The 144,179-nt window shown below is 44.2% G+C and overlaps 2 protein-coding genes across 5 annotated transcripts; one reads left to right on the plus strand and one right to left on the minus strand.

Moving 5' to 3' along the window:
* The first annotated feature begins 668 nt into the window (after window positions 1–668).
* Window positions 669–22,916, plus strand: RGMB (repulsive guidance molecule BMP co-receptor b). Its single transcript, XM_004586186.4, has 5 exons — window positions 669–967; window positions 1,989–2,064; window positions 4,857–5,077; window positions 9,792–10,300; window positions 21,900–22,916. Exons 2-5 carry the CDS (start codon window positions 2,060–2,062, stop codon window positions 22,566–22,568), a joined length of 1,404 nt encoding a protein of 467 aa, XP_004586243.2. The 5' UTR covers window positions 669–967; window positions 1,989–2,059; the 3' UTR covers window positions 22,569–22,916.
* A 16,660-nt stretch (window positions 22,917–39,576) lies between these two features.
* CHD1 (chromodomain helicase DNA binding protein 1) lies at window positions 39,577–101,037 on the minus strand. 4 transcript variants are annotated; one of them, XM_058656201.1, is made up of 37 exons: window positions 100,545–101,036; window positions 98,314–98,503; window positions 81,626–81,827; window positions 80,283–80,390; window positions 78,867–78,931; window positions 75,919–76,068; window positions 75,530–75,798; window positions 74,699–74,924; window positions 74,206–74,306; window positions 73,803–73,981; window positions 72,927–73,054; window positions 71,330–71,546; window positions 70,311–70,400; window positions 69,100–69,290; window positions 68,356–68,544; window positions 66,070–66,232; window positions 65,013–65,165; window positions 64,137–64,208; window positions 63,432–63,581; window positions 62,965–63,113; window positions 62,174–62,270; window positions 61,996–62,091; window positions 60,435–60,611; window positions 56,422–56,582; window positions 55,124–55,165; window positions 54,086–54,216; window positions 53,330–53,468; window positions 53,008–53,158; window positions 51,507–51,626; window positions 50,719–50,844; window positions 49,664–49,909; window positions 49,241–49,381; window positions 46,316–46,494; window positions 44,637–44,733; window positions 43,845–43,896; window positions 41,501–41,711; window positions 39,577–40,673 (listed from the first exon to the last, which is right to left on the minus strand). In XM_058656201.1, the coding sequence occupies exons 2-37, from the start codon at window positions 98,364–98,366 to the stop codon at window positions 40,346–40,348; spliced, it is 5,349 nt and encodes a 1,782-aa protein (XP_058512184.1). In that variant the 5' UTR covers window positions 98,367–98,503; window positions 100,545–101,036; the 3' UTR covers window positions 39,577–40,345. The 4 variants fall into 4 exon arrangements, with proteins under 4 accessions (XP_058512184.1, XP_058512185.1, XP_058512186.1 ...); XM_058656202.1 differs by lacking the exon at window positions 100,545–101,036 and adding an exon at window positions 99,118–99,137; XM_058656203.1 differs by lacking the exon at window positions 55,124–55,165 and having other exon boundaries at window positions 100,545–101,037.
* Between the last annotated feature and the right edge of the window lie 43,142 nt (window positions 101,038–144,179).

The raw sequence follows: 144,179 nt of genomic DNA on the forward strand, positions 1-144,179 counted from the left end.
TGTCGGGGTGCTGAGGCTTTGAAAAGCCTTTGCTCGCTGGTCTCTGGCAGCTCCGTCTCAGGCCCGAGCAGCAATCGCTTTTGTTTCCCGCCCCCCACGACATCCACCGTGCCAATTGTCATCCCTCGAACATTTCACTGGGCTGGTGCAGGAGTCTCTTTCATCTCCCCCTTCCCCTCGTGATTCTCACGTGTTCATCCCAAGCTTTCTCGTGCATTTATTTTTCATTATTATAATTTCAGAGACTGCAAGGCAGGGGACAGACAATCGCTCCCACCCCACCTCGGGTCACCTTCCCTCAAAGACTCACAGTCAGGAATCTGCACCGCGTCTCCCACGTGGGCGGTGGGGACCCAGCCCACCTGAGCCAACACTAGCTCAGGAGTCCGCCTGCCCTCCCTCCTTATTAAAACTCTTCGAGGAAGACCCTTGGGGAGAGAGGGAGGGAGGGTGCTGCCAGCACGTGGGCCAGGGGGGCCAGGGCGGCACGCGGGAGGGAGTCGCACGCACGCGCCGGCCGCTTCCCTCGCCACGGCTGGCTCGCCCACCAGCGCCACGCACGGCGTGGAAGAAGCCCCCGGCGGGGAAACGGAGCTGGCGGGGAGCCGTCGAGGGTAGCAGCGGCGCGGGCGGAGCTGGCGCGGAAGCGGGCGCGGGCAGCTGCGGGGAGGCGGGCGGGGGAGTGAGGCATTTGGCTCCCCGCCCTCTCCCCTGGTGGCGGATCGCTCGCCGCGGCCACACCTCGGGCGCTGCCCCTTCGCCGGCAGCTCGCTCCGAGGCGCGGCTCCCGAGGCGGAGCCTCCCCGGCTGCCACCGCCGCCCCCCGCCCCGGACCCCGGACCCCCACCTTGGAGGGGGACGAGGGGCGGGCGCGGCGCTGTCTTCCCTCCGCGCCCGGGGGCCGCGTGGCTTGCGGCTTATTTTCCCAGCTGGCAGGCGTCGCGCTGCAGACAAGGGAATGCCTGTGGTGAGTTGTTTATTTTGTTGGAGTTTGCGGTGGGCCAGGGGGGCCGTTGAGGTGGTAGGAGGGTGGTGGCGAGCGGCAGGCAGCGGCCGGGCGCTTGTTTGGTTTAGGTCCTCATCCACCTGTGTGGTATAAATCTGCCAGCCTTGGGGCGGCGTGAGGAGGACGGGGGGAGCCTGGAGAGAGTACGTGTAGGGGGGTAGCCCCCTTTCACCCTCGCGGATCTGACGCTATATTTGCCGCTGCACGTCTAGGAGTCGCACTCACGCTGCCAGCGTCCGCGGCAGACGGGGCAGGCAAACACCCGAGGCCCTGGGGACCGCTGACCAGTGACAACCCCCAACACACATACACACCCTGGTGCCCATTCCTGTTCTTTGGGAACAAACGAGCTGGGGGAAGTAGGGGATGGATGGAGGGTATTAGAAGGGCGCCCTTGATATTAATAGGAACTTGTTCTTGGAAGCTTCTGGCTCAGGGGCCCACAGCCTGCCCCACAGTGCTCCAAAGTGGGTTCCTGGATTGGCACGAGTGCCCCCGCTCCAAAGTTGCAGCTGAGAGCGGTAGGCTCGGTGACTATCCCAGGGGGAGCTCCGGAGGGGACCCCTCGGGGCTGCTGGCTGTTGTGGCCGCGACTAGGCTGCCTTTTCTTTGCCTGGAAGGAAGGGGGGTGGCTTAAATACATTAGCGAGCTGGTAAAGCTTTTAAGGCCTTCTTGGGAGTGAGTGGCTGGCTAATGAGAGGTTAATTTTGTTTCGAAGGGGAGGCTTGCGCCGGTTTCCTGAGATAAATGGACAGGAAGCGCCATTACCTCCGCGCGCTGGCAAGCGGCTCCCAAATGCTTTTTGCACCTGCCGCCGTGAGCGGCGCGAGCCGCGGCGCAGCCCGCGGGGATCGCAGCGGGGACCCCGTGGGACGCGCGGGCGCGCGCGGACCATCCGCTGCTCCACCTTGCCGGACCTCTCCCTGTCCCGGGGTCCGGCGCTCCGGTCGAGCTCTAGCGAGGCTGCTCTCTCACCCCCAGGTCCTGTGCGTTCCGGAGCTCAGGCCCCCCCTGATCCCGCCGAGTCCCCTGCAGGAGTGGAGGGGTTAAGCATGATGTAAGTACGAGCTGCAACCCCTTGCTTTGCGCACAGAGCGGCCGGGCGGGCACTCGGGGTGGGGGTAAAGGGAGACCCTTCCTCGCGAGTGGGTGCCACAGATGGCAACCCCACGAGCCAGTCCTGGCTCCTCCTCGGGCCTGGGCTAGTAGGTTAAGTACACAAAGACCTTCACGTTAGCTTTCTGGAAATGGAGATGTCTTAACTAGGGGAGCGGTCACGATGTCCCGCCTGCGCTCGGGAAATGCAGCCGCATCTTACGTTAGAATCCAGGAAGGTCTTTGGCATGGGTTTCACGTCGTCCATCCTCCTTAGCCCGTGGGTTCACTGGGTCACCAGAATGTCCAGTTCCAGCCGCATCTTTCCTGCCTGATTTTCCTTCGTGATTTTTTTTTCCTGATTAAAATGTAAAACTTTTTTCAAGTCGTCGCTTTCGTCCTCGGTGTAGCCTTCCCATCCCCCACCCCAGGGTCTCCTTTTGTAACTGACTGGCCGAGGTGTGCACAGACCTAAAGATCTGGCGGGCGGGGGGGTGGGGGATGGGGAGGTGGAGTTGGGAGGAGAGAGAAGAAAACGGAAAAACGGGAACCACCTTGCGGTTTAATTGTGAAAATTAGCATTTTCTTCTAGCGGCTGAACACTTAAGGCGGCAATAAAAAGTGGATTGTTAGGCTTATAAATCTTGAGCTTGTCAAATTTTACAGCGGAGGAGCAATAAAGCGCCTCGGAGGGCTCGCCCTCGGAGCAAGTTCCCGGGCCGACGCAGGGCTTGGCAGGTGACTCGAGGTCGCCCTCTGTTGATAGCTACAGCACCGCGCGTGCTGGAGAAGGGAGACGGACGCAGGGAAGACCCCGTGCGGACAGAACTGCTGGACCCTCTTGGTCCTCTATTCAGAAGCATGCGAATCGTCAGGACCGAATTCAGACTCGGCCTAATTGAGGGAAAAAAAAAAAAACCTTTTGTTAGTCTTTGTTAGCAAAACGCTTTGGAAAACACCGCATCATGGTTGATGGTCTTTTGAAAAAAGACCTTTACCTGTATTTCATGAACTTTCATTGCCAGAGAGCACATTTTTTAAATCTCTAATCGTATTTAGTCTACAGCATTATCTTAAAAGTTCAGAGACCTCCCCCATCCCTCTCAAAAGTCATTTCTCCAGGCCACTCCGAAGCTGTTATTAAGCATATTATTAAGGCTGTGCACACCAGGCTTGCATTGCACCGCGGCAGTGAAAGGTGTGTTTACCACTTGAGTCATCCTGGTGTGTAACAAGTAATGAAAAGTTAACAGTTAAAAAAAAAAAGGCAGATCGGCATACTTCATTAGGGACCTAGTGATTTGAGCAATTCACAGGGTGTCTAATGAGTAAGCCCGGGAGAGGCCGGACTGGCCCCTTTCTCCCCGGGATCCCGCCCCGCGGGAGGACACACCAGCACGTGGAACAGTAACCTGCCGGCGGGGGATACGAACTTTCTAAGTCCAGAGTCGCAGTGGGGTGGCGAGCAGAGCTGCCAAGTGCAATCTGGACGTGGCTAAGTGGCGCGAGCGACGTGGGGCAGGGCGGCCTAAGGGTGATGAAGAGGGTAAGAGACCCCCGATTCACACCCACGGCTGACGAAGTGGGGTTGTCAGCGGCCTCCCAGCTGCTCTCGCCAGGCACCCCGCTTCCTGGCCCACCTTTGGATTGTGAGTTCCCCTTCCCGCCCCCCACACACTTCATCCCATTATGCGATAGAAACTGCTCCACACACACCCTGCAGAGACTGGAAACGGGCATAAAAACAAAATCGCCGGGCAACGGCGGCAGGGAGAAAGCTCAGGCCTCCGATCTAACGACGCCGTAACCCCACGCGTGGAGGGTCGCCCACTCCCACACGCCCAGCCGGCCTCCTCCTCGGCCCGGACGAGGCCCGCCCGCGCCTCAGCGGCCCAGCGTCCTCCTCAGGCTTTCCCCCGGGGAGCGCGAGTGGCTGAGGCGGGAGCTGCCTCGGGACGGCTCGGAAGAGGCACCGGCCTCGCCCGTCCCCTCAGCCTGGCAAAGTGAGAGCCTGAGGCCGAGGGAGGCGGGACCGGAGCTGGGGGAGATTAATCACACACACCACACACACACAGGAGTTGGAAGCTGAGCCCCATCCCCGTCATTCTAGGCGAGGTTAGAGGCGGGAGGCCTTTTGAAACGCCGGCGAGAGCGAGAGTCGCGGCCGCCCGTTTCGATTGGGCGCGAGCGAGCCTCGCGGGAGGGAGGGGGAAGGGAGCGAGAGGGAGGCGCGGCCGGAGGGACTCGCGGGTGGCGGACGCGGAACTCGAATCGCCCCGAGCGGGCGGGAGGCGGGAGGAAGGCGGGGCGGGCCCTGCGAGTGGCTGGCGGGGCGCAGAGAGATTCTCGCATACAGCCAATGGGAAGATGAGGAGGGGGGGCGTGGTCCGGATGGGGGTTGCTTGGATTTGCTAGCTGCGGGGCGGGGCGGGGCGTCAGTGCGAAGCTGAGATTGATTGACCGCCGCGGCCGCCGAGCAGAGGTCTCTCCGGCCGCCCGCCGGCTGTCCGCCAGGCACCGGGTACCCCGTTCCTCGGCGGTCCAACGCCCGCTGAGCCCACGCGGACCGGGGCCGGGGGCCGTTCGCTCACGGTCTCTTTCTGTCTTCTCCCCGGTCCCTTCTTCCCTCCCTCGCCCGCCTCCGGCCGCCGCGATGCCTCTACGCCCCGTTGCCGCCGCCGCCGACTCGCTCCGCCCGCGGCGCGCCGTTCGCTGCGGCGGTGGCGGCGGCCCGTCTCGGTCGCTGGCCTGAAGGAGGAAGAAGAGGAAGCGAGAAGCTCCCTCCAGTCCATGCCGCAGCCACGGGCCCGCACCCGCCACGGCGCCCCCAAGATCTGCATGGACGGGCATGGGCTTGAGAGCAGCACGTTCCTGCGCCCCCGCCGCCGAGCAGCGCCGCCAACCCCGGCCCTGCCCGCCGCCGCCGGCGCCGCTGCTGCTGCTGCTGCTGCTCAGCCTCGGGCTGCTCCACGCAGGTAAGGACGCGAGCGAGGCGGGGCCCGGGCCACGGGCTTTGTTCCCCGCCTGGGTCGGGAGGGGCGGCGTGGCGTGGCGTGGCGTGGCCGCCCCCGGCGCGCACCTGGTGCAGGAACGTGCTGGCGGAGTGTCGGGAGCGGAGCTGGGGCCTGCGCTGCTGCTGCTGCTGCTCCTCACCGGGGAGCTGCGCGCCCGGGACCCCCGGGTTCCCGAGGTTTCATTGCTCTCCCCGCGTCGGTGTTTACTGAAAAGTCAGGCTGGGGATCAGGTTTCCGCCGCTGCCCGGGAAGGGAGACTAGGAGAGCCTTGTGCTGTTTCTAGGGTGTGGGGGAGGGGGGTCGGGGCGACGCAGGGAAATCGCACCCGAGGAGGGAGAGAAGATTGCACCCGAGCTTGCAAACCGGCAGCTGGATCCCGGAGGAGCTTAAAACTTGGGACGAGGAATCGCTGCTTCTCAGCCGGCGGGGCCAGGCGTGGGGGGACGTGTTCCCCAGCAGGCTCGCCTGCAGGCGCTTGGGGCCTTCCTCCCGACCTGTGTTTGCTACCTAAGTTTTAAACCGTTTCCTGGAAATCGAGGTCACCCACCCCCTTTTTTTTTTAACACACGCATGCCTTTTTTTTTTTTTTAGGAGTTTGGACAAAATGAATTTTTAAATTTAAATAATTTTTATATACACATATAATATGCCAAAACCAAATGAGGAATGACGCTTTGAGAACAGCGAGAGCACTGGAAGCGTCTTTCCCTTCAAGGCATTCCGCCCCCCCCCCCCCCAAGCCTGCCTTAATGTGACAGCAGTCACAACGCTCTGGGCTGGAGAACCGTGAATTTTTAAAAGCCGCCCGACCCTGTGGGAGTAATTTTTATTTATTTATTAAGTCCTGCCAGCCGTGCAGCAAACCAGGGAGGTCTTTCCAGTAATGGAAAAAATGTGGTATTTAAGGGAGACGACTTCATTTACTTTTCGTAACTTTGCATTGTGATGTAATAGCTGCATTTTAGCAATGTCACTTGGTGGGGGGGAGACATATTACCCCGGGGGAATAGGAAGTTTTAGAATGGTTTAGCCTTCAATTGAGTAACCCTTAGGGCCTTATAGTAACATCAGCCTTGCAGGCTTTTTGCAACAAAAAGTTTTCTGGGCATGTCAAAATATAACATTCAGAACAATCTTATGTCCTCTGGAGTCCAAGTAACTGTACAGGTTGTGAAGTGGTTGTTGAGGTGCTTGGTGGATCTGTGCACCACACACACACACACACTCCTAGGCAGCCTGGCTGTTCCTGGTACTTGACTGGCCTTGGGGTCCTGCGAGGAGGTGGGAATATGATCCTTGGAAAGGTCTTAGGCAAGGCCCAAGATGCTGTTGGGAAGGTTTGGCCAGCGTAGGTGCCTTAGTTGGAGAATATGCTGATGTGCCCTTCCTCTGGCAGCGCTGACCCCGACCCCCCACTGGTGCACTGGCAGATTTCTGTGGGCCACCTGTTGGAGTCAAGGGAGCAATTGGTTTGATCCCAGCAGAGAAGGGCTCCTTGAAGAGATCTCTTTGAAGAGTGGTTGCTATTGAAATGCAGGGGGCCCAGCCAGGGCCGGCTGCAGATGGGCCCCCATATGCTTTGTGTCTGGATCCGTGTCACTGGCCGCATCGCCCCATATGGCTCTGCATTTCACTTCATTCAGCTGGAGCAGATCTCGTTTCTTTTCTTATAAACTCAGGACTGTGCTGCAGATCCGCCCGTGCAGCCTCGGCAGCGCTAGGGAAAGCTGTCTCGAATGGTGAGGCCTTGACGTCTGATTCATTAAAAAATGATGAAGAAATGAAAGCTCTAGATGCACAAATCCTCCACCACTTCCAGTAACTGACGGAGCCATCCCACAGAGTGTGGGTGATCTCACACACACACACACACACACACACACACATGCACTTTCGTTTTTTTTTCTGAGAAGCAGACCTCTACAGTTCCTCCGTGGAGATGCAGGCTGGGAGTTGCTTACTCACATACTTGGCTGCATTGTGTTGGCATTCCGACCGGAGGCTGATTTTACCACCTAGAAGGGCCAGTGTGTGTGCTTTGCCATTATAAATTCATGAAGCCTGGATCTTTCTGGGTGTATGCTGCAAATTAGTCACTCCACAGGAGCCTGCCACGGGCTGAAAATGCTGACCCAAACTGCACTCTCTCCACTTGGCCCTCCTCCTCCTCCCAGCATGTGAAACCTCTCGAGAACAAAAGAACCCAGGAGTTGGGTTTTGTGTGAGATTTGTTTTCGAACTCATCAGCACTTCCCTGCTATGCCAAAGGCAGAGAGAGGTGGAGGGGGTCGGAGGGCCTCACTATTGCTTGTCTTCCCCTCTGAACACTCGGATCTGCATTTCCATGCTGCTGTGACTTTTGATATTTTATGACTATTTGAAATAATTATAAGTAAATGTATGCCCAGATAGATTTTATAGATCATAAAAAAAAGAACAAATAGGCACTGCGGGTTTAGCGGAAACTTCTCGCGCAGTCCTGTTTGTCTCAGCTCTTCGTTACTGTGTGATCTTAACCCTGACTTTTATTTCCTGGTTCTCTGTTTGCTGTGACTTAAAAAAAAAAATGATGATTATGATAGTTAATTCAGTCTTTTTTCTTCTTTGTCAAATGCCACGTACTGTTGGAGTCAGGCGTTTGCGGGGAGGTAGGGCCAGTCCTGGAAGACGGGGTTCCACACTGCATTAGCTGTGTGTGTGTGTGTGTGTATGTGTGTGTGTGAGACACAGGCAGGACAAGGCCTTTCAGAGTCCTTTGCCTTGCTTTTTCCCATCTGTAGAATGGCTTCAGGGCTTGATAGGGGGTTTTGGTTGGTTGGTTGGTTGGTTGGTTTGCATTATGTTTCACTTCTAAGTAAAAGTAGCTAGGCTCACTGCTGTGCTCTGAGAGGGGACTCGCTGTTGGAGCTGCTGCTGTCTGCTTTGTCCTGAACAGGACAGACACAGGAAGCCTGGGTTTTCTTTAGAAGAAGGCCCAGTGATTGCTCTAAAGCCATAGCTCCAGATATAAAATATTATTGAAGCCTTTATTCGGCCTAAAGTGGATATGAAGTCTAGAAAAATACAAGGTGTTCTTCCTCCCTGGAATTTACAGGTGATGATGACACAGTTATCATCAGAGGTTGTCATCGCCCACCAAAGCCAGGTGTACATCCTGCAAGCTGTTTATTTAATTCTGCTTTAAAAGCGGTTTGCTTCCAAGTTTACAGCATGATATCAAGGATTTGTAACTGATAAATCTTGATCAGGTGAAATCCTGCATCTTGGTATTAGCCTAAAGTTTACTGTTCCCACGTTTTCAAAACATTATGTATTCACCAGTAATCCTGACCCTCCAGTTCCTCCCTATTTTCCTCATCCAGAATACAAACCGTAAGGTGTGTGTTACCTGGAAAAGAATCACAAAGTTCATAGCACAACAGCCTCGCTTACAGATGAGTAAACCTGCAACTGGTAACACATTCCACACTCCTCGCTGAGAGGCCTGGAAGGAATCTCTCTCACACACACATACACACTCTCACACACGTGATGGTTCGTTTCTTTACAGTTACAGATTCACTCAAGAAAACTACTCCTCTCCTCACTAAGTCCATTCCCGCTTTTTGGGACAGACCATCACATGACTGACCTGGTGCTGCCAAGTTCTGGTGTGTGTGTGCGTGTGTGCATGCGCGCACTCTCAGAGGTTTCATAAGTTGCTCCAGAAACAAGTGGCAAAATAATATATATATATATATGTCAATCACTTGGAAACGGATTGTTTTTAAACATGAGGCAGTAGTACTTGGGTTTTTATTTACTTCATTATGTTTGCATGAATTAAAGAGCAAGTGGGGTTTACAGGTCCTCTAGAGGGCTCTGTGCACTTCCCAGTGCTCCTGCACACGTGTGTGGGATCGCCTCTGTGCGGCAGGGCTGCCGTGTGCTCTGCTCACTTCCTTCCTGATCTAGGCTCCTTGAACCCGAGGTCTCTTCCGGAAGTTGAAATTGTAAGGTAACAGAAACATACTTATGGAGAGGCTGGATTCTTGAATCACTTTAACTTTTTGAACAAAGATTTCCCTCATGAGAAATCAGGAAATTATGTCTGTGTATATATACGGTTTGTCAGTAGCCACATCTCAGGAAAAGTAGAACTCGGTACCTGGATTTTCTGTCACTGTTCTTACCCTGTGGCTGTGTTAGGATCGGGACAGCTGGCAATTTGAACTCATGCTGTCATTTGGGACCTCACTCTTGCAGGGTTTGGTGCATGGAACTGCTTTCAGCATTGCTTTCTGAAGCAGGTTACTCATGCACTCCTCAAAATCAGAACCAAGTTCATGTCTTTGATTTGGTGTCAAAGCAGAACTGTTCTGAAGAATTTACAAACAGGTTAGCCAACTTGATTAAAAATATTTTCTAGTCCTTTGTCATTCGGCTGGACTCGGTTTCTGTTAGCTCACACTCTCCCACATGTTCAGGTTCTAATTAGCCATGTGCCCTTTTCCTCCCAGTGGCTTAGTTTGAGAGGGGCCTGGGAGCGGGCTGCAGCCCTCTTTCTCTGAAGGATTCTTAAAATAGGAGCTCCATGAACTGGAACATGCAGTTCCCAGAGGAGAATGCCGCTTTCTCACGTCGCTCAGGAAGCTCTGCAGAGCTTACATGTCCCCTCTGCTCCCCTTTCCCACAGGTGACTGCCAACAGCCAGCCCCGTGTCGGATCCAGAAATGCACCACGGACTTTGTCTCCCTGACTTCGCACCTGAACTCTGCCTCTGACGGCTTTGACTCTGAGTTTTGTAAGGCCCTGCGTGCCTACGCTGCCTGCACGCAGCGGACTTCGAAAGCCTGCCGCGGCAACCTGGTGTACCACTCGGCCGTGTTGGGCATCAGTGACCTCATGAGCCAGAGGAACTGCTCCAAGGATGGACCCACGTCCTCCACCAACCCTGAAGTGACCCACGACCCCTGCAGCTATCACAGCCACGCGGGACCCCGAGAACACAGGGGAGGAGAGCAGAGTCCCCCCAGCTACCTTTTCTGTGGCTTGTTCGGAGACCCGCACCTTAGAACGTTCAAGGATCACTTCCAGACGTGCAAGGTGGAAGGGGCCTGGCCCCTCATAGACAATAATTATCTTTCTGTCCAAGTGACAAATGTGCCCGTGGTCCCTGGATCCAGTGCCACTGCTACCAACAAGGCAAGTACACTTTCTTTCCCTTCCGACCCTCTCCCTGCTCGTCACTCTCAGGTGGTTGATTATTCCACCTCTGAAATGGGACGTAAAAGGCCTCCTTAAAAAGGAACGAACAGATTTTACATTTTTCTTCCTCTTGAAAAGCAATTAACAGCAAAGAAAGGACTGAGTAAAAATTATGTAGCAAGGAATTTCTCTGGAATGTAAAATGTGAATCTAATATAAAGGAGCAGTGGCTTGAAGTGGAGTTGAACTCTCCGGGGAGGGAAGGCTGGCCTTTCCAGTGTGGGGAGAGATGTGCCCTTGGCAGTGAGGTCTTTCCTCTGACCTGCGTGCGTGCGTGGCTCTTGAAGAAATCCTTGCTTAGATTATGTGTCCACTGAAGTAGGTGTCCTGCGTGAAGAATGCTGTGAGGCCTGAGGCAGGACCCATCAGGAAATGTATTTTATGGGAGATTTGGAAGCTGTCGTAAAATGACCTGGCTAGAAGCCAGCTTCCCAGTGGCAAGCCCACAATGGTTGTTTTCCTTACCAAGCTCTCGGTGACCAAGGACGTTGAGAATTGGATGTAGTACAGAAGTGTGCTATGTGAGCCCAGGAGAAGAGCTGGCCGAGTTGAGCTTACCCTGCCTGTTTCCAGTGTCTATGGTCCATGCAACTACCTTGCAGAGAATCTTTGAGGTCAAGTCCAGGAGAGCAGCCATCAGCTGGGTCCCCAGTTGCCAGTCAGTGCTAATTCAGTCCTTAGTAAGTAAAAGTTAAGACCAACTCGGATAGAATGGGTCCTTCCTCCCGCATCTTCACGACCCACAGGATCACTCACATAGACCCTCTCATCCTGTCTATTTAGTTACTATTTCTGCTCCTAACTTGGTTCAGACCAAAATATAACTGACAGAGATCAAGCTTTTGGAAAACTTAGGACTATCCTTTTTGATTCCAAAATAGCGATCACGAGTGGCATATTTTGTGGAAGTGACTGCTAAATTGTTTTACTTGGCATTTGGTGGACAGAGTTTTACAGCACCTTAGGAGATAGGCAGAGGCACTCCTGGGTGTCACAGATCTAAGATTAGAAGTCAGGACTGGGAAGTACGAGCATTGTCAGCCCTGGTCCAGGCCTCCAGGGGAATTCCACAGTGTTGACACTTGGACTCCCAGTGAGCACCCACGCTTGCCTTTGGCCTTCCCAAATTCCTCATCCCAAAAGGAAGATTATTTTTTTCTTCCTCTGGCTTCTATAAGTATGCAAATGATAAAACAGTTGACATACTAGCTGTCCGTTATAGCATTAACTTATGTCATTAATACAACCATTAATTGCAAAGCTATGAGAAAATGGCCTCCAGTTCACCACTGCTTCAGTCCCAGGACACCTCACACTGGAGAACAGGACATTCCACAAGGCAGTGCTGATGGGGATGAAGAAAGTTTTCATCAGTTGAGCAAACAGTCGAGGACTTGGAAGAGCAAACTGCCAGTGAGACTGTAGAGATCAATCAGGAAACGCTGGTTACTTCCTCATGCCTTCCACCCCATCTCGTGTTGCTTCGGTTGTGCAACTCTTCTAAGTTGTGTGTGTTCTAAGTTGTGTATGTTGTGCTGCTTATGGCAAAGATCTTCCAGGGGTAACCCGTAACTTTATGAAGCTCAGTATTATGTAAGTAGAAGTGCACGCTAACTTAAGGTCATTTCGTTTCTGATATCAACTCCATCATTTTTTCCAGTAAATGAAAAGCACAGCGTTGTTTTCATCCTCAGTTTGGTTAGGAGCAAAGATGTTACTCCAAAAAAGGAGAGGATGGGCTTGGGATTGTTGGGGGTGGAGGGGGCAGGGGGAAGGGTGGCAGTTCTCTGACATAAATCCAAGTGAACAGTGAGAATGCTGGGTGTGTTTAATTGCACTATTGGAAGGTATTTCCCCACATCTGGTGACCATGCTGTTCACAACAAATTACTCTCCGGCTTCCAGGCCTCTCGGAGCTGTTGGATGTTTTTCCTCTTGTCCATAACTGTCTCCAGAGCCCTCAAAGTGTCTGAAAGGTGACTGCTGATGGCTGGTGTCCACACAGGTATGACCTGTGCTGGAGAAACCAAAATGGACACAATAGGTGGCCAGAAATAGTTCTAAAATAGGCTCCCAAGAAGATCTGATTCAAGTTTCTTGTGATCTGCTTGATGCTTTTAAAAAAAGAGAAACTTGTAACATGTGTATGCGTGTGTGTGAATGAGCCCCAGGTTTGCTTGAGTACTTAGTCGCACGCACAGATATGGCCCAGTGACCCAACAGTTCCAAGCCTCTGCTCCCTGAGGCCAGGCATTGCCAGTGACCCATGTGCCCAGCAAGATTTAAAGATAAGCAGCTTGGTGGTGGTTGCATTTAAAGGAAAAGGACATCAAGGGCCTGGCAGCGTGGCCTAGCGGCTAAAGTCCTCGCCTTGAACGCACCGGGATCCCATATGGGTGCCGGTTCTAATCCCGGCAGCTCCACTTCCCATCCAGCTCCCTGCTTGTGGCCTGGGAAAGCAGTTGAGGACGGCCCAAGGCTTTGGGACCCTGTACCCGCGTGGGAGACCAGGAAAAAGTTCCAGGTTCCTGGCTTCAGATCGGCGCAGCACCGGCCCGTTGCGGCTCACTTGGGGAGTGAATCATCGGATGGAAGATCTTCCTCTCTGTCTTTCCTCTGTGTATCTGACTTTGTAATAAAAATAAATAAGTCATAAAGAAAAAAGGACATCAACTGCACGCACCAGGCCCTTTACTGGCTCAGCAGGTGGAGCTGGTGAGCCCTCAGCCCATCACACCCCCTCTCTGTGGGAGAGTCGCAGCAGCCAGCTGCCTTGCAAGTGGGTGTGTTAACGAAGGGGCCACAGGGGTTCTGGCACACTGCAGACCCAGGGCCCAGATCCATCCACGTCAGCTCTGGGCCATCTTCCCCCCCTGTGTCTGGGAGAGGTGGCTGCAGGCACGCAGGCGCTGGGGCAGAGGGCAGTGAGGGGCAGGCTGAGAAGGGCAGAGGTAGCTCTGTCGAAGAGGAGGCAGGCCACGCTCTGGGCTCCCAAGGAGCTTCAGCATTCACTCCCTTACTTGGAAGGCCTGGACCCATACCACGTGGGTTCCTAAGAGCATGTGTTAAAATCACCAATTCTCGAGTGCTTTTTAAGATCATTCCTTTTCAAAGAAAATCAGAAATTCATTATTATATACCCAAACAGCAGTGTCTTCGGTAAGATTTTTTTTTCATGACTGACTGGCGTCTTTGCTGAAGGAAACAGCTGCAGTTGTGCTGTAATCTTATTCCTCCCCACCACTGTAGCGTTCTCACGTTTCAGTCTCAGTAAAGCAAAGTAAAAAGCAGGCAGGAGATTGGGGGTGACAACAAGTAGTGTTCTGGGTGTTCTGCCTCACGTGAGTAGCAGGTGGTTCAGTTTGCGGCAGTTTGTAGGGAATTGGAAGGCCCTTTCTGCTTTGCAGGTGACTGGGGCCTGGTTCAGGAGCCTTCCATGCCCTCTCTGTAAAAGCCAGCAGCTCTTGGCACTGGCATGAGCAGTACTAGCAACTGCCCAGGCACAGAGAGAGGCCTTGTCCGTCAGTTACAAAAGTAAGGGTGCTGGAAGAAATTTGTGGAAAATGAGATTAAAAGCTAGTTGATTGTGGCAGGCGTTTGACACCTGAGTCCATATTGGGGATCCTCGGCTCAGTACTGAGCTTTGAGCTTCAAACTTCCAGCCAGTGTGGACCCTGGGAGGCGGCAGGGATGGCCCGTGTGTGGGGGGAAGCCTCGATCACCTCCCCAGCTTTACCCTGGCCCAGTCCTGCTACCCAGAAACTAGGGACTAGACATTAAGGAGTGGCTAGGCACACTCTTGCTCGTTAAAAAAAATAAAGAAGTTTATTTTGATAACCCTTCTCCCCGCCCCCCCCCAAAATGGCAATCCTGCTTACAGGAAGGTCTTCAAAAGGTTCACAGAAAAAAAAACAAATTAAAAAAAACACACACACACAAAAACAACTTAGATTTCAGATTTTTTTGTTTCAAAATATAAACTTAATTCTATGTTTCATGAAGTTTGGAAGTATCCCCAGGTGTGTGTTTAAAATTTTATGATCATTCCATAACCCATTCCAGACCTGCTTTCCTGTGAGTTCCTGAAAATGTCCATGGATGGGTGACATTAGAGATGTGGGAGACTTAACTGTGATTGTTCCTTGCCTGGCGCGTCCTCACACCGAGGCCTTCCATCGTAGCAAGCACATGGTTCCCATGGCACAGCAGCACGGGGCACAGCCTCGCTTGTCGTCCTTTGCTGCTGACAGAAGCGGAGTCGGGCATGTCTGCGCCAGGCAGGCTCTCTTTCACTATCCTTGCAAGTGTATATCTGGATCAAAGTTTGAAATCTAGCCTCTCTTGACCAAAGACCCTCTACATTTGTCAGAAGCCACGTTTCTGTAACCCATTAAGGGTTTCCACATCCTCACTGAGCTCCTGGGAGCCACAGGTGCTCATCTTCTTGTCCTCGGGGTCTCTGCTAAAGGTGGCCTTCATTCCCCTAGCAGGACTGTGTACTGGGCGTGTGGACAGCTCTGTGCAGACAGGTGGCGTGTTCTTTGGGCAGACGGAAGGGTCTTTCCTTCCTCGGCACACAGATCTGTTTTTGCAGGTACATTGTCACTGCTCACAATTTCTAAGCTGGCCTTTTCTTTTCCTTCTGGCTAAACGTTGCACAGATAGTTCTTTCCGTTTCTTTTGAGAGGCTGGCTCCTTATCTTGATCTTCCTTCCTGCACACACAGAACAAAAAGTTCTCAGACTAGGTGAAGCAACTTGGAAACCAGGAGTGTGCAGTTGGAGCAGTTATTCTCAACAAGGATGTGTGTTGAAAAGAGCACTACCCTTGGAACTTGAAGGATCAAAGGGGCCCCATGGGGGGGGGGTGGAGAAAGGGAGGGTGCGATGAGGTGGCTGCAGCCTCTACGGGTGCTTGCAGTCTGCGGCAGCCAGGGAGAGCGCGTGGGGGTGGTGTGTAGTAGCCCAGGCACTTTGTGCATTTAAGCTTTCTTTGTAGACCAGCAGGGAACGGCATGCGTGAGGTGCTTCTGAGTGATGCTGCTTAGCAAGTTGAGGCAAGGGCCAGGGGCCAAGAGAGTGGGCCAGAGGGATGGGCTGCTGCAAAGGCCTGTCCCGTCATAGCACCCGGGGCACAGCCCTCTCCGCCTTGGCTCGCAAGTCACTCTTTTCACTCCTGGGATTTGGCACGACCTCCTGCTCTCGTTCTCCCGCCTGCGTGTTTGCTCGCTGTCATATAACCCCGCGGGGCCCCAGGACCCTGGCTCCCACTGTACAGAGGTTGCTCATCTCTGCTTTCAGACCACAGGCCTGTTCTTAGAATCTGATTCTCCCACTGACCAGCTCGGTGCTGAAATGTTATGGTCAGGACCCCCAGCTCACCAAGAGAACTCTGACGAAAGCATGTGTCAGCCCTGTTTATTCTCCCCCTGGATTCACCTGTTGTAGAAGCAATACCGAAAGGGGACGTTTTAGAAGCCAGCCGTCATCCAGGTGGCCGGCTTTTCACTAGCCCTTTGCCTGTTTCCCTCATGGCTCTAGTTTGTACTGAATTATAAGGTCTAAGGAGTGATGGGTTTGCTTCATGTGGGAAAAGAAAAGCAGGGGTGGGGGTGGGGAGCAGCAGTGCTTGGCTCCTGCTCAGCCTCTGTGTGAAAGATGGTTCTGGAAAGGGGCAGGCCCTCCTTGCTCTTCCTCCACACTCTGGTGTACCAACCAGGCACACTTGTGTGGAGTTGTGTGCACATGAGAATGCCCTGGGTACAGAGTCCAGTGCCATCTCTCTGCTGTCCCTCAGTGCGCCCCCCCCCCCAGCCACACGTGGTTTGGGTAGAGGAAACCACCTTCAGAAGGCACCGTTTGTACGTGACATCAACTCCAGGCCTGGCAGCCGTGGGCCGCTGCCCCTTTAAAACAAATCCACTCTTCCTCCTCCGTAGTTTAAACCAGAGGCACAAGGCCAAGTCTGATCCACAGCTGAGAGTTAGAACTTGTTTTTCTGTCACACTTCCAAATCTCTCTCTCTCTTTCTCTCCCCTGTTAAATTTTCTTTTGAGTCAACATTTCCAGGGGAAGGGGTGAGAAGAGAAACAAGCCCTGGGTGGTTGGCACGTTTTGTGAATTGGTCCCAGTGAATGCCAACCAAAGCGGTCCGTGCCCCGGCGTAGGTGGGCCATGGGGAGCCCCGGCACCCCGGCCGGGTTGTGTCTGTTTGCAGCAGAAGTGCTGCTGCTGCAAGTGTTGTGCTCACACGGGTGGGCCAGCGTAAGGGCTGTTCACAGTGCCCTGCTCCTCAGCGGGTGATTAACTAACCAAGAACAGTGAGCCTGCACACGAGACAACAGACTTTGGCCAAGGCAGAAAGCTAGTGCTGTCGGTTCCAGAAAGAATTTCAGGACAAACTGGTTCTGTGGCAGAAGGCTCCAGTTCTCTGGTTACTGTAAGAGTTGGAAGCTGCAAACCAGCCGCCCCCCCCCCAAAAAAAACCAATCATTCGGCCTATTCCATGGTTAGAGTGGAAGGCAGTGATTGTTCACTTAGGAGCAGAACATGTGTACTGTGGATTAGAATTGATAGGACAGCATTTCATTGTGGCTTTAAACTTCACTTTCGTGTGTGCGTGTGTGTGTGGTCGCACAGATGTGCACACATGTGCTTCTGTGGCGCTGACGGCCGCCCGTCTCCTGCCCGAGCAGTGTGCAGACAGAAGGAGATTGTTCTAGCGTTCAGTTAGCCAGCCCCTTGAGCACACGGCTTCTCACCACCCCGCTCCCCAGTCCTCAGGGGCCTTTTTTCTTCCTTTTCCTTTTAAGCCTCAGGGACTTGAAATTGAACCGAGTCGTGACAGGGTGTGAGTGCATAGCAAGGACCTGCCAGACCTTTTACTGTTTCGCTCACCTCCCCAAAGTGGGTGGGGAGGGGTGATCAAAGGGGCAGTGATTTCCTAAACCCCGTCAGTCTGGGGAACAGCTGTGCTGCACTGAGACGCAGAGCGTTTGCCCAGGGTCGCACCACAGCCCGGGGCAGAGGCCCTGCCTATTGCCCCCACTGGAAGTGGAGGTCTGGGGCCTGGAGCAGACTTTGGTCTGACGTACTGAGGCTGCCCACCCAGGCACACAAGCCTAGCTTTCCTTTTAGAAGCGTAGTCACTCTGTGAACGTGCGAAGGCAGGAGCCAGCCAAGGGGGCAGTCCTCACTGGCACTAGTGGAGCGGCCTGTGACTTGCAGGCTTCAACGCGTGCTCTCAGCACAGCCATGGCAAAGCTGCGCTCTGCAGCAGGAAGCTGGCCGCTTGTCCCCCTCCCAGCACCCACTTAGCCCTGACAGCCTGCCCTTGTGTTCAGATGCGGAGATGACTCTCCCTGCCCAGCACTGCTCCTCGTCATCAGCTGCTGGCCGGCTCCCCTCGGCCCCCCCTGCAGCTCGTGCCAGCACTGAGCTACAGGCTCCCCTGGACCACTGGGGCTGGCTGGCAGCCGGCCGCCAGGGGGCTCCTGCCCCTCCGTTTGGGTTTCTTCTTTCCCCAGCCGCTGCCAAGTGCCCACTTGGAGCCAAGGCAGTCTTGTTCCTGCACATATTTCTTTCCCTGGGCAGTCTGCTGCCTGGCCATTACTTGGCCCTGTGAGTGCTCCTGGAGCACAGCAAGATAGGTAGGCAGCAATTTGGAACCGTTTGGAGGCTGAGAATTTCCAGTGAGTGTAGAGTCAGGATTTTGACCCGGTATTCACCCTGTGAACACCCGTGCCTGTCTTGCTGTTGTTTTCTTGTCCTAGCTCAAAAAGCTGCTTACCAGACCGCTAGAACTGCACGTGTCGAACATGCGGTTTCCTGTAGGTGAGGTCGTGTGACGCACAGGCCGAGCTCCACTGAACCTGACATCTCAACATTCCATGAACTGACTGTCGGACTGGTTTTTCTTAACAGCTTTACTCCCCTAATTTTTTTTTTTTTTTTTTTTTTTGGTAAGGAAAGCTGTCAATGATATGAAAGAGTATCCCAGTCCAGTTTTTTGGCTGAAATGTGGTAGAGATAAAAAAAAACCACTTGGATTTTGCCTGAAATCATTCAGACAGAAAGTTAATTTTAATGAATGTTCTTGTTTTCCCGTACTCCTCGAAAGGGAGAGGGCACATAGTTCCCTTAGATTCTCTGTCACCAGAAGACCCTATCCCCTGTCCTCCTGTCCCCCTGCCCTCCTGCCTCCCTGCCTGTGTGGGGCAGCTCTGCACCTGCAGGGAAGGATGGGTGGGACCAGGGTCGGCCCACCCAAGGTGCCCGAGCGTGGAGGGTCAGCTGTCAGGTCAAATCTGAGAAGTTTCGGAATAGCAAAGGTGTGTGTGTGTGTGTGTTGTTGTTGTTTTCCTTTGAAACGTGGGTCTCTGAGATGAGGGCTGCTCCAGGGCTGCCCTTCCTGCTCTGTCTCCTGCTCTCGGAGCCGGAAGTGGCTCCTGGAGGCTGTCATGGAATAGTCCTCTCTCAGCTTAGTGTGTGAAGGAAGATCATTTGAATTTAAGGTGACCCAAGCAGAATTGTAACCAAGTCTGCATCAAAAGTGTGACAGTTTCCATTGTGTTTCCTGAAGCCTAACCTAAACCAAGAGGTGTGTATGCTTGCACCTGGAAGTGCGGGAAGGCCCTGCCCTGGCCACGCCTGCGCCTGGCCACGCCTGCACCGCTCCTGATGAACCTCTGCTCCCCAGCGACCTGTGCACAGTCAGCGTGCAGCACCGTTGTGTGGCTGCCATGCCTGGGAAAAGCACCTCCGTATGTCTCGGCCTTCTTAGAACCGACCTCTCTCTAATTGAATCGATTTCCTTCTCAGGTGCCTCTGGATTTTGGTGTTTGGCAGCAAGCCTGCCTGGTCCTTGTTGACCTCGCTTGTCGGGAGGTTGATTTGTAGCTGCTATCTTTCTCCTCCTAATAGACCTTGTGTGGCCAGTAAAGATATCACGGAGTGAAACATTAAAAATGGATGAAGAGAACTGGAGTAGTTGCCTTAGGTGGGGTTGAGAGGCACTGGGGGAGGTTTAAAAGAAGGCATTGAGGTTCTAAATGCACAGAAATGCCATCCATCAATAATAAATGGTGTGGCATGGAACAGATGTGCCAAATTGACTTATTAGAGCAGATGGATCAGTTCAGAGGGAGAAAGGTAAGGGACAGAACTGGGGTCTTTTTCAGTTCCATGCTAGAGCGCTGAATACTGTGAGTATTCTGAAGTAACGGTTGAATCAGTTTTGAGGAATAAGACAGTCTGAACGTGGTTTCTTTCCCTTCCTGGTTGGTTCTTTGCTAAGGGCCCCACTCATGGTCTTGAAGGATGAGATAGCTTGCAGGCCTGAAGTCACGTGAGACGTTACCCAGCATGTCCTCCCTGGACGTTGGCTCGGACTCCCCGGTCCCTCTGTCCCCAGACTGTGAAGGAAACCCCAGGAGCCGCATGCATGCCTGGGGTGCAGTCATCACCCCCAGCCTGCTGCTCTGTGGGAGAGCTGGCGCACCCCCAGGGACGCAGCGAGAGAAGTAACCCTCTAGATCGTTTCATAGAGAACCTTGCCCAGACAGCAGTCTTGTCTGAATCATGACAGTGTGTGGACACCAGAGCAGAAGCTGGGCTCGTCCAGGTGGGCGTCACAGCCACAGCAGAGGGCAACAGTGTGCAGAGCATCTGGGAGGCTTCCCACCCACGTGGGCATCTGTGTGCCTCAGCCACAGAACTGACCTGAGCAGGCACAGCCAAGCTCTGGTCTGTTGGCCACTTGGCTTGCCTTTTTAGAAGCCCGTTGGCATTGACTGACTTTGCTTTGTTGTACCAATAAAAGGAATTCTCCCCCACCACGTGCCTCCTAGCCCACCCCACCTCCCAAACAGAAAAGTCCTCAGTTGTTGCAGGTAAGGCCAAACGGATTTAAATGTGAGGTTCGCTGGTGTAGAAACACTAAAAAGTTGCTCAGCTGTTGCAGAGGAGTTGCTGGCATCTCTGAGTGTGTCCTGCTGGCAAATGACAACAGCAATTCTGTATTAAAAAAGCAAAAGCTGTAGCCGTGTGTGCTGTTAACGTTGAACTTTTTCAGGTGCAGAATTCATTTGAATTAATCTTCACCTCCAGAGGATCCAGCATGCCTTTAAAAAGCACTTGTCAAATTGGCTTTAAAGCCACCACATAAATCTGCTTTATAGTCCCATTAGCTATCTAGCTGCAAACCCCCAGCCACCCTGGCAGGGCCCATGGCTGGACGCACAACAAATTTCCTGCAGTCATCTTGGGTACACCTCCTCGGGGTTGTTAGGAAAGTGTTGAAATGTGAGAAGGCTGGTAGTGAGATCAAATCCCGACTTGGGGTCATTAGGCACGGAGCAGCCTCAGCCTTTTCCCGGGACATCGTCTGGCTTTCAGCTGCAAACAAAGCGGATATGAATTTAACCAGTTGGCTTCGGTGCAGCTGGTTCGGATCTGGCTTTATAACTGGCTGAAGTACAATGAAACGGCTGGAAGATTCCAGTCAAGTAACACCACTGGGAACATGTGGCATTAAATAGTGTGAGCAAACGCTGGCTGAGTCGGAGAAAGAGTCAGACATAAACTTGAGGGGTGGTGGGGAAGGCTTGGCAGAGGAAGAGGGGGTATTTTCTGGGCCCTTTCACAAGAGTCTGTTTTGATTGGCTCTCTCTGGGAGTGGGGGGCTCGTCCCTCCAGAGTAACCACTCTCCCTAACTCCCCTAACTTGTTGTTGTTTTTCTGAAGAAGGAAGTCCCCTCAGCCACTGACAATAATTGTCCCAGTGAAAGAGTCGCGCAGGCAGGGAGATGGATTGTTTTAACTATGAGTCGTGAAGATCCTTCCCTCCGTGAAGCGTATGCTGAGTTTGCGTACTTCAGCCTTGGCTGGGGACCGCTTTGTGAGGAGTTGAAAGACCATGTGGCGCTGTTTGGGGAAAACATTGGCTGTAACTAGGCTCAGGGTATTCGGTCTCTGCCAGGGCTTGGGAGCTGCGTTTGCCAAGTGATTTCCCTGGCCCCAGGATTAGGCAGTGTAATATGAAACATTCAGTCTAGGGACTTGGGGAGCGCTGATCTGGTGCGTGGTTGGGAGCACCTACCCCCTCTTCTGCTCTGCCTCCTCTGGGTCTCGGGGCTGGATCCCAGTGTTAGATGCCAGCCCTGACCCTCATAGACGGCCAGGTTCCCCAGGCGTGTTGTTAGTTAACCTCCTTACAGTTTGAGTGGGAACCTTCTCCTTTCGTCCTCAGATCTGTACCTTCATCCGTGTTTGTCAAGGAGACCTCATGAGATGTGTCCATTTCACCACAGTGACCGTGTTCTCTCACTTAAGGGAAGGCAGCTTTCTCCTGACCCACGTGCCCTGGAGTTAGGGGACATTTTAGCCCTAAATCTGGGAGTTCCTGTGATCTCCCGGCTAGAGCCCCCGTCATCCCTGAGGCAAGAGCCAGAGGGGTTGAGCCCCAGTGAAAGGGAACCCATTCCCATTGCTGCCTGTCATGCTAAACCTTGCCCGTGTTCCCCTACTTCCCCCACCAGATCACTGTCATCTTCAAAGCCCACCATGAGTGCACCGAGCAGAAAGTGTACCAAGCTGTGACCGACGACCTGCCGGCCGCCTTCGTGGACGGCACCACGAGCGGCGGGGACGGTGATGCCAAGAGCCTGCGCATCGTGGAGCGCGAAAGTGGCCGCTACGTGGAGATGCATGCCCGCTACATCGGGACCACCGTGTTCGTGCGGCAGCTGGGTCACTACCTGACCCTGGCCATCCGCATGCCCGAGGACCTGGCCATGTCCTTCGAGGAGAGCCAGGACCTGCAGCTGTGTGTGAATGGCTGCCCCCTGAGCGAACGCATCGATGATGGGCAGGGCCAGGTGTCTGCCATCCTGGGCCACAGCCTGCCTCGCACCTCCCTGGTGCAGGCCTGGCCCGGCTACACACTGGAGACGGCCAGCACTCAGTGTCAGGAGAAGATCCCAGTGAAGGACATCTACTTCCAGTCCTGTGTCTTCGACCTGCTCACCACCGGGGATGCCAACTTCACGGCTGCAGCCCACAGTGCCTTGGAGGACGTGGAGGCACTGCACCCGCGCAAGGAGCGCTGGCACATCTTCCCGAGCCCTGGCAGCGGGGCCCGCCTCGGGGGCGGCAGCTGGCCTATCAGTCTGGGACTCACAAGCTTGATCCTTATCATGTTTTTGTAGGGATTGTCTCTTATGTTTGTTTGGATTTTTTCTTTTTTTTTTTTTTTTGTCTATAACAAAATTTTAAAATATATATTGTCATAATATATTGAGTAAAAAGAGTATATATGTATATACCATGTATATGACAGGATGTTCGTCCCGATTGACTCCTCCCCTCCTCCCCTTCCCTCGCACCCCCACCAGATTGTACATACTGCGTTTGGCTGTTTTCACCTATGTTGGATGTAGTGTCTCTGATTGTATCAATTTTGTTTTTGCTGTTTTGTGAAATGTTTTATAATGTCCCTGCCTGGGGACCTGTTAGAAAGCACTTTATTTTTTATATATTAAATATTTATGCGTGTACCTGGTTAACATGTAGAATACATATACACAGATACCATGCTCAGCAGGCCCCTGGATGGCGACCACAGTGATTTGCAGCTCTGCCCTGCCTCTAGTCCCTCCTGTCCTTTCCCATTGCTAGTCTTGCTGCAAGGGGTGTGCAGTTTCACTAGCCACCTCCTGGTGGCGCTGCCTCCTCCCTCGGCATGGTGTCCGAATTCCCATCTCCTGCCCTCACTCTACCTGAAAAGACAGTTGCCACTCCTGCCCCCTTGCCCAGCTGCAGGTGCTTTTGACTGTTAAACACTGACTTAGGAAGCCCTCCCCCTGTTTATGGGCTGTCAGCATTTCCAGAAGATAGAGGGCAAGTGACAACAGCTCCTTTTACTCTCAGTTCTCCCAGTGTTATTTGAACACGGGTGTTGTGTGAGGTTAAACCATAGGAAGCTGCTGTTTTGGTTAGGTCAAAAGGTCTAATGGTGGCGGTTTCATAGATAAATAGCAGGTCCCTCCTATACCCCAGTAGCTCTGGGACTTTTTCTTATCCTCCGTTTAAACTGTAGTCCTTCCCTCTCTTAACTGTATTTACATTAAACAAAACATGAAACCATAAAGTAATAACCCTGGCTTGCTTTTCTTCTCTTACGTGAGCAAGCGCTTATTATCAAACTCTTGTTCGTCAGCTGTGTGAGCCCAGAGACACACACTGCCATGCCTCCGCCCCCGGGAACCCTCCTCAGCCCCACCTGAGGAGCTCACGCCCTGCAGTCTGCTGCATGCAGCAGAGGCCCCAGATCCTAACACAGGAGCTGTGGCCCTGCCCTCCGCAGCGTGGCCTGCAGTCTCACGCATCTTCCTTGCACAGTACAATGGAGCAGGATGTAAATGACCCAAGGGTGGCCTTGGCCTGGGTGCTCTGTAGATCAGATGTGTTTGTAACCAAGCGTTGTACTGCCCCAAGTAGTCTGCTGCTTGAAATGCCATCCATGGCCTCTTGTGAGTGACGGTTGCTCACCACAGCTTGGTGTGGTCCCCATGTAGTCCAAGGAGCTCTCTCCTTGTCTCTTCGGGTGTTACCAGAGGAGCAACAGCAGGAACTGAAACTGAGAAGGCTGACGTGAGGATAGGTACAATTTAATGCAAAACCACAGCTAGGCGTTCATGCCTGTTCCAAGAAGTGATGCAGTGTGTGCCTTCAAAGTTCAACTTTACCTGTGCACAAAGGAGGAAAACAAAGAACTGTAGCCGCATGCGCCAAGATCATGCTTTTATTCTTGTGCCATGTCCAGGGGTCAGGGGCCCAGACTTGGTAGCAAAGGAAGTTGTCATTCTAGTCTAGATGCTAGTGAACAAATGGGCCATCTGTAGGGGGCATTGTGAGTAGAGAGATGCAAGATTCTACCCTCTCAGCTATGACCAAAGAGCCTTGGGCAGTTTGGGGAAGTAGTGAAGACTTCTTACTCTGTTGAGAGACTCAGCTCCACGAATTAGAACCTAAGCCTGTCACCTTTCTCGCCCAAACAGGGCCGGGGTCCTGGATGCCATCACATCTGACCTGTGACTCCCCTGGTTCATCTGCAGAGCTGCGGACCAACTTCAGAAGCTCTCGTTAGCGAATAACTTTGTTTAGTCATTGAGTAGGACAAGGGAGGGAAAATGTTGATACTTCTAAACCACTGTTTTTGTGCGGATAGTATAAAAATGAAGCAATAATAGAGATGTCTACAGTATCTGGATTTAGAGTGTATTTGGTTACCTTTGTCCTTTTCAGGAAAAATAGAGCGGCCTGTGCTAAGTGGTTGGGGAAATGAAATTGAATTCTGCCATGCAGTGTAGCCAGGAATGGCTTCCGGGCCACCAGCATCACTGACGTTAACGTCAGTGTATTTCACTGTTCTCCCTTGAAAAGCCCCTCTGAGATGTTTAAGGGCCCCCGCAGCAGATATTCAGAAATAACCTGTATTCCTCTAGATAAAGGCAAGGATTGTTGTCTCCCATTCCAGGGTTTCTAGAGAAAATGTTGATTACAGGTGTTGGTTCTTGAAATGCTGGTTGGCCATCATAGTTTCAGGCCGGAGTTATTCACAGGTCTCAAGGAGGGGGGGATGCTGGTTTTCACATAGGCTGTACATGACTGGCTGCCTTGAAAAGACAAAAAAAAAAATTCTTTTTGGTCCTCTTGTGCTAGGAAACCCCCAGAGTGTGTCCAATCTTTGCAAAGAAATCTTTAGATGTGCTTCATAGGTATATGGATAAGTATCTGTGTAAACCAGTGAGTGTGCAGTGTGTACAGACTTTAAATTATTATGCTAGAAAAATAAAGTTACCTACCATGCTGTGGAATGTTGGCTTTGTGATTACGATGACAGCTCCTGGAAGGACACAGAAACAGCTGCAGCACCAAAGGCAAGTGGGCATGTGTGAAACCCCTCCCCATTGCTGACTGGTTGTATCTATCACCTGTTCAGACAGTCTGGAATTTTCCCTTTTCAAATCTTAAGCATTCGGGACCTGCTTCGTGATATGAAGTGGCCACCACCTATCAATCCAGCAGCCCGTATTTACTGGATTCAAGTCCTGGGGCCGCACCGCGCACCTGGGAGACCTGTAAGAAGCTCCTGTCCTGTTGTGGCCATCTAGAGAGTGAACCAGCAGATGGGAGATGTCTTTCTGTTAGTTCTGACTTTTGAATAAATAAATTTTAAGTGTTAAGGAATCACAGGAAGCCGGTATCCACGAGACTGGGTCACTGCTGCCTCAGCAAAGGTGTGCGTCCAGTAAGCGTTTGGTTCCCTTGCAGACATTCACCTGCAGCCTCTTCGCGCTGGGGAACATCATCTTGGGGGTGGGATTTTCTGACTTTGGAAACTTGCGTAAATCCTTGCTTGCCGAGTGTCTCATAAAGAGAGGTTTTATAAATTCATGGGTTGGTCTTTTGTTTCAGAAACATGCCCAAGGGTAGAAAAGAAAGACGCAGAACTCCCAAGTGAACACTAGGGAAGCGGTCTCGCTCCTCCCTGATGGGATACTAAATGCAACATGTTCTGGCTGGGGAAACACATGTGTGACTCTTGGAGTTCAGAACTGTACCGAACAGGGTGGGGGTGCCTGATGTACACGTATTGAGTGACACATTCTATGTCACAATGAGGTCTGTGCCTAACAGGAGTCGTCCGTGCCCAGCTTCCTTTTCAGAGAATAAAACGGATACTTACAGGGAAGAGCTTCCTGCTGTGAAACAAAAAATGATATAAAGAAAGCCTAAGAAACCTAGTACCAGAGTTTTTTCTTTCTATGTTTAAAAAAAAAAAATACAGCCACGACAGCGGTCCGGAATGAGCTGGAGTAAGTCTTCCATCACTGCCTTTCCTGAGCAAAGATGGCTGCACTTGTTCCCACAAGCAGATGTCAGCGTGGGCCTGAACCCAGAACCAGGTGCCCTGCAGAGGTCATGAGAGCACAAAGCTTGCGGTTCTGCCCTTTGCTTACAACTTCCATCCCGTTCCTGTGTGTCTTCGTCTTCCAAGTGGGCAGGTTGCATTCATGCTCTTCTCACTGCTTCAGTGGTGTTTTCCTTTGGATCCAGTGCTACTCTGCACTGCTGGCCTTCTATCCAAACTGGGATGCGTAACTCCCCACCGGGAGGGGTGTGCTCGTTGGCGATGTCTCTATGTGCCTCTTGTAAACCGCGCACAGTGATGAAGATGGGGCCCTGGTACAATGTGGGGCCGGAAGTTAACACCCTCAGGCTCATCAGCATGATCATCATGCCAAGTTAGCAAATTCCTGTTGACTAAAATACATGGAAGTTGGTCCATCCAAGTCCACCAGGAAAAAAAGCGATGGGAAGATGTTTTCTGATGGAGCCTTCTTTATGGGTGATGGTCGGATGCTCTGGTTTCCATCTCAATAATGAAAACCCCAACTCCAGGGGGGAAAAAAGCAAATATTTTACTATTTGGTTGAATATGATTCCAAATCACAGGCAAATTAGCCGTATGGAAGTGGGGTGTGGACCTTCCATGAGTGACGTTTTTAGAAACAGAATGATTTTGATCAATACTGTAACACTGTCGAGGGAGACAGCAGTTCTCTGACAGCACAAAGGACTTCCAAAGCCTTCTCCGAGGATTCACCGAAGGGGGAGAATGAGGAAGATAAAGCTCTCTCCTGGAGAAACCTCAAGAGCAGTTGAAGAGCGGGGCCGTTGATGCACCGCCCGGAGTGCAGTGGGACTGCGGCGGGAGCCAGCGACTGGCTCCCTCTAAGTGGGCCTGCGTCGCTCCGTGCATGTCCACCCTCCTTGGAAGGGAAAGAGTTTTGAAACAGCTTGAGACAGCACAACATGGAAGCACCTCAGCATGCTGTGTCATGGGAAATTTGGGTGACATTTGGAGCCTTGGAGAAAGTGACAGTATAGGTCAGGCTTTGGGCACCATCAGATGAGGCTGCGGCTTGGGGTGTCCACATCCCGTATCTTAGTGCCTGGGATTGAGGCACAGCGTCCGTTCGGATGCTACTTTCGCTTTGCGTGCCGTAGGAGGCAGCAGGTGAGGGCTTAGGTGCTTGAACCCACGTCACCCATGTGAGAGCCGGAGTTCCAGACCCCTGGCTTTAGCCTGGCCCAGCTCCAGGTGTTGCAGACATTTAGGGGACTGAATCGGCAAACAGGAAAATCTCTTATCTCTCTGTGTCTCAAAAATCAAAATGACAAGGATGAAATGAATTGCAAATATATTTGGCCATGGGACCTTGATTGAGGATTTGTGTGGAAGGTTACGTTATATGTTCTATTTTGGAGGAATCAGCCTATTTCTAGAAGTCAAAAGTATGGCTGGTGGAATCGCACAGTTCTGAGTCTAAATCCACCTCTTTTATTCACTCTGAGTCCTACTAGAGCATCATACTTCGCGCATGGCATTGCGACGATTGAATTTGTGCCTGCATCTCATATTCGCAGCACTGTACCTGCTGCAGAGCTCGTGCCCGACACATCTTGCTCAAAAAAAGTATCTTTGCATAATCACATGTCCACCTTTGGGAACGGGCAACCCCCTGAGCTAATCCTGGAAACAAGTATGTACTTATGGGCCTGGCGTGGTAGCCTAGTGGCTAAATCCTCGCCTTGCAACCACTGGAATCCCAAATAGGTGCCAGTTCATGTCTCGGCTGCTCTACTTCCCTTCCAGCTCCCTGCTTGTGGCCTGGGAAAGCAGTGGAGGACAGCCCAAAACCTTGGGACCCTCACCCACATGGGAGACCTGGAGGAGGATCTGGGCTCATGGCTTTGGATTGGCTCAGCTCCAGTCATTGAGATCGCTTGGAGAGTGAACCAGTGGATGGAAGATCTGTCTCTCCTTCTCTCTGTAAATCTGACTTCCAAGAAAAATAAAATAAAATTTTTTTTTTAAAAAAAATGTGTATTCCCAGCGGCGTGGCCTAGCGGCTAAAGTCCTCGCCTTGAACGCCCTGGGATCCCATATGGGCGCCGGTTCTAATCCCGGCAGCTCCACTTCCCATCCAGCTCCCTGCTTGTGGCCTGGGAAAGCAGTCGAGGACGGCCCAATGCATTGGGACCCTGCACCCGCGTGGGAGACCCGGAAGAGGTTCCTGGTTCCCGGCATCGGATCGGCGCAGCACCGGTCCGTTGCGGCTCACTTGGGGAGTGAATCATCGGACGGAAGATCTTCCTCTCTGTCTCTCCTCCTCTCTGTATATCTGACTTTGTAATAAAAATAAATAAATCTTTAAAAAAAATGTGTATTTATACCCCTGTGAGCACTCAAGAACTTAGTGCTCAAAGGGTTTAACACATCTGTGAGAAGACATTTTATACACACACACACATATGCATGTTTGTATGTATGTATGTATGTGTCTCGAATGCCTCTTGCTCACTTCCTCAGTGAGCAGCCACCTGCCTTGGACAGATGTTCAGAAGCAAAGGGTATCCAAGGAACAAGAATCTCATGGAAAAGCTGCTACGAATCCCATGGGAAATCACTGCTAAACATTGCTAACCATGTACAAGAAGTCTTCAGGAAGTTCGTGGAGGGCCAGCGTGGTGGTATAGTAGGCTGATCCTCTGCCTGTAGTGTGGGCGAGGTCCACGCCCCGCGTGACGCCACGCCCCAGCCAGCGATGTGGAGCCTTTCTGTGAGGTCCACATCGAATCATTGCACCTACTTGAAAGAAAATGCTAGCAGAGTTTGGATAAACAGTCCTAGGAAACCGGCTCTCTTTTATAAATAAGCAAACACTAAAAATGACCCGTTTAATCGCTTGTGAACAGAATATCTAAAACGTTCGAGAACATTGTCATAAAAAGGTAAATATTCTCTCCATGACCTTACATAGGAAGCATTTGTTTAGTAGTTATAAAATGAACGTCGTCATCTTTGTCTGAATTGGTGGGGGCAAAACTAAAGAATGTTTAGTCTGTTTTGTGTGTGAGCACCTATTTAAACATATACCAGTCCAGACTGTGTAAGTCCCAGCATCAGGAATCACTTCACAAAGCTGTGCCAGACCTTGTCCTCTCATTAGAACCACATTCTTTGGCAATCGTGGGATGGGATTATGGATTCAATTTATAAAACAACTCCCTGCATTTGAATAGAGATTGCAGCATGCAGGACAATTAGACTAAGTACAACACAAAAGGGAAGACTTGCTCATTTACCCAGCATTTATGGAGTGCTTACTAAGTACAAAACACTGTATCGAAAACCGGAGATTGAGTCCCGAGTATTCCCTTAGCCAGGCAAAATTACAGTCCAGGAAAAGGAATATTATATTCAGCCTACAGGACTAAATGAAATGCTTTAAAATGGACTAATGTCGGTTTCATGTATCAAGTGGAATTCATTTCTGTCCTGATGTGTGCGTCTAGGGGCCTTGGCTGGGTGGTCAGTCCTGGGGTTCCACCATGTAGAACTAGCAAGTCTTCTGAGGTTGCAGGGGTCCAAAGTTCACTGGGCCAGACCATGATAGCCCACTAAGATGGCCAGCAGGCCATGGGAATTGTCCCCTGGGAACTCAACAAGAGGACCTCTATGAAGTTTTCTGTGTGACATTCACTCCTGCTCCTGACCCCATGGTTGCTCCTAGACAGTAAGAGAGAGAGAACATAGTAAGAGTGGCCATAAGGGTCCGGTGCAGTAGCCTGGTGGCTAAAGTCCTCACCTTGCGTTTGCTGGGATCCCATGTGGGTACCTGTTCATATTTCTCATGTTATTAAGAATCCTTTTTTCTCCCTTGGGGGGGAGGGGAACTGACTACCAGAATAAGTAGCACAAAATACAGAATTATCATTGAGTAGGGTGCCTTTTAAACTGCATTTTATTTTGAAACGGTCTCAAACATTTTTTTTCTGTGCCCGTCAAAAAAGACTTGTGCTCAAGCAGCGACTTAGACCATCCCAGATGATACACAAAAGCCCTGGTATGAAGTGAGACTAGCGAAAGGTTGCAGTGCCCTTTGTCATGTGCCTAACCTTCCGGCATGGGTTGTGGCGCGTCCTGCACCTGCCCCCGAGGCCGGTCAGCAGTCCCGGAGCTGCACCCCAGGGCAAGCCTGACTGTCATTCATCAGCATGGACAAGCCTGATGACTCCAGGCTCCCTGGAACATGTGACTACAGAGAAAGGAGCGAGGCTCATTCGCCTGAGGGCACTGGGAATTGATTGTGAGCATGTGTTATGGGAGTGTGGGTCAGTGAAATCTGGACTCAGGTGGCCAAGCGAAGAAGGTTACTTCTTCAGGTTACTTCTGACCTCATTTTAAGCATTTTATTTGTAGTAGGCATTAGGTAGGTTTTGGCGCGACCTTAAAGTAAATTGAACAAGCCAGTGGACAGTGCAAAGATCGCTCCGTTTCTTCATTTCCTGCTAATGAGTCTGCGATGACGGAGGAACATGACCCACGTGCTAGGACCCCCGCATCCCGTGTGGGAGACCCAGCTGACACCGCTGGGTCAGCCTGGTCTGGCCGCAACCGTTTGGCGAGCGAACCAGCAGCTGGAAGATGCTTTTCTGTCTGCTCTCTCTGTAACTTTGCCTTTTGAATATAAAGAATCGGTCTTTTAAAAAATACTCGCGGTTAAAAGGCAAGCAATAAAGTCACTAAATGAAAACTGGAGGCGATTTGTTTGAGAGAAGAGAGAAGGAAAGTTATTTTCACTCTACCTGCAGAATATGAAAGTGACCCGGAGGGGTGTTGCCTAACTCTCCTAAGGGCAGGGAAGCAGCTTTCAGGCAGGGATGTGGGTCCCTGAAGCCCCCGGGGCTGGGGCCTCGGGGCTGGGAACCCAGCTCTCCTCCGGCTTATCTGCTTTTGAGTGCCCTGCGGCTCTTGCCTGATGAGTGGGAATGTGGTTCTTCTGCAACCTCTTCCTCCTGAGACATTTGGCAAGAGAACTTTCCCTTTGTCACCTTTTCAGCATAATGTCTGTCGTGTGTAGATGAATACTGCGTTTGCTCGGGGATCTGACAAACTTGACTATCCAAAACACATCCAAGAAAAAATAGGAAAATGAAAATGTGTCTGAACTAACGAAGAAGTCTTACAGAATATTACAGGAAAATCTCTCTGAAAATTACTCAAATACATTCACTTCTATTTCCCCTCTGTGTGTTTACTGTGTATTTTTGCATCTTAATGTATTTGTGTTTATTACTATTCATGCATTTGCTAAGTATTTATTATGCATTAGTGTATTTTCTTTTTAAAAAGATTTATTCATTTTTATTTGAAAGGCAGACTGACAGAGAAGGAGAGACAAAAAGAAAGATCCTTCATCGACTGGTTCACTCCCCAAATGACCACAACAGCCAGAGCTGAGCCAGGCTGAAACCAGAAGCCAGGAGCCTCCTCCTGGTCTCCCACATGAGTACAGGACCCCAAGGACCCAGGCTGCTTTCCCAGGGAGCTGGATCAGAAGTGGAGCCACCAGGACATGAACTGGTGCCCACATGGGATGCCTGTGCCTGAAGGGGGAGGATCAGCATGTTGAGCCATGAGATTGCTGTTCCTAATGTATTTAATTCTATTTTACTTTTGAAAGAGACACAAAGAGCGGCAGAGAGAGAGCTCCACCCTCTGGTTCACTTCTCAAGTGCCCACAATAGTCAAAGCCAGGAACTCAGGCCTGGCACGCTGAGTGCCAGGGCTCCGCTTCTTGAGCCATCCCTGCAGCTTCCCCAGCGCCCCCTGTTGGCTGGAACCCAAGCAGCTAGAGCAACTACCGAGCCCAGGATTCCAAGACGCATCTCCGCACGGCATTGTAGCCACTAGGCTAAAACATCTCTCCCTACTTCTGTTTCAGGCAACATCCTTGCCTACTCAGCCAACCAATGTTCTACTCAACTGAAGAAAACACCAAAAGTCACCAGCAAGAAAGGTTGGTAAGAGCAAGAATATCAGCAATAACCAGAAATAAATGGGACAGTGGCTTTGCATGTGGAAGAGAGAAATCATACACAAATCATACATTAGGGTGAGAAAACACATTATCAAACTGAGATGTGTAAGCCAGTAGGCAGCTCAGCATTCCCTGAGGCCAACACGGAGAGTCAGCAAGACAAGGTTAAATGGTAATTGGGATCCACTAAATTAGAAGGCAGGAAGATGTAGTGACCAGTTTATAAATCTTTTTGATGAAAAGGGCTGAGGGGAAAAAAAAAACTTTGCTTTCGTTGACTACGTGCCTAACTCCATTCGCATCCCCCTGCCTTTTGTGTTTCATTTTAGATAACCCAGGCCTGGAAGATAAGCTACCCGCCATTTCTGAGGAGTTCTCAAAGTGACTTCTGGACTAAGCCGGGTCATAAAGATAGCTCAACACTGAAACACAGCGCTTGGGCCTGGGAGGGGCTCTGCAGCCCAAATCACTCTCAATGAACTGTTTATGAGGTGAGTGGAGGAGATGATGGGACAAGCCCAATAAATCCTGTCATCACTTTCACTGGGAGAAATCTACCGGGAGAAATAGATGGGAGAGGGCTCCGAAACATTCCTGGACAAATGGAATGAGAAGATAGTTAGTTGGGTGCAAAATGTTCTGGAAATTCACGTACAGTCTATGTGACATGCGTTTCCTTTTTTGAAAAGCATTCCTGGGGGACATAGGGGCACATTTTTTTTGGTAGTATAACAGAGCTAGCTCTTGTCTTTAAGTTATATAAATATGAATTGCATAACTCACTATCTTTCCCAGCTTGCTTTGATATTGGAAAGCTCAAAGCTAACACGATGACCCATTTTTCGTTATTATAAACAATGACATGGCACGTATGTATGGTTTCCATGAATTTTTAAATTTTATTAATTCTTCTGCCATTTTGAACTTGTTTATTTTATTATTTTGATTTTTGGAAACTTGCAGGAAGCTTAACGAGCGACAGTGTTCTGAGCACTTTACAAATACTATCTCATTCAGTTTTCAGAATTAACTGTTGTCTGTTATGGATCATTAAAAGCTCAACAGTTAGCTGGCATGCCGGCTTAGTGCACTTCGTGTTGCGGTAATAAAATGTTTGCAAGTGGGTAATTTATAAAGAAAAGAGGCTGATTTCCGTCATGGCGCCTCAGTCTGGAGCTCCAAGAGGGCATGTGGGAGGGGATTGAGAGGAGGAGCCAGGGTCGCTGTAGAAAAACCTGCTCCTGTCATAAGCCGCTGTCTCCCTCCCGAGGGCCTCACCAATCCTTCTGGGGGGGGGGGGGAAGGGGACTCTTTGACCGAATTAGTTCTTAAAGTCTCACCTTCTGCTTGGCTCTAAACATTGCCTTCCAGACAGAAGGTTGTATTCAAGCAGGAAGAAAAAGTTTCTTCCTTATTCAACATAAAACCTGCTTGGGAAACAACAATCATGACAACCGGAAACCTCACTTATAAAATGTCGTTATGTCCCAACGGGGCCAAATAAACCAGGTGTGTGTGAGTGTGTGCCTGTGTGTGAAAGAGAGAAATTCAAGTGATTTTCCAGTATTTCTCCAGGCCTCATATGGCCCTCTTCCATTGACTACTTACTTCACTTCCCAAATGGTCACTATGGCCAGAGCAGGACTGGTCCAAAGCCAAGAGCCAGGAGCATCTTCAGGTCTCCCATGTGGGTGTAGGTCCACGTTTGTGGGCCATCCTCCAGGGAACTGGATCGGAAGTTTATGTGAATTCATTTTTGGAGTCATTTTAGAAGTCTTGAGATGGCCTTCCTGTGGCTCAGTTTAACAGATAGTGTCATACTGCCCTCTAGTGGTTGAAATGGTCAAGCACAAGGGAGCTACCTATTGGGACATGTGGCATTTGGTTGCACAGGAATTTCCTTTCCTTTTACTCCATTAAACAAATAGCAAGCTTTATGAACCCTGGGCACAGCAAAAGGGATTTTGAAAATTAGGATTTGACAACTCCATGGGACATAAAAAAACAGCCGGTCTGCTTTTAATTATTGTTACGTGCTGTGGGCCAAGCAGAAGTTTGTTTTGCAGAGCAACCTAGACAGCGCGATTTCTGAGACAGAATGCAGTCGGCCGGCTGGCTTGCTGCGTTGTCTGCATAACTGTGGAGATGCACGTTTACCTCGGTGTCTGAATACCGCCCTCAACCCCTGTCCCTGGAGGCGCCAGGCCGGATGCTGACAGTCAACAGAGGGTGGGTGGTCGCCGCCCACCGGGACTCCACTGTGGCCTGGAATGCTGGCAGTTTTCATCACAGGAGACCTCGTGCTGTCGTGTGTATTGTCATGGATCCAGTCGCCACAAAAAGGCCCCCCTTCCTTTCCCATTTCATCAGACTTTCTGCTTTTCCCAGGTGACCAAGCTGGTGTACACAGAGGAAACGGGCACAGCTTAGCAGTGGTCACACCCACGGCCACCTCTGCCTCCCTACAGGCTCTAGACCCAGAGACCTGCAGGATCCCCTCTGTCCTCTGCACCACCAGTTTTCTTTTCCTACACACATTTGTGGAAACAACCCACCCTCCTGTGGCCCACAGCCTAGGTCCCTCTCACACCACAGTCACATGTTCTAGTTCCTAGCCTTATAAGCCCTGGTCATGCCATCTGGAATGGTCTCTATCCATCCAGCTAATTCTACTCTTGCCAAGATAAGAAATTAATTTCCTGCTTCTAATCAGCGAATTCTGTTCTAGTCCCAGCAACCATTAAAAAAAAAAAATCTTTGCAGGCCTGGTGCAATAGCCTAGTGGCTAAATCCTCACTTTACATCTGCCAGGAACCGGTATGGATGGATGCTGGTTCGTATCCCGGCTGCCCCACTTCCCATCCAGCTCCCTGCTTGTGACCTGGGAAAGCAGTGGAGGACGGCCCAAAGCCTTGGGACCCTCACCCACGTGGGAGACCCTGAGGAGGATCTGGGCTAATGGCTTCAGATTGGCACAGCTCTGGCCACTGTGGTCACTTGGGGAGTGAATCATTGAACGGGAGATATTTCTGTATCTCCTCCTCCTTGTATATATCTGACTTTGCAATAAAAATAAATAAATCTTAAAAAAATTATTTGAAAGAACAGCAAGTGAGAAGAGAGCACAGACGGTAGACAGCTCTCTCGCCTTGCCCTTCCTGGCCTGCCTTTTCCTTGAACATGGCCTGTGTGCGTGTAATTGCGTCGCCTTTAAAATAAACCTTCTCGTGTTGTGAGCTGTATTTCTGTCTGCACTTGCTAAGAGGCAAGCACCTAGCAAAGCAGTATCCAGGCCCAGGTTTGCCCACATCAGTGTCACCGCAGCTCTGTCCATCATCTTGAAAAACAAGAAGGCAGGACGTTCATGGTATTATTTTTTTTAACACATCACTTTATAAAGAAAGCAAACACGGGGAGAATTCACAACGCTCTCCGGCAACAGGGGATTTCTTCTTTGAAGCATAAAAATACCTGTAGAACAAATCTGTTTATACTTATCTCAATGAAAAAAAATTAAAACCAAACAAGGCTCAGAAATAGGTTTGAGGAAGACTCAAAAGGCTATAACCAGGGAGCTATGAAGGGCAAACACTGAGCAGCACCGCCAGTTGTCCAAAGTCACTAGTTTGCAAAGTCTAAATACTGTGTTCCAATGTAACACGCAGCTGCAAATATTGAAAAGAATTGTGTAGGTTTAATGCTTCCATCACAGACGAAGCCTCTTATTGTGTCCCCCCAATCTGTATTTGAACAACTGGAGTAGGATTAAGAATACTTGCTGGAGTAGGGTTAAAATCATTTTTAAAAAATGACAACAGAAAATGTCTACATATATTAACAGAAATGACTCCTTCTATATAGCTAGTTAGGGTTTTAAAATGGTATCCAATTTGGAAAATATTTTGACAGATTTTTTTTTTTGCTTATAACCTACATCTGCTCTTAGCCTGGAAATATATTCACTCTAGAAAAAATTTAAAATATATATACTTGGAGAACCGTATCTAAATGCTCACAGCATCTTTAGCACCATAGCAGCCAAGACTGGAAATTCCAATTTCCACTCAGTCGCTAAATGGAGAAGTTGCAGAATCCTGGGTACAAACGGACACTACACACCAGCGAGCGGAGGACTGAGCTGTAACTGCAGGAACGTGGACGGACTGCCAGAACGCTATGCTAAGTGACACTCGGGCTCGAATTTGCACCACTGGGACGGCTCTGTGGTTGCTAGGGGGCAGAGAATCGGGGAAGATGGAACCGTTTTCACGTGAAACACGGTGGCCATTAAATAGCTGTATGATTTGTCAAAAACAACCCACCACACAACTAAGGGAGAAATTTGTGCAAACATTTTTTTCTCAGGATAAGATAGCAAATTCCAGTGGGAGAATGAGTTCTTTTGCTGTTTTACTTAAACATTATTGGAAATGCAACACACATATTTCATCTGCCTCTTCACTAGAAAGCAAGTCCTAGTGTTTGTTTACTGTTTACAATGTCTCATTACTTATTTTCATTATTTCATGATTTCAGGCTCATTCTTGGAAATGTTACATCATCATAAGTCAATCTTTTGGGGGTTCTTACAGCAGCAATGAAAGCATCTGAATGAAGCAAAAACAGAGCTAGAAGCAAGGTGCCTGAGGTACAGGTTGTTCAGTGCAGCAGGGCTGCTGGGTTTTGTGTATTTTTACGATTAGGTGTTTCCTCATTGTCTAATGAAGTGAGAACCAGGGCATGATGGGAGCTGAAGATATCAGCAGAGAAAAGGAGAGGGGAGGAAATGCAGACAGCTAGACAGACAACAGAAGTTACAGGATAGCAATACCACAGGGAGCCCACAAAGTACAAAGAACTGGGCAAAAGGCAACACACGGGCCAAGAAAAGAAAACCAAACACCTAACTCTGCACAGTAAAACTGGAGACCACCAGAGACAAAGCAAACTTCCCAGTTCTAAAAGCAGACAGGAAATCAAGTTACAACCGACCAGTGATGGTACAGCTGTGCACCCCAATCTCAATTAGAAACCTCAGTCTTCAATGGCAAGATTGAAATACAATCTACATTTTGCACCGGGGAGTTTGTGTATCAATGCAATCCATACTTGTAGTTCAGCCTGACAGTTTATACTTCCTCGGTCTAAGGGCCATTGGAACACAAAATTAAAATTATCTCATTAATTTGGGAGTTTGAACTACCGATTCAATTTCAAATAAAGGTAGGATTTTTTTTTCTAAGCTAAGGGACAAGATGGTTATGTATAAAATCCAGTACATGAAATCCCACCAAAGAATTTATAAACAGGCACTTTAAAAATATCGCCCATCTCAAGTCTTGTCTGTAACACACCTCACTTCTCCCTCCCTTCTTTCAACTATTTGTACAGCTATGACTGTAACATATAGACCAGAAACAGTGAAGCAGTACACACAATCAAGGCATTGGTCCTCATGTAAGTTCCTGATACAGCTCACAAGACTACTGAACTCAACTTTCACTATAAATCACAGAGGCATTCCAAGAAAGTACATGGGCTGTCACACAAAATCTTAAAGTGCTCTCATTTGATTAAGCCACTCACTCTAAACGATTACACTCCATCCCACTGAAAACTAGTCCCTAATATGCCCTACACAAATAGTATCTTCTTTAGAAGCAAACAGGCCATTGCTTTAGGTAAACATCATTTATTTTATATTATGAAAGGAAGGTCAGTCGATACAGTACTGTATAATTACTCATCCCTGAAAAATTAAACATAAATGGTTAAAAATAGCAGAGTATGAAAAGACAAAAGCAGCACACTTCATAGAGAATGTTCCTGTTACTTGCACGCACTAATTTTTTTCTCGTTAATTTCCCATAAATTTTTGGCTTTTTTATGTAACTTTAGAAATTATCAACATAGCTTGTATTTCAGTTAACGTTGTTTTCCACTGAAATTGGTTAATGAGCTGGCTAAATAAACTTAGTATTGTTTAAAAAAAGTAAGGAAGGCCTATCCCCTTTTCTCTCAAAAAATGTGATTTTGTTCCCTGAAACACAATATAAATGCCTGGCTATTACAAGGAGCTGAAATAGAACACGGCAACCCGGATCCATTGGCTGTGTCGACATTAAGACTTCATCAACATTGTAATGTTTAGCTAAGTCCTGGAATAATGAATGTGGGTGGGAAGGAAAAAAAAAAAAGGAAACAGCTTAAAATATTGTGCCATCTCTAGTCTTTCAAAATTTTTATACCTAATTGCAAATTAGGAATGTAAAAACTTGAGTTCTTCCCTCACCGATTATTTCATATACAAGGAAACAGACCAGGACGCGTCCAGACAACTGTCTCTAAAATCATTTTTAAGAAAAAAAGGCCAAGTTAGTGTACACAGTATAAAATGTACCCATAATTAGTTAAAAGGGACATACAAACACTTCTGCAGATTTCCCACGCTGCTACAAACGTGGCCGGATGTAGGAGTGTGACTCTTCAGTGTCAAAAGTCAAGACTGAGCCTGGTAATGTCACAGCGTGCCTCCAAGGGCCTGAATCAGAGATGAACATGTGTGGGTGAGCAGGCCGCCCTGTGAACCGGCCCCTGCAGGGGTGGAAAGAACTCAGCCAGGCCTGAGTGCGCCTTCCATGGTTTTCTGAACAGTCAGCCATGGTGCTGCGTAGTATCAGTATGTGACTGAGTACCAAAATACTTTTTCTGTGAAGTAAATGCTACTTTAGCAAATGTTAGTGGAATAACAACATAGTAGAAAATTACAGGAGCCTGTGTATCCATTTTTCTTAAATTTAATTTGTCATATATAGGGTTTCTATGTACAATCAGTGTGCACTGTAACAGTTTCATAATAAAAAGTCAATCAAAGTTTTCTAAAATGTTAACCTGGCTGCATAGCACATTTGACATTATTGCCCACATGAGGAAGGAGAACGAGTGGATTTACAGTAACTTTTGGCCATTTGGGATTCTCGAAGTGTTCATGCACCTACCCATTAAACCAAGTGCTTTGGAAAAGGGCTTCCCAGAGCACGGGGTTTAGACTCCGCGTGTGAGCTCATCATCTCACCATGGTTTTTTTGTTTTGTTTTGTTTTTTAACTACAAACACAATATTGTCTAAAAAAGAGGGGGAAGGGAAGAAAATGACATTTATCTAATAAAATATTCAATATAAAAAGAGAACCAATGGAATTATTACGTGGCCCCTTTCCCCATTTTTACATTCTAAACAATGATTCCATCAAGACAAATCATTAAAAAGTGTTATTACACTGATTTTTTAATAAGAAGGCCTGAGTTGGTAGGGAAAGGAACAGTCAAAAAAAGCCTGAGAAGGGAAAAAATAAGGAAAGCTCATTTAATCCATTTACAATAATTTACAGTCATTTTTTTTTGTAAAAAGGCATAATAATAGATCACAAACAGGAGATTCCTGGCTATATTACAGATATAAGTACAGAATTTAAATATTCAAGCTTGTGATGAAAAGCGGCAAGGTGGTCGCAGTGTACAATGTAAACAAGTAGCTTTGGAAAGTGAATAAAGTCCTTGAGTGTTTTTTCTTTATTAAGAAAAGAACTCTCTTTCATTCCTTCCTGAAACATGATCACAGGTCAGAGTAAAGTTCATATACAAACATAATTTAAATGGAGGTCAGTCTAAAATCACTGACTTAAAAACAGTTTTATCCAGCCTCTGTGGGAGGGCAGTGTTGAGGTCCCTGTAATAGTAAACATTTTCCATTTCTTAAAAAAAAAAAAAAAAAAAAAAAAAGGAAAAAGAAAAAAAAAGAAAGAAAAAAAAAGTACTACAATATTTGTAGTACAGTGCAGCATAATCCTTAAATATAAAAATATTTTCTTTTCTGTTGGGATAATAGACCTTGCATCCTGGAAAGAAGTAACAATACTGCTACTGATAGAAGATCTGTTTATATCTTTCAAGTCACGTAAGGCAATTACTGTGTTGGTTATGAGATATGGCTACAAGAAGCGTCCCAGACGACAGCCCTAACGGCTTCTGTTATGTCTTCCGACTACTCCAGGTGTGCTCAGGCGTGCTTCTGTGTTCCACTGCGTGTTCGAATGGGGACCTGGAGCCGTAAGGAGACCTCTGGTCCAGGGGTGACCTCGGGCCACTGCTGGAGACTCTGTGGTCCATCTGCCAGTCCGAGTGATACCTGTAATCCCTGGAAGATTTATGGTGTGTGTATTCAGAACCTGGCCGATGGTCTGGACGGGAACGGTGATCAGCATGCGGTCTGTCTTTTAAACTTCCTTCCAGGCTTGCTCTGTGATCTCTACTCCTGTGGCCATCCAGCTTCCTGTGTTTCTCTCTATCACTGTAATACCTACAAGAGATAGCAAAACTTTCAGATTTGAATGTAAATTGTTTCTAGATAAAAAATCATTTTATAAAGGGTAAGAATATTTTTAATTGCATACAAGAAAAGTGTTTTATTACCAAAGTATATAAATCAACTTAGAAATTTCTCTTTGAAAAAACAATTTGATTCACCAACTCACATGGCTGAGAGAGCACACTGACAGTATCTAAAGGTCTGGAAGTTGACATTAAGATAACTATTAGTTATGCAGAATATCCCTGATATCAACCATGAAACTATGTGAGAAAAGTCTGAAAAATGCTAGAATATAGTCTAGCGAAAAAATGTGTATGGAAGTAACTGTTAACAGGATGCTAACATGCAGTCAGAGCTTCCTTCCGGGCAGGCGCAGTAGTGGATCTTGCTAATCCTCCACCTGGGATACTGGCTTATATCCTGGCTGCTCCACTTCCCATTCGGCTCCCTGCTAATGGCCTGGGAAAGCAGTAGAGGATGGCTCAGGTACTTGGGCCACCAGACTCACACAGGAGACCCAGAAGAAGCTCCTGGCTCCTGGCTCCTGGCTCCTGGCTCCTGCTCAGCCCAGCCCAGCCCCAGCCCCAGCCGTCGTGGTCATTTACGGTGTGAACCAGTAGATGGAGGATCTGTCTCTCCTCTCTGTAAATCTTGTACTATTATGCCTTTCCCAATCTTCTAAACATAATGAGCTTTGCTTGTTGACTATTACAAACAAGGTGAATTATAGAAATGTATTTCAATACTCTAAAAGCACACTTTCCTACGCTCCACAAACTGCCAGGAGCACATTTTAGGCTGGCTGTCATTTATACCTGCTGTCTTGCTTGTAGTGATCCCACTCCCGATGGTCTTTCCCATTGCTGAAACAGGAATAGGGTCTCTTCCTAGACTCGCTTTTCTTGTAGGCGTCTCCCTGATGCCGCTCCTTGTGGTGGTCATGGTGCTGAGACAAGTGTCGCTCAGAGGAGTAGCCGTCCCTGCTGCTCTCATCATGATTGGTACTCTCTTTTAATCTTTCCACATCTAGGAAAAAGAAAAAAAAAAAAAAAAAAAGACCAACTTTCATAATGACTTAAAAGAAGTGTCTGAATGTCAAAACAAACTCAATTCCCAAAGCCAGGCAGGGGAAGTTTTAAACAATTTCTCCAAAAGCAGTACCAAATTTAAAAAGGGTCACTCAAGTTTGAGATGTTTAAAAGGCACAAATGAAAAACAAAGACCACTGTCTCTTGGACAATTATCTGCTTTCGTGACCTTCAGATAGAAATAATGTATCATTATTCCAATCAAGACGGCAGAATAAGGTAAGGACACATTTAAACATTAGCCACTGTGAAGCAGAGAGGGCACACTCCAGGAAACGGGAGGACAGAACGACAGCGGTGGGGCACCTGGAAACTGACAGACGCGGGAAAGCAGCAGACACAATGGTGTGGTGCTGCAGTGACTGATACCCCAGCGGCATTCAGCGAGCAGAGACCTGAACCGCACTGGTACCCGAACTCTACCAGCAACCAGGTGGGAAGGGATGTTCACCGGGAACTCAGAAGGTGGACCTGGACAAACAACTTCCCATCCTGCTGGTCTGTTTGATTGGACCAGGAGCAGAGACAGAGTGGCGGATCCCAAAAGGGCAGTGCAGGAACAGGGTTGGATTTCACAGTGTGTATTCAATGAAGTAAGGGAAAATTTAACTAATCTGGAGAAAGAACTGGGAAACAACATCCAGGAGGGGCACAGAACTCCCAGCAGGGTTGACCAAAAGCTATCTTCACCACGACACATGACAATCAAGCTCTCTTCAACTGGCATATAAAGGAATGCCAGTTAAATTCACAGGAGACCTTATAGGCCAGAAGAGAATGGAGCGACATATTCCAAATTCTAAAAGCAAAAAAATTGTCAGCCCAGGATAACGTACCCAGCAAAGCTTTCCTTTGTTTTTGAAAATAGCTCATCATCAAACATCACAGATAAGCAGACTGGATTAAGAAACAAAACCCATCTATTTGTTGCCTTACAGAAGACACATTTCACCAACAAAGATCAGCAGAAGCAGTATCTCATGGATTTTGATAGTTTTTAGTTTCATGTCTTCAAAACATACTTTCTCATTAAATTCTTCACTGACTCATAGAGCACGGAGTAGCATCATTTTACTCAAGAAGGTTTTTAATTTTTCATTTCTTCAGTGACACATTAATCATTCAGTAGCGATCTAACTTCATGGCATTTTTAATTTCTTCTTTTCTTCCTGTTGTTGATTTTGTTTTGTGGCTTTTCATTTAAGGGGATGTATAGTAACTGTGTAAATGGAGACTATCATATCCAGATGTGAGGATACAATGCAGTATGCAATGAAACTGTTAACTATATCCTGTCAATAGGATGCTGGACTCTGTCATTGTCTATGCCCGCAATGATGGACACAGGACTGTTTATGATGAAACATACTATAGTAATAATATAGGAGAACTCAGTGGGGGAGAGGGACTTGGGGAGGGGGATAAGGGAAATCCTAGGGCCTATGGAACTATATCATAACATGATAATAATTCGAATTAAAAAAAAAAATTGAAGGAGAAAAATATATCACTATTCCAAATGAAATACAAAGAAAATTCTACAATTTCTAGAAAATATTAGACTATAATTTCTAGGAACTAGTACAATACTAATTGATAGTTGATAAGGTAAAACAGATTACCGTTAGAAGAAACCACCTATTTTCTCAATATAAACACTTTCAGGGGCTGCTGTTGTGCTGTAGCCAGATGAGCCACAACCTGCAAGGGCAACCCACGAGTACAAGCTGAACCCCACAAGCTCCAGTGCCCAGCCAGCTCCCTGCTAGCGCTCCTGGGGAAGCAATCACAGACGGCCCAACAACTGGGGTCGCTGCCACCCAGGAGAAAATCTCTATGGGAGTTCCAGGCTCCTGGCTGTGGCCGTCCCAGCCCTGGCCTTTGGGATCACCTGGTGGGCGAACCATCAGATGGAAGATGCATCTCTGTAGCACTGCTTTTCAAATAAATAAATTTTTACACACAAAAAAATTCCTTTAAAAATAAGGTTATTTAAAGTAAACCCCCCCCCCCCCAAAACAAAACAGTTGTTAAGTCTATTTTTCCAAAATAATTAGTAAAGCTTGCTTACCTGGATTTCTTATTGCATGAACATTCAGGCTGCTGTTCTGGTCACTGTTTTGCTACAATAAATACACACATATAAGAATCTTTTATGACTTTAAATACTCTTACAAGACAGTGGGAAATACTAGGGAAATCTTAATCATGGACAAAGCTCTCATGTGAGCTGCTAGAATGTACACATGGAACATATACAGATCTATGACTTCAGTTATATGTAGGCACTGTGCAATGACCGTAAGTAAACGACTAACACAGTAGCCTTATCCATGTCCTTGTTGTCTGACCCAGGATGCCATCCAGAGCTCCAGGTTTTCCACTCAGCACCACTCTTCTGTGATATGTCCTCCCAGCTTCTCATCTTCCGGTACCCTGACACTTCTGAAGAGCACTGGACAAGGATTCTGCCGACTACATCTCAGTTGGCTTGGGTATTTTCTCATGTTTAGGCTGAGGTCACACACTTTGGCAACAATTCCACAGAAGTGACAAGCTTTTCCCAGTGCACTAGATAGGTTCGTGTTGGTAAGCCTTATTACAACATGTTTAATATGTAGTATCTGGGATGTTCCATCTATACAAACTTACTCCCTTTGTATTTAAAACCACCTTAGAGAAGATCTCTCAGCAAGTGCCAATGCCCCGATTTCATGACTAAGTGTAGCTGCTACCACTGTGATGTTCTAATAGTGATTTTATACACTATTCCTTCCTACATTTATTAGCCAAATTCCAAAGGAAAGAATGTATCATGGTCTTCATGGCTCGTTGAAAAAAAAAATACAATGCACTAATTTACCTGAGATTCTTGCCGTTTCTTAATTGCATGCTTATATAATTTATGTAATTTTCTTGCATCAAATTCAGTAAACTTAGATACAAAAATCCATAGGTTTCTAGAAGAAAAACAGGCAAATTAACCTAATGGGACATATTCGTTTTTTTATGGGACTCCTTCCCCTTAAACAAAAACACACATAACAGCATTCTATGGAGCGAACTCCGGAGAGATTAACTCCTGGATTTCCTTACGAAACCTTCATATATGGTAAGAGCCCAATGATACCAGCATTTTTACATTTCTAAACTTTGTTTTATAATTTTCAGGATAAAAAGCAGAAATCAATCCTAATGTGAAACATGTCAAATAAATGAAAACTAACAATTCTGGCAGAGACTCACAGATTTGTATTACCTAAATTATCTGTAAGAGGCACAGGCATGTTAATAAAGCAGAAATATCATAAACTGACAGATTATTGTTCTAAATAATCTACCCGGGAGTAACATGGTCCAAGTGTGCCAAACTGCTGTTTGTGAGGCCAAGTGCTGGCTCACTCTTTGCTGCTACGCTTTTGGTCTGGTTTCTGGCCAACATGCCAGGAAGGAAGGGTCCAACTGCTTGGGCACTACTACCCACCTGAGACCAGATGACCTTCCAGAACCTTGGCTTTTTTTTTTTTTTTTTTTTTAAGATTTATTTTATTTTCATTACAAAGTCAGATATACTGAGAGGAAGAGAGATAGAGAAGAAGTGGAGCTGCCAGGATTAGAACCAGCGGCCATATGGGATCAAGGCGAGGACCTTAGCCACTAGGCCACGCTGCCAAGCCCAACCTTGGCTTTTTATTCCTCACTCTTCATGACTTCTTTTTTTTAATGGGGTCAGGGGAGGAAATGTTATCTTATAATGCAGGTGTGATGCCAGACAAATTAACTGTCTATACACGGCTTCATGTTCTCTAAGCAGGAGTACTTACTGTTCACTTGCCCACTAAAGCCAAGTGATCAAGGACCAACTTCCTAATTCCTTTCTCTACATGGGGTCCTTCTAAAGTTAGTAACACGAGTCCGGGTTGTTTTGTTGTGTAGTTCCACTGCACATAGCAAAGAAGTCAGGGGACTGTTACATGAATGCTAGTGCCTGGGAAACACCCATTTTATTTTTTCCTAACTTGTCTCACAGTCTTACTTAATACTGATCTGATAATTTCCAAGTTCATTTTTCATAGGGCACCAGCTCACATGCGTAATTTTAACATCAGTTATATTACTGTTGTTCTAAAGTGAAAGAAAATAGAAACCTGCAATTTACATCAGCTAAAGATGCTAAATTTTATGATTTTATACCAAGATAAATCACTAAATTTAACAACAAATTTTCCATGACGCTCCATTTTCTGTAGAAATTACTGAAAGCAAGTTGATGAACTTTTAAAGATTTTAAAAATACACTAGAATTTGAATTTTAATGAAACATCTTCTACTATTTCTTAAAGGCACAGATAGCATCTGTCCTTAAGACTCACTGTTAGGTAAGTCTAACATAAAGCCAGGTCAACTTTAAAAAGTAAACAATCATCCTCAGATCATGTGTTTAAATGACATTTTGCTAACAAAACTTCAGAAGTAAAAAACCCTGCAGCATAAAAGGCAGATCATTAAATAATCTAACATTTCCTGAGGTATGTCACTTACTTTCTCCACTGCTTAATTTGCTCAGGGTTTGTATACTCTCTCAGACACTCAGTGATGTGGTCTCCAATCTTTATCAAGCACTGTCTCGTGTGTTCCAGCTGCTCTCTTTCAGAAAGGCCTTTCTCGGGGCGGTCGAGCTGTTTTAATGCTGCTTTCACGGGCCTCATTCTTTCTTTACACTTGATGAGAAAAAATAAAACAAGCCCATGCATGAGAATAACAGATTTCAACAAGAACGACTTCCCTCTGTGATCCCCAACTGAGTAGATCAGGCGCGGAGTGAACACAGTCAGTGCTAATCGTCACCTCACAGCTCTCAGACTTGCTTAGCAGAGTTTCCCCCTCTCTGGCTTCTTCAGGAAATCAACACTTTCACTGTCACTTAAAATGAGTCTTTGTGTTACCTAAAAGCTTAGGCTTTCACTTCTACCAGTAACTTTTTCTTATTGTAACACACCTCCTCTGGATAGCTGTAAATACAGACTATGAAAAGAAAGTAAAATGTTTCAAAGTATAATACTCCACATCCAATACTATATAAAAGGCAAGATTTAAGTAAACTTCACAAATAAAAAACAAATTTAAATTCAATATTTTATTAATGATGAACAATGGTTTAGTTCCAGGAATTAAAGATAGGTTCATATTTAGACAACTCTTTGGCTGATCAAAAACCATTAATTTAAAAAAGAAATCCCGCTCTGCTGTTCTGAAGGCCACACATAATATATACCGGACACTCGACTCTCGCCTGTGGGGATGACTTACTGCTGTCTAGGCTAATGGGAAAGTTTTCTACCAGTACTGTAATCATGAATTCTTAGTAAAACTAGACTTTCAGCCAGACTTGATGCCATAAAAATAAAATAAAATAAAATAAAATGAAAACGGTCTGGGACATTGCGCACACAGCACAATGAAGTGTGTGGTCCAAGGCCTGGCTCTGCTGGTAGGAATTCTTAAAAGGGCATGACAAATATTTAAGCAATATTAGGGTATGCCAAGCAATCAGTAGGAAATGAATAAAGGGGCCATGAAATCATTATTCTCTAGTGAGGGTACTGAAGAGCAGGGGGAGCATCACAGTGGCTTAAACACAAGTGGGAAACTTCCCATCTTTGAATTGTAACATTTGGTTATTAATACCTGTGACAAAATAAACTTTTATCATTTGACTAACATCTTAATTACACAAATTGGTATAAAAGATGCAGATTCATTCGTTATATTCTGGTTCTACAAGTGAAATATATTTACATGTGCAAATATAAATACACCTTTCAGTCATTTCCTGTAACGATATAAATCCCTGTCCAAGTTTTGAAAATTCAACGTTTATCCCTAATTCTCCAGCTTTCTTTTCTTCCACAATTATCAATGAATTTTATTCTGCAGCTGGGCTTTCTTACTCTGGTCAACCTGCTGTGAAAGCTGTCTTCAGTAACACCCTTCTACCACAATTACCGCTGCCCTTTGAGCTGTCCTGAGGGGAGCACCGCTCTCAGCATTTCACATTATCAACTCATTTAGTGTTCACAGCCTGAAAAGCAGCCTTCTCCAAAGCCAGTACCACCGAGTACATACAAACACGCCGCTTCCCCGCACTGCCACTTCACTGTGAAGCTCTCTTCAAAACTTGTATCACAAAACGCTTCACGCTTGAGAGTGAAGTAACAATTTAATATTTTTAAACTCTGGAAAAGGGCAAGCAGAGGATCTTCCTCACTTTGTGAGAGTACGTAGAACTAATATAGAGAGGACAGAGAGGAAGATCTCCCGCCGATGATTCACTCCCCAAGTGACTGCAACGGCCAGTGCTGCGCCAATTCGAAGCCAGGAGCCAGGAGCTTCCTCCAGATCTCCCATGCGGGTGCAGGGTCCCAAGGCTTTGAACTGTCCTTGACTGCTTTCCCAGGACAAAAGCAGGGAGCTAGATGGGAAGTGAGGCTGCTGGGATTAGAACTGGAGCCCATGTGGGTTCTGGCGCATTCATGGCGAGAACTTTAGCCACTAGTAGGCCACTGCGCCGGGCCCAGATTTATATATTTCTTAAAAGGCAGATTTACAATGAGAAGGAGCAAAAGAGGGAGAGAGCGATCCTCCATGAGCTCTTACTCTCCCAACAGCAGCAATGCAAAGAGCTGAGCTGATCCAAGCAGGAGTTTCTTCTGCATCTCCCATGTCGGAGCAGGGGCCAAGGATTCAAGCACCCTCCACTGCTTTCCCAGGTCGTGAGCAGGGAGCTCAGTGTCCATGACAGCACTGCAGGCAGAGGATTAGCCACCACAGCGGCCTGAACACTGTGACTTTTATTCCATGGTTCTTTCCCCCTACTTTTTGGAAGAACTCCATTTTTCACTTTAACTGAAGTTTCTTTAAATACTATCTATAAAAAATTAGAAAAAGTTTTTCCCCTTAATTAAGCAGTCAAACAGGAATCAAAGTTTAAAACCCTAAAACTGGAAGGAAAACATTCATTGAGTACTACCTTAACTGTTTTCACAAATTTTTCCTAATTGATTCCAAATTCAAATATTTTAAATTCAAATCTAAGGCGAGCACGCACTGTTGTGTAGTAGCTAAACCACTGCCTGAGATGCTGGAATCCTTTATGGATGCCAGCTAAGGACTCAGGGCCCAGCACCCACAAGGCAACCTGGAAGTGGCTCTAGGCTCTTGGCTTCAACCTGGTACAATCCTGGTCATTGAAGCCATTTGGGAAATGAAGCAACGGATGGAAGTTCGCTCTCTCTCTGTTGACTCTGCCTTTCAAATAAATGTATAAATACACACATTAAAAAAAATGGAAATACACAGTTTTCATTATAATCAAATTTAAATAATTATTAAACACTCTGTAAGATAAAACTGCAATTTCAATAAAATGACCTAATGAATTAATCCTAAGAACGTTGACTTGCTTACAATGCTGAACGTTTTCTGATCCAGCTCTTCCGACTCCTCCGATATAGGCACTGGCTCACTGCTCGCAGTGATATGGACTGGAGCATCTGACATGGCAGGTCTCTTACACCTTTCCTTACTTTCAGACTTGGATTCACTTAACTGCAGACAAAGGAAACAAAACACCCAACAAGACAAAAAAAATTAACACTTCCAGCAAACAATCACTGTCCCTATTCTGTGTTTATTCTCACTTGTTTCCCACTTTTATTAAAATACCCTGCAGCTTTAACCCGATGGGAAGGCACAACCACAGTGCTCGGGCCTAGGCTCTCCTTCACTGCACACCGTGGCCTTGAACGAGCCGGAGGCAGCCGTGTAACTGTGAAGTGTCAACAGGATGCTGGCTTGTACTTTCTACATTTTACATAGTGATTTGCGTACCTTTTCTTCCTTTATGTCTTTTTCTTTCTGCATAGCTTCTTTTACTTTGTTTTCTCTTTTTTCTTTACAATCTTTTTCCTTTATATCTTTCTTATCCTCTTTTTCTTTTATCTCCCTTTTAAGTTCTCTTTTATTCTCCTTTTCTTCAGGTTCCTTCTTTATACAAACATCTGGCTCAGGTTTTTCTTCACCGTCTCTTTCTGTTTTAGTTTTTTTATTTGGATGTTTCACAGAAGTGATCTCATCCTAGAAAGTGCAAGTATAAGTATGGCCAATGTATTACTAACCTGATTTTGACAAAGGCTAATTTTTCTTTGCACGACTACAGACGGTGTATATGTGGATTCTGAGTAGCTAGTTCAGAATCCCAATGATGCATGCACTGCTTACTTTCTTATAAGCTAAGGTGAGCCAGTCTCATGCAAAGTCATAATAAAGAGACAGAAGCTCACTTATTTAGCAAATGTTTGAAAAGGGGCCCGGCGGTGTGGCCTAGCGGCTAAAGTCCTTGCCTTGAACGCACCGGGATCCCATATGGGTGCCGGTTCTAAACCCGGCAGCTCCACTTCCCATCCAGCTCCCTGCTTGTGGCCTGGGAAAGCAGTCGAGGACGGCCCAATGCATTGGGACCCTGCACCCACGTAGGAGACCCGGAAGAGGTTCCAGGTTCCCGGCATCGGATCGGCGCGTACCGGCCCGTTGCGGCTCACTTGGGGAGTGAATCATTGGACGGAAGATCTTCCTCTCTGTCTCTCCTCCTCTGTGTATATCTCTGGCTGTAATAAAATGAATAAATCTTTAAAAAAAAAAAAAATGTTTGAAAAGGAAGGACCTTAGCTCTGTGCCTCAGGTGATATTAACATCTCCTGGAAGGGGAGAATTCTACTCTGCGTTATGAACCATTCACACACGCACACTCACTCACTCATTCCCATTCACAGCTTTCAGTACCTAAGAGCTAACTTGCAGGCTTTTTTTCAAATGTAAAATTAAAGGCTACAAAATATGGCCATGTTCTTCGTAACAACGGTTGCTGCTCCGAGGTACACTCTCACCTTATCATCATCTTCATCAGACTTCTCTGAGGCCAGTGGAGAAGAGTCACTTCTTATTTCCTCTTTTACTTTCATAGATTTTGATTTATTCTTCTTAGTGCTTATTTTTTTCTTCTTTGAACCTCCCTAAAAGTAATTATTTTCATTTTAAGTAACTGCCCAACTATTTTTGAAAAAATTAATAACAAATCTAAAAGCTAGAAACCCTATTTTCTCTCCAAACATCTGTTGTTAGGAAGCTACATTAATCTTAGAAGTCAATCAAAGTGACGTAACAATGAGTCAAATAGTTACCAATGTGAACAGTATTAACCAAGCAACCACGGTTAGCTATTTTTTTAAAAAGAGGACTGGAGAGAATTCAAAAGCACTTTTTGTTTTGTTTTTTTTACCCTCCTAGGTTATCACCACTTTTAACTAAAAACATCAGTGGTGCCTGAAAATAGCACTAGAAATTTTCTAAAGGCTACGCTGGTGCCTCTCCTTTGGTTTTAGGGTCCCTTCAGCACAAGCTCAGTGACCCTGTCACTGTCCCTTCAGGCCTTCAATGCCTCCACACACAATCATCTCTTGCACAGGCAGACCCTCCCAAGTCCCACACAGATGCCTCAAACCATGGACAGCACCAAATTCTAAATACATGTTTTTTTCCTATATATATATATCCATCGTACACTTTAATTCACATATTAGGTAGCACAGGAGATCAATGATAAAATTATGCACTTGTAAGCTCATGGTAACCAGAGCATACGTCATCACACTGAAGCATCTGAGTCTTAACTTACGGAACCAGAGAGCCTCTGAGCTTTCTTTGCAAGGTCTCTGCTGAGTAACTTGATGAGGTAGTCTGCACGCGTCTGCAACTGCTTTGCTTGTGGTTTTTTATCAGGATCATCAGGAAGAATCTAAAAGAAGGTAAATAATTCTTTTCAAGTTGTGTTTAGTTTTTTTAAAAAAAAAACAAATTTAATGACAAAACCCTTTTTAAAAAAATGCATATGTATATAAAATTCACCAAGTGTTACAACACTCAAATGTTTCTAAAAACAAGGAATTCAATTAAAACACACTTTAAAAATATTTGCCATAGGTAAAAAAATTTCACCAAAACTTCTAAAACATTTACCAAAAATCACTCATATACTACCTTCCAAAATAAAAAATAAAAATGAAAACAACAGTTAAATGTTCTTTTGGGTCCAGTGTGAAGGCTCGGTGGCCGTATCCACACATCGGGACCCCATATGGGCAATTGCTTTATCTCCCAGCTGCTCCACTTCCCATCCAGCTCCCTGCCTGTGGCCTAGGAAAGCAATGGAGGAAGGTCCAAAGCCTTCAAGACCCTGCACTCACATGAGAGACCCGGAGGAAGCTCCTGGCTCCTGGCTCCTGACTGGCTCAGCTCCAGCCGTTGCGGTCGCTTAGGGAATGAACCAGAGATGGGAAGACCTTTCACCTCTGTATCTCCTTCTTCTTATAAATCTGACCTACACCTTTCCAGTAAAAGAAATCTTTTTAAAAAAATTTTCTTTCTACTATGTAAACCAGGGACCACAAACGCCACCTAGGTCTTCCACATGTGTGTAGGGACTCAGGAACTTGGTCCATTTTTGACTACTTTTCTAGGACTCAAACTCACCCCTATGGGATGACAGCACTGCAGGTAGCAACTTAACTAGCGATGCCACAACAATGGCACAATCTCTTCCCTCAGTAGTAACTATAAACAGAGACAAGCTTTGTGGCTTGTCCTAGGTAAGGCCCCTCCCTGTGACTTCGGCACCCCATACAGGTGCTGCTTAGAGTACTGGCTGCTCCATTTCCAACTCCTGTCATATGCCTGGGAGAGCAGTGGAGGACAGCCCCTGCACCAATGTGGGAGACTGAGGAAAAAAACTAAACAAAACAAACAAACAAAAACAGATCTTGGCTTAGGATGGGCCAAGCTCTGGCCATTAAGGCCATCTGGGTAGTAGTGAACAAGCTCTCTGCAAACTCTGCCTTTCAAATAAATAAACAAATCTTAAAACATACACACATACAGGTACACGTAATATGAAGGAAAACACATCTATGGTTTAAAGATAAAAATACACCATCATGGGCAAAGCATGATCTGAGAGATCATGTAATTTCTTCATGAAAACAACTTTCTGAAGAAGCAAAGTTCACAAAGCAAGCTAGGTTTGCCTCCTGATGCACAGTTTATTTCTTATCTAAAAACAAAAATTCAAATAAATGATATTCAACATTAATGGTTAACAGAATCAAGAAATATATAAATACCTTGTGAGTTAGACTGAGATCAGGATCCATTTTAATCATTTCCCAGCTTCCATATCCATACTCATAGATGCCAATCAACAAATTAGAATCATCTTCTTTTCCCCAGTCTATATCAAAATTAGCTGGTTTCGTATGAAATGGGACAGTATACCTAGCATTAAAATTAATAACCACGGTCAGGTTTATAATCATGCTATTTAAAATTAATTTTGAAACACACACTGGAGAACTTAAATACTAAGTGTTATTCAAAACTAGCCAAAAATATCATAAAGTTACAGACACAATTAAATTTTTTTTTAAATGAAAAATGTAACTCAACTGTTTTCTTTCTTCCGGATCTGAAGGAATGGATCTGTGCAGAGGTACTAATTCTTCTTCATGGGAAATGACTAGCTTGGCATTCACCTGTACTCCTGATATTCGGAATGTTGGCCCCTTTACTTTTCCGAGTCGACCACCTTAATTTTTAAAACAAGAATATAACAATGCATATAAGGTAATTCTACAAAACAAAGTAGCATGCTGTTATATTAATCATTACATATTATTAAGCAGAGGATTGTTGGCAAATTTTGTTTTGCAATACAGACATTAGTGATTATAAACTAACAGATATAGTGAAGAAAAAAGTGTCCCATATAATTCTTTCATCAGTTACATGGATCTATTAAAACTGCCAGTCTTCTTCTAGAATAAATGTTTCAGTGTATCTGGTTACTCAGTATTACCTCATTCAGGTAGAGGAACTGCAGGAATGGGATAACTCTTTCAAACCAGTACCACAAATACATACATTGCCACTTTCTTCGTGCAGTCTTCTATATTAAAGATTCAGTTACTATCAATTCCCGATATACATCCCAGCCAGCATGTAGCAAAAGCTGTAACAGATTCTACTGCCTTCAATAGCACAATTCCCCTTTTCAATTATTAAGCACCCCTAATAGAATTGCTTTGTTTTGGAAAGCGTCACTGAGACTGATACACAAATAACTTAAGTTCTAACAGCTAATTTGATAAAATTTTCAAACTTCCATTTACTTCTCGTTTAATCACTCTCATTTTGTTACGTTACCTGTTCGTTCTGTTCCTGAAGAACTGTCCTTCAGGGCTTTAATGCAACCGTTGTGCACCAATTCTCCTAGCCGTCTGAGGTCCGTTTCTGACTTATCAACTAATTCAGCATCTCGGGCAATTGCATCTAACCTGTAACAAAAGAACGCAATTTTCACAAGTATGTTAAAGTGGAATAATTTAAAATAAACTAAGATTTCCCTATCGCTTCTCAGTCTCTTATCTAAGTGTACAATAAATTAAGTTTATCCTGTCTCAGGATTTGATCATCACGTTACTGGATGCCCTACAGAATCTAGGTCCCGTAAGTGCTGATCTGGCAGAGAAGCAATTCAGTTGCAGATCTGAAGGTGAGATGAGCAGATTCTTTATTAGAACAATGAAATATTCAAAATGATGGTTATATACTAACCCTGTAAAAGCTTTTCTAACTGATCAAATCTTAAGGATAAGCTTTAAGAAAATTACACATAAAAAGGATAGGAGTGAATTTCTGTAATTTTTTCTTACTTGTGCCAAAGAGATAATATGAATAATGGCTGACACTTTAGGTGTCTTAATCATCAAAAATAATCACAAATATTTCACATTTTAAGCAGGTCATTTAAAAATAAAATAGCAAATGCAAGAGAACAAAATTAAACTCAGTTTTTGAAAGTCTCTACCAGGGGTACATATTTTAACATCATTTGTAAGCCAATGAAAATTATTAATATAAAAATTAGCCCACTACAGATGTACTGAAATTGTGGTTTCCTGGCCAGTGCAGGTAAAATCATGTGATGGGCCAAACGCTTCCACACTTGCCTGCAACAGTACAAGAATAATGAGCATGTAGCTCACCAACAGCTGCTTGCACAGAGAACTTACAAACAATTTTAAACATCAATCTAAATTTTGTTTTTTGGGTTAATTTTATAAATGTTCAGTAAAAGCAGTATTAACAAAAAAGTAGTTGAACTGAATGTCACTGTAAATAAATTAAGCTGACAACATGTAACACATTCTATAATTCTATGAGAATGGCAAACGTATTTACCTTTCCAAAGGGCCACCAAATTTCTTATAGCTCTTGATAAACCTAACAGAAAATAATTATTTGGTTTAAATGTTTGCTTCACTATCCAAAACAAAACAAAACAAAATAAAAAAAAATTTTATTTTGCATACAGAAATAAAATACTTGTTAGTGTAAAAAATTCAAGACACTGTGACTGACCGAAAATGAATAAACTATCCTACAAATAAAAATATGATTAACAATAAGATACACCTCGTAAACCACACTTTAACACCAAGAATGATGCTTCGATACCAATATAAATAAAACAATAGAAGCTAAATTTTATTTTAGAAATTATTTTATTATTTTATGACAAAAAGAAGGTTCAAAACTGCCACAGGAAGTGTCTCCAGGATTATTAGCAATCATACTGCACCTCCTCACATTGCAAGTGCAGACAATTTACTGCATGGCTGTAGTTCAGGTATGTGGTGTTACCAACAGGAGACAGAATTTTTACTTAGGAGGAAATAAAGCTACTTAAGTGACTGATGGATGAGGAAAAATATTCAGGAAAAGCAGAAGTTGAAATGCTTCTTCAGCTAAAGACAGAAAGTCCAGCAAATCAGGTAGTCATGAAAATTCCCTGAGCAAAAACTAACAATATATTTAGTTTTCTGATGGCAAAAATGAGAACTTTCTCAATCAGGTCTATCATTTAAAAGAAAACAGTTACAATGGCTTAAAACAAACAACAAACTCTCAAAATACAAAAACAGATAACCTTCATACAAATTTCACGTGCAAATCTATTACATAGCAAAGCTGTTACCCCATTTCCCTGACAGCAATGTGAATGGAAGGTACAATTTCTAGCTCATCTTCCTTCTGCGCCTGCTTGGACGTACCAGAAATGCCTTGAACATGGTTACCCTCAGAAAGCAAATTACCACAGTGTTAAGATAGAAAAATAGAGAACCAAATTAATCTCGGTAAAAAAATTAGTAAAGTGGGATCATAAATTCAGCATAAATCTCATGTTTTAAAATAGACTTTCATTATTCAAAAGGGCCGCTGTTTTGAACCACATCAATAAGTTAAAAATATTAGTATTCTAAATAGACAAATGAATAACACGGCAAGATTTAGTAACAACCCTGTTTTCATCAGAATTGTAATAGTTACGTATTAAGTTGAACCATACAATTCCTCCTCAAACATCACATACTTGCCTCCTTAAAGACTTTTAATTTCTGAAAACTAAAGAATTTTTACATTTTAGTCACGCTTCAGGAAAAAACACACTGAGGAAAAGTGCTTTCATATCCTCTTACCGCCTAATCTCTGTGTCACTAAATCCTTTAATATTCTCCCGAGGAATAGTCCGAGGTCTCCCGCGCTTCTTCGGCCTCTTGCTTTCCGAGACGGAATCACTGTCAGATCCAGAGTATCTCCTACTTCTACTGCGTCTCCCTTCACTTCCATTGAAGCTAATCTGGAATTGGAAAGCGAAAACTTAACTGAAGGCTTCTATCCTAACAGTAAAAACAACTATAAAGATCACCTGAACTGGAAAAAAATTATTCTGTATGCCAAAATCACTTCACACACAAAAAAATAGGGTTAACAATAGGCTCTTGAAACTTCAGAACTCAAAACATTTAAAACACAGTATAAAAAGAACCACAGTCAACATAAAAAAAACCTTGAAAAGCTAATAATAAAGAGCAATTTTATGCTACAAATCAAAGCAACAATGAAATGCAGGTAAAAGCTATTTTAGTAATTTTTAACAAGGATTTATTTTTATTGGAAAGGCAGATTTACAAAGGACAGACAAAGATCTTCCATCTCTGGTTAACTCCCCAAATGAATGCAATGGTCTGAGCTGAGCTGATCTGAAGCCAGGAGGCAGGAGCTTCTTCTGGGTTGGCCACATGGGTGCAGAGTCCCAAGGCTTTGGACCAATCTCCTACTGCTTTCCCGGGCCATAAACAGGAAGCTGGATGGGAAGTGGAGCAGCTGGGACATGAACCAGCGTCCATATGGGATGCTGGAGGTTCCAGGCAAAGGATTAACACACTGAGCTATTGTATCAGCCCCCATTTTAATCATCTGTATGTTATGTATTCATCTGAGAGGCAGAAACACACAGAGACAGGGACTTCCTGTCTCGTCCACTCTCCAAATGCTTGCACTGGCCAGCAGGAACTGACACCAGAGGTTGGAACTCAATCCAGGTCTCCCCCGTGGGTGGCAGGAAACTAAGTACTCGAGCCATCACTGCGACCTTCCAGCAAGAAGCTGCTGCCATCAGGAGCAGGCACCTAAAGGAACGTGTGCACCAACTCTGCAGTCCAGTGTCCAGCCCGTACCCGGTTGTGCATTTTATCAATTGAACAGCACTAACCAGGCAGCAAGAGCTGACACTTGTAATAGTAAATGCACATTCATGGACCTGTGGTGACATTCAAACTGGGATACAGGATTGATAAGATTATATCAAGAGCTTAAACAATTATTCTACTAACTCAGCCATATCAGCTCTATGCGCTTTTCCTGAGGAAATGTAAGGGGGGAAAAAAAATCAAACAATACAAATGTTTTTCAAAGAGAGGCTAGCCAGTCTATACAATGGAATGCTGATAAGTTACTAAAAAACATTTTGTAGAATTAGTACTTTGTTAATACTTTGTGTCAATGGTGCCGGTAAAAAATAAAAGGAGTAATTAATACTTTAATTAACTGGCAAAGGTTAAGAAAACAAATTCCACATCAATATGACTCCAACTGAATGTGGCACTAAAAGCACTGCAATGTCATGGAGTGTGAACCACTGCTGGCTCTATCACCTCAGCTAGCCTCATTACTTGTCCCCTATGTCCATTCTCCTAAAATTCCACTTGTTGCTCTTCTAACTGGGCTGATACATGAGAGGAAGCTTCCAGCTAAACCCACACATACATCCATACTTCATAAGGAAATTGTCCACAGCTCCAGCACATATGCTGAAAGTTAACGGAAGTCAAAAATGGTATTTCATTTTCTTTCTAACCTCTTCCCACACTTTCAATGGAGATAACATAACGCGATTCCTTGGCACTACAAAAAAATCATTTGAGTTTGCAGAAATTAACAAGAACAAAACTACTATAAACATATACTTTTAAGCCAAAAGCATTATTTGTGTCCACTTCTGTTCATTATTCACAAATTTGGTTGTTCCCATTCTACAGGAAAGCTATCTACAAAGCACCAAGAAAATTGCTGTGCTGCTGCTTCCAATGGAGAACTTGAGAGCTGGGACTGGGAGTGGGACAGGCTCAGCTACACTGATGCACCTGTTAGTGTGCATGAGAACCAGAACAGATGTGGGCCAGCTGAGCTAGGCTGAAGCACCAGTTGGCAAGTGCTGGGACTAGGGGCAAGTCTCGCACCCTGGCAAGTGCAAGACCTGGGACTGGGAACAGTATGAGAGGGGAACTGTGGGCAATCCCTTGCTAAGCTCTAACTATTATTGGTAAGCACAGGAACCAGGATTAGAAGCAGGCCAGGTCTGGGGGTGGGTCAGTCCGAACTAAGCTGCAGCACGCAAGGGTGTGGGCTAGGATAGTCTAGGCACATGCAAAACAAACAAACAAAACAAAAAAACAACCAAACCAAACCAAAACAAAGCCAGGCATGGGGGTAGGCCTGGTGAAAGTTACTGGGGGTCATCCCAACTAGGTTCTGGCATCTTCTGGTATGTGTGAGGCTCAGGTCTGGTTGGCTGGCTGGGCTGGGCGTCAGTACCCATCTGTTCATGTAAGACATGGGGCTGAGGTAGAACTGAGGTAGAACCAAGCTGCATCCACCAGCACGTGTGGACAGATGAGGTGCAGGTGACTGAAACATGTGTCCAACCACCTTCCTCCATACTTTACCCGCTCCACCCTAATCAGAGGGCCACATGGGAACATATCCCTCTCAACTATACAAACAATATAAAAATAAAATTAAAAAAGAAAAGAAAAATACCTAATATAATTTTAAGAAAAGAAGAAACCTAAAGTTCTATTCTGGGGAAAGAAAGTGGTAACAAACTAAGGACTAATATCCCTCACTTGTATCAGGCTCAAACTTAAAGGAAGCCTCAAAACAATAAATATAATATTCTTAGAATGTAATATGCTAAAAATATATGAAAGTCATCTATTTATTAGGCCCTCTCCCCTTTGTCACAGGATCCAGTTTATCTAGGTGTGGTATTGTGGTAGTTCTACCATTTCTGACAAATCCAATACTATGTTCTTTTGAGCCATAACCATAAATAACCACATAGATTTTTCAAAAATTTGAATTGTACAAAATTCTCTCCATGATACAACTAAACTAGAAATCATCAACATAGATTCTTGAAAATTTGTCCTAATATTTTAAAAACTACAATACATGTCAAAAATCCTTTGGGGGTAGGCATTATGGCATAGTGGGTTAAGCTGCTACAGTAAGCATTCCATGGGGACTCTGGTTTAAGTCCCGACTGTTCCACTTCTGATCTAGCTCCCTGCTAACGAGCCTAAAAACAGCAGTGGAGGATGACCCCAAGTGCTTGGATCCCTGAGCCCATGTGGGAGACCGAGGAAGCACCTGGCTCCCGTGGTTCCAGTCTGACCGTTGTGGACGCCTGTGGCACGAACCAACAGATGAAACCTTCTGCACTCTCCCTCTCAGTAACTCTGCCTTTCAAATAAAATAAATTATAAGGAAGGAAGGAGGAAAAGAGAAGAGAAAGAAAAAGAAGAAGAAAGAGATAAAAGACCTGTGGGTCAAAGACGAAGGCATGTGATACTCTGAAATGAATGGAAATCAAAACACAATATAAGAAAACAAAATCATGGGGGACGATGTGGTGGCGTTAACAAGCTAATCCTTTGCTTACAGCACCAGCATTCCATACAGGCACTTGTTTATGTCCCAGCTGCTCCATTTCTGATCCAGCTCCCAGCTTATGGCCTGGGAAAGTAGCAGATGATGGCATAAGACCCTGGAGCCCAGTCCCACGCGAAAGACGTGCAGAGGCTCCTGGCTGCTGGCCTTGGACTGCTCAGCGCTGGCTGTCGCAGCCATCTGGACAGTGAGCTAGCACAAGACGATCTTCCCCTGTTTTCTCCTTCTCTCGGTATAACTCTGCCTTCTCAATGCATCTTTACACTTGATCTTAGCCAAAAGACCAAGAAGTAACAAAATAAATCTTTAGGACAAAACAAAATGAAACAAAACTATGGATCAATGTCTCATATAAACAAAAGAGCTGCATGGAGTGAACACCTCTGCATTAGAGATATGTTTCAATTACAAAAATCACCTGTTTTGCACAATTTCTCATTCTTGGGAGCATATAAATTTCTTCAAGTTCCTTTTGTCTTTCTTCTTCTTCCAATCGTCGTCTTTGATCTTCTGGAATGATTTCCTCCCAATTCTTTGAATTTCTTTCAGGTTCCAATTCAATGTCATCTTCATCCATATTTGAAAAATTGGCAACCTGATAAATCCCAGATTTTTAACAGGTTAAGTGTTACAGAAAAATCTGTCATTAAATCATTATTTGCTTCAAGGGCAAAGTAGCATGCCAGAATGACAATACAACCTAAATGTGCTCAGAAGAATGAACACAAAAGAGCAATTCGCAAAGTTCTTCGAAAAACAGAATTTAAAGATCATGCACATTTTCCACTAACTTTATGATGCTCCTGTGACTAGGGAGTAAATCAAGGCAAATGGCTTTTAAAAGTCTTAACACAGCAGTAGAAACAGATAACAGAACTGAAGAGATAATGTAACCCTCCGCAGCAATTCCCAGAGCAGTTCATCAATTACTAAGTGCCACAGAAGATTCTTAGAGCCATAAAAATAATATCTGAAGAACTATTAACAGAGCAAGAGATCTCTGGGAAACTTCAGACTAGTGATCTAGGCTGCCTAAGTCCTAAACTCTCCACATCTAAGCAAAAAGATGGACTTTTTTCTAAAAATTAAAAAAGCTGACCACCTGTGGAATCTAATAAATAGAAAATATTCTGTAAAGGACATTATCAGGAGTACAGCTTCACTAAACCCTACGGATGCTTATCCTTCACAAGACGCAGAACAAAACAAAACGAAACCAAATTATGGACCCAAGTCTCAAACAGAAGAGCTGCATGGAGTGAACACTTCCACATTACAGAGATAATTTTTTTCAATTACAAAAATCACCTGTCTTGCTCGATTTTTCTTGGGAGCATGTAAAGAATTGTTCATTCTCCTCTGAAAAGAAGTGTTTATTCTCTTCTGTTACTTCAACAGACTTAAAACCAGTTGTGTGGAAATACCAACTCACTGGTATAAAAGCAAGTTATATTCATGTTTAGTTTAGTTATCAGTGAGTTCAGGAAACAGTTCAGATATGGAGAAACCTGTTTCTTTAAATAAACTTTCTACATTTACTCAACTGATTATGTTGCTTTACATCTCTGTAATTCTTCAGCCTTCACCAAATCAGGAATATTTCTAAGAATTAATAAATAGTAACTTATTGGTACTTTGCCTACCTGTGATAATTTTAAAAATTAGTGTCAAAAAAATGTTCCAGTGAGCTTCAATCCTGGAGAGACCGTATCTACTCATTTTACAGAACCCGACTGTGAGGACATGCTGTCACCTGAGCTAAGTACCAATGAAATAATGAAACAGCTGTCCTGTCTCAAGGAAACACCGCCTTCCTAACTGCCCCGGTTCTTCTCAAACCAGGCTGCTGCTCATCTGAACGACAGAGAACAGTTCATGCACAGCACAGCAAATTTGAAGACAAAAAATTCTCTTGGTGATTTAATGAAAACGTTAAATGATGACATAGTCAATGCATAATCATAAAAAAAGAAATCTACCTTGAACTGGGAAAGTAATTCATCCCCCACGGTCAAAGGGCCTGGTTCATTTTCATGAGTTTCAGCCCTCTTTAAGATTTCATCTATATCCATTTCCTGCAATTAAAAGGAAATCTTTGAAATACACTTGAAGTTTTCCTTTCTATTAAATAGATAACATATTGGAAGGAAAGGTAACCTGTGGCTCTTGTTCTTCTCCTTCAGGTTCCTTAAAAAGTTCTTCAGCACCAAACTTTAAAATAGCTGATAATTCTTCTTTATTGAAAGGAGTAGAACTATACCCAGAGAAAACAAAGATACCTAACAGTTAAAGATGCTAATATTTGCACAGCACTTTTACTAATTACTGTCACATTTACAGTAGTTACATGAAAGTTGCTGTTTTAAAACTAACTTGAAGCACAAAAGTTAAAACAATCTCCCCCACTTAGAAATTAGTTGGGAGAGGGCCCGGCGGTGTGGCCTAGCGGCTAAAGTCCTCGCCTTGAAAGCCCCGGGATCCCATATGGGAGCCGGTTCTAATCCCGGCAGCTCCACTTCCCATCCAGCTCCCTGCTTGTGGCCTGGGAATGCAGTTGAGGATGGCCCAATGTATTGGGACACTGCACCCGTGTGGGAGACCCAGAAGAGGTTCCAGGTTCCCGGCATCGGATCGGCGCACACCGGCCCGTTGTGGCTCACTTGGGGAGTGAATCATCGGACGGAAGATCTTCCTCTCTGTCTCTCCTCCTCTGTGTATATCTGGCTGTAATAAAATGAATAAATCTTTTAAAAAAAAGAAATTAGTTGGGATAAAGAAAGGTACTGAATATACACTCTTCTGATTAGAATTCAGTTCCATGCCTTCAAAAACGTAAAAACTGTACAGACTGAGCACAGCACTTCAATGATCTACTTACACGATGTAACATTTCTGACAATGAGTTTAACATTACTCTAAAATGACACTGTTACAGAAAAGCAAACCACCTGGATGGGGCGGAGCCTGTGTGCAGCACTGTCTTCCCGGTTGTGTCCATTCTCTGAATCACAAGATGATCCAAAACCATCTTCTTTTTGGCCCTTTCCAGAATATCCTCTTCAACCGATCCCTTTGTAACTAGACGATAAATATTCACCTGTAAAAATGTACACGAGGAAACAATGGCATTAGAAAGGATTTATTATTACTATTGCTATTCTGAAGTGTCCAAACACCAGTACACAGACAAGCGCATCTTACAAATTTTGAATAATGTCAAAACCAAAGTGAAACTTTCCAAACTATATAATAATGTATTTACAGAAAAAGAAATGATTTTGACAGCAAAGCCACCCGCCACCCTTCTTATGTTCTGGTTAGAATTTGGGGCCTATTTTTATTTAATTTTCAAATTTCTAAATGAGATGAAGACAAAAAGATTCTAAAACGACAGAACTACATAAGTTAAAAGTACCTGTTTCTTCTGCCCAATTCGGTGTGCTCTAGCCTGTGCCTGAAGATCATTTTGTGGATTCCAATCAGAATCAAATATAACAACAGTGTCGGCAGAGGCCAGATTAATCCCTAGACCTCCAGCTCTTGTGGAAAGCAAAAAGCAGAAATCCTGTAAAGAATTAGAATACATAAAAATTTTTAATCTTACAGTTGTTGACTAAATCTCAAACTGAAAATAGTTTTTTACACAATTTATTTTCTGACTTATCACGTACTTCACAACCAAAAATGAAAGACACTTTTAAAAACTAACTGATAAATAAAGCCCTCGTGTAAGACCAATTACTAAGACTCCAAGAACGTGTGTGGGCATAACACACAGCAATTTCAACTCAGTATTCTGTGAAAAACAGGGAACGGAACAGGAAAGCAATGGCTATTTGTACATTTTATTTGTAAAAATAAAAAAAAAAAATCAGACACGTGTGCGTGTGCACACACAATGTCCAATTAAAAGTGAACTACTTGTCTTGATGCAATTAATGATTTCGTGCTGTAGTATGACAGGAAAGAGCAAAGCTTCACACATCTAGCAAAACACTACATTAAAAAGTTAAATTTTCTAATCAAATCTGCTTCTTTGAAGCAACTACAAAAGCGAAGATTAAACCAAACATGACTAAACAATAACACAAAATTATCTGCAATTTTAAGGCACTCATACCTCTGAGCCCTCAGCATTAAAGTGATCCAGAGCTTGTTTCCGCAGCTCTCCTTTTATTGATCCATCTAATCTCTAGAATAAAATACATCAAATAACAGCATATCAAAATGTGGCACTTACGGAGCTGTTCTTTGTAATTACCTGCTCAAAGCCTGTCTCCCACACCACACTGTAGGCCCATCACCACTTTAAGTCTCATCATAAACTGTACAACCATTTTACTGCCTGCCTTAATATCCATCATCTACTAGCAGTAAATATTAAATGCCCACTAAGTTCCTGGAACAGCTCACAGAGCTGCTGTAAAGATGAAGCGAAAAATTAAATGGAGAGCATTGAGAACAGTACCTGACGCTGCCATCAAAATAGTCATCAATGTCGGTTTTAACGTCAATGAATGAACTTTAATATAGGTTTTGACAAGACAGAAAGAAAAAAAGCCTATTTTGGTCACCGGAATCTTGCTTAAAGTAACACAGCTATTTCGCAAACTGCACCGGAGTGAAGCACAGCACAGCACAGCACAGCACAGCAGTGCTGGCAGCATTCACAAGGACGGCTCGTCGGGCCTGGCGTCCTCAGATGCAGGCCTGATACATAAGGGCTCCCTTTAGAAACCACCATTACACAGATCCTGCCTTAGTTAAGTCCAAAATCTACAGCAAACACAAAAAGGACTTACAAGTAAACAATACATGAAAAAGAAGTGTTTTGTTGATAAAGTAACATCAAGTGGAAAAATGATGAGAAATTTTAAAAAGTTCATTTCAAGGAAAACTAGGATTATATAAAATATATATTTGATCAGGAAAATAATTTCAAAGGTTATTCTATATAAAACAAGCATGGCAATGCAAAAGAAAATAAAATGCTTACTTGAAAGGGAAACTGACGATATTTTAGATATTCTGCAAGTATATCTAACATCCGCACCATCTGAGAAAAAATAAGGACTCGATTGCCTCGTTCTCTGAGACGAATTAAAAGCTTGTCAAGAAGAATCAATTTTCCGCTACTACGAATTAAGTGCTAAGGAAGCAAATAAATTAAAATTGTTATATGTGAAAAGAAAGAAGCAAATGTTAACAAGTGTTCTACTTAAAACTTTCAGCTACTTTATCCTAAAATGAAATTCAAAATTTTCCTAATGTTGGAAATACTTTAAGTTCCAGTGTGAACATTAAGACTTTGGAGCATTCTGAATTTCAGATGAGGGATATGCCAAGTGCTAACTCTACACAGAGAGAAACTGCAAAGGCTCAAGGCTCTGGTCCCAGCAACTCAGACAATGGACACCCCGTCAGCTCCCTGAAAGCTTCCTGCCACGGCAGCACACGAGGCCAGCAATACGGCCTCAGTGATTATGCCCAGCCTCCCACCTGAAGGACCAGTTCCTGGTTCCCAGCTTCAGCCCAGTTCAGCACTTAGCTAGCCCAGCAGCTGCAGGCATCTAACTGGAAAATCAAATCAGTGCACCTCCAGAGGTCTCTCTGCCTCTCAAAATACTTTTTAAAGAAACAGTAATTTATTTGAAACAGAGAGAGAATCTTCCCCAAATGCTGCACTAGCAGAGACCTGAGCGGGCTGAAGCTGGGTACCCAGCACTCCATCAGCACTCCAAGCAGAAGGGCCATCTCCAGCTGGCTTCCCAGGGTCATTAGAGAGAACTGGTTTGGAAGAGGAAGAGCTGGATTCAAACCAGCTCCGATATGAGATGCTGGCTTGGCAGGAATTGGCTTAGTCTGCTGACCCTTAACACTGACCCCAATAGATATAAATTAACGTGATTTTAAAATAAATACTAAAAAATGGCCAAGATCATTATTTAAATGTATCATTTTAAAAAACTGCCAATAGCACTATTGTTTCCAGTTGTAACTGAATTATTTTTATCATTGCTTTATCAAAAAGTAACAATGTTAAAGATTCTTACTTGTAAGGCCTCCTGTTTATTATAAAATTCATTATTATCTGGTGGCTTGATGAGGTAGCAATGGTTACAACATTTCTTTAGCTCCATCATAATGTTCAAAAAGCCTGAGGTACTGCCCTTGGAACCTTTGCTGAGGGCTTTGTAATTCCTGGTTAAAATCCATCTTAAAAAAAATTATGAAAATGAAGTTTAGTAGAATAAACACATATCAAAACACATCCTAAGACATTCAGCATCAAACCAAAACTGCCCATTTGAAATTCACAACCAGATTTACAATAGACTGAACCTTGTTCACAATACTCACAAAAACATGTTATTGAAGCAGCTATAATAGTAAAAGCTTAATGAAACATGGTCAGTTATATATCAATCCTTCTTCCTCAAATCTGCTAGAAAGACGATCAACTATATTGTTCATCTTAAGTTTTCTTAGAAATCTCACTGCTTTTGTCAGCCAATGAAACCTGATTTCTACACAGCCCTAAAGGGAATCTCATCAGGATATTGGATTTTAGCCACAATGCTTTCTCAAAATTACATTTACACAATACATATTCAACTCAAAGAAAAAAAGTGGGTATTTTCTTATTCTAAAGTTTGTGTAGCATTGCTTCTCACTAGACCCATGAGGGACCTTAAGCAGCTCACAGAAAACGCTCACTATCCTTCACTTCTACCTTGCAAACTTTCTCTTCTAGTACATTTTCTTCCATTCGCTCCAGGTCAAGCTTCAAAGATAACTGAGAGTTCCAACCATCTAGTGTATGTATTACTCTTTTATCTTCTTTTTCCTATTATCTATTAAAAAACTCCATGAATGGACTAAGGACCACATGCAATGCCTTGACAGGAAATAAAGAATAAAACCATTTCTCCCTATGTAAAATAATTTCCTCTGAAATTCTCTGAAGCTGATATTTTAATACGGTAGGCAAAAAATTTATAGCAAATTTATCCCCCTAGTTATCAAAAAGTAGTTCAGAGTCTAAATTCAAGCTCCATCAGATTAGAAGTGAACTGCCCAGAATTCAGTTTTCTCCTTTTCTGATTTTTTCACATTTCCCACAGATAAAAGCATTACGATGTTTTTAAAGAATCTACTAGAAGGCTTTCCTGGAGTTCAGAAAGGAACCTGGAGAGCACCGGAAGCGAGCTAATCCAGGGGAACTGAAAGGACAGGAAGCTACTCCAGAGGGACTGACCCATGCAAAATCCAGACTCTGGAAAATTCCACAGAATCTCTATTTTGCAAATCAAATAAGCTTTGGGAAAAAGAGATACCTAGAGGTGAGATTTAAAAAGAGACAAATAACCATACCTAGAACTCATTACTGATCAAAGAAAACTTTTCTTTAAAAAAAGTTTTTGAAACATCTGAAAACAGACTTTAACACTGATACTGAAGAATATTAGTATCAAGAAATTCTTCCTTACATTTTAAAATGTTGATTTTCAAAATCAGTTCTATGAGATACATTTGTATTTCTGATTTTCCTTAAAAGGACAAGGAGTGGGAAAATCAAGGAGGCCTATAGATAACAAGACAAGCTAGAGCCGAAAATAAGGCCAAAATAAGGCCGAGTCATGGCTAAACAGGAGCTCACTGTATTACCGAGCCTTTTTGGATCAAAAATTTCACATAATGAAAACTTTAAAATTATGCAACAAGTATATTTTGAACTGTATAGCACTTATAGATTTCCCACAAAATATAATTCTTCTGAGATTTCAAAATATTCCTCATTTCACGAAATTGTTTAAATAACTACTAAGACATACAGCTCTTTCTGAATCTTTGAAAGTGATGTCATATGAAAATTCTGAAAATTCACATTAAGGGCACAGTAGTCTAGTGGCTTAAGTCCTCGCCTTGCACACACTGGGATCCCATATGTGCGCTGGTTCTAATCCTAGTGGCCCCGCTTTTCATCCAGCTCCCTGCTTGTGGCCTGGTAAAGCAGTAGAGGACGGCCCAAAGCCTTGGACCCTGCACGGCATGGGAGACCCAGTGGAGGCTCTGGGCTCCTGGTTTCAGATCGGCTCAGCTCCAGCCATTGCAGCCACTTGGGGAGTGAATCAATGGACAGATCTTTCTGTCTCTCTTCCTCTCTGTATATCTGCCTTTCCAATAAAAATGAAATAAATCTTAAATTTTTTTTTAAAAAATTCACATATGGCTTGTAAATACTCTTTAAAAACCCTTCTTAAACAGGATGATGACACTACACAGTAAGGATTATTCAGAATTAAATGTTTAGGACATGTATTCTGTGTACTGCTTACTTGTAATATTGTTTTTGTAAAGCACTCATTTCCATTCTTAAAATCTGCTCAACTTTGGCAGGGAGAGATTTTTCCACGTCCTTTTTCACTCGGCGCAGCAGAAAGGGCTCCAGCTCCTTGTGGAGGCTAGCGTAGCCGTACTCTCTCCCTTTGCCATGCTCTTCTTCAAAGTCTTCCCAAGAAGAAAACCTTTGGAAGAAAACAAAATCAGTGAGCACATTCTAAGCATCTCTCTGGCAAGAAGTCCATAATATAACATAAACATCTTACTCATATACATGGTCAAATATATGTTACTGTTTTACAAGTTATGATTCTTGAATTAAGCAGATATGAAGTATCTTCTTGTACAGATATAATTACCATCAAAATATATCACAAAAATACAGTTTCCCAGTTCTAGATGCACTCAAGGATAACATGTTTGTGGCCCTGACATGTTCGGCCTTGTCAACAACTTTCCAGATTTAGAAAACATAATTATTAGCACCTTATCACTACTGCATACAAAAAAATTAGGCATTGTTTCAGTTTTGCAAGCAAGTTATATTTTGAAGACATGTAAAATTAACAGATGTAAGTTATGAATGACATATATAAATTTTTTTCCATTCTGAATAATCTGTAATTCAGTGCTTTCATGGTAATATTCCTTAGTAGCCTTATTAACTTGCACTTATTATTTTCCCAGTAAAAGTTATAATTCAAATTTGTGATTAAAATTACATCCCAAACTGGTCTTACTTTTCTGGCATAATGAAATGTAGCAAAGACCAGAGCTCTTTGAGGGAATTTTGAAGAGGTGTTCCAGTGATGAGGAGACGGTGATTGGATTTAAAATCTATTAAGGTTTTATACAGAAGAGAATCATCATTCTTTAGCCGATGGGCTTCATCAACGCCGATAAATGCCCAATTGAGACCTCCAAGGAATGCCTGAAAAAAAACAAAACACTTATTTTAACAGGAAAAAATAAAATCCTTGTCTGTCTCTCCCATTTAATCTGAATTCAGGCTTTTCAGAGGCAAATTAAAGTTAAAAACAGACTTTTAATCATTTTCAAATAAAAATAAATTATTACAATGCTCAAATCAAGCAACTGAACATGCAAAAAACTGGAAAAATAATGACGCTTCAAAATTTATATTGTCTTATACATCGATTAAAGACTAAAAAAGCTAGTAACCCATTACAAAGTTTACTAATTATCTTTTTAAAATTTTCTGACAACATTACAGCTTATTTTCTGAATGTTTACTTGTTAAAGTACCTCCAGAGCAAACGCCCACCCTAACTCTTACATTGTGGCCCTCAGACGGCAACTGTTTCTTTTTCAGTCAATACCATCCTAATTTTTAACTCCTTAATAACTACATCAAAGTAGTTGAATCTGAAACAAGCTCAATTTCATTTCATTCAAATATTAACTATCGTTCTGGACTTCAGAATCTGAAAACACCTAGGAGCATCTTCCCAAAGCTGTTCTGAAGATGTTGCCTTCCACGCAACAGACACACCCGTCTCCGGAACAGACACGTAGGCCACCCTGGCCAAGCGGCAAGTCGCTGCTTACAGCACCAGGACTACCTATGACAGGTTCCAATCCTGGCTGCTTCACCTTCAATCCAGCTTCCTTCTGACAGGAAAAGCAGGAAGAGGATGTCCAAGTGCTTCAGCCCCTGTACCCACACGGGAGACCCAAGGAAGCTCCTGGCTGTGAACTGGCCTAGCTCAGACCACTGCGACCAGTTGGGAGTAATTTAATGACGCAAGATCGCGGTCTCTCCTTCTCTATGAAAAGCGGACTTTCAAGTAAAAGTAAAAATTATTCTCAGCTTAATGGACACAAGAACTAAACCCACAAGCTGATCCAAAGGTTCTTTCATCCTGCCCATAACAGATGGTAAAGGAAAAGCCAGTAACACAATCAAAGAAAAATAACAGATAATACAGACCTTATCCTTCAGCAAAATTTCGTAAGTTGTTAATAATATGTTAAACTTCAAGCGTTTGGTCTGAGGGTGCATCCATTCATGAGTTCTTATCTACCAAAACAAAAATCAGGACAAAAAATTATGGCATATTTAACCTGTGTATAAAAATGAAGTAAACAGATTTCTATAAAAAAATACTCCATTTAACAAAATACATCAGTTTGTTCATTTAATTTTAATTTTTATCAATAAGACAATAAGTCTGAATTTTCAATCCTGAGCACTGGGAAGAGCGTGCAGAGTACCCATGACACAGAACTAGCAATGAATTAAAACTGAAATTGTGGGGCCTGCTGCGATAGCGTAGTGGTTAAAGTCCTTGTCTTAAGCCGGGATCCCATATGGGTGCCAGTTCTGGTCCCAGCAGCCCCACTTCCCATCCAGCTCCCTGCCTGTGGCCTGGGAAAGCAGTGGAGGATGGCCCAACAAAAATAAATACAAAAATTAAAAGAAAGGAAAAAAAAACCTGAATTGTACAGCCATGAAGCCAGGATCTTTGGCTTTTTACCTATTAGACTTCTAAAGTATTAAGTCTTTACTACAATGTAAACTGAAAATGTGTTACCTCAAAAACTAAAATCAAAAGAAGGACGAAGGATGGGAAGACGAGACTGGGAGGGAAGATGGGAGTATTATGATGTTAGAATTGTATCTATAAACTTCACTGAATACGTTAAAAACTAATTAAAAATTAGAATATGTAATAAATAAAATTGTGAAACTGGATAGACAACGAATAACTCTTTTGAATGCTTCCGTATCTATTTGAAATCTCCTATAAAGGAAGGAGGTGAGGAGTATCATTAAACCTAAGTCCTAGGTTTTTATTACAGTGCTCAACATGAGCACGTATGAGCACGTGTGTGGAAGTTCCACATGTCCCCACCAAACAGAGCACCGCCGACGACGCAACCAGGCGGAATCACTGCCCTCCAGGACAAGCATTTCCAGGCGTGGCGATTTGCGAGCAAACAACTTACCATGTTCCTGCTATTAATGTCTCCTAAGTACACCACAGAATTCATCTGAGAAGCCCACGTCTGAATCTCCCTCTGCCAGGAGGTGAGAGTGGAGAGCGGCACGACCAACAGGAAAGGACCGTACAACTGATGTTCGTGAAATAAGTAATTGAGAAACGAGATCGTCTGGATCGTTTTTCCAAGGCCCATCTCATCAGCAAGGATGCAGCTATTGCCTCTATAGTTGAAAGGAAAAAAACCACATATGCCACAAAGACTCCGATATACACAGAGACCTTTTATTATCACATTAATAGATTTATATGAGCAGTAAAACAGAATTAACCTGAAAGGTACTACAAATAATATATCATTTATATTGGATACAAATAAACATAAAACATCTGAGTAGGGCCCAGCGGCGTGGCCTAGTGGCTAGGGTCCTCATCTTGGAACGCGCTGGGATCCCATATGGGCACCAGTTCTAATCCCGGCAGCTCCACTTCCCATCCAGCTCCCTGCTTGTGGCCTGGGAAAGCAGTCAAGACGACCCAAAGTCTTGGGACACTGCACCCTGTGTAAGAGACCCGGAAGAGGCTCCAGGCTCCTGGCTTCAGATCAGCACAGCTCCAACCATTGTGACCGCTTGGGGAGTAACTCAACGGATGGAAGATCTTCCTGTCTCTTCTCCCCTCTGTGTATCTGACTTTGCAATAAAATAAATAAATCTTCAGAAAAAAAAAAAAAAAAAAGGAGGAACTGGGAGGAAGAGGAACATGTCGGAGTAGGGTGGAGCATGATTTTATCTACACGATTTTTAGAGTTAAAAAAAAAGAACAGTAACAAAAAGAAAATAAAAAATGCCAAAAATCAATCCAGGAAGTTAAATTCCAGCTCCACCAAATTTTTTTCTGTTATGTAACAATATGTATAAACACTGAGAAAAAAGCAGTCTTAAGACAATAAAACTATTTTCTTAAAAATTTATATTAATGGAGTTATTTTCTTAATCTTGTTCTCATAAAATTTTGATTTACTTCAAATTAGCATGAATTAAGATACAAGATTGGGGTTGCCACCTCCAACACCAACATCGCAGCTGGGTGCCTGCTGGAGTTCTTACTGTCCCTTTCACCCTAGCTCCCTAAGAAAGGAGGACAGCCCAAGAGTCTGCCACCCATGTGTGACACCTGGATGAAGTGCCTGGCTTCTGACTTGGGCCTGACCCAGACCCTTGCCATTGCAGCCATGTGGGATGGCAAACAGCTGTTTCTTAGGATGGGCACCATGACTCAACAAGTTAATCCTCTACCTTTGAGCACCAGCATCCCACTTCTGATCCACCTCCTGTTTATGTCCCGGGAAAGCAATGGAGGATGGATAGCCCAAAGCCGTGGACCCTGCACGTGCTTAGGAGATCCACTCCTGGCTGCTGGTCAGCTCAGCTTCAGCCTTTTGGCCACTTGGAGAACAAACCAGTAGATCAAAGATTTTTTTTTTTCTGTTTTTCCTTCTCTGTAAAAACTGTCTTTTATATAGTTTTATTTTTTAAAAAAAAAAGTCTCTTAACTCTGCTTTCAAATAAATTTTTTAAAAATATGAATAAAAATACACTTACTTGCACCATGAGTGAGCAAGCCAATTCAAACCATTTAGTTGATAATCCCTTAATTCTAAACCTTCGTGTCCTCCAATATAGGATGGTTGCTTCTTCAAGGCTACAAACCTTGGTCTTTGTTTTAATACCTTCAGTAGAAACAGATGTTAATATATAGAATTACTAAATACAAGTTGCTCTGAGACCAGTTTTGTAGTACAATGCATTAAGCTGCCGCTGAAAACGAAAACACTGACATTCCCTTCAGGCAACAGTTCAAGTACTGGCTAATCCACTTCTGATCCAGCTCCCTGCTAGTACGCCTGGGAAAACCATCAAAGATGGCACACCAGGGAAATGCACTCAGGCTTCAGCCTGAGCCAGCCCTGGGCACTGTGACCACTTGTGAAGTGAACCAGTGGATACATCTTTTGTCCTCTACGTCGTTTTCTTTATCTATAACGTTACCATTCAAATAAACAAAACAAAAAAAAGCCATACCAAAAAACATTAGTAGCTTCCCATTCAATTTCTAGTTTAAAAATTACTCTCATGAATTAAAATTTCACAAATAATAAGTATCAAAATAGTATTAATAAAGTATTAGCCAAGGTAGTCCTGCATATTTTCTTCTGCTTGTTTTCAAAGAAAGTACTGCCTGCATTGAAACCAAACATCTCAATTTCCAAACACTTTTTTCCAGTTCGGTCTCTGCATACAAGGTAAGGGAGGAATCCAAGAACCTCACTCCCCAACACTACCCATTAACCAAGACCAGACAGTACTCCAGTCAGTCAGTGTTAATTGAGGCTCCAGCTCTGTCCTATCTTAGGCACATACTATATATGATACACACACACACACACACACGTTAAAAACGTTAAAAGCATTAAACACCTTGCAGTCTTTGAAAGGAGTGGTTTTTGACTGGTTCCTGCTGAAGTATTCATCAATGCATGCTTGGAACTTTTTGGAAATGAGAGCTCCGTCTTCCCAGCTGCACTCCGAATATGGCAGACCCTGCCACTTGCAATAATAATCGGGATACCCGGCTGCTGACTTTTGATTGGAATGAGCTGCAAGATAAATCGGGTGCTCCTTTTATTTTCTGTACATTTATGTTCATCAGACTTACTTCTTAATGTAAAAGACCATACAAATAAAGACTAGTCATCCAGCTTAACAGCAACTTGCTTTTTCACTTCATGCAAGCTGCTGCATTTGATGTTTAAGTAATAATGGTTTTCCAAATTATTCCAAGCGCAGAAAGCAGCATTCAATCAGAACATCTCTCACTAACCGATGATGCGCTCCACTATCTGGTACTGCTTATGCAGATCATCTGTCAGCTCCTGCTGGCAATTGTAATATTCTACATCTTCTGGAGAAGCATTCTTCAACCTGAAAAACATTAATCCAAGAATATATTTCAAAATCTCCCATGAATGTCATCACCCAACCACTATCTAACATTTATCAAGTAATCTAAGTAGCATACTAAAAAATATTAGAAGTAGTAAGGCATCACTAATTTTAAACTTTAAAAATTTTAATTTTCACTGTACAAGACACCTTCCACGCTATTATTATCAAGGAGCATGCATATGCCCTCTCCCTTAAAAACTCCGTATCAAGATAAGTAAATTTAAATCTGTATATTCAACATGAGAGAAAACGTTCAAAAATCAAATATTTTAAGAAATTCTAACTACCTGATCACCAACCATTACTTGCTATAGCAACAGGAACATATACTAGAAATTTTCTAATTATGGAGAAAGGTGGATATTTACCATCGTTTCGTTTCCTGATCTTTCTTCTTATAATTATCTAATTTTTTCATTCCTCTAACATTCTGCTGCTTAAGGGTTTCCTCTGTTTCCCAAGTATTATGGATATGGGACCATCCCTTCCATTTAATTAGATACTGGATCTCTCCCGCCTCCTTGTTTTTCTCGAACCCCGCATTTGGGTCGCCATCTGCTTCGACTGCATAGATGGTTGTCGTAGCACCAGTAGCTGAAAACCAAAGCACAAGGCAGCTCAAGTCACTTGGTTTTACTACTATTTCCTTCTAGCTCAAAATTTCAAGAAAATCATTTTTTCAAAAATATACACAGGTTGAATATCAGTTATCCCAAAATACTGTGGAATGGTAGTGTCTCAGATTTCAAAGCAACGTAAATTTTCCAATCAGATTTGGGGTCAACCAGTGAACTACTAAAACGAGCTCAAAAGAGGGTGGCACATTCATGAGCACTAAATATAAACCTGTATACTTCAGATGAAAGAAAATGCCCCAAAACCAAACATTTTATGAAATTCGATTTGCCTACTTAATGACCATTATTTGTTATAGCAACAGAAACATATATTAGAAACAGACACACATATTAGAAATCATCTGATTATCAACCGTATGTCTTGGAGTCAGGTGGGTGTTTTTGGGAAGAAACTTGGGCTAAGCAAAATCTTATAGCAACTAAGTGATGTAGACAAAACTCTGCATTTTCAAAATTGAAAAAAACCGAGAGAAAAACTGAGAAATCTTTACAAAATATTTTTGAGTTAAAACTATTTAAAAACCGTTTATGTATTCATTTATATATATATATATTTAATACCTCCTTTTCTCCCAATTCTACAATCCATAAACCTTTCAATTGTTTCAAACTCCTCCTCTTCGGGCTGAGGAACATCCTCTCCGCACACCTCCAGCAGGTCGTCAGAGTCCGTTTTCATCTCTTCGTCTTCCTTATAGCTGACATTGACAGTTGCTTGGCGACGAGAACTTCTTTTATCATTGTCATAATCTTCATCATCCTCATCCTCAGATGAATCAAGCTGTCTCTTTTTGTGTCCAAGAATCTTCTTCGCATTTTTTGACTTGGACCTTTCACGAAGGGCAGGGGGGATAAGAGCATTGTAAGGAAGACCACCAGAAAGCAAGACTGGTTCTCACACACAAAGAATGGGCGTGCGCCTTCCCAGACCACAATCGTGCCACACTCACCGACTTAGAGGTTTTCTGCTTTTGACTTTGTTTTTTGGCTCATAGTCCGATTCGGTTTCGTCAGAACTGCTTTTATCTCTCTCCTCTTCAGACTCCGAGTCTGAGCCCGACGGAGATGGAGACCCCGACCCAGACATCTGCCAGTCTTCACTGCACAGGAAACCAATAAGGCATTCTCACTTACACTTAGAGCAGGCAACAAACCCCACCATCAACAATGGACATGCGCTAATCAAATTTCCCACTAATATTTAAAGTGATTTCCCCCCCTTAGTCAAATCGCCAGAACAGGAAAATAGTCTTTATATACTTTTCTGATAATTTGTTTAGTGGTACGTTAAAGAAGGGCAAACAGATGACAAACTGTCATTATGGGCAAAAAGGAATGCCAATTTAGTCAAGGAGCTTTAAGTGAACATTGTTATTTGTCTTCTCCAGGAGTTGGCGCTGTGGTACAGGTGAAGTTGGCACCTGTAATGCCAGCATATCACAGTGAGTCCCAGTTTCAGTCCCGGCTGCCCTGCTGACAATTCAGCTCCCTGCTAACACGTGTGGAAAAGCAACACAGGATGGCTCAGATGCTTCCAACTATGAGAAAGAGGTAGATGGAATCTGGGGTTTTTGGCTTCCACCTGGGCCACTCCCTGATGGCTGCAGCCATTTTGGGGGTAAACCAGGAGACACAGGATCTGTTTTTCAAATAAATAAATTTAAAAAAAATCACTGATTCTAACAGCTCTAAACAAGTCTCTTTAAAATGATAAATACACATGTTCACCAAGAGAAAAGTTTAGGGGCCAGCACAATAGCTCAACTGGCTAATCCTTTGCCTTGCAGCGCTGGCATCTGATATGAATAACAGTTCTTGTTCTGGCTGCTCCACTTATAATTTAGTCCCCCACTTATGGCCTGGGAAATCAGTGGAGGGTGGCTCTGCACCCAGCTGAGAGACGAGAAGGGGCTTCTAGCTCTTGGCTTCCATTCAGCCAGTTCCAGTCATTGCAGCCATCTGGGGAATGGACCAACGGATGCAAAACCTTTTTCTCTTTCTCCTCTCTATAAATCTGCCTTTCTCATAAAAATGAATAAATCTTTAAAAAAGAAAGAAAGACAGAAAGAAAGAAACAAACAAGTAGAAACCAAAAGTTAAAGGGCCAGCATTGTGCAATGGGCAAAACTGCCATCTGTTACTGGTATCGCAAATGAGCACCGGTTCAAATCCTGGCCACTCCACTTTCAATCCAGCTCCATCCACCTCCCTGTCACTAAACTGGAAAAAAAACATACAAAAACCAAAACACAAAATAAAACAAAACATAACACTTGGCACATGGCCTAAGGACTCACGGCCCTGCCACTCATGTGGCAGAGTAAGATGAAGCCTCAGGCTGCCCAGGGCACTGCAGGCATCTGGGGAGTAAACGGGCAAATGGAGGATCTTTCCTCCTGTCTCTCCCTGTCTGTGATTGAGTTCAAATAAACAGTTTTTTAAAAAAAAAAAAAAAAAAAAAAAGCAACAGTGACAAGACACTTAAGCCCCATCATTCAACAATTACCTTGCTTTCCTACTATTGTAGTCTATCTCACTCCAATCAAAATGCAGAGAAGAAAATACTATATGTCTAGGTTAATTTTCTGCCAATTTGTAAAGCTCAAATAAAATTTTTACAATTCTGCATCTGGCTTTACTATCACTTCTGCCCCACTGCTCTGCACCTCAGTTCAGTGAAGCTGAAGGTTACGTGAGCAAGCACATGACAAAATTTCATTACTGTAAAAATGCAAAAGAACAAAACTCTCCTGACATCTTCCCAAGGCTTCACACTGCAAGGAGCAACAAACTAAACACACAAGGAGTCTGACTGTTCAAAGAAATGACTCGATACCAAAAGCAGCTTATCCAGCATCCCAAATTCCTTCTTGGTTTTTAATCTTATTCACTATATTCATGCTAAATTTTAAAACTAACAACTCAGTGAAGAGTTAAAACGTTAACGAAACAAATTCAAGATCTGTTCATTTAAAACAAGCAGATGTGCAGAAAATCAGTGAGAATGTAGCACAGCAATAGAGATTCATGCACGCTACAACACGACTCACGGAAGGTAAAACTGAATGTGTCAAACTACGTCTATAATACAGAACTGGGGGAATCCACAGGCAGGAGAGAAAACACTCAACTACACAAATGACTAGACTCTCAGAATCTAATAAAAGACCCGACATCTTGTCATTAGTGGAGCCCTATGGGAAAAACCTCACAAATCCAAAGTGAGACCCACCAAAGTCAAAGTGCAGAATAGAGAGGGGCCGGGGTCCTGGGGCAGGAGGTGAAGCCACTGCCCACGACAACAGCATCCCACCTGAGCTCCTGCTCTGGGTGGCTGAGCCCGCGCAGCCCGTGCATCTCTGGCCACCTGTGTGGGAGACCCAGCCACACAGTTCCGGGCTCCGGGCTTAGGCCCGGCTTCCCCACAGCGGTGCCAGTCATTGGGGAGTGAACCAGCAGATGGAAGATCTCCTCCTCCCTCTGTCTACTTACTACATTTCTGAGCCAGGATCTTGAGACAATTACAGTGAATTCTCATGATTCTAAATCAAGTATATTTCATGTGCACATGAATTTTAAGGATGACCACTGGCATACATTGACAGAATCACCTGAAATCAGTCATCCTGTAGTGCCATGTATGTTTCACAAACAACACTTTATCATATCTTAACAACTTAAAAATCCATAGAGAAGAGAAGCAACATGAAAATAAGAGATGGCACCAAAACTTCCACGGCCACTAAAAGACAAATGCTAAGATTTCATGGTTTACATGAAAATACACCACAGCAAGAATATGCAAGACCACTATGGCAAGACATTTCATAAAGAAATTTAAAAGCCCAGTAAGAGTCCTTATTTATACGAAGGCAGTCAAGTGCACAACGTGACATACTCTTTATGTTTTTTCCTTTTTATCTCACTTGATGAATCATCGGAATCTTCACTGCTAGAGGAATCCTAGAGAGAAACAAAGCATCATTCACTAACGAGAAGAACGTAACGATATTCTTGCTGAATCATTAATTAATAATGCTTATGTTGTAAATCAGAATGAAATCATGCAAATTTGCAGCATCAGCATTTTAGTCTTATAATCTCCCATTCCCGGAAACCATCCCCATTGCTCAGTACAGACACAACATGAAAATCTAGTTGCTGGTGTGCCAAAATTTCAATTAATATTTTTCTCATCCACTAGTGTTTGTTTGTTTATATCTTTTTCTTTTAATTCAGAAGCTGGGAGGGGGGGAGAAGCTGGGAAGAGGAGAAAAAGAGAGCTCCACCTACCAGTTTACTTTCAAGGGCCCAGGCTGAGCTGAGCCTGTAGCCAGAAGCTAGTAACTCTGCTAAGGTCTAGCACTTGGGCCACTGCTTGACGCCTGCCAGGATCTGCACCAGCAAGAACCTCAAATTAGGAGCGAGAGCTGGAACTCCAACCAGGGCACTCTGACACGGGATGAGGATGTCCTAACCAGTAGGCCAAAGGTCCAGCACCACCCACCATTATTCTTGAATTTTTTTTCTCAGTGTTTTTGTGCAAACATGCAGGAACTACACTGATGTTAGCTGCAGACTGCTCTTTTAAACACATGTCAGGGGCTAGCCCCTGGGCACAACAGGCCAAGCCTCTGTCTGTAGAACCGGCATTCCAAATAAATAAACAAAAATTTAAAAAGAACTGGCATCCCATGTGGGCACTGGTTCATGTCCTGGCTGTTCCACTTCCCATACAGCTCCCTGCTAATGGCCTAGGAAAGCAGCAGAGGATGGCTCAAGCCTGTGGGCCTCCTCACCAACGTGGGAGACCTGAAAGAAGGTCCTGGCTCCCTACTTCAGATCAGCTCAGCTCTGGCTATTGCGGCCATTTGGGGCAAGAACCAGTGGATGTGGATGGAAGACCTCTCCCTGGCTCTCCTCTCTGTAACTCTGCCATTCAAATGCAAATCTTACAAACAAACAAAAAGCTGCACCATAAAAAAAAAAGTCACGATTAATGTTAATATTCTGTACAAAAACATCTGATGATATAAAATTATTTCATCCATTAGTCTGTGTTCATATCATTTAATTATTTCCCTCAGATTTCACATTTATTTCCAGCTTTGCTAGGATGAGCAAAACAACAAAAAACTTCTACTGCTTATTCTGGATTAATGCTTGCAAGCAGAATTTCTGGATACCAGCATGCCTAAGTTTCAAGAGTCTTATGTATTTCCCAGCCTTTCAAAGCATTTATTGCTAATTTATAATTGTAATTTAAGGATTAGGGAACGTGTACACTTTAGACACAGTTACACTGGAAGCTTACTTCTTCCGATCCACTGTTGGATGAGGCTTGCTGTTGTTGTTGCTGTTGCTGCTTCTTAAGCATTGCAGATCTCTGGACGGCCAGAATACTAGGGCTGGATTTCCAAAACTGTAATAGAAATATCAATGAAACAGGAGATGATGAGAAAACCCAAGAAAACACCAGTGGTTAATTTCTTCAAAAAAAAAAAAAAAAAAAAAAAAAAAAATCACTAACATTTTCACTATCTCCAATCCATAAATTAATAGTATGTTCCTTATTCATATAATTATCATCACCAATACTTAATTATATTACCCAAAATGCTAAACTTACGGCACCGAGTTTAACAGAGAATATTAGCATCCTCTATATGTTAAAAAATTTTTTTCAAAAACAAAATGCCTTCCAAGTACTTCTCACAGTGTGGTTACCTGCTCTGCCAGCATGAGACAAATAGCTTCAACAGCATCTACAGAAACCTCACTGAACAGATGACCTTGGTACAGCTTTTTTTGGAAAGGTGTTGATTCACAGAACTAACTACCCTGGGGAGTAACACACTGCACACAACCATGTAGTATGCACAAGTTCTGTTACATCTTGTGGGAGTTTACTCTAACAGCCCTTACTCCATTTCCCATTCACCTTCCAAGACAGACTTTTATTAAACCCAACTGCTATTAGCAATAAATTTCCTATGAAAATCTTGAGACTGTATACTACAAGGCTAACAAGTCATAAAATCTTATTTTTATCTTTAAGCAATTGAGTATTTATGAAATTCGATTTTTGCCACAGTAAAAATAAAACATTTATGTGTGCATTTTACAACTGCTGTTTTCCAGTGCACTCGCCGAGCGGCTAGAGTCCTTGCCCTGAACACACCAGGATCCCATATGGGCGCCGGTTCTCATCCCGGCAGCCCCACTTTCCATCCAACTCCCTGCTTGTGGCCTGGGAAAGCAGCCAAGTACGACCCAAAGCTTTGGGACCCTGCACCTGCCTGGGAGACCCGGAAGAGGATGCAGATTCCTGGCTCAGGATCGGCGCAGCTCTGACCACTGTGGCCACTTGGGGAGTGAATCAACATATGGAAGACCTTCCTCTCTCTCTCTCCTCCTGTCTGTATATCTGACTTTCCAATAAAAAATAAATGAATTTATTAAAAAATTTGCTGCTCTACAGTTACAAATTGCTCTGCTCCCAGGTCAATCAGTATACAGCCATATAATCACAAGTTAAAGCTTCACTAGAACTAAATGTCAATGTGTAAAATATTCTTAAACCCAAACAGTTTCAACCAAACCTATTTATTTTCCCAAAGAAACATGTAAGTTCACTTGTCACGCCGCTCCCGTTACCTCGGCTCCATCCACTTTGGGCGGCTTCGCCTGAACTTTGTTCTCCCGGGAAGTGTCGGACTCGGACTCGGACTGACTGCCCGACTCAGACCCGGAGTCAGACTCGCTGCTGCCCGACTGGCTGCTGCTCCCATCACTGCTGCTTCCCGAGCTGGAGCCAGATCCAGAGCCCGAAGCTGACCCACAGTCGTCATCCGACTGGCTACAATCAGAAAATAAACAAAGTTCATCAAAAGTTGGCGCAAAGTCTGAAAAACGAAAATAATTATTTGTTATTTCATATTGTAATTATCAGCCAAATTAAAAAAGAATTGGTAAGTTGACTGTAGCATCTGACATAGCCAATAAGTTTAGTAAATCTTGGCAATAGCTTCAACACTCAGATCACAATTTTGCTCCAAGATGATGAATAAACCTACCTACCACCGGGTGTAGGGAAACACAAGCCTCCCATCCTTTCCTGTAATTCTCAACAGTGCCACTAGATGGAGGTATTACACTAAGAAAATAGGCTTCAGAGTTCAAAGTAATTCTTTGTCCAGATTTAATTCATAGAAAGAAATAAGTTTATGGGAAGACTTTTGAGTCTACAAGTTAGATAAAACTTAGAATGCTTAAAGTATGAATAAGCACATTTAAGGCCATTAAAATCTATTGAAATAATTTGTCTTCAGAGAAACAGGATTAGTTTTAATTTAAAATTAAAACATACCACCACCACCCTACCCATACAATTGTATTTTATTTGGGTCTCCTGAGAGAAATTTTAGCACAAATACCAGAACACGTTTTTGGACACAAATTCATTTCTTCTACCCTTACTAAGTAACAGGATCTCTTGTTCAGTGAACTCCAGTGAGAACTATCCACTAGTCTCTTAACCTTAACACAATCATCTGATAAACACCAAGTTTGTCACAATAATGAGAACATTAAGAAGCACTGCTACATTTATTTTTCAAGAAAGAATTAACTGCTTACAAGGGTCTTCAGAATACTGCTCCCTTTTCCCAGGGTATCTAACCGTACCTTTTCCTTCACTTAACGCTTGCAAAGCAGGTGCAGAGTGACTGGACTCTCCACTCCTTAATCCGCCTATGTTCAGAATGAACAGAGACTGGAGAGAGATGAGTCTTCACACTCCAGGCTCTCTTCCTAGAAGCCCGCCAGGACTCAGCCAGGACTCAGATACCTCAATCAGTTTTGAAATCATGCAAATGCTCTGCATAACTTTTAAAAAGAATACTCAAAGCTTTACGCTGAAGCCAGGAGCGGGAGGTCAAGGTCTCTCAGCCACCTGCTGCCCCGCCGACACACCCGAGCAGGCAGCTGGATTGCAAGGGAATGAGGACTGGAATCAGCAACCAACACGGGATGGGGCCACTCCAAGTATCGTCCTAACTTCCGTGCCAAATGGTTGTTGCTGCGTTAAGTATTTCTATTACAAAAAAGAAAGAAAGAAATACACCATTTCCCCTGGGGCTGGTGCAGTGGGAGCGCATGCTAACTCTCCACTCCCCGCTGACGGCCTGAGAAAGCAGCAGAGGACGGCCAGGCCTTGCGCCCTGCACTCTATGCCCCTGCACTCTGTGCTGACCTGACAAGCTCCTGCTCCAGACGAGCTCAGGGTTCACCACAAGGCAGTTCTTTAAGACACCGTGAGCTTTCTTAGGTGCTTTGCAGGGAAAGTAATCCATGTACAGTTCAGCTTTAAAGGGAAGATATTTTTTCACAAACTACAGACACTTCTTACACTGCAGCCCCGATGCCAGGTTCTGGCCCTCATGCCCGCCTCTCCTTGTCTGCACAGCCCTGCCACCGTGCTGGCTCAGAGCTCACAGCTGCCTTCTGCTGCTCAGGCTTCGGCTTCCCCTTTGTTTCTGGAACATAGGAGATTTTCTTGCCAAGTTCAGCAACACAACTTTTTTCTCCTTTTGTGCAACATCACATATAACTTTCCCGTTTGAGAAGGACATCTTTTCTGGAGTTCCTGTCAGTTTAGTCCAGTGTGTGACAGAGGGCTAGTAACACTTCCTGTCAATCAACGTGGCTGCCTCACCAATCGGTCCTTTGAAACAGACACCAAGACCCACTCCGGCTACCCAGGAATGACAAGTTATCAAGCGGACAGATTCGTCTACAGTACAGAGACAAAAAAGCCACAACACATCCTTTGCTCTTTGAATCACAGGTACTGGGAATTAGTCTGCAAGGGAACATAAAGTTTGAATGAAGTAATGAATGACCTTCTAAAGGAATGGCACCAGCGTGTAGCTGCATTCCTTACCACCCACCAGACCAACAGAACACACTGGCCCTGATAAATCCTGAAGCAGGTTTTAGACGCCAGAGCATCAACACCTGAAAACTTAACACCTGACAGAAAAACTGCTGCTCGTGCATATTCTGAGCCCAGACTGTCTGCAAAAACGCTAGGATCTATCACTTAACCTCACTTACTAATGGGTTACTCCCTTTGTCCCCAGATTTCATATTTTATTTCCCCAGCTTTTATAAGCTGCTAAATTGAGGTAGTTCTACTGGGCAGTGAGAGAAGATGCTGCGGAACACACGGACAGAGGGCCAGCGGCACGGCTCAGCCAGCAGCGCCCTGGGGGAGCTGCTCCACTTCAGGTCCAGCTCCCTGCTCCTGGGCCCGAGAAGGCCACCCAGGGGAAGGCAAACACTGACGCTACCCGCGTGGGAGGCCAGGAAGGAATTCTGGCTCTTGTTTCGGCCTAGTACAGCCATGTGGGGAGCAAGAAGCAGCTGAAAGGTCTTTCTGTGCAACTCATTCCCTCCCTGTTACGCTGCCTTTCAAATCGGCTTAAGTACTGACAGACGAAAAACCGAAAGCCTGACAAACAGAGCAACAGGCTTCCCACCACCGGTTTCAGTCAGCTGTGGCTGCGTGAGCAGTTTCTGGCCAAACACGACAGCAGTAACACTACGATTTACACACAACAGCATTGTCATGACGCTGCCTCCACTTCTCTCTCCTGAGTGCAGAAAACAGCAACCACTGGATCATCAGGAGGCACACATTAAAACCAGCAAGCCTGGGGCCAGTGCTGCGGCATAGCCGCTTAAGCTGTCACCTGCAATGCTGGCATCTCACAGAGTATTAGCTCAAGTTCAATTGCATCACATCTGATTCAGCTCCATGCAATGCTCCCGAGGCGGCAGAAAACTGTCCAAGTGCCTGACCTACAATGCCAGAGCCCGAGATGGAATTCTTGGCTCCTGGCTTCCGCAGGACTCGGTCCTGACTGTTGTGGCCTCTGAGGAAGTGAACCAGCAGAGAGAAAATAATTCTGTATCTCAAATACATAAATAAATCTCATATTTCAGGCAAAGAGGAGCAACTCTGTCCAGCAAGCCAGGGTCCCTGAACAACCTTCAAGAGCAGAGCTCACTTCGCCAAGAGCGAGCAAGCGGTCACTACTGGAGACGTCTGGCCTAGACACACTACAGCAATGCTCAAAGAACAGGCTTTGGAGGGCGTGACTTGAACTCCCTCATCATCTCAGCTGCCAGGTCAAGGTCTTCCACTACAAAGCATCAGGAAAAAAAAGATAAATGATTATCAGCAAGACAAAGATGTTTCCACTCCTCATGAGGAACCAGACGCCGGGCAAGCAATCGGGCCAAGGGTCCCCGGAGGGATTGATGTTAGGGTGCTGAACCCGCGCCTGCCCGCCAGCTTGGCTCCTCCTAGGACAATGCTTCTTCCTCAAAACTGAGTGAACCTCCACTCTTTAAAAATCACCTGTCCTTCACCATCACCCCACATTTTCCTCCTTACAGGTCATCATCGTTCCATCTCATTCTCCCGCCATATTTTTTTCATATGTTACCACTAATTTCTTCTTGATATCACTATTTCGATGCATGTACCATCATTCCTAATCAAACTGCAGAACTCAGTTGGGACTTTGCTCTTTTTATAAGCTATTACCCGCTTCTTCATGACTGCAGAAACAATGTGAAATGCAGTAGGTAAAAGTTTTTTAAGTGCTAGCATTAATAACAAAGGATGAATTAGTGGACCAATGCAAGCCATGTCTCGGGAACATTTTGGGCCATGGCAAAAATTACATTTTGTATCATGATGCAGCATTTACATACACCTAAATAAAACAAATGTGATGAAGTAATGCTAGTAACTATCAGAGTTATCAGAAAAATTTTTAGTGAAGTCTTCTCCAACTTCCACGTCTCGCCTGGAGACCCAATCACACACAGCTTCTGACTTGGCAGGGCCAGGAAGGCCTCAGCTTTGTTTCTTTTGGTTCTGTTTTTAAATTTCATTTTAAAGGCAGAAAGAAACATACGCACAAAAACAAAGTTCCCACCTCTTGGTTCACTCTGGCAAGAGTCTGGGCTGAGCCAGGGTGAGGCCAGGAGCCTGGAACCCAACCCAGGCAGCCCATGTGAACGGCAGGGGCCAAAATCACTCTTCACTTACACCTTAGCAGGAAAGGGGAGCTGGAAGTGGAACCCTGACTCCAACACAGGCACCCTGAGAAAGCAGCTTAACTTCTGGGACAAACATCTCCCCCGTTTCAGGAAATCTGTGAAATCAGGAAATCTCTGAAAACCAGCTGTGTCACTGTTTCAGACCTGGCCTGGCAAAAAAACAAAAACAAAAACAAAAAAAAAGCAGTACCTTTGAAAATTCTAAATACTAACTCACCACAAAATTGCATTGTTATTTAAAACATGATTACGTCCCCTCAAAGTTTCTAACTGAAGAAACCAAACTGCTACAATGGATGTTCGGAAAGTACCATTTAATACAACTAACTTCAAAGATGATTGTTTGGGTCTGTCATGTTGATTCAAAGTACACTCAAAACGTTTTCCAAGGACTAGTACAATGGCTCAATTGGCTAACCCACAATCTTCGAGTGCCAGGATCCCATACGGGTGGGCGCTGGTTGTGCCCCAGCTGCTCCACTTCCCTGCCAACTCCCTGCCTATCGCCGGGGAAGCAGTGCAGGTCAGTGAAAGGCCCTTGGGACCCTGCAGTCACATGAGGGACCTGGAACCTGCTCCCGGCTCCTGCTTCACACTGGCTCAGCTCCAGCCACTACGAACCTACGGATGAAGATTCTCTCTCCTCTTTGTAACTCTGCCTTTCTAACAAAAAATAATCTTTAAAATTTTTTTTTAAATTTTTAAAAGATTAATTTATTTTTATTGGAAAGGCAGATTTACAGAGGAGAGACGAAGATCTTCCAACCAACGATTCACTCTCCAAGTGGCCACAACAACCAAAGCCAAGTTGATCTGACCAGGAGCCTCTTCCGGGTCTCCCATGCAGGGGCAGGGTCCCAAGACTTTGGGCATCCTCGACTGCGTTCCCAGGCCACAAGCAGGGAGCAGGATGAGAAGTGGAGCTGCTGGGACACAAACCAGGGCCCATATGGGATCCTGGCACATGCAAGGTGAGTACTTCAGCCACTAGGTTACTGCACCAGGCCTGGCAAACAAATGTTTAAACACAAAACAAGAAACCCTTTTCTTTAATGTCTCTTAAAAAAATTGGCCAACATTAAAATAAAAAACACTGAGGACAGATGATGATCCACCCAGGGGTTCAACTTACTACATCACTGCTGTTGTGGAATCTGAAATCACTCACAGCAATATTTTAATTAATGCGAATATATACATTAAAATTATTTGATCTTAAAGAGATCACCATAATTTCTTGATCTTCTAAAAGACAGTTTTCAAGTATTTGTTTTTATATTATCTGATGAAGACTGCCACAAAAATAAAGCTCCAAGCACTAAATAAACACAGTATTTCCAATGGTCGGCTAGAACCACGGGAGTGTGGTGTTATGGGGACACATTGTCCTCGCTGAGGCACACAGCGTCACCGCAGACTACAATAGGTCACTGTGGATTTGGCAAATCTTTTGGTGTAAAACATACTAAAACTGGAATAAAAATTACTTATACTGTTGGTACCCCAAACACAGCTAACTGTAACTATTATGATCCTCATTTCAGATAAAACTTCCTTTTATCCATATATAAAATTTAGTCACACGAAACAGCAATAACTGTTCTGTAAAAGTTGCATTAAATAATAACATTTACCTGAAACAAAGACAGAAATCCTTGCTTTAAGTCTTGAAATAATTAAAATAACGTCACCTCTTTTCCAAAGACCCCTTGATCACAGTACTAACATTTTTTTTTTTTTGCTTTCTTATGCTTGTTTTGTTTTGTTTTGTTTTTGTTTGCATTATGTGACAGTTTCATAGGCTCTGGGATTCCCCCCACCCCTCCCCATGCCCCTCCCCCACGGTGGACCCCCCACCCCTTTGCAGCATTACAGTTCAAAATGAATCAAGATTCTTCCCCTGCAAACAGATGCCAAGCATATAGTCCAGCTGCTCATTGTCCAGATGGATTGACCAGCTTCTTGGGGAGGTTATTTAGCTGTGATCAACTCCTAGTGGTTGTAATATTTCTCTAGTTATGAATCACTGCCAGTCTAGCCTTTCCCAGCTCGACGAGGTCATTGCAGAGTTCACTGGTTGACACTGCCCATCATAGAGTCTTCATTCGCCCAGTTTTTGCTGCCAACATATATCCGAGATGGTTGGGGAGATAGGATTCCTTGCAGTGTCCAGGCACAGAGGCTTGAATCTCTAGGACAACACACCCACCGCCCTCGTTGGATGGTGAATGGGATCAGAAAGTGGCGCGAAGTAGGGCTCAGGGGCTCAAACCTCCGGCAGCTGGGAAGTTGCCGGGAGACCGCAGGATGGGGAGTCTTGCTCAGACCCTGACTGCAGCCACCAGGTGCCAAGGGTAAACTGTGCCCGGGCCTGCCAGGATAGAACACAGGTCAAGCCGAGTTGGGCCACAGCACTAACATTTTCTGCAGTGTAGTCAGAGGGCTCGTGCGAGGGGCCACTGCGGCAGGTGTGGTCGGTTAAGCTGGACCCGAGTCCTGGCTGCTCCTGCTCTGGCCCAGCTCCATGACAGTGCACCTGGGAAAGCAGCAGAAACGAGCCAAGGCTACGGACCCTGCTGCCCACAGGGGGACCTCGAACAAGTTCCTGGCTTGACCCTGACCTACCCGTTGCCCTGCAGACAGCTCAGGAAGTGAACCCATGAATGAAGCTCTCTCACACAAGTGTGTGCTCTTAACTCTCAAATAAATAAATCTTAAAAAAAAAAATTAGAGTTTAAGAAAATCAACTCAAATTACAAAAGCCTATCTTCTTTAGCACACAGTAGATGCCCAATCATCTAAATGAAGTGAGTACAGACAATTGTATTTCCGGAAGCCAAACAGGCAGAGGGGAAATCGCTCCTGGGGCTGTTCGTCCCGGCACAGAGGACCCTTCTCTGAGCCCGTCTCAGCCAGTCAGGGCTGTCTGAACAGAGCCTTTGTGTTCCCAGCCTCAGTCACTTACATCTATCCAAAGCAGCTTTCACTGCAGTGCATCATTCACCTAAAGTTAACTTTTGACTAAACAGTTTGTATTTAAAATATTTTTAACTTTCACGTGAAAGGCAAAGTTGGGGAAGGGCAAAGTGAGAGAGCTCTCCTACCCACTCGCTCGCTCACTTCCCGAATGACTGTACCGACTGCAGCGGGCCAGCCAAAGCCAGGAGTCTCACCGAGCTGTCCCACGACACATGGGCGACACACGGGCGAGTGCCCAGCCATCCTCCGCTGCTTTCCCAGCTGGATCGGAGAGGGATAACCAGGACACAAAGCAGCACCCCAGGGGACCCCAGATTTGCACTTGACAACTTACCTCACACCACCACAGTGCTGTCTCAGAGATATTTTCAGTTACATCTAAAAAAATTCTTAGTTACGCATATATGACAAACTGATTCTAGTATAACTGATTTCTAAGGTCTGTTGAAGGAAAGTAGTTGTGCTCAGGTCACACACAAACCACACTCAAGGGCATCTATCAATACCGTATTTATTCTGCTATCCTTCCTTCTCTCAAACTCCTTTACCGGGAAGTAACTCACGTGCAATTTTTAGCATACTACTCAACAAACTGCAGAAAAAAGAACTACAGAGCAAAAAGTCCAACAACTTCTATTAAGGGACTTAGACTTATTATTTGGGTCTCAGGCCTGGTGCGGTAGCCTAGTGGCTGAAGTCTGCCTTGCATGAGCCAGGATCCCATATGGGCACCAGTTCACATCCCAGCTGCTCCACTTCCCATTCAGCTTCCTGTTTGTGGCCTGGGAACGCAGTCAAGGATGCCCAAAGCCTTGGGACCCAGTACCCACATGGGAGACCCGGAAGAGGCTCCTGGCTCCTGCCTTCAGACTGACTCAGCTTTGGCCGTTGGGGCCACTCTGGGAGTGAATCATTTGATGGAAAATCTTCGTCTCTCCTTCTCTCTGTAAATCTACCTTTCCAATAAAAATAAATAAATCTCTAAAAAAATAAGTAAATAAAATAATTTGGGCATTACGACCTCTCGAGAAACCTTCCTCTGCATCATTCTCTACACTTGCTCTCTCCACACGGAGGACATGGCAGCCACTGAGCCCTGCTGGGACATACACACCATGCCAGAGGAAGGAGCAAAGAACAAACTGGACAGTCACCCCTGCCAAGACGACAGCAAGCATCTGGGCGAATGCAGGCTCTGAGGTCGACTATGTCCGCCTGGGGACACTGGAAGGGTTTCTTCATTCTTGGATGGGCAAAATCCACATTTCAGAACTGTCGAACCTGGGCAGAACCCTCAGCGTATGTGCCACGTCAGGGGCCGCCTTGGTATTGGTGCCCATTCTCCATCGCTGGCTACTGCAGCGGCTGGGAGCCTGGGTATGGCTTCTCGTCTTATCCTCCCCTCCTCCCACTCCAAACAACAACAACAACATTTGTTCTTTTTCTAAGTTACATAGTTCTTCATCAGTAAGACTATAAAAGTTAAAGAGCTCATAGCACCACTCTTATAATGTACCAAACACCATTCTTTCTCCTCACTTGTGTATTAATCCAACAGAAGATGTTTGTAAACTGGCTATTTTTCTTTATTCCCTTCAGATAGTATCCTAATCCTCCTTCAAGCTTTGATAAAACACAAGGCGATGCTGAATGCAGGTAAACAGCTACGCACACACATTAATATCAATAATTCTCATTGGACTCTTTCATACAATGGAAATTCAGATTACATCTAGGATATACAGGGTGCATAATTTAGGAAAGAGTTGTGCTATCCAGTTCTGGGATGAATGATAAATGTACATACTTGTTAGAACTCACAGAACTCCATATAACAAAACTATGTCATATAGGCAAAGTTTAACAATAAATCAGTGCAATGGACACTACAAAATGCAATGCAAATTGATATGTGAATCTAGTTTTATTATAAATTTGTGACAGATCACAGTGAGAGAATACAGAAAGTGGAGAAGAATGAGCTAATGATCAATTATGAAAAGCACTATTTTGAATAGAAAATAGTAAGACTAAATATAAAAGTACACTGTCAGGCCCAGCGCCCAGCAGCTAAAGTCCTCGCCTTGAATAAGCCAGGATCCCATTTGGGCACCAGTTCTAATCCCCGCAGACCCAATTTCCTTCCAGCTCCCTGCTTGTGGCCTGGGAAAGCAGGAGAGGACGGTCCAAAGCCTTGGACCTTGCACCCACATGGGAGACTAAGGAGAGGCTCCCGGCTCCTGGCTTCAGACTGGCTCAGCTCTGGCCGTTTGTGGCCCGTTAACGAGTGAATCAATGGGTGGAAGATCTTCCTCTCTGTCTCTCCTCCTTTCTGTATACCTGCCTTTCCAATAAAAATTTTAAAAATAAACCTTAGTAAGTACAGTGTACAAATATATTCTAGTTGGTAAATGAGTTTCCCTTGAAAGCACAGCATGAAACATTCTGAAACAGCTCTATTTGTATACTGAGGAAGAATACATTAAGTGTATGGATGAAGTGCCAAGCCTTTCATTGCTAAAAGAACAAGAAACAAAGGCTTCAGGAAACCCAGGAGTGCAATACTAGAATTAGACACATCAGTGTGAACATGTCGACTCTAACATGCCTAAAGGCACCAACACACATGGTTCAGTATGCACGCGCAGGTCACGTACTTCCGTGTGCTATAGGCATGTACGTGGTCACGTACTTCCATGTGCTATAGGCATGTACGTGGTCACGTACTTCCGTGTGCTATATGCAACATTAGGGCCAGAAGCAGTAATGGCCTGAGCAGCAAAGAGCACTCGGCTCCACGACCATCTCCAGCATGAGGAACCAAGGCTGGGGCCTCGGGGAGCGGCTGTTGTGAACACGTCACAGATCAAGCACTTCAACCCCCGACGCCCACACACAAAACCCAGATGGAGTTCAGGGCTCCTGGCTGTTGCAGGCATTTGGAAAATCAACTAGTGGTTACTCTCCTGCTCTACTTTTCAAGTAGGAAATACGTAAACATGCACTGGGGTTGGCGCCATAGCTCAGCAATCTAATCTTCCACCCTGTGGCGGCAGCAACCCACAAGGGTGCCAGTTCATGTCCTGGCTGCTCCCCGTCCTTCCAGCCTGGGAACACAGTTGAGGTGGTCCAAGTTCTTGGGACCGGAACCCATGTGAGGCTTTAGTTCAGCTCGGCTGACCGTTGCGTTCATCTGGAGAGTGAACCAGAGGATGCAAGATGTTACATCTCTATCTCTCCTGCTCTAAAAATCTGCCCTTCAAATAAACACAAATCTCAACATATATATTTTAAAGGTATGTTGGAGTGTCTGGAGCGTCTTGGAGCTTGGCTGATTCTGGTTTAAAATGATGGCAACATGTAAAGAAAACACACCAACACTAAAGGGTTCCCCATAGTCCAAACTACACCAAACTGAACCATAAGTTAATTGTATTTATGGAGAGACTGTAGCAGAAAAGTGCAGCTTAATTCCCACTCAGGCCGACCGGAAATGGGACAAACAATGATTTGCTTCCACAGAATAAAACATGGAAACGAGAAACAGTAATTACGGTGGAGAGAGCTGCAAATACAGCCTTCAGCAGGTGATGAAGGTCGGCGCACCAGCAACGCTCCGGACACCACGCTCCCAGTGAACTCAAGTGCAGAGCTCATGGCTCTCACCCCGAATACAGGGGATTCTTTTAAGAAACAAATTCAAGATTTGAAGATATTATTTCTCAAATGGTTTAAGGGTATGAAAACTAAATCCAGAAACTCACAACCCGTAGACTAGAGACATTTGACAACTAATATTGCACTCTAGATTACATTCTGGAACAGAAAAAGTATATCATTAGGAAAAGCAATTAAATTCTAGAAGTTTAGATTTTAACTAATAATTTAGGAAAAAAACAATTTTGCACGGCTACAACTGGGCTTTCTCTTTTGGAAAGAGAATCATAATGCTGTCTTGAGTGAGTTTTGTAAAAATGAAAGGTGCTAACTTATGTAATGGACAGTGCCTTCCATGTAGCAGGTTTGGGAGACACAGCTAAAGAGCTCAATGATCTTCCTGCTGTGGGTTTCGATGTGGCCAAACATTCTAATCAATTCACAAGGTCACGGCTGTCAGACCCAGGGTCATAACAACAGCTATAATCTTCGCATTTTTGTATGTTTTTAAAATGTTTTCCCATAAAAGTGTTTTTCTCACCTCTTTCCACAAATCAATCCTTATTTATAAAGAATTGTACCACATATAATACACCAGTCACCGAGAGTTTAGGCAACCACCTGAGCAGAATGAAGTAACTTCCCATTTGCCTGGATTCTTATGTCTACATACAGAAAAGCAGCCTTTGAAAGCTGTCATATGCAATTACCTTCTCCTTACCACCTGATTATTTTATAGTAACTTAGATTAACCACAAACCTACAAAATACTGTAAAAATTTAACTGAGAAATTACTTTCAGGGTTAGAGCAACATTAAATGTCTCTGATATAGTATAGTAAGTTCTGAAAGCAAAGGGAATTAGTACAACTTTAAGACTTAGCAGAAGGCACTGCGTATCTAGGCTGAGAAAAAAACAAATCAGATCTAGGCCCAGCACACAGGCGTACAGGCTGGCCCTTAGCCCAACACCGGCATGGTGTCCTGGCTCCTCTGCTTCCGACTGAGCCCCGTCAGGGGCCTGCGAAGGCAGAGTAGGACGGCCCAAAGTCTTGGGAACACATGCGGGCAGGGACCAGAAGGAAGCTCCTGTCTTCAGATCAGCCTAGCTCCAGCCGCTGCAGTCACCCGGGTAGTGCACTAGAGGGTGGAAGATCAATCTCACAATCTCTCCCTCTCTCAAAGAAATGTTTTTAAATAGACAGCAAGAGAGAGAGAAGTCAAGAAGTGGGAACATGGGGAGGAGGTAGGGAGATCCCAGACCCTGTGGAATTGTACATTAAAATTAAAAAAAAAAAAAAAAGAATGAAATAGGAAAAAATGAAAACACACCGAATTGGAATTGGAATTACCAATAAATAAAACGTAGTGGTCATAACATGTATTTTTTTTTTTTAAATTTCTAGGCATCTCAGATTCATGATATCCAGTTTTCCTAAAAGAACTTGTTAGCATAAACTTTCTGATCTTAAAAATGAACTGACTTGAAAAAAATTAGACATAACAGCAAATAAAGCTAAGGAAATACCACTTCAGCTAGTATGCTCAAAAGATAATTCAAACTCACATTGTAAAAGAAAATCACCAGTTTTGAGGAAAGGACATTTTCTCGTAGAACACACATGAACACAGTTATCTCCCCAAATGCTGCACTATTGACTTCTAAATGGAGCCCACTGAAGCATATCAGGACTTCCCCCTGCTCTATTAGGGTATTATATAGGCACTAAGGCGATTTAAATAAATGTCCTTGTAGATTCAAACTGACATTATCAAAAATCTTAATCTACACGCAAGCAAGCCTGTAACACTCCTCCAAACCTCAGCATAACATGATGATACATTTCTTATCCTTAACCACAAATTCATGCCTAGGGTAAATCATCATTCAAGGTAATCGTAAAATTAAAAAACAAAAAAATGTCTAACCAGGATTCACAACACTTAGTGGCAAATAACAAGTAACGTATCCACACAACTGGGAATGGATGTTTTCAAATCTCCCAGCATTATCTTTAGAAAGCTTAACTTCAGTTACATAAAACCTTGTGTTGGGCTGAAGCTGCCCTACAGGTGCATCCTGGCCCACATTTCTTAGTAAGTTTCAAATTTGTCAGTTGCAGAATTTCCAGAGACCTATTTTCCTGTGTATTCTTCCTTTTAGTCTGAGAGACAGCACTTCACAAAAAAGAAAAAAATCTGATTTTGTTTTAGCGGAAAGCTAACTGCACCAACAGAAAATGTCACACTGTATCCTATTTAACTCTTCCCTCAATCCCATAATCTTCCACAAAAGGAAAAGGAAATTTGGCAGCAAATTATATTTCAAAGTCTAGTCAGTACATCCCAAAGCCTTGGAACCCTGCACCCATGTGGGAAAACCAGAAGTTCCTGGCTCCTGGCTTCACATTGGCTCAGCTCTGGCCATGGGGGGAGTGAACCAGCAGATGGAAGATCTTTCTGTCTCTCCTCATCTCTGTAATTTGTCTTTCCAATAAAAATAAACAAATCTTTAAAGGCCATCATTGTAGCATACGGGTGAACCCTCTGCCTATGATACAGGTACCCCATGCGGGTGCTGGTTCCAGTCCTGGCCACTCCTCCAACTTAGCTCCCTGCAAATGACCTGGGAAAAGCAGTGGAACATGGTTCATGTGTTTGGGCCCCTGGTGCCTAGGTGAGGGACCCGAAAAAGCTCTTGGTTTTAGTCTGGCCCATGTTAGCCATTGCGGCCATCTGGGGAGTGACCCAACGAACGGAAGACTGTGTGTGTGACTCTAACTTTCAAATATATAGACAAATCTCGGGAAAAAAAAAATTAGTATCAATGTATACTTTTCAATCTCATTGTTAATATTCATAGTTACAGTGCTTTTGCTTTTTGCAAAATTCTCTTTATCTGTAAGCCTCCCTCACCTCCTCAGCCTTTAGACAGGGCCGTCTCCCGGCCCGGTGTATTTTAGGTTGGAGAACAGAGCAGAGGGAAAAGATACCAGCAGAAACAGGAGCAGACCTCGCTCCTTCCCAGGCTAAGAAACAGCTCCTCCTCAGCATCACAAGATACACACAGGCTCACAATAAGGAGCACAACGTGTTGTAACGAATCAAATAACTGAATTTGACTTTGTGCACCTATACCATAAAACTGACTTACTACTTCCCTGAGAAATGCAGCAAAATCACACATCGAAGGTTAGAACACTTTACTGCTCCGAACACACCAATCAAGCACGCTACAGTTGCGCACTGAGCCCAATCTGGTTCCAGTGACCCGACATGTCTATTAACTACTTCACTGCTATTGACTCACAGTAAATAAATAATCCTGTGGATGCTTTGACTCTTTCCCCCTTTACAGTATAAAAAAGTGGAAATTCAAATCTTCCAAATCAATTCCAACCCTGGTGATTCTAGTCAAACTGACACTTTACTATGTAATTAAATGGAACATGAACTCTACCCCCGCCCCCCAAAACACCTCCCTTCAATCCTTCTCATTTTACAGTCAAGAAATTAATGAGAATTAGATAATAAAGAGATGGTGTCAACTCAGGTTTTGTTGATAACTTTTTGCAACTCCCGAGTTATACACTTGTTCAGCTCGCGCATGCTGCGTTCCACCGCTGGTTCTCACTTGGTTCTTCCTGAAGTCCTTGTTATCAGCGTGCCTGGGAAAGCTGACGCGCCACAGTGAACCCGTCTCCGTCACAAAACTCCAAGACTCCAAGACACTTTTTTCTTAACCCAGCCTATCAAAACTTTAGTGGTTTTTGTCCATCCCATTTCTTAAGTTACTTTCGCTTCATAAAACATGATACAAATTATAAGCAAATACTGACTCCTTATTATAGAACTATTTTAAGTCCTTTCTATGTATGATTGCATTGCTTTACTTCTCAATTTTAACAAAGCAACCAAAACCTACTTACAAGGACTAAAATCAGAGTTTCACCCGGCTAATAAAGTAAAACTGGGGCAAGCAGGCAGCTTGCTGTCCAATGTTTGCATTTCTAGAAGTGCCTGCACTTACATGCATGCATTTTATTAATATGCAAATAACTCAAAATGTGGGTGTCTACTGAGGAATTTAAAAAACACTGCACTTCAAGCAGTTTCCCACTCATAAAATGACTTACTAGGACCAAGTGCAGTAGCCTGGTGGCTAGGGTCCTTGCCTTGCACATGCCCCAGGATCCCACATGGGCACCGGTTCTAATCCCAGCAGCCTCACTTCCCATCCAGCTCCCTGCTTGTGGCCTGGGAAAGCAGTCGAGGACGGCCCAAAGCCTTGGGACCTGCACCCGTGTGGGAGACCCGGCAGAGGCTTTGGATCAGTGAACCTCCTGCTATTGCGGCCCTTTGGGGAGTGAATCAACTGACGGAAAATGTTCCTTTCCATTTCTCCTCCTCTCTGTATATCTCACTTTCCAATAAAATAAAATAAAACAGATCTTCAAAAAAAAAAAAAAAAAACAACTTACTAAAGCAAATGCCTGAGGCAGGGCCTTAGCCTTGTGGCTCAGTTGCCCACATCCCATATTCGAGTTCATGGTTTCCACTTGCAGCTCCTGCCTCCAGTTTCCTGCTGAATGCAGACCCTGGCAGGCAGCACTGACGCCTCACTTTCACTGGGTTCCTGTCGCCCACAAGTGAGCCCAAGCTGCATTCCCAGCTCCTGGATTTGGTCCTGCCTAAAGCGCTGGTTTTGTGGGCATTTGGTGAATAAAGAAGTGGATGAAAGATCCCTCTTTCCATTTCTCAAATAAAATAAAAATCTTATAAAGACACATCCCAAATCAATTTTTCTTTTTTAAGATTTATTTATTTTTATTGGAAAGGCAGATATACAGAGAGGAGGAGAGACAGAGAGGAAGATCTGCCGTCCAACGGATCACTCCCCAAGCGGCCACAATGGCAGGAGCTGAGCCAATACGAAGCCAGGAGCCTGAAGCTTCTTCTGGGTCTCCAACATGGGTGCAAAGTCCCAAGACTTTGGGCCGTCCTCTGCTGATTTCCCAGGCCACAGGCAGGGAGCTGGATGGGAAGTGGGACCCCCGGGATTAGAACCAGCGCCCATATGGGATCCTGGGGCTCGATCAAGGCAAGAACTTTAGCTGCTACGCTATTGCGCAGGGCCCTCCCTAATCAATTTCTACAAATCCTATCTTCTTTGGAAAGATATGGACCAAGAACTTCACACTCAAAAAATCAGAACAGAAAAGCACTGTAGCCCAGTAATACCTGGCTGCTGGCCATCACCTAGACACCCCGGTGCAGAAGACAAGTGTCAGCAATTCTCACCGTCTTTCTTTCTTAGTGATTTTCCCAACAGTCAAACCAATGCAGGTGTCCATTTCTTGTCTCAGCACCAATCATTAATTCAAGCAATATAAGCCCCCAAGTAGCTGGAAGTAAACTTCATGTTTTTACATTCTGTTTCCAAATCAAAGTCATTATTTAAAACAGATACTTCAGTAAAACTTCACAGACTTAACTATACCTCAGAGGATGAATTAAAAATTTCAAACATCAAGCAAGCTTTCCAAGTCAACATCTGACAGCAAAGCACGTACCTTGCCTCGCCACTGCTGTTTCTAGCACTTTCTTCATCGCTGTGTCCATTCATTGTAAATCACAAGAAGTTCTAAAATATAAACCTTCCCAGTTTAAAAGACGAATATAAATACTGACTCCTCTGAATATAAAAAGTTCACAGATGAATCTTCAGTAACCACAGGCTTTCTGGGACCCTCTCTGCGTCACCTAGAGAAAAGACATCACCAAAGTAAGAAAATTTCTTGTCCTTGAACACAGGCACTCTGTTAGGCACCTGCCCTCAGTCCACCTCGGCAAGTTAAGACTAGAGAAGGTAAATAAGGGGTGGGGCCTTCACTTCACCACATTCCAAATGACTAGAATTCAGAATGCAACTGCTAGGACATTTCTGACTGGAAAAAAAGGAAAATCTTTTTAAAGTGATAAAACTTTTAGAGAACAAAAGCAATTGGGTAATATTTATACAGATTACCACTGCAAAGTGGTACAATGGATCATACCACACATACATGCATGGGAATCCCATTAGGTAACTTCTCTTGTCAAACCCTAACTCCTGTTCCCTAGAATCTCATATACTCAAATGACAAAGTTATGAAAATGCTCACAAGAACGACAGATTATATAATCTTAGCAAAAATGCATGTCAAAATAAATGTGTTCTTTCACAGGTGAACTGATAGTGCAGAGATAACATTTTAAAAATAGTTATCAAGTGGAGACTTGTGGAGATCCCATGAAAAAATAAATCGGTAACAAAGAAAATACACAGCGGAGCGTGATGTGTGTAGGAAAGGGTTCGAGGCAAAAAAAGAACAAACCGAGACACAGGAATTCCACCTTTGCACACTTCAGCTCGGCCCTGGAGTCACCCACGAGCCACCCACGAATAAACAAAGGAGGTCTCCGGCAGGGGAGGGAGAGGAAGACGCAGGGGAAGGAGACGTCAGATCCTTCCCCAGCCAGAAAGTACCTAGCCGGCCGGCGGAGAGCAGAGCTGTCTGTCCCCCTGTCTCCGGAGGAGAACTCGCTCCCACGACCACCTCCGCCCCACCAGAGACAGGGAGAGACGCAAGAGGGGGGAGGTAGTGAGCAAGTTGTTGCCAGGTCTGTCTGAGCAAACTCCGCAGGTACAAGGTGAATTTACTCCTTCAAACACCGTCCCGCAGAATGGGCAGGCACAGGTCTTCTAAAATGTAACCATTCCGCTCCATACTTCTCCCTAATGTTACCATTAACTCCAACCCCGGCTGAGGAGCTGTTACTGTTGTCTTCCAACAGTTACAAAGTCGCTGCTCTGTAACAAACTGGCTATTCCGCCAAAGCCTTCATTAACAAAGTTGCCTCCTCTTTCCGTTCTATCCCTTTCACCTCCCTGTCGTCCCTCAAAATGGCTTTCTCCGTGCACTGTTAACTTCCTTTCTCCCTTCTCGTCCCTTGGCCCGGGGCGCCCACGTTCCGAGACCCTTCTCACGGCCCTAAGTTTCCAAGACTCCGGCCGAACTCCACTCTCTCTTGTCTTTAGGGCGGCTCAACAAAGACTCCTCCCCCAAGTCCCTAAACCTCTGCGATGCTCTGGCTTCTTCTTTCTTTTTTTTTTTCAAACCAGTTGCTGGGTTCCCGGTAAGTTTTTGCAGCGAGACTTTTAGAAAGGGGTCTAGAAACCACCCTCTCCGTTTCCTCGGTCCTTAGTCGCTGCGCTCGCACCAGCACCAGCACCCTCCTCCTCCTCCTCCCCCACACACCCACCCCCGCCCGGCCCGGCCCGACCCGGGAGATCCTCCATCCCGGTCCCGGAATCCTTTTTCCCTTCCCGCCTCTAACTTCCCGCAGACCCGCCCCGCGCCCTCCCAGGCTCGCCCGAGCCGCCGCCCCCTCCCCCTCCCCGCCGGTCCCCACGTGCTGGGAAGCCCGGGTCGGCGGCGGCCGCAGGACCGGCGCTCCGGCCAGGCGCTCTCGCCCGCTCTCCCGGGCTCCCACGCCCCGGCCAGCCCGAGGCCCGAGGCCCGAGGCAGGCCCCAAGGCCGGTGCCCCAGTGGCCGCCGGCCGGCCGGCCTCCTGCGCTCACACGCCCCCTGCGCGGGCCAGGCCCCGGCCACCGGAGCCGCCCCGGCCTCGGCCCCCTGCCGCCCGGGCACCGCGCCGCCCTCCTCCGCCCCGCCGGGGGGGCTTCTCCGTCCAACCCCCCACCCCCACCCCGCCGCCACATCCTGACCCGCCGCCGGCCGCTCCCCAACTCCTTTCTTACCCGGCGGACGTGAAGGAGGCGCGGCGGGGCCGGAGGGGAGCCGGGTCGGCGGCCTCCCCCGCGCGCCCGCGGGGCCGGTGGGGGGTAGCGACCCTCGGCGTGCCCGCCGCGCAGTCCTGAGGCTCCGGGCGTCCTGGGGGCGGCGGGGGCGGCGAGCGGGAGTCCGTCAGGCCGGAGGAGAAGGGGGCCTGCGGGGTGAGAGGCGCGGAGAAGAGGCGAGGGAAGGGAAGCCCCCGGGGCCCGCGGCACCAAACGCGCGATCCCCGCCGAGTGGCTCCAACAATCAATTCATTCTTGAAGCACCCAAAGGCGAAGGCAGAAAAGTAACGAGCCGCCGCCGCGCGCGCGCTCCCGCTCCCGCCGCTTATCGGCCCCCGGCAGCCGCCATGACGCCGAGCGAACGAGCGAGCGCAACCGTCTCGGTCGGAGCCGCCGCCGCCGCCACCGCCGAGGTCGCCGTCGCCTCCGCCTCCCGCACGACGTCAGCGCCTCCGCTCACTCCCTCTCCCCGCCGGGCGCGAGGCGGGCGGGGGCGCGCACGCCGGGGCCTCTCTAGGCGCGGGGGCGGGGCCGAGGGGCGGAGTCGTGGGCGAGAATAGGCGAGCGATTGGTGGAGTGGGCGGGATGGGGCGGGGCGGAGCGCGCCCTCCCTCCCCCCCGTCGGGCACGCGCACGCCGGCTACGTCCAGGCCGCCGCTGCCGCCGCCGCCGGACTCTGGCCGCGCGGCTGCTGCCGGGCCTTTGCTCTATCGCTCAGGTGGCCGCCCTGAAGCGGCCCGGCGTTGAATTCCGGGAAGTGGTTGCTGCAGGCTGGCTTATGGTGCGGGTATGGGTGTCTCGACCGTCGTCCCACTCGGGAGGTGGCGCAAGGACGTCGCGGCGGAGAGACTTTGAGGAGAAGGGACGGGGATGGGTCCGGGGCGTGAGGCGGGGGTGTGGGGGAGAGGTCGTGTTTTGGGTTCGAGACCGCAGATTGGCTTGTAGGACCTGACGGGGTTCGGGGGTGTGGGCAGCGGCGGAAGGGCCGCGCGCGGGGTGGGGTCTCCGGGCCGCGGGCTTTGCACTGCCTGCGGGGCCTGCTCGCCGCACCGGGCCGTGCCTTGCACCAGGCTGCCCGGGAACCTTAGCTCCTGTGCGTTTACTGTGGTCGCCCCCCATCGCGGCGGCGACCTGCGCCCACCCCCACCGCCGTCCCCACCCCCACCGCCGTCCCCACCCCCACCGGCCCCTGAGCCCGGCACGGGCGGGGCACCCCGCGGAGCTGACCGGGAGGGACTGGCTGACATCCCGTGACGTCGCCCTGTTCGTGTGTGGGTGGCCCGTGCAGGGTTCAGGAAAGGACTTTTACAACCCAGCCTTCTAGGTCCCTCCCTTGGGAGGGCGGGTCGCAGGGCGCGGCGCCGACCGGCAACAAAAAGAGCCACTGGGAGGGACGTTTAGTAACTATCCCGGGTTCACTGAGCCGGCGGTTTCGTAACTGTTGTCTGCGGGTCCAGCCCGTCACTGTGTGTGTTGGTAACATACTATCCTCCATCCTGTGGTGGTGTGCAGCTTCACTTTTTTTTTTTAAATGCATATTGTTAAGATCAGAATTCCTTTGCACCTCATTTTTTTTTTTTGGCCTCATCTTGAATCGCTCGACGGTACTTGGTGATCCCAGTCCCGTTCACCTTTCAGATCCATCCATTCCCCTGAAGAATTCTTCCCCTCCCCGCCCGTGTGGGAAGTCTTCGTGGAAACGATCCGGTTCAAACCCTTCACAGAGAGGTCTCCATGCATAATTACAGATGTGTGCGCCTTCTATTCAGCAGTATAATGAGCGCAGAAAGGCAGGCAGGTACACGTGGCTTCCTGCAAACACAAATGCATCTCCGATTAATTGAGTAGTGAAACACAATGAAACATTGCAATCCTTTATGAAAATGGTCCTTGCTCAGCCTCCCTCCTTTACCCAGAAATATTGGAGCTTTTTGATGGTGTGTTGAGAGGAACAGGAAGATCCTAGAAATCTTGCTTTTGGTGGTTCCTAAAGTGTTGTTAATTCAGTGCTAATTTTTACCAGCAAGCTCTATGTTAAGCCTAATTGTTAGCACCTTCCAATGCTGCTAATTCTTTTTTCTGTGACCAAAGTGGTGAACAAAATAACAAAAGCTTCAGACAAACTAGCCATGGCAGATGAAAACATTTCTTGTAATCGAAAGTATGACTCAGAGAATAAGAATCTTGGTTATCGCTGCACTACATTTTGTCATTGTCTTACAGAAAGAATGCAGGGCCTGTGTGCTTTACACGTTCTGTGGAAACACGTCCGAGCTGTTTTAAGCTACTCAAGTCACTGGATGTGGTATTCCACTTGTCAGAGCTGTAGAGACAGTTATTGCAGAAAAGTGATCTTGCCAAATTTGTAATAAAATATGAAACTTGGATGGCCTGTGAGTAAAATCATAGTATATTTTATGGCTCCACTCAACTCTAGAATGACTGCTAAGAATGTGGGGGAAACATAAAGAAATTATAACAATTTTGCTGGTTAAAGTTAGTGGGTAACACAAAACCACTTTGGGATTTGTTATCTGCTTAGTTTAATTGGTGCTAAAAATGATAGCCAAATAATCTCAACCTATGAATAATACAATCCCCACAAAGTTAAATGACATTTTTCTTGCAAGTCACTTTCCCATTTAGAAAGTGCATATTCCTTAGAAAGAATATTATTACTTTTAGAGAATTTAGGTCCTTACATTCTGTTCTGTAGGTCCTTAATTCCAATGTGTGGTATTAGGAGAACGTACCAATGGGTAGCATTAAGTGGGAATAGATTGAGAACAACATTTTTAGAATTGTGAAAGACATAACATGAAGGTCATGATAACTTTACTCTTCTGTGGCACTTTTGGATGCATAAAAGGAATTTAAATTCCACAGTTGCTACCTAAAACATTTGTGTATCAGAAGCTAACTATAAACAATGAAAATGCAGAGACATAATTGATGGTGGTTTGACATCACAAAAACCAAACCATGCTTCAGATTTTGGATTTTTTTTTTTAAAGATTTATTTATTTTATTACAAAGTCAGATATACAGAGAGGAGAAGAGACAGAGAGGAAGATCTTCCGTCCGATGATTCACTCCCCAAGTGAGCTGCAACAGGCCGGTGCGCGCCGATCCGAAGCCGGGAACCTGGAACCTCTTACGGGTCTCCCACGCGGGTGCAGGGTCCCAATGCATTGGGACTGTCTTCAACTGCTTTCCCAGGCCACAAGCAGGGAGCTGGAATGGGAAGTGGAGCTGCCGGGATTAGAACCTGCGCCTGTATGGGATCCCGGTGCGTTCAGGACGAGGACTTTAGCCGCTAGGCCATGCCGCCGGGTCCAGATTTTGGATTTGAACTTGCCCTTGTCTAGCATCAAGTCATATGATATTTTCTTGTGAGGCCTGGATACAACCACCAGCCCCCACTCCCCTGAGCCAATGATCTCATGGTTAACTAACCAGCAGAATGGACTGATGGCTAAGCCTTGATGTCCAGTAACAAACTAGAAATATTAAATTCATTTTTAACTTAAGAAGTGTTCAACTTATATAACTTAGATATTTATTTAGATTATTGGTGTTGTTTTAAATTGACAGGAAGCCTAGAATATCTAGGTTATAGGTAGTGTTTGGAAAAATCTTCCAGATTATTCTACTGTCTACAAACAGTTCATACACTATGTTTATGGCTGCTATATTTGGGGATTTTAAAAATTTTGTGTATTTATTTATTGGAAAAGCAGACTTGGCAGAGAGAGGGAAGGAGAGACATACAGTGGTTTAGTCCCCCAAGGACAGCAGCAGTCAAGTTTGGGCCAGGCTGGAATCAAAAGCTTGGGGGCTGAAAGCCCGCTGAGCCATGCAGCTGTGGTCTTCGCAGGCCCGTTCCCAGGAAGCTGATGTGCAGCAGAGCAGCAGGGACTCATACCTGCACTCCAGCGTGGAGTGGCAAGTGGTGATTTAACCCACTGCAGTGCGATGCCAGATCCTGTGTTTTGTGCATTTTGACTGGTTAGTGCTTGAATCACAAACTGAGTTTCAAACAGAATGTACTTAGTATAGTAGGAATGGGAGCTCTAGGCCTGGTGTTACATACAAGGATTCCACTTCCATTACTTGAAGAATTCAGGGTGCACACACAATAGGGGGGCGGGAAATGATGCCTTAACAGTTAATAGCATCAGTGTACCAAGGTGAGAATGGACATTTCACCTAGCAGTTAAAATGCTCAGATTCTACATCATAGTGTCTGAACTTGAGTTCTGGCTCCAGCTCCCGGGACGCTGCGGTGACGGCTCGTGGCACTGTGGTCCGTGGACGGCACTGTGGTCCCTGGACGGCATGCTGACCTCCAGTTCCAACCCTGGCTGTTTGGAGAGTCAGCCAGTGGAGAAGAGCTTTCTCTTGAACTCCATCTTCCTTTAAGTATTGAAACAAAAACTTCACTGCAACTAGCACACTGGTGTTGTATCATCCCTCCCCTTTATTCATTGCTTGTCTAAAGCACCATACATTTTACTCTAGAAACTTTGGGCCCAATCTTTGTTATTAATCCCCCACTTTAGTTTATGTCTCTTTTTTTTTTCCTACACCTTTCCCTTGAGCTCACCTTTAGGTTCCCTTCAAACTTAAAATTTAATGAACCCGATCCTTATGAGCCACATACATATTCCCCAGCTTGCCAAAACCTGGCCTTCTTCACTCTCAAAAATGTGCCGGCTTGGATGGTAAATTACATAGTCCCCCCATCAATAAGGGGCTGAGTTGGAAGCATGGGGCCGCAAGAGGAAACAGCAGCTGAATGAAATAGGCTACATGGAAACTAGGTGAGAAAGATTCCTTGAAACAGGAAACCACTGAAGGGTTTGAAATAGGATGGTAGTACGGTTGGATTGGCAAATTGAAAAGTTCACTCTGGTTATGAATTCCAGAAAAGCAGTAGAGATGGATCTACATAGATTCATGATTCCTGGATGAGTGAAGTCCTCGCCTTGCACATACTAGAATATCATATGCACGTTGATTCTAATCCTGGATGCTGCACTTCCCATCCAACTCCCTGCTTGTGGCCTGGGAAAGCAGTTGAGGACGGTCCAAAGCCTTGGGACCCTGCACCCACGTGGGAGACCCAGAAGAGGTTCCTAGCTCCTAGCTCCTGGCCTCAGATGGGCTCAGCCCTGGCCGATGGACCACTTGGGAAGTGAATCAGTGGATGGAAGATTTTCCTCTGTCCCTACTTCTCTATGTATATCTGCCTTTCCAATTAAAAAAGGTAAATCTTAAAAAAAAAAAAGTAGAAATGATAAGATTAGACCTGAGTAGTGTACTGGAGGTGGAAAGAAATAGATTTGGAAGAAAGAGTATGTGGAAACTGGTGGAGTAGGACTCGGAGTCGGGAGGAAGATGGAAGTTGGACATCTGCTGCTGAATGGTATTGGTTCTAACTTGAATAGTCACTTATTTTGAGATCGGTTTGTGGGGAGATGAACTGGTGAATTGTTTCTGACTCCTTTCAGGAGTCGGGAGACTTTGTCTAGAAGTTTGGAGTTGGGACTAACATTGCGGCGTAGCAGGAAAAGCTACTACCTACAGCACTAGCATGCCGTAGAGCCGCTCCTCTTAGGATCCAGGTCCCTGCTGATGGCCTGGAAGATGGCCAGAATGCTTGGGCCCCTGGTACCCACATAGCAGGCTTGAATGAAGCTCATGGCTCCTGGCTTCAGCCTGGCACAGTCCTGCCCATTGCAGCTATTTGGGGAGTGAGCCAGGGGATGGGAGATTGAGTTCTCCCTCCCTTTCTAGCTCTTGGAAATAGTTTTGTTTTTTTTTTAAAGGAAAATCAACACAATATAAAAACTAGTGAGTGTGTAGAGACAGATGAAAATGTTGAATGTACCTGAAATAAATTGGGAAGATAGCATTTGCTGCAGAAAACTTGCATTGACTTTTTGGTTAGGTAGAGAAAGATGAGCTACACAAAGGGAGCTGCAGATGCCAGAAGGGTATTGTGTAACTGAAGATAAAATAGTAAGTGCTTCAAGAAAGGAGTGCTGATGGTGTCTAATACTGCTGAGAAGTCCTGTAAAATCAGGCTAGAAAAAAAATGTCCCCTGGACCAAATGACAGGATGGGCATCGGTTACCCTTAGCAAGAACTGCTTTCTTAGACTACCAGCTAGATACTGGATTGGATTGGAATGTGATAAATGATGAAGAAAGACAACAGTGAATCTAAAATTTCTCTGTCGGAAGTTTGATTTTTATTCGAGACGAAATACTTTTGTTTGTTTCTGTGGGCCTTCTGAGTTTTCGTTTGTTTCAATAAATCAAAGTCTGAACGTTTCAAGTAAATGGGAAATATCCTTCTGGGATATAGGAGAAGAAATGGGTATGAGATTTAACGGGAAGGATTAGCACAGGCTAATCATTCTCAAAAGTAAGCACAAGAATGTTTCAAGTCTGACTTGGAGAAAAACATTTTTTTTCCCCGATGGGAAGCTGAACAATAGATATACCATTTATAGTTATGGGCTCTGTGTGTTTTAAGAGTTTCTGAGGGCCCCTGTTCTCAAAATATGTTCCTTATCCTTTGCAACTGCTGGAAAACTCACTGGTAATCTCTTTTTGTAGCATGGTCCCCAGAAGAGTTATTTATTTATTTAGAAGGTAGTTCTCAACTGTACCCAAATGCGGAATAACCCCAATCACTTTACAATGAAATGCTGTAGCCCCACTCAGGAGATGTTTTTCCATTGTTCTGAGGTAGGGCCTTGGCATGTGAATTCTTTTTTTTTATTTATTTATTTTTCTTATTTTTTTATTTATTTTTTTTCTTTGTTTTTTCTCTCTTTTTTTTGTTATTTTTTTTCTTTGTTTTTTATTTGGCATGTGAATTCTTAAAAAGCTGCTTGTCAAGGTGATTCGGTTGTGCTAATAGTGTTGAAGAAACACGGACATATCTTGTTACCTGGACTGAATCATGCAACATTTTATTTTGGTGAAGTGTGGAGAGACCAGAGCATCTGCTTACAGACCAGTAGTTCTCCATGGCAACTGATGGAGAAGGGGACAATTGGCAAAATCTGGCAATATTTGCAATTTCACGATGGGTGGATGCAGAGTTGATATGGGATGTTGCTAAAATTCCCACAAGTGCACTGGACAGCTCCCTCCCCCTTAGCACAAAAACTGGTTCAAATAACCAAGTGCTCTTGTAGAGAAACTGCTATAAAGGATGGCAAGGTAGGTAGTGTTTTCATGGAAATCTTAACAGGGGTGCTGGTAGTGATTTGATAAAGGTGCTAAGGAGAGAGTCTACTGTACCTCATAACTTAGCCTAAACTCACACTTGTTTATAACCAGCAACAACACAGAAATGCTGAAAGGAAATACATGTTTCTGAACTAAGAAACGTAATGAGCCTAATAGGCTGATGACGGTGTTATTTTCCTTGTTTAAAAAGTAATGTGGTGCAGTTGAAACATTTATTGCTGGGAGGGGTACAACCACTTTGGAAAATTGGTAAGCAGTGTACATTGTAACTGAACTTACGCCTCCCGTATAATCCCAGCACTTTCACTCCTGAGTATGTATGCAAGAAAAAGGAATACCTATGCTTACCAAAAGTCTTGTATAAACAGTGTTCATAGCAGTTTGGTTCATAATAAACCCAAAGTAGAAGAAAATGAGGTATATTTATATAATAGAATATTATACAGCAATAGGAAAAGGAAACTATATGCATACAACATGGTTGAATCCAACCAACATAGAGTTCAGTGAAATAATTGAAAGAAAAACATATTGTATCATTCAATATGTGAAATTCAAGAACAACCAAAACTAACTGATGATGACAGAAATCACGGTCAGGGCAATAGTTTCCTTTCTGAAGTTGGCATTAATTTGGGAAGGGCTCCGTGAACCTTCTGAAGTGTTAAAAATATTTCATATCTTGATCTCAATGGTGGTTACTTTGGTATGTTATGTATGAAAGCTCACTGTGCTCCTCATTTAAGTTTAGCATTAAAACTATAAAACAGGAAAGTTAGTTATTACCTACCTCAAGTATTTTGTCCCAAGTGCTTAGCTGCTAAATATAGGGTGAGTCACCTCACTGTCAACACATATGAACAATTCTGATGCATTTATGTCATGTTGGATATGGAGTCAGAGCTGGCTCTGAAGCTCAGCTCCATCTATCATTCGCTCTGTGGCACTGGACAACTCACTCACTTGGGCCTTGTGGCTCTGAAAGAACACAAGCCCAGTGACTGGAGAGAAGTGCACACAACTTCTCTCAGGCTAGTAATCATGATTCATGACCACTGAGAAATGCCCACTGCATTCAGGGATGGGCCACTTCAACTATGTATCTGTTATGTGACCTGACACTTCTGGCTTTACCTAGAATGATCACTGAAGCCTTATCAGATTGTCCTGAGAATTGACATGTAGGATCAAAAGAAGCTTGTGAGACTGCTGAGCACTTGAACTGAGAAAATATTGGGTGAAGCCGGGCTGCCTGATTCGGCAGCAGCCATATAAGCAGGTGGAGAATCCAAGAGTTGTTCTGCAGAACAGAGATAATCTTGGGTCACTGACACCACCATGGCGTGTTCCACATGCTGTAACCCTCACATAGAGGGCACTCAGGCCTGCATTGTAGCTCAGGATACGAACTTGCTCACACCAAGCCAACCTGGAAGCTAAATAAAGCCCGAGAGTTTGACTCCGGAGTCTGTGCTTCACAAGGCAGTGCTGACAAATCAGACACAGATGCAATAGCTGTCTGGGTTCCTGATAGCTCTCCGGTTCTTGATCTCAGTCCCCGGAGAAGTTTGAGTCCGCTCCCTGTCTTTGAATTATTTATCCTAATTTATGCTTGTAATAAAATTTGTCATTGCTTAAGCTAGCTTGAATGAATTTCAGCCAATTCCAACTGAGAACTTGCCCTAGTGTTACCGGAGTTGCAGATAGCAAAGCCCAGAAACTGTACTGCCGTAATGAAGGTGAAGGAGACTTTCAAAGTAACAGGGGAACTTTGTATTACACGATGTGAGCCTTTAACTTAGGTTTTCTATGGAACTGAGATGATACAGTCACTGTGTTGGACACTAGAGAACTTGGCAGGGCAAACACTATAAAGTGTATTGGTTACTATAGTTAAAGTTTTGAAAACACGCTTGGAAATTGTAAATAAGGCTCCCAGAAGAAGGTAGGTTTGCAGCAAATTTAGCAACTTGCTACAAACTTGGCAAACTCCACCATTTCTGGAAACCATCACTGCATACAGCCTATGGTCTAGGAAGATAAGAACAGATCAAAAAATTACTCAAGAGATAATTGCAGCATAATTTTTTTTTTTTTGCCACATTGTTTCTGACACTAAAGATTTTACCCTGAACACCAGAAAGTAAAATCTTAGCAGTAGGAGAGGATTTTCAAGACTGAGAAAGTGATGTTAAGGAAGCCAGTCTCTCCAAACACTCTCCATTGCTTTAGCCACTTCTGTGTCTCACACAAATGCGATGATACTTCACGCTGTTTATCAGTCACCGCTAGGATTGGAATGCACTCTGTGTGTAGGGATGTCAGGAAAGACAAGCTCTCCTGCCCACTTATTCACTTGTTTGCTTTGAGGCTGAAACAGAGAACAATGTGGGTGGACAGAGTTCCAGCTGTTGCTAAGAAACAGAATTCAGAAGGATTGACAACTGGAGAAGAAATCTGACCCACTAAGGTCTTCAGCATTAGCTAAATACAAAAGGAATCCCCCTAAGAGAAAATTGGCAGGCAATCTTCCACAGAACACTTGCGTGCCGTAAACCACAAAAGTCTGCGTGGTCCCAAACCACAGAATATCTCGACCCCACCCATTCTACAATTCAAAGAAAGCCACATCAGCCGCAAGTGAATACCCTTAATCCTCAAGAAACCCCTGTAAAGGGGAATCTAAATTAAGTGTAGCCAAATCTTCTAATAACTGCGTTGGAAGTGGGTCAACTAACCCGTATCAGAACATTTCAAGGTAGTGTTGTGTACTCTCCCAGTCCCTTAGTGGATCCACTGTGTGCTCTAATTGAATTAGTCACATTGATGATTCTTAAGTACATAGATTGCAGTATTAACCACATATTTCTTAGATGTTCTCTATATGCTTGTCCATAGAGTGGATACAAGAAAAATAGTGTTAAGGTGAACGAAGGATTTTCTCACTTGAGGTTGACATTCTAATTTGAAGGAGGGGAAGGAAACAGATAAATAAGGAAATGAAATCGCAAATTAGGATGAACTCTGTAAAGGAACTTCAAGGGTTAATATCAGGGAGTGGAGGGAGAACTATTTGATGAGGATGATGGAATGCAGCCTACCTTAAGGAGAAAATGGGAAGAGACACTAAGGTGCAAGAGGGTTTGTCCCAGCTAGAACTGAAAAAGCAGATGCACCTGGAGAAGAGCAAATCAAAAGACAATGGATTGCCTAAGCATCTGTGCACTGTTTCACTCATGCACTTGCAAATATTATGGTATCAATGCTAAGAAACATTTTGGCACCTGACATTTTCAGCTGTTGGAGATTTACAGTTGTAATAAGCCATGCATGCTTTATTTTTTTATAAGATTTTAAATAAATTTGATTTTATGGCTTCCTGGTTTTTGCTAACAGCTCTGCTTCCTTCTCCCTTTTATAGTGTCACTTGAATTAGAGAATTTATAAATAGCACTTGTGTGCAACTCAGTTCAGATATATCATAAGCAAAACTTCTAGAGGAGATGGTAGAAGAGCTTACATCGTTCATCAAAAATAATTAGCCAAGAAAAATACACATTGAAAGGAAAAGAAAATAAATGCAATTACCTTAGCCAAGTTTTATTTTCTACAAGTCCATAACTAAATCGATATCAGTTTCATATGACAATATGTACATTAAAAGAACATGAAAAGTCTTCAAAGAAGTTTATGAAAAATGAGTATAAAATAACTACATAGATTTTAAAAAAATAATTTTTTTGCACCAGGGCCTGGCATGATGGTGCAGTGGGTTAGTGGTTGCTTACGACGCTGGCATCCCAGATGAGTAATGCTTCTACTCCCAGCTGCTCTGTTTCCCATCCAGCTTCCTGCTAATGCACCTGCAAAAGCAGTAGCAAATGGTCCAAATACTTGGGTTATTGCTACCCACATGGCTAACCCAGATGGAGATCCAGGTTACTGGCTTCATTCCAGCCAACCCTGGCTGTTGTGGCCATTTGGGAAGTGAACCAAAGAATGGATCTCTCTCTCTCTCTCTCTCTCTCTCTCTCTCTCTCTCTCTCTCTCTCTCCCCCTCCCTCCCTTTCTCTCCCTCCCTTTCTCCCTCCCTCTCCCTGCTTATCTCCCAATATCCTATTTCTTTTTCCTCCTAGCATTCTGTTTTTCAAATAAATAATAATTTGTTCAAAAAGGTAAAATAACTAGAGGATACCAATGCAGATAAAACCATTGTGTTTTACAGTAATGCTTTGGAAGACATCTCAATCTCTCTGTGGCAATCTTTCAAATAGGTTAAATATATCTTTTTAAAACTTGCACTGAGCCAGTGCAATGGCTCGATTGGCTAATCCTCAGCTTCAAGCATTAGCATCCCATATTGGTACTGGTTCATGTCTCTGCTGCCCCACTTCTGATCCAGCTGTCTGTGGCCTAGAACGGCCCAATGCCTTAGGAACCTGCACTAATATGAAAGACCTGAGAGAAGCTCCTGGCTCTTGGCTTTGGATCAGATGGGCTCAGCTCTGGCCATTGGGACCACTTGGAGAGTGAACTAGCAGAAGGAAGATTTTTTCTGTCTCTCCTCTTTCTATAAATCTGCTTTTCCAATAAAAATAAATAAATCTTTTTTTAATTGCATCAAAGTAAGCTTACTTTATTCTCCATGAGCTATTTGAAGACCCCTTGGTGAGATATTTAGGCATTCAAAAATGCTCACACTTCCTTTTTAAAATAGTATAGGACAAAAATTACAGTCCAGTCAAATTGAGGAAGAAGATGGCAATTCATCAACCCCCTGCCTGGTTTTCATACTCCTCTGCTGTGCCCACCTCCCCACCCCAGTGTCAACAAAGAAAACAAGAAAGGGTCTTTACACACAAAAATCCCCCTGCTTAGTGCTGAACATTCCTGGGCAAAACCCAGCCTCCTTCCCACTGAGTCTTGCCAGTGGGAAGGATCTCACTTCGGTGTAGCTCTCCAAAGGCCCATCCCCTGTCATCCGCCCCCACTCATTCTGTTCTAGCCAGTTGGTCTCCTTTCTGTCCTCAAGCCTGCCAAGGTCTTTCGCACTTGCAGGCTCTGCTGTGGCTGTTGAGTGCCTGGAAGGCTTCCCCCCCCCCTTCCTGGTGGGGGCTATTTGTCATCCCTCAAGTCTCAGGCCAGATGTCACTTCCAGAGGTCTTCCTCACACCGTTATCCAAGGAAGCCTTTCTTGGGAACTTTTTACTTTTTACCTTTTTACTTCCTGTAGAGTAATGATAATGATCTATAACTACCTTATTTTATTTTACTTGTGTGGTGTCTTTTCACTAAGAGGTAAACTCAGATAAGATGAAAGATATTTGAAAAGTTAGGAACATGTTTAAACACATTTATTTTTAAATTATTTTATTCAAAAAATTATTCACATTTATTAGTGAATCATGAAAATATACAGAAAGAAAATAAAGCAATAGTATCCTATTATAATCTTTTTCATTATTATAAAATAACAAATTATTGACTTCAGTAAATAACTTGATAGTAATTGTTGGAGTGATTGGATTAGAATTGCTGTGCAAAGTCTAGGTTGGCATAAATTAATCCAAAACGCATTCCATCTTTGCCCCATAGCGCAGTGACTGCATAGTCCAGATCTAGAGACCAGCCTGAGAAACCTGCTTTGGTTAGTATAATCACTGTTGTAAATTTATGGCTGGGTAGTCCAAGCCAGTGAACTCACGGTGTTCTCTAAGCCAGGCAAGAGAGTTAAGGAATGGGCTTACGTCCCAATTTGGAGTAAAGAGCTCTGAGAGATTTGTTTAGGAATTCTGTGAAAGAGGCTTCCTTATTTGAATATAAAAATCAGAAAGTGAGCCTTTTGGGTTCCTATGAATGTTGGGTGTGTTACTGTGAAACCAGGAACTGTCAACACAGCCTTTGGCTCTACAAGATGAAGTCAAAGATGAAGATGTCATACAGAAGGGAAGGAAACGGTGCAGGCGGGAGGAACGCAGAAAAATGAAGCTGGAGCTGGGGGATCAGGCTGACTCTGTGGCTTACCATAAAGTTTGTGCTTCCACTTTGTGGGAATCAGTTCAATGCTTATTTCCTAAACCAAGTGCAGTTGAAATTCTAGTAAATTCCGATGTCCCTTAACAAGAACTTGAGATATGTATAAATATGCTGGCATCCCAAATAATCACCAGTTCCAATCCTGGCCTCTCCCAGCTCCTTGCTCATGTGCCTGAGAAAGCAGTGCTAGATGGCCCATGTACTTGGGTCCCTGCCACCCACTTGGGAGATCTGGGCAGAGTTCTAGGTGTCTGGCTTTGGTCTGGCCCAGCCCCAGCCATTTCAGAGATTGGCGGACTGAACTAGCAGTTGTCTCTCTTATCTCTTTTTTGTAACTGCCTTTCAAGTAGATAAATCTTAAAAATCTTAAAAAAAAAATTGAACTTTAATATCCTAACTACAATTTTAGTTGACAGCTTTTTAAAAATTTCACGAAGTTTTAGAATTTTAAAATTAGTCCATTTTAAAGCTGTCCAAAGGAATGTCTTAATATAGCAAATTTACAAATGAAAATTGTATTTTTGGTGTTCTGGATGATCTGAATGTCTAGTTCAGTCTTAGGGAACAAGGAGAAGACAAAAACAAAGGCAGGATCTTAAATGAAAAAAGTGACTTTTTCTGGAATGACTAACTTATTTACGTAGTATGTTACAAAAGTATTAACAACAGAAAAACACTGAATGCTTTTCCTTAAGTTAGAGCCTTAAAACAGACATTCTATTCATGATATGAACAATTTAGCTTGTTTTTTAGTGTCAAAATCAGTTTTTCTTTTTCTTAGATTGTTACTGATACTGCTCTTTCCCTAAGTGGCATTATTTCCCCATGTTCCGCTTATAAAGGACTTCAGTGTTTCTGTGAGCAGCAGATGCAATACTCCCCAATTGATTTTTTACAGTGCTCTCCTATTCGCTATGCTAAAGATTGCAATAGAGGTTTGATGCTTAACTCCAAATCCATTTCACATCTGACCTCATCCATATTTCATCTGAGATATTTTAGTGAAGTGTCTCAGTGTCTTCTATGGCCACTTAATTTTTGTAGAGAACAAATAGGGACACATTGAGTTTTTTTTTTATACAAAAATGCCTATGTGAGTGGACAGTAGAGGCAGAAATTCTGCAGTGTCCCTACACTACACTTGCCACGTAGCCTGGAATTCACTGCCAGAAAGGAAGGGCAAAGTTGTAATTTACACTGAATTTCTTTTTTTTTAATTATTTATTATTTTTAATTCATTAATTACATTGTATTATGTGACACAGTTTCATAGGTACTTGGGTTCTCCCCACCCCTCCCCAAATACACTGAATTTCTACATATATATGAGGTAGCCTCAAAAAGTTTGTGGAAAATGTAAATCAAAATGTTTTTCTGATATGCACAGATTTTTTTAAAAAAATCTACACTGAAATAAACATCTTTTATGTATGTTTGTATGTAGAAGGCAGAATTACAGAGAAAGGAGAGATTCAACTTTGTCATTAACTGGGTCACTCCCATAGTGGTCACAATAGCTGCAGCTGGGCAGCTGGGCCCATCCAAACACAGAAGCCAGGAGTGTCTTGTGAGTCTTCCACTTAGGTGCAGGAGCCCAAGCACTTGGTCCATCCACTGTTCTCCCAGATGCATTAGCAGAGAGCTGGATCAGAAGTGGAGCAGCCAGGATTCAAACCAGTGTCCATATGGGATGCTGGTGCTGCAGTTGGTTTAATCCACTGCCCCGCAGTGTTGCCCACAACAAATATCCTTGAATTTCATTCCCACCAACAACCTCATATATTTGGTAACTAAGACTGGGGACAGGAACAGTAATATAGGACCACTGAGTGAAAAAGTATATATTTCAACATATCGGGGACTGAGATCAGTGAAGTGAGGAATCAGCTAGACTCATGAGGAGTGGAATGACCACCCATTGCCCCATTTGGATCAATATGCAGCTCCCCCCAAAAAAGAAGGAAAATTCTCGTTCTGGACCAAATGGAAATGTCATGGGCAAATGAAAAGGCATGGTGTAGAGAGAGTTCATTGTGAGTCCCCAACACACGATGCTGAGAGGAGGAGAGGACCCTTGTGTCGTCTCTGGGGGCGTGTGTGCCCACAGCTGTGAATAACTGGCCCTCACCATGCCATTTGTCAGGCCCCCTGACTGTTCTGTTGGCATTCCAAGCCCCTGAGTGTTTGCAGGTGGTAGGCCATGCTAATATAAATGCATTTCCATTCCTATCAAATGAACTATGACTTGTAAGAAATTACTATCTTTGTTCTTGACCTGGGTATGCTATTTGCACATTACTGCAACATCAGGGAGAAACAACAGTGAGCTGAAAAACTGAGCAGGCAAAGTTACTGCTATGAAACTTTGTTGAAAACCTTTGAACAACAAAGACAAGTGTCTTAGTTCAAGCTGTTGTAAGAAAGTGCCATAAATGAATTAATGTTATAAACCACAGAAATTTATTTCTCACAGTTCTAGAAGCTGGAAGTTCAAGGTCAGGATGCAGGCACTGCCAGGTTCTCCTGAGAGCCTTTCCTGGCTTACAGTCGGCCCGATTCATACTGTGTCTCATGGGGTAGGGAGCAGAAAGAATTGCTCTCTTGGATTCTTAGAAGCATGTTAATCCCATGAGGACTCTGCTCTCGTCACCAAATCTAATCCCAATCACCTCTCAAGACTTCTGAAAACCATTCCGTTGAGGGATAGGATCTCAGCATGTGAATCTGGGGGAAGACTCAAATGTTGTCTCTAACAAGTTGCTGAAGACATGCAGGAACATGAGCCGGGGATGAGACAACTAGAAGGTTGGCAGGGGGTGTAATCAACAGGGAAGTTCTAAGCCCGGTTACTTTACTGTAACCATATATCTGACCACATAAAATACTCAACAGATCCTGACTGAGTCTGGAAGCCACAGACAGCACCACCACTCAGTTGGACATACTGTAGTCCGTGGTCAATGTTTTGGAATCATCTAGATTTTTGTAGATGACAGGGGGATGAAATCAGGCAACCTCCCATTCTGTAGGAATGACATTGAATCTCTCCATCTCCACCACAGATATTTTACTTTTAGGCTTCTTCTCAGACTGCAGTGGGCCAGGGCTCAGTCATCAAGCTTTCCTAGCCTTCTCCACTGCAATAGTTCTTACTTTTAGGAGCTAACACCCAATACAGGGATTACTTGACCAATTCCAAGTGTAATCTTCAGGCACAGGGAGAAGTGAACACTATGTGTTTCTTACAGACACAGTATGCTCCTGGGCCACGATTTAACCGCACTGAAGTTTTTACCTGATTCTTAATATATTCCTTCTCTAAGGAACAAATCAAAGTGACTGTTTATAGTTCTGCAGGTATCCATGACAACACCTACCCTGTGTCTAATTTTCCGGAAGTGTCTGGAAATGCCCTTTTTCCCACTCTGGAATTACTTGAAAAATGGTCCTTTTAGGGAAGAACTGGAAGAAGTGTCACAATATTTATTTTTATTGGAAAGGCAGATACACAGCGAGGAGAAACAGAGAAAGATCTTCTGTCTGCTGGTTCACTCCCCAAGTGGCCATAATAGTCAGAGCTAAATTAAGCCAATCTGAAGCCAGGAACCAGGAGCTTCTTCCTGGTCTCCTGTGCAGGTGCAGAATTCTAAGGCTTTGGGCCATCCTCTACTGCTTTCCCAGGTCACATGCAGGAAGCAACTGGGACAGGAATTGGTGCCCATATGGGATCCCAACTCACACAAGGTGAGGACTGAGCCACTAGGCTATTACACAGGGCTCGATACACAGTTTTTTTTTTTAAACATATATATACATACATATATTTTTTTCTTGAAAGCCCTTTCAAGAGAAGAGCAAGGACAAAGGAAGAGATCTTCCATTTGCTGATTCATTCCCCAGATGATGAAATAGCAAGAGCTGGGTCAGTTGGGTGCAGAAGTCCAAGCACTTGAGCCATCTTCCATTGCTTTCCCAGGTGCTTTAGTAGGGAGCTGGGTCAGAAGTGGAGCAGCTGGGACTGACTACATGGCTCGTAAGGGATGCCGGTGCTACCGGTGGAGGATTAATCAGCTCCCTCAGCCACATCTGCGAGTTTGATTATATGTATAAGGCAGTGCCTTTGCCTCCTGACCATCTATTTTGCCCTTGGGTCGCTGAGTTCTATTAACCATCAGCACACAGTCCTAGGAGCTGCTGCTGCAGTTTTACCAGTCTTGGTAACGGTGACTCCCCTAGCTTCTGGCAGTTAGCCATGCGGCTTAGCATTTAGTGCTGCTGTGTCCCACCGCTGCCTTTTGCCATAGATATGCCATGCTCTGGGACAATGTGTCCTACTGATAACCCAAGGCCACAGGGGTAAAGTGTCAGGGAGTTCTCTAGTGGGCCTGGGACCTTCCTGATCAGCATGGTCCTGATGCCCTCTGTGAATACCGTGTCTGCCGGGCCCTTCCTTGGACCATAACCTTCTGACCTCAGACAATATGATCACCATGGCCTTGCTACTTCCTTGCACCATTGAATCCCCGCTGTCTGCCATTGTCATTCAGGCATTTCAGCTTCATTGGTAACCACCCTAACAGTTTGCACCAGTCCCTGGGACTCTTCCACTGTGTTCAATTTCATGTCCCCAGAGTGTCTGCAGAGGAGTAAGCTTCCCTTCCTAGGGTCTCTTAATGAAGCACCTCAAAGATTGGTTCCTACAGTCCCCTCCCCACACATACATATGCTCTTCTGTGGCTTCTGGGACAGATAGATCAGGCCCCACCCTTCCCCGCCTCCCTTTGGAGATTAAGCTGTGACTTGAACCTGCTTGTTACAGTAACCATTTGCCTTGCTGGGAAAAGCAGGGAGGGACTTTGTGCTTGTGGGGAGCACTGGCTTTCACTGGGAAAGCTAGGCAACCTCTGCAGGCTCCAAAAGTTCAGAGGCATCGGGAATCAAAACCCTTTGGAAACATCCACCCAGCTGTTCCCACCTCTTGTGCAAGGACCCCCGCGTTCCCAAAGAGAGCAAAACTTGGCCTCAATTGGTTTTGAATCCTCTTGACAATGTAGTGTTGAGTTTGGTGTTCAAACTTTTTTCGTTGTTGTTTTCCCAGACAGGCTGTTAAGAGCTTCTTTGTGAACTTCTAAAGTAAGTTTTCACTTGTTTGGTAATAGCACTCAAGTGTTCATTGATTTTCAGTAGGCCACAGTGCAATTACTATCCAGTCGATTCCGTTGTTCTTGTCTCTGCAGCCGTGTGACACTTGGGGATGGGGACGTGTTCTGAGAAATAACTCATTAGGCAATATTGTTGTGCGAAAAGCCAAGAGTGTACTCACACAAACATGAGGTGAAGTCGAGGACTGGAGAGAATGATGCAATCAAAGGAGGCAGTAAGCACAAGATGTGTGAGGGGTGCTGCCAGTGAAACACAGCATTCTGCTTTGTAGTGCACTTCTGGAGGAGTCCACTCTACCGCGATAAGTAGCACAGTCCATGTATAAACCAGTAACAGTCCTTTCTTATTACCAAGTGTTGTGTGTGTTGCATAGTGAAGTCTTCAGAACGTTCATGGAAAACACGTTCCAGGAAAGAAAAAGTATTCTGTGTGAATTTCAACATGTATTTTTTTTTTCACCGAAATAAACTTACTCTGGTTTTGTCTTGAAGTTTTTGAAGTACCTTCATATTTGCTGCAATAGTGTTCCACAATTGGCAGTGCTGCATGTTCACATAAGAATCTTCCTGAACATGTAATACATTACCCTGCAATATTATACCACTTACAGTGTCACTCTACAACAGCTCCATTGTAATCTGATAGGACCACCGTCATGTATGGTTTTCCTGTGTCATAGCCAAATGGCCTTCTCCTGCACCTGAGTGTACAGAACACATGTGCACTTTTGCACTCTGATTTTTTTCCTCTAAACTGAGCAGTGCTCTACAATAGAATATTCTCCCAGATACCACTGTGAAGGTGTTTGCAACTGAGCTGCTACCTTTTGCCAGGGATTCATGCCCTGAATGCCATATGTGATCAGTCTGTCACTGACTGTGGAACAATGATCTGGTCTCCAGACCCCATCTGCTTTTAGCCCATCCAAATTTGTGGTGCGATATGAAAAAAAATGCTGTCTTTAGGGCCAGCATTTTGACACGGTAAGTTGAGCCACTGGCCTGCAATTCCAGCATTCAAACCCAGGCTGCTTCACTCCCAATGCAACTCTCTAGTAATGGGCCTGGGAAAAAGCAGCAGAAGATGGCCCAAAGTAGTTGGGTCCCTCCACCCCCATGGGAGACTCAGAGGAAATGCTAGCCTCTTTGCTGACGGTTGGTCCTGCCCTGGCTGTTGTGGCCACTTGGAGAATGAAGTAGCGAATGGATGATAACTGTCTGTCTGTCTCTCTTTTTACCTTTCAACTAGATAAATAAATCTTCAAAAAATGTTGTGGGACCTGGCACAGTAGCCTAGTGGTTAATGTCCTCGCCTTGTACCCGCCTGGATCCCATATGGATGCCAGTTCTAATCCCGGCAGCCCCGCTTCCCATCCAGATCTCTGCTTGTGGTCTGGGAAAGCAGTCGAGGACAGCCCAAAGCCTTGGGACCCTGCACCCATGTGGGAGGCCCGTAAGAAGCTTCTGGCTCCTGGCTTCAGATCGGCTCAGCTCCAGCTGTTGTGACCTCTTTGGGAGTGAATCATCTGCCTTTCCAATAAAAAAAATAAACCAAAAAAGAAAAAAAATGTGGTCTTTATTCTCAATTCCTACCACAGAGCTAAAAACCTTGGAATTTCTGTTAGGTGTTTGTTATTAAAAATTAAATGTTGTTATTCACCATAAGCTTTTTTGATAAGACCAGAGCTCATCCCCTGTGAGGACAGGCCCAACTCTAAGCACAATAATTGAGTCAAGCCTCCGCTCCCCTCCCAGCACCAGCAACTTTGGGATTTAAACGTGTGCATGAGTTCGGGAGCCAAATCCTGTTCAAATCTTTGAGAGTGGCTTGGATGGTGTCCTTCACCCGAAGCTAGCCTCTGGTTAAAGAGCAAATGATTAAAGGATTAGAGGGTGGAAACTTTCCGCCCCACCCACCAACCCTCAGCAAAGAGGTGGCGATTCGAAGAGCTTTGGGTTAACTGATCAGATCAGTAGAAGTGCTGTGTGGGTGGTACCACTCAAAGATCCTGCAAGCTCCTCCCTGCCTCGTACCTCACCCTGCGCACCTCTTCATCTGTCTGTTATCTGTATCCTCTGCAGCATCCTTTCCTATAAACGAACGCCAATATTGTGTTCCATGAACCGTCCTAGCAAAACATACTCGAGAAGGGTCATGTGAAAGGATTTATTTATCAGGATTCTCCAAGAGAGACAGAAGTGTATGAGAGGAGCTGGATAAGAGGAAAAAAGGCTTCATATGGTTATGGCAATGTCCTGCATCAGGCCACCTGCGGGTCAGTCACACTGAGATGTAACTAGACCGGAGTCTTAGCTCCAGGAAAACTAAGGCTGCCAGGCCAAATGTTGCATCCAGATAGCCAGAGGAGGATACCAGTTCACCTTCTGTATTTGTTTTGTTCAGACCCCAGCTGATATGTTGATACCTAACCCACCTTGAGCTCTGATCCTCCCCGCCTTCTCATGCTAGCCTCCTCCGGAAGTACCCTCTTAGATACACCCAAAATAACACTTCTGCAGCTTCCTCAGTGTCCTTGCTCCAGTCAACATCCGGGATGAACTAGCACATGCCACTTGTAGCAAACCTGTTGAAAATGTAAAGGACAACCTCCTGCTTGAGACTGGGGTCCAAAGTGAGGGTAGTCTGATGGGACTGGTCCTCATCCCATGGGACCTGATGCTGTCCAGGCAGGTTTTAACAGAATTAACTCACAGGATGTATGGTTGACACCCACTGGAGAATTGCTCAGCGTGGGGAAAACACACACAGACACACACACTGGGTTCAGAAGTGTTCTGCATTCAGCTTTCCATTTTACAAGGCTGCTGTAACAAAATACCATAACTGGGAACTTATATACAGTCTCTTTCTCACAGTTGTAGAGGCTGGGAAGTCCATGGCACTGGAAAAGTGAGTATCTGGTGCAGGATCACTTCCTTAGATAGTGAAAGGAATAAGCCAGCTCTCTGGAACTCTTTTATAAAGGGACTAATCCCAATCAAAGGGATTCCCAAAGACCCCTCCTCCCGACACATGGCTTCTAGAAGTACACAGGCATTCAAAATGCAATAACATCTTACTATCTGACTTGTGATACCACTCCTTCTGTCAAGCATGCACCCTTGGTTGTTCCAGAGGCAGAAAACAATATTAAGAATACAAGATGATTGTTGGGAAAGTGGTCAAAAAGAAAAGAAGCAGAATTAAGAAGGAGGGGGGACGGAGAAGCTTCACATCATGGTACAGATCTGACATCTGAGCCAACCCAAGGAGGAGCTGGAGAGAAAACACCGCCTGGCAGGGAAATCCTACATTAAATAGCTGTGGCTAGACCCCAACACTTCTGCGTTGTCGATAGCTGACTGGGGCCTGCCAGAGAACAGGTTGATGCTGTGGTTGATCTATGCTGTGGTTGATGCTATGGTTGATCTCGACATTACAGCCCATGGAGGTGGCCAGCATCAGGGCTTTCATTGCTGCTGAACTGCAAGTTGTGGTTAGAAGGAAGAGCCGGGAAGGGTCCTTCTAAGGCATCCCAGACTGTGTAGCTTGAGAAGGAAGCTCCTGGGAGTCCTGTAGCCAACAAATCTGATGCGAAGAGGAGTAAGGCTGAAATAAGGTAGGTTGAGTAAAGATATTGAACCAGCAGTTAGAACACTTTAGCTCTCCAACTCCCTGACATGCTGAAAACAGGGCTGTGGGAGACACACAGCCATCTTGTTCATTCATGAATTGTTCGTGGTTTTTTTTCTGTTGGACTACAATGCAGAGTTAAGTCAACCTGAAAATATTTACCATGTGGTGATTTCCAGCAAGGTTTGCTGACACCCATGTGTGCTCCTGGAGTTATTCCCATCTGGGTGTTTTCCCAGCTTGAACATCTGTTATGTGACCATGGTAGAAATGCGACAGAGTAGCTCACAGCTGCTTCTCTGTCCCCACTTCTGTGTGCAGGGCAATTATGTTGGCAGCTTGAAATTGGCTGTGGTAGAACTTTACCACAGAAGTGAGCAAATGTGACAATTCAGACCTCTTTCATTTCATTTAGAGAGCTGGTTGTTGAATATTTATCATCACTTTTCACTGCATTATGAGTGTTGCAGGCTGAGTTCTATTCCCTGCAAAAATACCTATGTGTTGAAATCGCCACTTCTACTGCCTCAAAATGTGAATGCTTATCCGGAGTTTGTTTGGGTCCTTACAGAATTGACCAAACGCGTCTTCATGGTGAGACATTGTCCAGAATGACTGACATCCTTAAAGAAGAGAGAATGGGGACAGCACTGTGGTTGTAGCAGATAGAACTGCTGCCTGCAGTGCCAGAATCCCATATAGGCACAAGTCCCAGCAACTTCACTTCTGATTCAGCTCCCTGCTAATGAACCTTGGGCAGCATAAGCTGGCCCAAGTACTTGGGACCTGCACCCACATGAGAAACACCAGAAGAAACTCCTGGCTCCTAGTTCTGGGCTTCAGGTTGGCCCAGCTCCTGCTGTTGCAGCACATTTGGAGAGTGAGCCAGAAATGGAATATCTCTTTCTATTATATATACATAAAACTGCCTTTCAAGATAAATAAATAATCAAATGTTCCTTAAAAGAGATGTGGGGAGAAAGAAAGAGAACAGAAATGGGTACAGACATGCAAGAATCTGGCCATCCAAAGGAGCCTAAAGCAAAACCAACGCCAATGACACTTAATTTCAGACTTCCAGCCCCTAGAACTGTGGAAAAGAAACGATTTCTTATTATCTGATCCATCCAGTCTGTAATTGTTTAAGAGTGGCTCTTGTGAACTGATAAACTGATTTAAGTAGCCTGAGAAGAGAATTTATAAATGATCTTCAAAAGAGTCTTGATCCAATTTGTGTGTACTATACCTTTTTTTGTTTTTAAACCCCAACTACCTTTTGGTGATACCTTGTCATCATATTGGTCACTCTGGGTGTCAAGCAAACTGCTAAGATCTCTTGAAGTCCTCTAGGAAACAATAAAGAAGGTTATGGATCAGAGGCATGTTACGGCAGCACGACTCTACTCTCACCGGCCATTTACACTCGGCCTGTTGCTGCCCTATTTCTAGGGTGAAGGAAGTGAGTTAATAAGCACAAAATATGGTGATGGTCTTTCTTTCTTTCCTTCTTTCTTTCTTTCTAATTTAGAAAGCCCTAGAGTAAGGGTCAGGTAATACGCATGTACTGGTTAGTATGTTTGGTCCTAAAAGTTCTCTCTGACTTAGAGTATTCTTAAGAGGAAAACATCATGCCTTTGATTCCTGCCTAGCTGCTCCTCTTCCTCCCCAGCTCCCTGCTAATGGCCTAGGAAAAGCAGCAGAAGGTGATGTAGGAGTTTGAGCACCTGCCTCCCAAATGGGAGACCTGAATACAGCTTGTGGCTTTGATCTAGCCAAGCCTGAGCCAGTTTAGCCATCTGGGGATTAAAGCAATGGATGGGAAATAGCTCTTTCTCTCTCTCTCTCTCTACCCCTCTTCTGGTAGCTGTAACCTTTGAGTGAGTTTTTAAAATATATTTAATTATTTTTATTGAAAAGGCAGATCAGATTTACAGAGGGAAGCAGAGACCAAAAGAAATATCTTATGTCTGCTGGTTTACTTCCCAAAGAACCTAATGGCTGGAGTTGAGTCAACCCGAAGCTAGGTGACAGGAGCTTCTTCCGGGTCTCCCATGCGGATACAGGACCCCAAGGCTTTGGGCCATCCTTTGCTGCTTTCCCAGGCCACAAATGGGTGAAAAATGGAACATCCAGGACACAAACTGGAGCTTAAATGAAATCTTGGTGCTTTCAAGGTGAGGATTTAGGCATCGAGCCTTGTGCCAGGCTCTTAATAAAGTTTTTAAAAAGAAAGTAATAAAGAAAACACTAAATTGCTCATGAAAGCAAATAGTCCAGGTTCTGAAAAGGCTAAAATAATCCTTCAGAATATAACCAGTGGCTTTACGGAATGCTGCTGCAGTGTGGCTCTGACCCCCAAATCTCAAGGGTTTGAAACTTACTCAGCAGTGATAGTGTTAGGAGGGGAGGCTTTCAGGAGGTGATCCAGTCCTGTTGGGGAGCTCTTGCGAGTGAGGGTAGAGCTATGTGAAAAGATTGAGGACTGAGTTCTCCCGTGCTCTCACACCCTGTAAGAGCTTGATTAGCTTCCTTTTTGCTCTTCTGTTTCCACCATCTGACATCATAGTAAGAAGCTGGAATACAGAGGTTTTTCTGCTCAGCCACCTGCCCTTCATCCTGAAAGTCCTACAAGAATGCCAGGGCCCTGAGGAATACTTGGAGAACTAGCCTAAGGAACAACCAGTAGGGAAGAAGCTGAATGCTCTGCTCAGCGTTTATGGTTTTGAGTCAGTCACTGACTCTCTAGTCCCTCATTTCTTGATCTGAAAAGTGGGGTTACTACGGAGTAGAGACTAGCAAACCAGTGCAGATAGGTTGCAGTAGGCATCTGTGCTTGCAAATAAAAGGAGGACTCCTAATGAAACTGTTAAAGATACGTTGACAATTTGATGCTAGATTTTCTACCAATGCCTATGGCCACAATGCCATGATACAGTTAAATAGCAGAATGTTGGATTTGTAACTTTTGCTGTTGCAATAACAGGGGAAAGGGGGAACCCTATACCTACAAAATTGTATCATGGAAAATAGTGATACTACAGAAATACAAACACACACACACACACACACACACACACACACACACACAGGGATATAGGTGATCTGTAAGCTAACCCCAGCTGTAAGGCTCAATGACCTCAGGTTCTGTTTGATACCATATCATTCCACATCTGTCCAATTGATGCAGATATTTGATCTAGATTTAGAAAGCATGTCAAGTTATACCAAACAATTTAGAGACTTACGTATTTATATGCAAGGCAGAACAACAGAGGATAGGAGGGAGAGAGAGAGATCTTCAATCTGCTGCTTCACTCCCAAATGGCCACAACAGCCAGGACTAAACAGAAGCCAGCAGCCAGGACCAATTTGGGTCTCCTACATGGGTGATAGGGCTGTAACTTTGGAACATCATCTGCTGCCTTCCCAGGTGTATCAGCAGAAAACTAGATTAAAAATCAGAATGAATAGGACTTAAATTGGCACGCTGACATGGGATGCTAGTGGTGCAAGTTTCAGTTTAACATGCTGTGCTATGAAACCAGTCCCCAGAGGAGACAATTCTTGACTCTACTACATTGTCTTTAATTCAAGAAGCATATTCCAATTTTGCATTGAGTACATTAATTTATGGCCAAGAAACAAGAATTAATCCCATAGGAGCTGGTTTACCTGCCATAGATAAAGATCATGTGCTCTTTGAAAAACTCTAACTGTATGAGAATAGAGTTTAAAAAATACATTTTATGGTATGTAAATTACATCTCCATTTTTGAAAGTTACTGAATGAAGGAATGCATTTTGGGATCTGAAAATGGCAACAATGACGAAAACCAGACAAGCAAGAAAGCAAGAAAAAATAGGAAAGTGAAATCCAATTGTAATAGTAGTGTTTGTTGTCAGGAAACATTAAAAATATTTGGGATACAGTCTCTAAGTAGTTGGCAAGCATTTTATGTAATAATCTTTTCCGGGCTGCTTTTTTAGAGGCAGCATAACGACTACATCAACCATGCTCCTAAATCTTTATGGCACATTTAAATGTCTCTCTGGTTTGTAGGCACTGCACTTAACATTTAATGGCAGGAATTGATGACAAACCTGTTTGCGCATTGTTCTCTTAAGTCAGTAACTTAATGCAATGGGAGTCGTGGGGTTCCTCATTAACTACAGAAGTTTAGAATGTTTGACCAATCTCATACGGATACAGTTTTTGTAATACACTCATCTATTGTTTGAATATGTAAATATTTGTACTGATGAAATTAATAGACGCTCTTTGTGTTTGGTTTCTCATTTTTATCATGTAATTAACAGGAGAGGGCACTCATAGACCACTTTTAAGAATCCCATATTATTTCAGAGGCAAACAAAAAAAAGGAAAAATTACTACAATCCCACTAAAAAACCCTTTCTTTGGGAACATGGTATAAACTGTTTAAGCCCATTGCTGATGAATCATTTATACCTCTGATGTTTTCTTAATACCGGAGGACACTTAGTAACTCTGACTTCTCCATTATATAGGTAAGGAGGTTAATGCCTGAAGAGCTTCCACAATGTGTTAGGACCACCTTGCTACCTGATGGTGCAGTTTAATTTTAGCACCCCTCAGCATTTCTATCCTGTGTATCCATGACATAGGAATTAGCCATTATGGTCATTTGGGACGTGAACAAGTACGCAGAAGAGCTTTGTGTGTCTCTTTGCAATTCTAGCTTTCAAATAAATTACTATAGTTCTTTTTGGTCTAAGTGTCTATCTGCATATATGATTTTATTTCTTTATCCTTGCATTTTCTGTCGGAACCCTGTACTACTACCTCACCATATGGGGATGACTGATAGGCCTACATGTGTAACGCTGTTCCTGCAATGCTGGCATTCCATATTGGTGACAGTTTAAGTTCTGGCTGTTCTGTTTCCCATCCAGCTCCCTGACAATGGTCTAGGAAGGCAGATAAGATGGCCCAAGTGCTTGGGCCCCTTCACCCATGTGGGAGGACTGAAAGAAGCTCCTGGGTGCTGGTTTCAGTCCAGCCTAGCCCTGGCCACTACCGTCATTTGGGGAACGAACCGATGGATGGGAGATCTGTCTCTGTCCTATCTCTCCTTTTCTCTGTAACTCTGAGTTTCAGATAAACTAATTAATTAGTCTTAATAAATGTATCAAGTGGTGTTTGCAAAAACCACTTGCCAGCTTCTGGTTCTGGTTCATTAATTATACTTTTTATGTATGAGTTTGAACTTTGGAAACTTGGTCTGCCTCTAGGATTCTGACTGGGCTTTCTCCACTCTAAACACTGCAAGTGACACCATCACCACAGGCTCAGTCACACCTGGTGGTCTGCAGCCTTACCACCCTCTTGCTCATTCTGGAAACACGTTGTTCTAAAAGGCAATGTGCATACATTTAAAATTCTATAGTTTCTTTCAACAAATATTTCTTGAGACACACAATATTCTAAACAGCCAAAAAATATCCCCGTCTTTTTGGAGCACACATCCTACTTAGGCAATTTCCCCTGTTACAGTCTGGTGGTGAGAAGGAGGATGCTGACCATGAGGGAGACACAGCTCCACCTGACTCACCTTTCTTGTCCTATAGTTGTTGTCCAAGGGATGCATCTTCAAGGCATTGCTGCTTTGCTCTCTTCCAACATGCCTCGGGATCATTAAGAAAAATTGCCTTCCTTATCTTGGCAACTGCAAATTCCTACAAAAGCCCCAAACTCCTTATGGGCATGTTTAATAGGGTGATATTTTACGATATTAGATTTCTTTGTTGGCTTCTTTTCCTTTGGTTATAAGTTCATTATACAAAAGGAATGAGGGGATTATTACACAAAGGAAACTACAGCAGAAAGGACATCGATTAGCTTTGGGACTGAAAGCTGACTTTTTTTTGACCTCTTTAGAAAGAGAATTGTCTTGCTAACCTGGAGAGTGAAAAGATTTTTCCAAACTCCTTTGGTTTGCATTTATCATATTAAAAGCTGGGGACTGGTAGCTACTGTGCTTTGAAAGCAGCACAAACCACATTGTGCTATGACCCAGTTCACATGTGTGTGCGGCATTCTTTCTGTATATGTTATAGCTGAAACAAAAGTTTCACACACACAAAGAATATACTCTTATCTGCATTGCATTTTGATATATTCTAGCCACTACAGTTGCATTACTTGTAAGTACTACTCACATCACAATGAACTGAAATCCGAGTCAAAACTAAATACTAGCCTAGCATTCTTTGGAAGAGGGAATTCAGGAGAGAGAAAAGGGCAAGAGATTAATTCTTGCTTCTACTAGGGGGGATGGGCAGTGCTGGGGGGGAGGGGCTGGTGTTAAACAGAAATCTTGCAGGGTCAGTGTGCTCAAATTCTTATTGTGCTCAGTTGACCAGAGGGAAAATAACCATTTGGTGATGGCTGCATTTGTATTATCATTGGTTTTAGAAAGCAGAAAGTTTAAAGTCACTAAATTTAGGGCAAAGTGTATGGTCACTAAAACATTATGAGAACTAGATATGAATGAGCCATCTGCAGAATGTTTACATTTTTACCATGATAAGCAAAGGAAGAGCTAAAACCACAGTTGGCATTTGACCAAAGAGGATGTAACTGACTCTGCCCTGTGTGGGCCCCCCTCCTGATAGCCTGGCCGTGACCTCCTTCCATAGCTTAATGATGATCTTGTAATAAAGTAAAATAAGTAAATGAAGGGATTGGTAACCAGTGGTGGAGTATCACCTCGAGGAAAGGATTAGAGTGAGGAGGGGGGATTCCAGGAAAGTTGTGCAACAAAGTCAAGAACATGTGGGGTGAGAATATGCAAGCTTGGAAAGTGCTTGGGTGCCTCAGGCATATTGGAATATAACGGACAAGGTTGTGTTCACCACTGATAAGAGAAGTTTGTGTTTTCACATTGCCTCATCGTTTTCCCATCTTACACCTCTTCAGACAAGTGGATTCTGCTTAGGTTTTCCTAGGCTGAGTTAAATTGAGATTTTTCCTTCATGCTTTCTAAAAGGTCAGGGGCTCACAGAGAAGGTTGGATAAGTTGTGGAGAATAAAAAGCTCTCATCTTCATTGTGAGTGTGAGTGTGAGGAATAAAAGGTGGTCTTGGCTCTACTGCCACCTTCAAGTTTCCCTAACCAACCTACTACAACACTTACCCCAAGCACTGCTTCTTCGTCTATTCTGCTTTACTTTTCTATACACCGTGTATCACGTACGAATGATACTATCGCACTCATGCATGTATGTATGCATATGGGTTTGTATGAATTTATTATGATGAATTTCTGATATTCTTAATGATCAAGCTTCAGTAATTACCAGTATTTTACCCAGTGTGGTTGAATCTTCATACCTATTTTTTTGTTTTTGTTTCATGGAGTATTTTAAAGCGAATTCTAAGCATTGTATCCTTTATCTCCATACAGTCTGTATTAATTCTTTTTTAAGATTTATTTATTTTTATTGGGCAGGCAGATCAGATTTACTGATGGAAGGAGAGACACAGAGAAAGATCTTCCGTTCATTGGTTTATTCCCCAATTGCAGCAATGTTTAGATCTGAGCTTATAGAAGCCAGGAGCCAGATTGTGCAGGAAAGCTACTAACGCTACTAAGCACTGAATTCAGATACCTAAATGCAGGTGAAATGTCCATGATGCACAAAATTAAGCTACAGATTTACGGTTGTGAAAGCATAAAATGCCAATTTTGAAAAAAAATGCTCCTGGAAAAATAATGAGTGGCCTGTGATCAATATTGATTCTAGAGTCATCATCAATGGCAAATGTGAGCCTCTGTTCTTGAAGGAACAGAATACTCATAATGCTGGAAGACACAGCTTTGAGAAACAATTTAAAACCTCCTGAAATAAAATGAAACATTATAATAACTATTTAATAGGAACAAATGTTCCAAGTATTAAATTTTGGGGTATTACTCATCTGAAAGGAAACTATTAGACTTGATTTTTTTAAAAATGCTTTTACCAAGGTTTGGAGTGTAACTTCATCTGGAGCAATATTAGCAGCTTGAACCTTTGTAATTTATGATCTTATGTAATTTGCCTTATGAGTTTCCATTGCCAATTAGAAGTCACCAAAAAGCAAGCAGGCAGGCAAACAAACAAACAAAACAGTACCTTGCCTGAGCAGTGACACTATCATACCTGTGGGGAGGAGTGGCAGTTTAACCAGTGCTGAAGATGACTGCATCTCACAATGGACTGCTTGGGTTTGGTTTCCAGCTCTGCTCCTGGCTCCATTTTTTTTTTTTTTTTTTTGGCTTATGCAGACCCTGGAAGTCAGGGTCTGGGTGCCTAGCTGGATGTTGAGTTTCCAGATCTTGGCTTCAGCCTTGGTTACAGGTGTTTGGGGAAGAAGGTAACAGGCAAAGAAGAAACAGGGGCAGGTAGGAGCATCTTTGACCATTATTTAGTCCTAAGGCAAGGAACATATCATTAGGAGTCATGACTGATTTTTCTTCTTCTTATGCCTACACATTCTCCTTCATCCTTTCACATCTCCATCAAATGAGACCCCAAATTCAAAGTCTTGCCATGGTTTAAAACCATCTGACTATCTAGGTTCCTTTCCCTGTAATCTCCTTCCCTGCCTCTAGTCTGTGCTCAACCCTGTGGCAACGAAGGAAAGTCACTTCCAAACTTGCTCAGGTTTCTCTTTGTACTTAGCACAGAACCCCCAGTATTTACAGACATCTACAAACCCTGCCCGTATGTTGTGAGCCTGCCTGAATCACTCCGTGGAGGATTCTGGAGTGCTCTCTGTGCTTCCTCATGTCCTTCCTCCCTACTCTCCATCTTTCTTCTCTGCTTAATGTTTTTCTCCTAGCCTTTGTCCCATTCGTTGAAAAACTTTTATTTACTGATTTCATTTTAGCCTGTCCTCACCTGTTGTAATATAAATTGAATAAAGGTTATTTTTTTGACTGCTTTATCAATGGTACCTAAAATGTTTCAGGTTATAATTAGCATTCAAAATGTTGTTTATTTCAATAGAGATTTCTGTTCAGTGAAGGTAAAAGTTTATTTCCATATTCATTGTATATGAAGAAACTGTAGAATTATTTTTGAAAATATGTACCATTGGTTGTTAAAAAAAAGACTGAAAACATGTGCTATCGAGTGTGAAGTTTTAAATGCTATAATTATCATTGTAGAACGTCATACTTTATTTTATGTACTTTTGAGATCTCTAAATTGAGATAAGAGTTCTATGATAAGTTTGAGTCATAATTTGTCCCACAAAGCTGCTGTAATGAGAAGAGTTATGGAATTTTATTTAAAGCTTTAATCACTCATTTTATTGAATTGCTAAAAATATCATTATTCCTGACAACATAAATTGAAAGAGGTAAAGAAAGTGTTTTGAAATGGAACATAGGTGAGTTATGACAAGAATTTATTTATACTTATTTTTATGGTCCTATATAACTAAATGAAATGAAATCCAGGGTTTCCATTAGGAATACAATTTTTCTCTCAAGCTGCTTGATGTATTGAGGATTGTCCTGCTACACTTGCTATAAGAAAGCTGATCTATGACAAACCAGGCTTATAAATATGAAAAGAATACAAGTTATTTAGCAGCATTCATATGAAATTTCTTCATTTTGAATACTTCATTTAATATAGTTTCTACCTGTCTCTTAGTTCCTAAAATGTGTTGAGAAGTTACAGAGATGGATGGGTAACCACAGGTTTAGCTCTCCGGTTTTCCATAAATTGGAATCTGCTGAAAGTCAACCACGCTGTATTCTCAGTAAGTATTCTATCAAAACTTACAATTAAGTGGTGTGATTTATAGTAGTAAGAGGGAAAGGAACTTCAAATATGGCATTCTTGATATATTGATGAATTCAGATAGTAAAATTAATTTCTGTTGAAAATCCTATTGCAAGTTCAGTTTATGTCAAATCTTTCCTTTATCACTAATTCCTTTTTTTTTAAACATTTATTTTATTTTTCTTGGAAAGTCAGTTATACAGAGAGGAGGAGAGACAAAGATCTTCCGTCCGATGATTGACTCCCCAGGCAAGTGCATCGGCCGGTGCTATGTCTATCCGAAGCCAGGAGCTTCCTCCAGGTCTTCCACGCGGGTGCAGGAGTCCCAAGGCTTTAGGCCATCCTTGACTGCTTTCCCAGACCACAAGTAAGGAGCTGGATGGGAGGTGGAGCTGCCGGGATTAGAACCAGCTCCCATACGGGATCCTGGTGCGTTCAAGGCGAGGACTTTAGCCACTAGATCATGCCACTGGGCCCTATCACTAATTCTTATAAAGTATTACCATGGCTTAAAGGAGAGACAGAGATGATCTTCCATTCATTGATTCATTCCCTGAGTGGCCACCAACAGCCAGGAGCCAGGAGCTTCTTCCAGCTCTCCCACGTGGATGCAGGGTCCCAAGGCCACAGGCAGGGCAGCTGAGATTAGAACCAGCACCCACATGGGATCTTGGTATGTGCAATGTGAGGACTTGAGCTGTTAGGCTACTGCTGGGGCCCACAACCTACTATTTTTCAAGAGTATAAGCAATGACTATAAACAATAATTGAATCCCAATTGTCAATCTCTCTTGAATAGATTACATTTGTGCTTTGTGTATTACTTATTACAGATCTGGACAATTATGTGGTATTAATCTTTGGGAAACTGGCTTATTTTACTTTGCAAAATTGTTTCCAATTGAAAGTGTTCAGTTCCACAAGATGATTTCAACATGGCATCCTACAGGTCCACACAAGATAGGTCAGAATAGCCCTCAGACCTGATGGCCAGTAGATCAAGAACCCTAGTAAAGGCACGTCAGGCACCATTTTGCACAGTGTGGCAAAGGTTTTTAAGACTGCAGGGACAACAGTGAACTGCACACGTGCTGAGCTGGGAGCGAACTCACTGAGCTTAACGCATTGCACTGGTCCCATGGGGAAAATAACACTGACTTTGGCATCATACGGGTCAAAATAGGTCTGTGAGGCCCTCAGACCTAACGGCCAGCGGGTTCTGGCAAGATCAGCACCACAAGCAATCAGGCTATACAGGACACCTGGTATCTCCCTAATCCTGGGAACTGTTCAAACCGAAAGTGGGAGAAATGTTGTATAGACAACAGTGCAGCCTTAGCATGGTATCACAGGAGGTGGAGCGTGGTGAACCAGGAGCTGAAGCTACAGAGACCATGGGGGAAGTTTAATGTAAGAACCAGACCTGGAACTTGCTGGAGCGAATGGCAAAGAGCTGTGTACCAACCACAATCAGTGTAATTGAATTGTGGACCTGTGGGTTAACATAGCATAAAGATCTGCCCCAAGGAAAAGAATCTGCTGAACAGAAGTGCACTGACCCAAGAGCAGAAGAAGAGACAAAGGCATAATGAATATTACTGAAGACTCCCCTGCAAAGCAGCAAAAGCCTTTGCCAACTTCAGAGTTAATTGAGGAAGACATGGAGAAAATGGGGGATACAGAATTCAAAACACTTGCAATAAAGCTTCTTATCAACAACAAGAAGCATGTAAAGCAGGCATTCAAGGAATTTAAGGAATATGTCACACAGGAAAGGAATTAAAGGATGCTTAAAGATGTTCTCTTGACAGAGAAGAGGAATAGCATCCAATAAAACCAAAGGCAAATGTGAAGAATGTCCCAGTAAAATAACAACAGAAGACTAAATCAATTAGCAACCCATTGCTAAAATAACAGGACCAAATTACCAAGTATTTGTATTAACTCTGATTGTAAATGGATTAAACTCTTCAATCAAATGTCATAGATATGTAGTCTGGATAAAAAAACATCTATTTGTTGTCTATAAGAGACAAATCTCATGAATAATCAGCAGAAACTGTATCTCTTGGATTTTGCTTTGTTTCATCTCTTTAAAACACTTTCTCATCAAATTCCTCACTGATTCATAGATCATACAGTAGCATCATTTTCTTCAAGAAGGTTCTTGATTTCTTTTTCATTTCTTCAGACATATTAGTCATTCAGTAGCATGTTTTTTAACTTAATAGTGTTGTTAATTTCTATTTTTTTTTCCTGTTGTTGATTCTGTTTTTTTGTGCCTTTTCATTAAGGGGATGCATAGTAACTGTGTAATGGAGACTACCATATCCAGATGTGAAGACACAATGCAGTATGCATTTTACTTCCAGATCAAAAATGTTAGAAAAAAAGATTTATTCATTTGGGCTCTGCCTGATAGCCTAGTGGTTAATGTCCTTGCCTTTCCATCCGTTTAAACGTGTCCTTACCCTGTTCTGCCATCTTGATTCTCCCAATGTCCTTGCCTTCCATGCACTGTGATCCCATATGGTGCTTGTTCATGTCCTGGTTGCCTTGCTTCTCTGCTAGTTCCCTTCTTGGGAAAGCAGTTAGAGGATGGCCTAAACCTTGTGACCCTATGCCTGTGTGGGAGGCCTAGAGCAAGCTCCTGGTTCTTGGTTTTGGATTGGCTCAGCTCTGACATTGTGGCTGCTTGAGGAGCGAGCCAGTGGATGGAAGATCCTCTTCTCTGTCTTTTCTCTCTGTATGTCTTTCCAATTAAAAAAATTCCAAAAAAAAAAAAAAAAAAAAGAAAAGAAAAGAAAAAAGAAAAAGAAGAGATTTGTCTTTCTAAATGGCAGAGTTACAGAGAGCTATTTTCCATTAATTGGTTCACTCCCCAAATAGCTGCAACAACTAAAGCCGGGCAGGTCTGAAGCCAGCTCTGTCAGGTCTTCCATGTGGGTGTGGGACACATGTACTTGAGTCATCCTGTGCTACTTGCCCAGGTACATCAGCAGGAAACTAGATCAGAAGCAGAGCAGCCAAGATTTGAACCAGGGGAAAACTGGGATGATAGTACTGTGACATAGTGAGCAAAGCCCATTTAAGGCTTTTTTTTTTAAGTTATATTTTAGAGGCCAGTGTGATGGCTCAGTTGGTTAATCCTCTACCTCCAAGTACTGGGATCTCATATGGGCTCCAGTTTGTGTCCTGCCTGCTGCACTTGGAATCAAGCTGCCTGTCTGTGGCCTGTGAAAGAAGTAGAGGATGGCCCAAAGCCTTGGGACCCTACACCTACGAGGAAGACCTGAAGAAGCTCCTCCTGGCTCCTGGCTTCAGATCAGCTCAGCTCTGGCCACTGTGGTACCTGGGGAGTAAACTAGTGGATGGAAGATCTTTCTCTCTGTCTCTCTTTGTAAAGCTACTTTTCCAATACGAATAACTAAGTCATTAAAAAGTTATGATTTATTGTGCTGGGTAAATGATTTCATAAGTTATTTATATGTTACATGTTTACAGCTATGTGTTATTTCCCAGGTGCTGCAAAAATATTCTCTAGAAATATGATCCCTTTATTTTCTGCAAGAAATAAAACAACACAATTTCAGGAGACAACTGCATAAAAGTATTTGTTTACAAATTCCATTAAAAAAGCCCAGCAGAAACATTCTGCTCCATGCATTTGGAACCCAAAAGTGATAATCCATTTTTGAATCACTTAAAAATCCAATTAGGATGGGAAAAATCATTAAGAAATGAAAAAAATGTACCTTAAACATTTTATGTTGACTTAAAATATGTCCTTTTAGTTATGAATTTAGTTTGGGGTTGAATGTGCTGATGTTTGGCATGAAAAAATATTAAAAATGGAATAGCAGACTATAAATTGCTAATTTCTTATTTCTGGTTTTAATTTCTTTAAAATATAATAGGACTTGCTGGCACTTAGAAAGCAATTGAAGTGTGGTTTCTTTATACTTTTAAATACTTTCCTCTTATTTTGTAGCTTACGTTGTACAAGCTAATTTGACAGTAGAATCTTTTAAACTTAATGTTTGCATGACACTAAATTTTAATTATTGTGGAGAAAATCTTTTCTACTTATATTTCTTTTGGTTTTCCATTTTAATAAATTATATATTTAAGTATTTATAGTATAATAGAATGGAAAGTATTTTAATAACCTCAAGGCTATTGAGACTCATTTTTTTAATCCCCTAAGAAATATGAGTATTTTATGAAATGAAGTACTTGTACTCGTAGTGCATATGGCTTAAATAGAATGGAGTAGCATGAATGTGAGTCTTAGATGGCTCACCTTTCTCCAGGCCAACCATCGAGGAGGAGTGATGACCATCAGCCAGTGCGAGTGGAGAGTTAAGCCAATGTCAACTGAGGGAACTAGTCCCTGCCATTTGTTCAGTGCAGTCCCTTGGCGTGGCAGGGCCCTGTTTGTCCCCAGGCCCTGCACCTGCACCCTTCCGCTGCTCCTTCCTGGAGGCAGTAAGTGATGACTTGAGTCTCTATCTCCCACGTGAGAGGCCCTAGCAAGTTCCCAGCCCGGTACCAGCCGTTGCAGGGATCTGAGAGTGAACCAGCCGACCTAACATCTAGTTCAAGTGTTTCACTCTCTCTGCTTTTCACATGAAAATGAGGAACTGGCCTTGTGATGTGAAGAGGCTCAGCTGCCTCCTGCACTTGGAGCAATCCATACAAGCACTGGTCAAGTCCCTGATGCTCCTGACCCAGCTCCTTGCTGATGCTAATGCTGGTGCACCTGAGAAACGGACAGATGCATATTCCGCTTTGACATTCAGTGTCTTTCTTTACAAATGTTTTCTCATAATGGAGCTGAGTATACATTCCTCGTAGTATTTGAAATACCAATTAGACATTAAATTTATTCTAGATCTACTGCTTTGTAATTTCTCAAACTCATGTTTGAGAATCTCTGGCTCGACACTATAATTCTATTCTAGATAACTACTGAGATACCCAGCTTTGTAGCAGTTTTTAAACTTTAATGTGTATGTCAATCACCTGGGTGTTTGCTAAAACACAAGAATTCACAGCCATCCACCAACTCTAATTTTGATTCAACAAGTCTAGGGAAAGATCAAGAGATTTGCACTGGAGCAGACCTGTAAAAACCAGATTATACATTTGAGAAAGTCTTAAGTGTAACACTATCTGAGAGAGTCCAGGGTAACTCTAGAACAAGATTTCTTAACGTGGAATTCAAGCATTCGAAGGAGCCCAAGGAGGAATAATGGAGGTCCTTAAATTTGGATGCAAAAATTTTTTTTTTAAATAAAGTGACTTCCAACTAAATCTTAGCATTAAAAAAATTATGAATGAAGATAAAAATCATAGGAATAAGAACAATTTCTCTAAACTTCTCATCAAAAACTACATAAATACAACCATATCACATATGAGTTGTTGCAAATATCTTGAAAAAATGTTTATAGTCATCACGACTATGAAATTATGGCAATTCTTAGACTGTCATTAGACTTCATTTAGGTTAATAAAGAAGCAACCATATCACTGTGAAAATAATTAAAGCTCTTTGCTAACTGTGTCTTAATTTGGTAAACTTGCACATTTCTTAACACATTTAAAAACTGGTATGAAGGGGGCCCTGCGCGATAGCGTAGTGGTTAAAGTTCTCGCCTCAAAGGCACCTTGGGACTCTAGCCACTAGGCTACCACGTTGGCCCAACTTAATTCTTGCAAGAAAATGAAATGCACTAATGCTTTGACATTGGAGAGGACTCTTGTCCTAGTCCCCTTCCTAATTTACTTTGCACTCTTCCGTACCGCTACTCCTGAGTGCATATTTCTCTGATTTGTTTACTGATCCTAAACGGTTGAATGGCTCTGCTTTCTATCATGGATAACAGCTTTTAATCACAGATCGCAGGCCCATTGCGAACATTAATTAATGCCTGACATCTCTTAATGAGCAAGGTAAAAACTACGACGATCATTTCCTACTGGGGAAAATCAGGTCCAGGCAAGCCTGGTGACATGTTCTTAGGCCACCCAATAAAGCTGCGGCTCATTTTTAGAATCAATGCTTATTTCTTTCACATGCAGTTTCTTTTGGGGGGGGATTTACCATATACCAGTCTGTTGTAAAAACAGCCTCTTTTGCAAACCATTTTGCCCATATAGATATGGAGCTCATTTTTTTAAGGTAGAATCATTTGGTGGCAACAATATTCATGTTACTTCAACCCAATGATTTACTTGCTGGACTGTTCTCAGTAGAAAAAAAAAAGCTGTTTTGGTTGGAGGGAGAAAGCTGCAGCTCAAAATAAACCATTAAAAACCACCATCCATTATGAAATAAAGTAATCTCTTTTTCTTCCCAGTAAGGGAGAGGAACAAATTCTCATTAGTTGCCAACATGCACCAACTCTTACGAAGCCCACACATGGTAAATTTGCGGTCATTTTGCCTCCTAGAAATTCATGTTGCTTTGATCACTAGTGTCAATGTGTTTGATCTTAACCCATCTTTCATTGTTAGTTCACCAACCCATGCGGCTTGACAGGATACTGAGAAAAAAAAAATCAAGATTCACTTATTTATATTACAAAGGCAGATTCATAGAGAGAAGCAGAGACAAGGAAAGATCTTCCCTGTGCTGGTTCACTCCCCGAATGGCTGCAATGATCAGAGCTGAACTGATCCAAAGCCAAGAGGCTCTCCTGGGTCTCCCACATGGTGTGCAGGGTCCCAAGGCTGTGAGCCATCCTCACGCTGCTTTGCCAGGCCACAAGCAGAGATCTGGATGGGAAGCGGAGCAGCTGGGACATGAATGGCGGCCACATGGGATGGTAGCACTTGAAGGTGGATGATGAACTTGTTAAGCCACAGCACTGGCCCTAATAGTGAGAAAAATCTTAAAAATTCTTTGGGATTTGTTTTCTTTAAATGGAAATTGTGATCAGTCAAGGAAACTGGTTACGATTGAGTAAATAAATAATTGAAGGAGGATCAACCAAAATCTCCACACTCACTGGTGACAATGCCAGGTGGCGCATTAACTTTGTAAACCAGAGTATGAAAGTTTTGTGGGGTCCTACTTCCAGATAGTTCCCAAAGAGAAATAAAAACTTAAATGCATCCACAGAAATCTACATGTGAATGTTTCTGGCAGCTTTATGTGTAATAATCAAAATAAGGAAGCAGTCACATTTAAACCAATGAACTAGCAATTTGTAGTATATCTGTACATTGAAATACTTATCAATCACAAGGGACACACAATGGATTTGTGCAAAGATGCAAATGATTCAGAAATATGTTTTGTGAAAGCGAAAGAAACTGGAAGCAAGCAGCTTAATGGTGTATGATCATATTTATAAGGAATTTTGGAAAAGGTAGAGTTATTAAGATGAAGGATGGATCAGTGATTTCTAGGCATTGAGTGAGGGTGAGGATTAACTACAAAGAGGTATCAGGAGGGAATTTGGGGTTGCTTAAACTGTTTTGTATGTCATTATGACTTTATGTAAACAGCTCCATGCATTTGTCAAAATCCACAGAAACACAAATCCAAAGTGACTTTATGCACATTTAAAGTGAAAAATGTACAGTATCATCACTGGTGACTGAACAGTTTCGATGTAATGGGGTGCATTGAACTCAAATTACACCATGTTTAAGAGGAAGTGACTGGAGTAAATGGAAACATGTGGTGCAGAAATGTTTTCAAGAAGTTTATGCAGAAAGGGGAGAGAAGAAATACCTAGATAGAAATGTGGGCACATAAAGGTTTTGCATTTTTTGCAATAAACATTCATAACCTCTACTGAGAAAATTAAGGAATTTAAAAGGAGATATAAAATTTCTAAATAAGTTGATGTAGCAGGTTCATTGGTGGGCTAACTTCATATTAAAAAAATCTCAATGTTTCCTGAATTAATCTATAAACTCAAACAGTCTTAATAAAAGTACTGATGGGCTTTGTGTGTTTGGGGGAGGGGATGGGCTTTGTCAAATGGATCCTGACATCCATTAAGACATGTAAATATATAAGAATGGCCAAAATGATCTTTGAAGATATTAGAAACCACCTCGTCAATTTTAAACTCACATTACAAATCTGGTGTTGGTGTAGTGGTTACATTACTGCTTGGGCTGCTGTCATTGCATCTAGGGGTGCTTGCATTCCAGCTCTGGCTCTGCTCCTGATGTCAGACTTTTGCTAGTATGTTCCTAAGGCGGCAACAGGTGCAGCACCTGGGTCCCTGCCACCCTTGGGGAGACCTGGCTGAGGCTTGACTCTGGATTGGTCCCAGCTATTGTAGACGTGGGGAATGAACCAGGGGCTCTTGCTTTCTGTCTGCATCTCTTTCTGCCTTTCCAAAAACAGGTAATTAATTAAAATGCACTTAAAAAGCTAAGGCTGTGTGAATAGAAGCAGTGTGGTGCTGGTATAAGAATAGAGACCCAATGTTGAGCAGGGTCTCCTTGAAGAACTGTCCTGTAATGATGCCAGTAAGGTGTGCTGGAAATCTTCCATTTCTGTTCCTGAACGTGATCTGAGACTGTATCAGTGTGTCAGTGCTCTGAACCAAGAGATAACCAGATTTTTCTAGGATTATTCTAGGATTACTAGGACAGGTTTAGAATTGGCTTGGAATTCCTGGGGATGCCAGATGCGTTCTGGTCAAATAGTCAAAGTGAGGATTTGCAGAAGTCAAGGGTGGAGCTTTGGCCCAGTTCCTTCTCTGAGAGGGCGCAGTGGTTCCACATACACAGCCCGCGTAGGGTCATTCTGTTTGTTCCTTCTCCACACTTGGAGAAGGCAGATGCTTCACCCTGGCTTCCTGGTCCACAGAATGAGAGCTAATATAAAAGACGGTGGGAAAGGCTGCTGTGAAAACCCTAGGAATTATCCTGCTCCATCACCATCTCCGATCAAAAGGCAGTAGTGCATCCCTGAGGAGACAATGTCTCCGTGGAAGTCTGAACTAACACAAGAGTGTTGATTTAGCTTGTGCAGATGGGAGCGAGTTCTTGCAGAAGGAGGATTTCATAAACTTAATCAGGTCATGACTCCAAATGCAGAGATTCTTATAAATGTTGCGTCTTTCCCTGGCTCAAAAGCAACAAAATCCCTGACACCCAGCGTGTGGCCATTACACATAAAGTGTGTAAGCACTTTATTTTCTATACATAACCATGGAGCAATTTGCTGTCACACTGTCGGGATCAAAAACAGCTGCTTTCTTTTCTTTCTTTTTTTTTTTTTTAGTATCAGGTTATACATTTTTTTTCATTTATTTGATTTCATTTTATGACACAGTTTCATAGGCTCTGGGATTCCCCCATCCCTTCCCACCATGGTGGATTCCTCCACATTGTTGCAGTAGTACAGTTCAAATCCAGTCATGGTTCTTTCATTGCAAGCATGTACCATGTATAGAGTCCAGCATGTTATTGTCCAAATAAATTCAACAGTTTCCTTGGAGAGACCATTCCTGGTCTGAAAGTAGAGCTGGCAGAATATCATACTGTCCAATGAAAAGCCATAACATAACATCAACAACAATTTACAACATTATGGAGTTAATTGACATGGTACTGAGTGACCAATATGTTAGAAAATGCAAGTTCTTAACCATATTCTGTGACTACTTCATTGACATTTCAGTTATTAGTTTATCTACAACTGGCTGCCTTACGCCTTAAAATGGTTGTAGGGTACTATTCAGCTGTCTTGTGTCTATCTTCATTTTTATACTTAGCTAAAAACAGCTGCTTTCATCTTGCAGCTCTCTGTCATACTCCGTGTTTCACAGTGTGTGAAATCATACTTACAGACCTGTTGGGTAGGAAGAGCAACTACCCTGGATGCTTCACCCACACACAAATGTACCAGATATTAGGGACAAACGCCCTGAACATTCAGGGAGTCTCCAGGGCTTCTGGGTTCTGGGACATACTGAAATCTCTGTTGCAAAATTTAATGAAGCCAACTTGATGTGTCTTCCACTCCCTAACTTTTTTTTTTTCCCCGCTTTACTGAGTTCCAAATGCAGCCCAGGAAAAGAAGGCTGTGAAGCTGAAGCTGGTCCAGGAAACAAACGCATCAGCAAGTCATTGCTGTAGGGCCATTCTGTGAGGTTTCTGGTAATTCCTCAAGGGAAGGCAATGTGGCAAAGTGACAGGAGAGTGTGATGAAGTGGGCGTTATCTGATGTGCAAAGCTCTAAAGCAGTGCCTGGATAGGAATTCTCTGACATAGGGTGATGGCGTGAGACTGTGCTCAGAGAGGTACTTAGTGGTTATTCTGCACAAGTTAGGTTCAGATGCTTGAGACATAGACTCCACTGTAACACCGCCTCACTTTCCACTCAGAGTTCTGACCTCATGGAGTGTTTCCTTTCAGGAAGACAAATTTCAGACCTGATGTGCTGTGAATGTGTGCAATGTGCTGGAACAGGTGGAAGTGAATTGATGTACAATTGTGACCTAATTCAGAGGTTGTCTGGAAATGTAATGCATCTCCTGACCAGAACTTCAAGCATTACATCTATTTGTCCCCCTCACCCCCGCCTTTGTCTGGAAGAGGGTGTTGGGCGTTGGCATCAGTTCCCACTGTGGCTGGACACTCGGGGACTTGAAAGATACAAGATGAGAGAAATGGAGACAGGGAACTCTGCTTTTTCATGAAAACTGAATACGAATATTGGTCTCAGATGAGTTCCCAGCAGAAGTCACTAACTGGAGAGATGTGTGATTATAGCTAGGCAGGATGATCCATTACCTGGAGGACACCCAGCTTCTATCTTTAGCCACCAGGGCTGATTCAAGGGTTTATAAGAGCAAATGCCCATGACAGCAGGGGTGGATGTTATGCATGGACTCAACAATATGAACTTACTCTTATCAGGGCTAATCTGGTTACAGCCACTGCTAAGTGCTTGCCTGGCCAGTAGCAAGCTTATTGCTGAGCCTTTGAAATAGCAGCAATCCCCTGAGACACCAGCTAGCAGTGCGGTGGCAGGTTGATTCCCTTAGCTATACTCTCACAAGGGGGAAATTGGCTCTAAAATTTTCATTGTCTGGCTGCAATGTCTCCATCAATGCCACCATCAATAAATCTATTCTTTTATTCGTTATCATGGTAACCTGTACTGCAGTGATGGCCCATGGAGCTCTAGGGATATAAGATCACTTTGGAGAACTTTTGAGGTCAAAGTATTTTTAAAATAGCACTAAGATGGTATCTGTTATTTTCTGTGTGTTCACATTTATGTTGATGGAGCAGAGCAGAGGTGGGCAAATTCTCCGTCCCCTTACCACAAACCAAGGCAAGGGCAACAAATTGTATTAGCAATCATAAGGATCTTCACCAACAAAAAACAGTGAATGTTACACCAAGGATATATTGCTTTCCCAGGCACACAGCATGGAGCTTGATCAGAAATTGAGCAGTCAGGTCTGGCGCAATGGCACAATTGGTTAATCCTCTGCCTTCAAGTGCCAAGATCCCATTGGGATGCCAGTTCGTTTCCAAGCCATTTCATTTCCCATCTAGCTCTCTGCTTATGACCTGGGGAAGTAGTAGGGAATGGCCCAAAGTCTCGGGACCCTGCACCCACGTGGGAGATCTGGAAGAAGCTCCTGGCTCCTGGCTCTGGATAGACTCAGCTCCGGCTGTTTTGGCCA

This window comes from Ochotona princeps, chromosome 28 (genome assembly GCF_030435755.1).
Source record: "Ochotona princeps isolate mOchPri1 chromosome 28, mOchPri1.hap1, whole genome shotgun sequence".
Lineage (NCBI taxonomy): Eukaryota > Metazoa > Chordata > Mammalia > Lagomorpha > Ochotonidae > Ochotona > Ochotona princeps.

Coding starts and splice junctions, on each gene's coding strand:
- CHD1 (XM_058656201.1), bottom strand. CDS start 98,366: ATGAATGGACACAGCGATGAAGAAAGTGCTAGAAACAGCAGTGGCGAG. Junction 71,547..72,926: donor CTTGCTCACTCATGGTGCAA/GTAAGTGTATTT, acceptor TTTCAACTATAG/AGGCAATAGCTGCATCCTTG. Junction 68,545..69,099: donor CATTTCATTATGCCAGAAAA/GTAAGACCAGTT, acceptor TTTCTTCCAAAG/GTTTTCTTCTTGGGAAGACT.
- RGMB (XM_004586186.4), top strand. Junction 5,078..9,791: donor CCTCGGGCTGCTCCACGCAG/GTAAGGACGCGA, acceptor CCTTTCCCACAG/GTGACTGCCAACAGCCAGCC. Junction 10,301..21,899: donor GTGCCACTGCTACCAACAAG/GCAAGTACACTT, acceptor TTCCCCCACCAG/ATCACTGTCATCTTCAAAGC.